The 132838-nt window shown below is 40.1% G+C and overlaps 3 protein-coding genes across 5 annotated transcripts; all 3 read left to right on the top strand.

The window, feature by feature from the left end:
- The first annotated feature begins 22310 nt into the window (after nt 1-22310).
- On the top strand, nt 22311-40956 carry LOC307120329 (uncharacterized protein). Its single transcript, XM_079807319.1, has 5 exons — nt 22311-22432; nt 26033-26368; nt 28033-28377; nt 37602-37729; nt 38193-40956. Exons 1-5 carry the CDS (start codon nt 22348-22350, stop codon nt 38208-38210), a joined length of 912 nt encoding a protein of 303 aa, XP_079663445.1. The 5' UTR covers nt 22311-22347; the 3' UTR covers nt 38211-40956.
- A 902-nt stretch (nt 40957-41858) lies between these two features.
- LOC307120119 (uncharacterized protein) lies at nt 41859-93419 on the top strand. Its single transcript, XM_079806993.1, has 5 exons — nt 41859-41954; nt 64109-64444; nt 66690-67034; nt 88769-88908; nt 91509-93419. The coding sequence occupies exons 1-5, from the start codon at nt 41903-41905 to the stop codon at nt 91524-91526; spliced, it is 891 nt and encodes a 296-aa protein (XP_079663119.1). The 5' UTR covers nt 41859-41902; the 3' UTR covers nt 91527-93419.
- A 16058-nt stretch (nt 93420-109477) lies between these two features.
- On the top strand, nt 109478-132491 carry LOC307120417 (cell adhesion molecule CEACAM3-like). 3 transcript variants are annotated; one of them, XM_079807444.1, is made up of 9 exons: nt 109478-110004; nt 111046-111375; nt 112577-112903; nt 118254-118583; nt 118913-119254; nt 120267-120406; nt 120901-120956; nt 124827-124905; nt 131201-132491. In XM_079807444.1, exons 1-7 carry the CDS (start codon nt 109671-109673, stop codon nt 120916-120918), a joined length of 1821 nt encoding a protein of 606 aa, XP_079663570.1. In that variant the 5' UTR covers nt 109478-109670; the 3' UTR covers nt 120919-120956; nt 124827-124905; nt 131201-132491. The 3 variants fall into 3 exon arrangements, with proteins under 3 accessions (XP_079663570.1, XP_079663569.1, XP_079663571.1); XM_079807443.1 differs by lacking the exons at nt 120901-120956; nt 124827-124905; nt 131201-132491 and having other exon boundaries at nt 120267-120555; XM_079807445.1 differs by lacking the exons at nt 120267-120406; nt 120901-120956; nt 124827-124905; nt 131201-132491 and adding an exon at nt 119795-119887.
- The last annotated feature ends 347 nt before the right edge of the window (nt 132492-132838 follow it).

Below are 132838 nucleotides of genomic sequence, written 5' to 3'. Positions count from 1 at the left end.
AGGGTTACTTCAGCGCTGGGAAGATGAATGTGTATTTAAACTGTGTCATTTATGTAGTAGAAATTAGGGCTGTCAAAATTGCTCAAAAATGACGTTCGAATATTCCCTCTAAAAAAAGCACGAATATTCCAACTATTCGAACATCTGGTTGCGCATTTTATCAATGACGCGCATTACGCACTCAAAAAAATGATTCAAGCCCTTCTTAGATATGACACATTTATATTGTGTTCACTTTATTTACATATATCTAATTAGGGTGAATACTTATATATATTTAATAAGTCTAACCTAAAATATATAAACAGCTTCATCTATGAGATTTATTTTAATTCGATTAACTCAAATTAATTTGGGCTTTGGAGCGCGCCATTTGAGCATGCGCATAACAAGCTCAGAGAATGGAACAGAACAAGCTCATGGTGAGGCCACCATTTTCTCATCTGGTGCTGCGAGGACTGTTAAGGCGAATTCCTTATTGGTAAGTATTAGTTTTTTTGTAGTTAAGAATTTACCTCACTGTCAAATAATGTGTATATCGTAATTCTGAGTGAAATATGCTACAGCTGTGAAAGTTATGCGAGGTGGATTGTTCAAAGTGCTTGCGATCGTTTTGGCGCCGTTTACTTGTTGCTGCCACTGAATTGGTGCATTGAATTGGACCTGATTAACACGAAAAATAACAAATTTCGACATATAAGTTAATCGTGTACGTGAGATGTTCAGTATTTCTCAATCTCCAAATGACTTTAAGCCCTGTGCGGGAAAATACACGAAAACACGATCCAAAATGTATTTTATGGATTAATGTATGATCCCTTAACACTAACGTTACCCCCAAACCTAAACATACCAATTTTACACAGAATATAAAGAGAATAACACGTAATGGACAGAATGTGATGGAAAATGACGATTTTAATAACAATATAGCATTAAAAAGATATTTTTAACGGCTAATCCTACACCTAAATAACCAAAACCATTTATTATAAATAAAAGCACAACAGACAGACCAGTGTAACGTTAATCACAATGATTTATTTATTGCAAAAATGTCAAAAGCGGTACCAAGAGTAGTTCAAATGACGATGTGTTGCAGTCGCAGTACTCTCTGGTGGTATGTAATAGATTTGTATGAGCACTGAGCAGGGTGTAAATTATTAATCCGTGAAAATATTAATCCGGCTTCAGTCCGTGAAGGCGCGCTTTTCTCTTTTTTCAAATACAAATCAACTGAAACACGGCATGTCACAATCTGTGACAAAGCAGGCGAGAGCCAATGAGCGTTCGATGTCACTGCCGTAAATCATGTCGTAACGCCTCATGAGGGCGCGTTTTTTTTATTTGAAATTTGAAAACATCCCAATGTGCGCGGGATTTGACATTTACGGTCGCTGATGAGTATGGAGATGAAGATAACTGGACAAAGGGCTGAATTTGGATCTGTTCCACGCAAACGTATGGATTCTAAAGAATTGGATTACAGCGAAGTAATAAAATTGATGTGTTTTAAGAATTTATGTTTTGTTTTTGTGTATCTTATGATCGACATTTCCCACACAGACTAATCCGTGGCGCTGCGCCACAGAATCAACACCGGCCGCCATATATTGCGAGTCGTTATAATTTTTTAACGCTATTTACAACACGCATATTCGTTCAGCTGCAGCCAGAGCCGTTGAAACGACATGCTCTGCTCTCATATCTTAGCGCGGCGCGCGCGGTCATGAGGCGCTGCCCATACATTTGAATGGATACACAACAACAGCTTCACTAATACTAGTCAGGTATTTGCAGCAATGTTTGGTAAACAGTACAGCATAGTGTGCATTGATTATTACGTCAACCACATGTACAGTATCATTTTATTATGGAGATACAACGTCGTTAATGTTTTTCTTGTATTTAGCCCTCAGGTATTCCTTAATCGTTCACACTCATACTCATTTATGGTCAAATGTGACCATACACCTTTTTCAATTAAATAAATGTTCTATATTTTGGTTAAATAATATTTATTGAAAAATTTGAGGAGATATTTTGGTTCTAAATAAACCTAATATTTATGCAATAATTATGGTCCATTAATGACCATTTATATTCTGTGTAAAACACTGCTTCTTGAAGCCTTACAAAGCGAATCAGTAAATCAGAGCGCCAAAGTCACGTGATTTCAGCAGTTTAGCCGCTTGACAGGAGATCCGAATCACATTTAAAATGGGCCCATCACTAGATATTGTTGGCACACAAAAAAATTATTGTCGCTCTACAATATTAAGGTTGAACCACTGCAGTCACATGAACTGTTCTAAATTAAAACCAATGCAGTTTGCTGATTACTTTTGAAATAAAAAGGGTACAATTCAGCTTGGCTTAACCAGAGTGTTTTGTGTTTTTGTCCAGGCCACTGAGGATGCAGAAAAGGAAATTTCAAGCACCGTCATGGGGATTTACACATTGCATAGAGATTCTTACACACCACACACACATAAAAAGTACAAATTTATTTTTGATACACTTACCTTTTTTTCTTTCTTTTTTTTAATGGAAAACTAAGTGAACGAATACATGTATTTCTACTTAGTGGTTCTAGTTTTTTCTAGTTATGCAAAACATGGTAACACTTTACAATAAGGTTGTATTAGTTAACATTAGTTAATGCATTAGTTAACTTGAACTAACCATGAACAACACCTCTGTTCAGCATTAGTTAATCTTTGTTAACGTTAGTTAATAAAAATACAGCTGTTCATGGTTTGTTAATGTTAGTTCACAGTGCATTAAGTAATGTTAACAAGATTTAAATAATGCATTAGTAAATGTTGAAATTAACATTAACAACGATAAATAAATGCTTTATAAGTGCAGTTTGTTATTAGTTCATGTTAACTAATGTAGTTAACTAACGAACCTTATTGTAAAGTGTTACCCAAAACATAATAGTCAAGTTTGTTTTGACTTTGCAATATTGATTAGTTTACATAATGACATGCACAGAAAAAGTACAGTTTTTTTTAAAGTGAACCAAAACATGAATTTCTAGTTAGTGGTTTTAGTCTGTTTCGAGTAATACAATTAATTAAGCCATAAATGTGTATGTTACTTGTATTAAGGGGTCAACTTTTAATATTACATTGTGTTATTAATAGTCAAGTTTAAAAAATACATTTTACAGTAAAACACTTGCAAACCTGTTTGAGTTTTAAATAAAAAATATTTCAGTCAATATTTGTCTTGTGTCTGTGGGGTACAAAAAAGGATTTCTTCATAATATTTGATTATCCAATTAAATGTTTTAATTCAAGTTTGACAAGCATGAAATCATTTGATAAGTGTATATTTAATTTTAAGTATTTTATAAAATTGAGTTGGACCAACCCAATTAAATTGGTTCAAACTGAGTTGGATCAACTCAATTAAATTTTTTCAAACTGAGTTGGACCAACTCAATTAAATTGGTTCAAACTGAGTTGGACCAACCCAATTAAGTTGGTTCAAACTGAGTTGGACCAACTCAATTAAGTTGGTCCAAATTGAGTTGGACCAACTCAATTAAATTGGTTAAAGCTGAGTTGGACCAACTCAATTAAGTTAGTCCAAATTGAGTTGGACCAACTCTATTACATTTCATTGCGTGAATTAGTTTTTTATGAGTTGGGGCTACACATATTTATTGGATGGAAAACCTGCCCTCAATTAAATTGAGTTTGTCCAATGAGTTATTTTTTTGAGTGCGTCAACAACAGGACAAATGAATACAAAGACACATAACTACTTATATAGGTAGTCTATTTAAGTTTAAACATATTTGACAACGTATTACCTACACAAAAACAAGTAAATCAACTAATGGCTAAAGACCGCAGACCTCACTCTCTCTCTCTCTCTCACTCTCACTCTCTCTCTCTCTCTCTCTCTCTCACTCTCTCACTCTCTCTCGCCCTCACGCTCTCTGCTCAAAACGGCTTAAATGAACAAACACATTTTGAGAGCTGATCAAGAGTTTTGTGCAAGCAATTTGTTCGCGACTCTTGTCCCAAATATAGCAGGCTTCATTCAGTGATTGAAACAAATATTAATATTAGTTTTACAGCATATTATTGAATGCTCCGAGCGAGCTGTGCTGCGGTAAACATGGAACTTTTCCTTGACATGAAACGGTAAATAATCAAACCAGTGGAAGCAGTGCATTTATCCTTCATTCATGCAATATCTATTCAGTCAGTTCCTCGGTTCCATTGCTTGACAGAACTCCCTGAAGCCTGTCCCATCCACGACACTGATCGCTCTCATGTCCTTACAAATGAACAAAATTAATTTCTCCGTTATGGCCTCTTGTCGTGTTGCAGACAGAGAGCTTGTGGCGGGCGATGTAAAGGTGGTCCAGTTTGCACATACAAATTAGTTGCTTATATTTACAAAACGAGCCTACAAAAGCATAAAAAAGCCCGTTTAATAAAGAAAAGTTCACGAAACTAAGTGAAAACTCACTAAAGTGTTTAGTGAAATTAGGAAATATTTAGATATCATACATTGAGTTGTATAAGTTAACGTTACATTTCTACATACATTTTGTTCTCATGTCACAAGTAATATCAAGGTTTAATTTGATCTGTTTTACATGATTCTTTTGTAGTGTGGTTCTCGGTGAAGTGTACTAAAATAAATATCGTCACCAGTGTACATTAGCCCACTTCTTCTCGACGCTTTTCCTGATAGTTTATAGAATAATTACTCCGAGTCGCCATCTGTCGTTTCAAAGAAAAGCACAACGCCGAGCGCGTCAAATATAAACGCCTCGTCCGTTTTGGGGAGGAGCGCGCGCAGTCAGCGGGGGCTCGCGCTCTGGAGACGGGCCAAAGTACACAAGGCTTCAGGCGCGCTAGCGCCCACTCGCAAAGCAGACAGCCACGCCTCTACTACCGCGGGCGTTTTTTCCCCCACATTTTTTTATTTATTCGAATATTAATTTTCACCTTCGAAATTCGTTTTTTAAAAACTATTCGAATATATATTCGAATTTAGAATATTCGTTGACAGCCCTTGTAGAAATGTGAAATTATTTTCGAATTTGCTGCCTTCTAGACTGAGAAAAGACAGAAAATGTATGTTTGTCTCATGTGGATGGAAGACAACAACTCCCAGAATGCACTTGCTTCGCTGCCCTATGATGCCACTCCCAAAGCCACGGCTATTGGTTATCACTTGTCCACCGCGGCACCGCCCCACCGTCATTTTGATTTTCATCGTAATACAATCATTTCGTTCAGTTAGAGAACAGACACTAAAATTAAAAACTGAACGTGTCTTTTCAATAAAGTGTGAGTGAGCCAAACGAAAGGCACGGCAGAAACGCAGCAGGAGTCAGATTTAATTCATCAGAGAGAAGAGCTGAGGTAAGCGCGGCAGTCATTCTCGGCGCGTGTCCAGTCTGGTGCGTTATCAGATCGCATATGGAAGCTTAACTTTCATAGGAATTCATTGAAAAGTTGAAACACTCGCTTTGCTCCGCACCGCTCCGTTATGAATGTCCGAGCCGAGCGGCAGCGGGCGTGCACATTTACATTCTGCGAGTGAGATCCCTCCCCTGTGGGTGGGTTGATAACATGCGGAACTAGCTCCTGTAGTCTCTAGCCTCTGGCCAAAAATCCTGCAATGACACAAAATGACGATATTTGTGTAATCTGAGGATTTCATCCAGAAATAAAATGCATAATTCTCTCGTCTCAGGGGGATATGAGGGGGAAAAGTACCATAATTCGAATATACTACCGGGTTTCTACTGATACAAAGCCTAATGCTAAATCACTGAAGTTACCCTTTAAATTGAAACATTTTTGCACTTACGGGTTTAAATTCATCTTTGTATCAATGTCACAGAATGTGATGTTTTGTCGTATTATAGTACAGCGATCGATGTCTCATAATTATTCATGAGTTTGCGTGTCCTTATCCTCTGAGAAGACGTATTGCTTAATTATTCACGAGTCTGCGTGTCCTTATCCTATGAGAAGATGCCTCGCTTAACACAGCAGCACTCGTTGATTGACAGGCGCTTCAAAGAGTGAGATCGCATTCATAAGTGAGAGATGCATTAATGGATCAAAAACAAGTGATTATTTCTGTGATTATATTTGTATTGTATTGTTTCTGCGTTGCATAAGTTATCGTCAGTAGGTCCTGAGTCTTCACACAAACGTGATTCATCCATGGTGAGTTTAACCCTTGTATGGTGTTCGGGTCTGTTGGACCCGTTTTCATTTTTTATCAAAAGAAAATAATATGATTAATTATTTTTTCAAACTGAGACTCATTGGCCGTGGCTCATTTTATGTGAAGAATATATATCTGAACACATTTTCAATGACCACACACTGTACACCCTCCCCCCACACACACATTTATATTACACACAGGATGTTCGGGACCCGGAGCTAATAAAAGTGTGGAAATTGTAGGTCCTGTGTACCTTTAATCTGTCCTCCTCCTGTCAGGGCCTGCTGTTAGTGTGTTTATGTTCATGTATATGGTTTATGAGGACACAACTGTGTGTAATGACATGGGTATTACAACGTAAACATGGTTTATGACGACATCTGTGTCCTTATACTAAAACGTACTAAATGGTGTTTTTTGAAATTCAAAAAATGCCAAAAGTTTTCTGTGACTGGTAGGTTTAGGGGTAGGGTTAGTGTAGGGGGATAGATTATACAGTTTGTACATTAGAAAAACCATTATGCCTATGGAGAGAAACCATACATCACATATCCAAGTGAGTGAGTGTGTGTGTGTGTGTGTGTGTGTGTGTGTGTGTGTGTGTGTGTGTGTGTGTGTGTGTGTGTGTGTGTGTGTGTGTGTGTGTGTGTGTGTGTGTGTGTGTGTGTGTGTGTGTGTGTGTGTGTGTGTGTGTGTGTGTGTGTGTGTGTGTGTGTGTGTGTGTGTGTGTGTGTGTGTGTGTGTGTGTGTGCGTGTGTGTGTGCATGCATGAGTGTGTGTGTGTGTGTGTGCATGCATGTGAGAGAGATTGTGTGTAAGTGTGAGAGAGTGCAAGAGTGAGTTGTTTCTACCCCTGCCGTTCCCACACGAGGTTGCAATTATTAAATGTGATCAAACAAAGGTAAAGAGAAAATATTAACCATATATGCTGTTTATATTGCTTGTAATTGGGATGAAGTAAACATCTGTTGAGTATTTTAACACAAAAAAATTTATTGTGTTGAATTAAAAACCCAAAAAGCAGCGGGTCCACCAGACCCACGAACACTGGCTCAATAACAAAAATATGAACACCACACAAGGGTTAACCTCTCTTTACGGCCCATTAACCGATCAAACGGCTCATAAACTTGTACATTTTGTAAAACAAAATTTTACAGTAAAAACTAATTCCTTTTTGGAAATAAAATTGTACAAATCATCTTACAATGAAAAGCCCTGCTTGACACTTTACATTTGATGTTTTTTTTTTCAGTTTAATAATTGTTTATTTTTAGTTTTGCCATATGTACCCCTTAGTTACAGTATGGTTTTATGGTACATATTGTTGATAAAATGTTGTAAATTAATGTTTATAGGCAGCATTATATTGCACATTCCTTTCTATATATCTGTATTTATTACGAGAGCAGGGGTGAAAGTAGGCTACCATTTTTCACAAAAACTTAATTTCAAAAGGTAATGTTTGAGACAGATATATTTTTGCAGTGGTCAATAACTCACAAGTGTGGTCTTTCAATACCACGTGGTAGTGTGTACAAATGTAGAACAACTTCTGTATAATAAAAGCTATTATTTTGTATTCCTCTTGCTTTTATGAAATATACCTGACTATGACCATGACTATTGGCCTTTATCTTTGCAAAAAAGTATTAAATTACATTGTCATTTAAAATTTCCATTTCATCAAATGTTTAAAAAGGAACCCAACACTACAGGCTTGAATTGTTTAGAACAATTTTTTTTATTGGCATATTCTGTTGGTATAATATGACATACATTTTTATACAGTGGGACACACAGATTTATACTTTTATACTGAAATGGATGTTACGACACTAAATAACCTGTAGATTAATTTTAATTAATTTTTAATTAAATCATTTACTCAGAACACCTCTTGAAATGAGAATATAAGTGTGCTTACCCCATTTTTTTTTTAGTAAGAGTGCTTAGTAAGATTTAATCTTAATGAACTACAGTATTTTCAGGTTATTTATATGGCAATGTGTAGAAAAATTACCTACCAACATTGTGATTGTCCTTTAGGTTAATCATTTGAAATAATAAAAACAATATGTTCAAACTTTTGACTACTTTCTTTAATAACTACATAACACAATACTTGTACTTTTACTTTCAGTACTTGAGTAGTACATTTTAAAATAAACTACTTGCAATACTTAAGTACAAACATTTTTGAATACTTTAGTACTTCTACTTTTGCTTAAAGAGCACTTCAACTTCTACTCAAGTCACTTTTTTGATAAGGAACTTGTACTTTTACTCAAGTATGTGTCTCTAGTACTTTATACATCTCTGCATACGAGATGCATAAAGAAATAACCCGCAGTACAACCAAGATCCACTAGTGGGAGTTCTAACACTATAAATTAACTTGCAAATGCCATAAATCTCCGAATGGTGAAAAGTGCCAAAACAGGCGAACTATCCATTAGATATAATATTTGCAGTTATTTGCAAGGCAATAACTAAAGTATATACAGTAGATGGCTAGGAGCACTTGTGGAGCGCCATAGCGGCATCAGTATAGCAGTAGGGAATAACACGGATAACTTCGCCACCTGGGCAAATAACTCTGCAATAAACGTGTCATTCATGCAAAGCCGTACTTACATCTTAAGGACGCACACAGCACAAAACTAGCGCAGGATTAACAGAGGATGGCTATTCTCTGCACCGTGAATAGCCTACTGCAATCATGACCCTGGACCACACGAAGTGAAAGCGCCTAGCACAACCACGAGCGAGCAGAACTACATGAACACATGCATTATGGGTAACGTAGTCTATGCCAGGTCACGGACTTCTAACAATAATAAATAAAACCACAAATTAACTATGGTTTTGCTTCAATCCATGGGTTTACTAGACCTTCGATCACACACAGCCTGCCCCTCCCCCTCCCCCGAGAAACCCTGCTTCTCACAGCTACACAGAACATAGCACAGAGAGCACATAAAGAATCAGAAGGTGAGAATAAAGGAAACTTTCTCGTTATTATGGTACTGCTAGCCAAACACAATCCCACAGTCAAAAGAAAAATGACAAGTCAAAGAAATGCGACATATCTTGGGCATGACACACAAAATGAAATAATTGATTGTCTAGCTGAAATGATCCGCACTTCAGTAACTAGTGAAGTTTCCCAAAGTGAGGCTTTCAGCATTTTGGTTGATGAGACTAAAGACCTAAATAAAAAAGAACAGATGTCCTTTGTAATAAGATACTATTACAATGGGTCAGTATGTGAGAGCTTCCTTGCCTTTGAGGCAGCACAGCGCCTTGATGCTGCAGCACTTTCACAGAAAATAATTCAAATTTTGCAGAAGCATGGCCGTGCATACAAAAACCACCTTGTAGGGCAAGCATATGACGGAGCCTCAGTCATGAGCGGAAAACACACAGGTGTGCAAGCACGCATAAAATCAGAGGCCCCATTAGCTTTTTATGTGCACTGCAATGCACATTGTTTAAATTTAGTATTAGTTGACAGTGTGAAATGCATCCCTGAAGCTAATTGCTTCTTTTCTCTTTTGCAGAAACTGTATGTTTTTGTGTCAGGGTCATATGTGCACCAAAGATGGCTTGAGGTACAGAGGGAGATGTTTCAGGGGGCCCCGAGAGAGTTACAAAGACTGATAGAGACACGGTGGGCATGTAGGTATAATGCTTGCAAGACAGTGAGAGACAGACTGCCAGCCATCATACGTCTACTAAAAGAAATATCAGAAGAGCAAAATGGTGACAGAGCTGTAGAGGCAAGAGGTTTATTAGCCCAAATAGATCTCAAGTTTGTTAGCCTCTTTGTAACATTCACCAGTGTTCTTGGTGAGATAAAATATCTGTCGGATATTTTACAGTCCCCACAACTTGATTTGGGCACAGCTGTCACACTTGTTGACTCTCTTGTTGACACATTGGAGAGTTACAGAGAGGGCTCTCTCTTTAATGACATCTGGGACAATACTTTAACTCTTACTGAGCAATGCAACATCAGTGCCACACCTTCAGGTCGTCAGGTCAGACCAAGCTCTTTGCTTGAAGGGCATTACTTGTTCACTCCAATAGTTCAAAGACAAGAGAGAACAGAGAAAGAGTCCTTTCGGACAGGTTCATTCATTCCAGTTATTGATGTGCTTCTCTCTGAGGTGAAGAGAAGATTTTCTAAAGAAAATTGTGTCATAATGAAAGGGATACAGGCCTTGAATCCGTGCAGTGCCATATTTTGTGAGAAAGATGTAGTGTTTCCATTTGCCTCACAATACAACTGCAGTACTGAGGATCTACAATATGAGATCCCTCAGCTTAAAGGGTTAGTTCACCCAAAAATGAAAATTCTGTCATTAATTACCCACCCTTATGTCGTTCGAGACCCGTAAGACCTCCGTTCATATTCGGAACACAAATGAAGATATTTTTGTTGAAAGCTGATGGCTGAGAAAGGCTTCAGATAGGCCTCCATTGGCATTCAGTACACTTATACTCCCAAGACCCATAAAAGGCACTTAAAATTTCGTTACAAAGTCCATCTCACCACAGTGACTCTACAATAATCTTACGATGCGACGACAATAGTTTTTGTGCGCAAAAAAAAATCAAAATAACACCTTTATCCAGCTTGTTATTGCCTTCCGCGTGTGCCTCCACGACGCATGCGCGAGAATATGACGTAGCGCCGGGGTTCGGGATTCCATGAAATGCACACTCTAACCCCATTTTGAGCACTACGCCAAGACCTAAAGCACGATCAATGTAGAATCCAACAGCTGAGACACGCGCGTCTTCCTCTGATTGTAAACAAATCACTTCTGGGTCATCTGTCCGAACGCCGGATCTGCGTCATATTCTCGCGCGTGCGTCGTGGAGGCACACACGGAAGGCAGTAACAAGTTGGATAAAGGTGTTATTTTGATTTTTTTTGCGCACAAAAACTATTGTCGTCGCATCGTAAGATTATTGTAGAGTCACTGTGGTGAGATGGACTTTGTAACGGTTTTTGAGTGCCTTTTATCCGTCTTGGGAGTATAAGTGTACTGAATGCCAATGGAAGCCTATCAGAAGCCTTTCTCAGCCATCAGCTTTCAACAAAAATATCTTCATTTGTGTTCCGAATATGAACGGAGGTCTGACGGGTGTCCAACGACATGAGGGTGAGTAATTAATGACAGAATTTTCATTTTTGGGTGAACTAACCCTTTAAGCGCATTCTTGAGAGGAAGCAAAGTAGTGGTCAGGAAACACCAAAGACATTAATAGAGCTCACTGTCTTTCTGGAGCCATTTAAGGAGGTCTTCCACCAAATGTTTAAACTGTGCAAAATTGCACTTGCACTACCCGGGAGCACTGCATCCTGTGAGCGCAGTTTTTCTAAGCTAAAGTTAATCAAAACTGCTTGAGAAGTACTATGACTGATGAGCGTTTAAGCAATTTGGGTGTGCTGAGTGTAGAATCAAGAAGGGCTAGGGCCATAAATCTTGATGACTTTGTGGATGTGTTTGCCAAAAAACATAGCAACAGGCGAATAAAGCTATTCTGAAGCCTGGTAATCAGAATCAGAGACTATTGATCCCTGTTGGGAAGTTCTTTTTGTAACAGTAATAATTATTTTTGGTTTTACATTAAGCAAAGATATAAATGTTTCTTACACATACTGTATAGCCCGGTAATCAGAATCAGGCTACTGATCCCTGTTGGGAAAGTCCTGTTACATAAAGCAAAGATGTGATTGCTTCTGTCCTTCCTTTTATTTGTATCTGCCAGTATCTGCTTTTCCCCAGTAACTGTTTTGTTTGCAATAAATGTACACCTTATGCCAAATATAATTGCAAAATAAAACAGAATTGTTGTGCAACTCAAAATGTTAACTGTACTGTTATTAGTCTATGCACATTATATAATGAGTAACATTAAATATAACACAATAAACCAAAGTATATTAGTAGGAGTTTCCTTAAGTCTTTCTGATAGTTTTCTACAGGCCGGTTTACTACACCAGTAGAATAAAATTCTGAAATTATGGTTTCTAGTTTTGGTGTGCCACCCCAAGATTTTAAGTGGCCCCATCTGGCCACCCCTATGAAAAATTTCTGGAGGCGCCACTGGATTCCGCTACTTTTGATTAGCAAATGGAGGGGTATTGTTGTGCAGACCTGGCAACCCTGTCCCTCGGTTCGCCCTTCATGCACTTCGTGCACTTCGAAGGCATGGCCTGGTCTGGCCTTCGAAGTGCACGGCCTTCGAAGTGCGCACCCTTCACTTTGGGACACAGCTATAGTATTCATGAACCGTGACACTGAAGGGACAATGACCTGAGAACAGTGTGGAGGACTGAAATGTCATGTTGATGATGAAATGTCATGTGGAGGAATAAAATGTTGAGGATGAAATGTCATGTGGCGGAATAAAAAGTGGACTCAATTTTTTTTTTTTGTAATTGCTGCTGTTAATGATAATTACATTTATAATACTCTCATCTCCATTTTACAATATATGAATCAATACATAGCCATTTGCATATATGGTCCATCCATATGGCTATATAATGTAAAATATAATGACTGTCATGCAAAATTTGATTTGGACTATTGTTAATCAACCTCTCTGTAAACCTATGCATGAGCTTGCTTAACTCATAAAAAAAATACTTTGTTTCAATAAACATACATGCAATAATGTAATACAGTTTTGTTTGTATATCAATGTATTTTAATATATGAATCAATATATAGCAATGTATTGCTATATATTTTCAAATATATGAGGAAGTTTCTGACATTTAAATATATTTTCTGATGTATTGCAATATAAATTCTAGTATATTGCAATATATTTTTGTTTCGTAAGGGCGGAACTAAGGGGCCAAGCCCAACCCCTAAATAACAACCCCACACCATAAAGTACCGTTCTCCTGGCAACCGCCAAACACAGACTTGTCCATCGGTTTGCCAGACAGAGAAGTGGGATTGGTCACTCCAGAGAACACATCTCCACTGCTAGAGTCCAGTGGTGGCATGCTTTCCCATACGGAAATGTAATATATGACATATATGTCCCTAAATCGCAAATGACACCGTCATATATGCTAAATATAAGACAATATATTGCTATCACATATATACATATCTCTAGATATATGTTGATATAAGTTTATAACATATATGCATTTTCCATATTAAATTAGTATATTGACATATATTAATACGATATATATGACTATTGTTTATATAATATTGTATGTTATGACCATATATGTCACCGATATGTTTAATTTATATATGCCCATTTATTTAAACAACATACATACATTTTATAAGCCTATGGTTTCCTTATTAGTTCATTCCTTCTTTTCCTTATTTGAACAGCTTGAACTTTTAACAAGTCGACACAATCCACATTTCATTAAAAATGTTTTTTTATATACATATATACAACCCCAAATCAGAAAAAGTTGGGACAGTATGGAAAACGCAAAAAAATAAAAAAAATAAAAAGAAGTGATTTCTAAATTTACTTTGACTTGTATTTCATTGCAGACAATATGAACACAAAATATTTCATGTTTTGTCTGGTCAACTTCATGTCATTCAGACCTGCAACACATTTAAAAAAAAGTTGGGACAGGAGCAATTTAGGGCTAGTAATGAGGTAAAATGGTTAAATAATGATGTGATTTGAAACAGGTGATGTCAACAGGTGATTGTAATTATGATTTGGTACAAAAGCAGCATCCAAGAAAGGTCTAATCCTTTAGGAGCAAAGATGGGCAGAGGATCGCCAGTTTGCCAACAAATACGTGAGAAAATTATTGAAATGTTTAAAAACAATGTTCCTCAAAGAAAGATAGGAAGAGATTTGGATATTTCACATTCAACAGTGCATAACATAATTAAAAGATTCAAGGAATCTGGAGGAATTTCAGTGCGTAAAGGACAAGGGCGCAAGCCTAAGCTGAACAACTGTGATCGGTGATCCAGAAATTTCCTGGAACCACCAGGGGCCAACTAGGGGTAGCTATAAATCAAAAGATCACTGAGCTGAGGTCATCCAAAAAGACTAACTTAAAAAAAAATTACAGGCTGTATCATATACCTGTTGGTGGATTTTCATGTTCTGTGCTGTTTTATTTGTTACTTGTTTTGTTGTAATATTGTATTTATATATAATAAAGTTGTGTTTTCAGTAGTTTTCTAATTTTGCGCAGCTTAATTGTTCTTTTTATTTTAAAACTGTGTAACAGTTTTGAGAAGCTGTTTCATGTCATGTGATGTAATGCTCCTCCCCACCTCAAGAGGGATCTAGGGAGGTTTCTGAAGGGCAGGTTATCCTTTTAAGAGGGACAAGTAATGCATGGGACCCTGTATTGAGGAACCTCTTTGGTTCTACAGCTCAGTAGGGTTTTCTTTTGGCCTCATTCGTCAAGCAAGGACGCTTCATCTGGACTATATGGTTTTCTTCCACACCTTTGATTATTTGGACTGTCGTTTGGTTATAGTTTGGGACACTGTATGTTGAACTTTTGTGGACTTCCATTGAACTGTCAGGATGGGGTAAGATGTACACTTCTTACCTGACTAGGTGGGAGTTGTGAGAAATGGACTTTATTTCTGAGTGAACTCTACATGTTGTGGTTGGGCTGAAATGCTCTAACAAGATGTGAATTGTGAATTTCCATTTCTTTGAATGTATGTTTGGTGATATTGTTGCTGTTTGGGATATTTACTCTTTAAACCTTTAAATATATTCTTCTCTGCTCTGGGATAAACGGATCTCCCTCATTTATATATGTTACAAAATGAGTGTTACAACTGTTTTAATAAAGTTTAAATGTTTTACTGTATTACTTATTTTTTGCTAACTGCACCGTTTAACATTTAAGGCTTAGGCATGTCATATGTATTGAATTGCAAGTGTGTAAGTACACATCCATAACCTATATTTAAAAAAAATGTACGAAATTAATGAAAGCATGTTTTTTTTACATTTGTTTAGTTTACACCATTAATTCAAAATATTTAGCAATTGATATACATAATATAAGAACATAACATATATTTAAAATATATGTGCACACTGTTTATATATATATGTCATTTATATATTCCATATACATTTATCAAAAATATATTTTATATATTTAATTTTAAATGTAAAATATATAATAAGACTATATAAAAAAACATATATTAGGGACATATATGTAACATGTATGCAAGCAATATGCTATGCATATATGTGTAGTTTGTATATTGAACATATATACAAAGAAATATATGTCATGTATATTGATAATTATATATGTGACATATATATAACACTGTATTATACATACATAAAATATATGGGCTAGTTTTATATGTCAATATATGAAATTGTTCCATTTTCTAATAGGTTTTATATATGGGCAGATATATATGTACATATATGTTTTCACTTTATATGTGGATATATTTAATATATGTATATTTCATATATGTACATATATTACATTTCCGTATGGGTTAATTACCCCACTTCATCCGATGCTTTGCATTGCACTTGGTGATGTAAGGCTTGGATGAGCTGCTCGGCCATGGAAACCAATTCCATGAAGCTCTACACACTGTTCTTGAGCTCATCTGAAGGCCTCAAGAAGTTTGGAGATCTGTAGCTTTTGACTCTGCATAAAGTTGGCGACTTCTGTGCACTTTGCACCTCAGCATGCGCTGACCCCGCTCTGTGATTTTACGTGACCTACCACTTCGTGCCTGAGTTGCTGTTGTTCCCAATTGCTTGCACTTTGTTATAATACCACTAACTAGGGATGGCTGACGCGAAACTGACGTTTCGGCACTTTGCCGAGATCCCAAAGTGCAGATGTTTTGAAACACTGCTCCAAATATTGATTTGAAACACCCATGTCACGTGACTATGGCTAAATGAAGCTTCCAAGTGTTTCATCAGGTGGCGCCTGCCGAAACTGCGTTTGATTAAAGGGGCGGAACAAACCACACAGTCACACATCTGTATGAACCTAATTCACCACAAAGTTTAAAAGTGAAGTAAATCCATCTTCACCTCGTCGTGTGTGTGAGAGGAGAGAGATTTTGTGATAGCAGTGATTTTGTGATATAAGTGAGATTTATAGTGCGCTTTGGTTAGTTAGGCTATATTTAAATGAGATATATTGACTGATAGGTATTGACAGTGACAGATAGGATAGATATAGTGACACATTCATATGTTAGATAGTGACAGATAGCACAGACAGCATAAGTTAGAGATATAGAATTATATAGATTCATATGTGATATATAGATAGATATATTAATAGAATAGTTAAAAATGGAGGCTCCACATAAGAGATGCCGTACATTTTTTTTATTGCTGAACAAATAATCATATACAAACAGCATGGCAATAACAGAACATTTTTGTATTACAAAATACAGATCAGGTGCTTGAAAGTACAGTAGAAAAATATATCAGGAAAATCGTAATAAAAGAAACAAAAAAACAAAGGGGCTAGGTTTTTGTTTGAAGATCATATTCTTCTATAAAGGAAAAAAGACTGATTGCATTTTCATATAAGAGTTTTTGTATAAGAGTTAAACTAAATAAAATCATGGTTTCACCTTTAAGAATTTGCATTTGTGTATATAACATTTTCCCAGCATGAGGATGTTGTTAATCAGGAAGTTATCTTTGTTATTGTCCATTACAAGAGATGCCGTACATCTGTGGTGTGGGAGCGTTTCCATTTGGAAACACCAAATAAAGTAAGATGTGTGTATTGTGATAGGCAGCTAGTCTTGATGCACCATTTGAGGAGCACTCATCCTGGTATTTTGGAGGGTGCAGAGGACAATAAGTGTCCCATGTGAGAGGATTTTTTCAAAGGCTGGAGAAATTATATGTAAAAAAAAAGAAGTCAGCTACTCCTTCAACAGCAGAGCAAATAATATTTTTGAATAAAAATGTAATGTAACAAATGTGACACATTGTGTCTTTATTTATTTTATTAATGTTCATTTTTCATGACCACAAAAAAAAACTCACAAAAAGTTATTCACAATGAGGAACCTACAGGTTACAAAACCTAGATCATGTAGTTGTCAGACAGATGTTAAAAACTGTTTTTTTTTTTATTTTTTACATGGATCGTCAAGGTATTTCAGATCAACACATGCAAGTGACCACTAGATGTCGCCGTAGAGACGGGTGTCAGATTGATTCGAAGCTTTGAAACAATATGGCACATTTGTTTCAACTGTTTCAGTGCTTCACGAAGCCTCGGTCTGCCCATCACTACCACTAACAGTTGACCGTGGAATTTTCACAAATGGACACAGATGGAAACCTATCACAGTGTCACGCTTGAATTCACTGAGCTCCTGAGAGCGACCCGTTCTTTCACAAATGTTTGTAGAAGCGTCTGCATGCCTAGTGCTTGATTTATACACCTGTGGCCATGGAATTGACTGGAACAGCTGATTTCAATTATTTGGATGGGTGTCGCAATACTTTTGGCAACATAGTGTATGTGCACAAATGCTCGGTCCAAACTCTTACACAACTTTCCACAAAGATGGCTGCCATTTCTTCTTCCGAATCAGTTGTCACTGAAGTACCTCTCTCTGTTTTAGATCCTATCTTTCTCTTCTTCCTCTTTCCTGCTTTAGGTGGCATCTCAGATACCGCATACCGGTGAAAGAATTGAAAATAATGAAAGACATTTGATCTTTGAAATTGAACAAATACATTTGCTTTACTGTTGTCAACCCCATCTTCCTTTTCAGAAGGGCCATCTGCAAGACTATAGAGAGGCCTGCAGGCCAAATGTGTGCCACACCTTAACGGGGGGGGGGGTTTGGTCTGATTTTGAATGTCTCACATTTGGTTTCAGTCACATTGTCAAGGAGAGATAAAAAGAAGTTGTAACTGTAGCTCTTTCTCTTTTATTCTCCGGCTCTTGAGGTCTTTGGGCCTTCTCTTCCTTTCACCCCCCCCCCCCCCCCATCCCTCAGGTAACATTCTATTCATGCTGTGTACGATTAATGGTATAAGTTTATCATCTCATACATCCATTTTGAAACTATTTTAAGTGTAACCGTAACCAGATTTTGTTATTAAATCCTTTCTATTACAAATACTGTGCTAGTTTTGATTTGGTATTGACTTTGAAGTGCTCCTAATTGCAATACAATATAGTCACATTATAGCAACGCTCTCCCACATATTTTGCTAGTGTAACTGCACTTATCTCCGTCGTTGGTATAAGTTGCAGTGGGTGAAAATAGACGAGAAAAGTACAGTTTTCTTCCATCTTTCTGATAACATTTCTTTAGTCGTTCAGCAACCCTCCAGCCTGAACACCTGGAGGAGTCCATTCTTACACCGGTGATGGAACAGGTACAGTTGGTCAACAGGCAAGTCATTTACAAGAGTACCAATTCTTCCGGACTTAAAGGTGAAGAATGTAGTTTGCAAATGCCCCTTTTTTTACACACCGCATCTCGCTCAACTCAAACATTGCAAACACGTTTTTTACAGCTTGTTAAAGGCTGATCTCAACAGTTAAAAGTAGGTGCCACAACTGTGTGAATCTGTTTACACTGGACACATCAAAGTAAACACTAGAACAGGTTTATTTATCTTTCTGAATGTGTGTATGATGATGCTGTATGGTATTGAAGCGTCCACTGTAGCGCGTTTCATCATAATGCTGCATTCACTTTTGACATGTTCATGTTCAATCCTTGAAGGTATAAATGCAGCGAATTTTGTCATTGTCCCACAGTGGCTGAACACCCTCTGTCTCTGCCTGTTACAATAGCCACACCCCAAACTCACACTATTGGTTGAAATGGAAAGTGATTGAGGGAGATGAACTCGAGTAAGAGAAAGTATTTTAACATAAAAAAAATCTTCACCTTTTAAGAAATGGGAGGGTAAATGTACTGAATTAAGTTTAATTACTTTATTATGACTAACTATCCAGAAGTTTTTCTGGTCCACCTTTTCTCATGTTTTGGACAATGACTCCGAACAATGATCTGAATATGTTTACCCCCTTTTCACTATATTTGCTGTTTTAACTTGCAATTCTGTATGTTTCTTTCATTCGTGCTGCCCATTTATCAGAATATCTTTTGGAGTTCAGTGTAAAATCCAAAGGATATGATGAAATCATTGAATATGGCTTCCGCTGCTGTTTTTGCAGACGTGTTCTTGATTGTCATACTACACCCAGTATCTACTGCCTAGCTTCTTTTCCCTTATTTGCATTTTCCAGTTGACAGGTGGTGTTTGTTTTGTGTGTTCTATCTGTGTGTTTATAGGGTGGAGTCGGCAGGTGCTGAATCGACTGATAAAAAGTCCTTAGTCAGTGTGGTTGTCGCTTGACCTTGAGGCCACTCCAACACCAGGAGTTTTTGTCTATTAATTAGTTATTTATTCTTTCAATGTTGTTTACTTCATTTGAGTATTGCCTAAAAATGATCTGCTTCTGGGTTGATTTCATTTGCGTGTGGCCTCCCTGTTTGTTATGCTGCCCTGAGTCTGGTGGTTTGTAACTCTCCACAAAGCCGACTTTATTCCTCCTCAATTGAAGAACGAGTTCAAGGGGTAGTTGTAATGCTTCTCATTAAGAGCCCTCTTTGTCACAATGGTGTGGTGCCGCAGGGAAGAGAAGATCCAGGGCTTCCACAAAGACGGGTTTATTTCATAAACGGGCACATGCACACATACGGAAGTGTAACATTTAACAACGGACAAGGAGTGCAGGGAGTAAGTACAATATAAAGGAGTGCTATTTGACGAGTGATGTGTCGTTCATGAATGATTCATTAATTTTGAACAAATCTTTAATATGACTCGAGAACAACGAGTTGTCTCAGAGATCAATTCGTTCATTTTATGTTGACAGCGCATGCGCAACCTCCCATATGTTCTGTACAGGAAACTGAAATGATTAGTTAATCTCTCGAGTCTCAGTTTGAGTCATTCGTTCATCAAGTCCCAGCCCCATAGGCAAAGCTATGCAGTCACCGGAAACAGAAATGATTAGTTCATCTCTCGAGTCTTCTCGTTCGAGTTGTTCGTTCAAGTCCCCATAGGCTGAATGCAGAAACAGCTCATCTCTCGAGTCTCGTTCTTTTGTCTCATGACGTGACAGCCTGTTGGATACAGAAATTAGTTCATTCACAACCTTCCTTGCAAACAAGTGCGTTTTTTTTTTTTTTTTTTTTTTTCAGTTTTTTAGCTAGTATAATAATTGATTTTCCAATGAAGCCTGGACAGATTGGGTTGGTCAGAATGGATAGGCATAACAGTTATTGCACATATCTTCTGATGTTTTTATAATAATACATATATTACAACATGCAGTCAATAATACGACTGTAATTTTGACTGTATATGTTGCGAGACACTGAACCGGGAAGCGGTCACGTGGAAAAAAAACGAGACTCGAAAGATGAACTAATCATTTCTGTTTTTGCATTCAGCCTATGGGGACTTGAACGACTCAAACGAGAAGACTCGAAAGATGAACTAATCTTTTCTGTTTCCGGTGACTGCATAGCCTTGTCTATGGGGCTGGCACTTGATGAACGAATGATCCGAGACTCGAAAGATGAACAAATCTTTTCTGTTTCCGGTGACTGCATAGCCTTGTCTATGGGGCTGGCACTTGATGAATGAATGATCCGAGACTCGAGAGATGAACTAATCTTTTCTGTTTCCGGACGCATGTATTAATTTACTTATGAGGCTGTCACGGTGACAAAAAAAAAAAGAACGATTTGGATTGGGAGGTGAGGTGAACTAACAGACTGCATACATAGCCTGATGCAAGCTATATAGCAATTAATTAATCATTTCTTTCTCAAAGTTTGGCCATGGCTGCATTAGCTTATAGTTTATTTTTTATTCCAAAAGTACTAAATGTGTTGAAAAATTTAACATTTAGCATTTTAATTAGATTCTGCTGAAATTACTTGAAAAAAGAGTTGTTCATTTTGCTGAACGAGATTCAAAGATCAGAGTCAGTAAAATGATCCGAACTTCCCACTACTAATGACAAGGTCCAGGTGCAGGGAATCCGGGTAGAGCGGGAGACATGATGAGGAAGTGAGTTCAAGGTGTGAGACAGGGAGGGGCTTTGGAAATGGAGTCCGGGACAGGCGTGGATTGTAACACTCTCATGGTATACATACTGTGTTATCTTTAGATAACAGGAGTAAATGACCAACAACAACCTCATTTACTGAGACCTGAAACACTTTTATTTTTATATACATATATTTTAATGTAGACATTTTTTTTGTATTTATTTTTATATATTATATTTTTTATTAAAAAAAAATTATATTCATTAAATTATTATTTATTTTTTTGTTTTGTTTTTATATACATGTATATACTTTAAATGTTCTATTATATATGTGTGTGTGTGTGTGTGTGTGTGTGTGTGTGTGTGTGTGTGTGTGTGTGTGTGTGTGTGTGTGTGTGTGTGTGTGTGTGTGTGTGTGTGTGTGTGTGTGTGTGTGTGTGTGTGTGTGTGTGTGTGTGTGTGTGTGTGTGTGTGTGTGTGTGTGTGTAAATGTGCTGTTAAATCTATTAATCGCATCCAAAATAAAAGTTTGTGTTTACATAATATATGCGTGTAGTGTGTATAGTTATTATGTAGGCTATATATATATATACCTACATTCATGTATATATATTTAAGAAATATTTGCATGTGTATACTGTATATATATTTATATAATTAATATATAATAAATAATATATAAATATAAAAAATGTTACTTAAATATATACATGCATGTGTGTTTATATATATATATATATATATATATATATATATATATATATATATATATATATATATATATATATATATATATATATATATATATATATATATATATATATATATATATATATATATATATATATATATATACATAATAATAATACACACACACACACACACATATTTATTTATTATTTATTTAATGTGTATATTATCCCTTTTATGCATAGCGAATTGGGAAAACCCCACACTGGAAAAGACACGCAGGGAAAGAACTGCGTCGCCATAAGCAGAGGAACAGCGCTTTTATGATCAAAAGCATGAGGGGGGAAGTTGTGAAAGTGAAGAGTCTCTTTAATTTGCTCTCGGTGACCTGGTTTTTACTCGACAATGGTAAGACAATCTTTCTATTGGTGTCTGAGCGTACAGTAGGCTAGGCTAGGCGCTGTAGTGAAAGGATTGAAGTTATTTTTGGGAATATGGATGAAAGAGAGAGACGAGACAAAAGAGACGACAGCGCACACGGTCACAGAATTGCGTGTAACACTTTTTGACGATAAAAAAACGAACATGAGTGTGCTTCGTGAAAATGATGTACAACAGTTTCAAGGTTTTAAAAACATCAGGGGCTGGGGTGGACCATAAGATAACATGATTTGCAAGAGCAATTTTTAGCAATAGTGATTGAACACAAAGTAACACAAATTGAGATATTAGCCTACATCTCTCAATTCTCTTCAGTTTTGCCTCGTTTCTTACCCCTCTATCATTTCACGGTCTTGGAGGTAAAATCATATTCTCTCTCGCACACACAATCAGTAAATAACATTATATATCTTTAACAGAGCAGTTCTTTACTACCGTCTCTCATCTGTTCTCTCTTTGTTGTATTTCTTGCTGAGCCTGATCCTGAATAAACGGTAGCCTATAGTCTACAATTTATATCCCTTACACTGCAAAAAATGCAACAATGCTGTCTGTCTTAGTATTTTTTTCTTATTTCCAGTCAAAAAGTATAAAAATTGTTAAATCAAGATGCATTTATCTACTTGATAAGCAAAATGACATAAGATAGGCTAAAACTTTAACCCCTCGTTCTGAGTTTGCATGTAGATGCATAAAGATGTGGCCAAACGTTGCGGATTAAGTGCAATTAAACATTAGATGTAATTTTTGTAATTTGATTTGATGTAAAGTGTAACAACAATCAGACCCCTGGCGCCCTCTGATGCCATTTGGTTTTACATAATATACATACGTTTATTGTTCATACATTTACTGTATTTTAGTGTTGTTCACTAAAACAATATGATTATCACTTCTGATACTATTGCCTCTTTAAGTCATATTAAAGGCTATTGTCCACTTATATCTATCCTTATTACAAATAAAAAATAAAATCTTCAGTAGATAAACAAAATAATCGTTACTGACAGATAAAACATTTGAAAATGCACCTGCATTGTTTTGCATTTTGTGATTAAAAGAGTATTTTTTCAGTCATTTTGTCATTGTAGATTTCTTGAAAATAATAGGTTACTTAGAAATACTTTCTTGTCACATTCTGCTGAAAACAATATAGTGTATCGTCAGGTATAGTATATTCACCCATTGTATGGTAAGGTAAAATTATTGCCATCAGTATATTCCTAAAACATCAAAAGTTAAAGCTCTGGATGACACATTCCAGATTTTTATTATAGATTATAAATACTGAATTTATGTGTTTATCTTTAAAGTTGTTTTTAATGTAAAAATGAAATAAAATTGCAACTCTGATGGTGTATAATTTGCACATAGTCCTTAAGTGAATTAAAAATAATGATAATAAACAGTAAACAGTGCAGAGTTTACATTACTGACATACAATTTTGTATGCAATACACAATATGTATGAAGAATATATTCAGTCATCAGAACAGAAAAAAAGTAAAAGATTGATAAGAAAGATAAAGGAAAAAACGAGGGTAAGATTAATTTATTGTTGTGCCGACGACATTGGTGTCACGTGTCTGTGGTGCAACATACTTCTCAACGACGTGGTCTCACACATCTGGAATACAGAGATAACGCCTTACTAGAGTGGCCAGCCTTGGGAAGCGCCTTTCATTTGCTTTCCACCAGTCTAGAGCTTGTACTACTGCTGTATTTTAATACCGCATAGCATATTTTGCAAGTAACTTCGTCGGCCTTTCTGTCGAAATGGTCCCACACAGTACAGCCTACTTCTTTTCCATTGCTTCATTTTGCGAAATGTGTATGTCTAGACACGTGTGGTTGAATGTGTCGACGCGCTTTACTCAAAATCTTAATGTAGAAAAAAATTCATAGCGGTATTGTATATTTTTAGGGCTCGAGCACCGATGGTGTGAGGACCCTATTGGAATTGCTATTATTCTTCTTCTCCGAAATGAATCACATTTTTGAGGGCCTTAACATTCTCGAAAACTCATGAGACTTTGCACACACGTCAGAAGTTGTGAAAATGTATGTCTGATATGGGTTTTAGAATTAGGTGTGGCAAACTGGCTCGATAGTGCCACCTAGAACATTTCAATTCAGCACCATTCGCGCTACATTTCACGTACAAGTATGCAATTCAGTAGCCTGGATGCCAGCCGAATTTAGCCCCGCCCACAATTTTTTTTGCTCGGGCAATTCGGTCTGGACTCGCTCCATAGAGGAGTAATTATGCCCGAACAGAAACTGTTCGGACCAATGAAATTGTCAGGGCGGGCTTTAGACGATGATGGACAGATGATAAACAGTAACGTAATCATCCACGTCATCGAAGGCTCTTGGGTTGAATTTGCTCTTATCCTAAACGGAGAACTTGTTCGTATATGCATTCACCTTCCCTATTTCTCTCAGAAACGATGATCGTGTTGGTAAGTACTCTGTGTATCCTTAAATTATTTTATTACTGGCAAAGATTGTTTACACTCATCTTTTTCTTGTAACGTTACTTAATCCAGCGTGCGTGCAGACAGGGTTTCCAAGTGTTTTTGCAATGTCGCGCACAATTGCTATTCAAAACTATAGCCCAAAACAATAACTTTCCGGGGTGTTCTCCGGAAAAAAATGGCGTTTGGTTGGCAAAATATGTTATTTTGGCAAGGTTGCCTGCTAAAATTCGCATTCCTGGGTTTATATAATCACATAATTGGGGTCGCTTCAACCCGCGGACATGGAGAAAAACACGGACTTGGCAACACAGTGCAGTTGAGTTCTGTTGACATTTGACAACTAACGTTACGCGTCGCTCCGTTGCTCTGATTGGTTGTGGGTCTATCCAATTGAGGTCTTTCCTGGCTCGGTTGAAACACGCCCCATAATCAAAGCTCAATGGAGCGGTACCAGACTCAAATTCTGACTAGAATTAATTGAGTATGGCCACGCCAGGCTAGCAATTCAGTACACACATGTAACAGCCCAATACCTAAACAAAAGACCTGAAAGCAAAAACTGAAAACCCAACAGGAAGTCAGATATTTTGAAATTTCTCTGCAAATATTTTGCAGTTTTTGCCATTTCCAGACGCACTTGAACTCCTCCTCCTAGAGATTTAATCAGATCAACATCATATGTGGTCACTCTAATCTAAAGTTCTTTGCGACGTTAAATTGTGTAGATCTTGAGTTTTCTCTGGTGGGCGTGTCCGTGGCGGCCTCACAAATTTCGATGTTTCGCCATTAAAAAGGAAGTTGTTGTAACTTGTTCATACATTGTCCGGTCTGCCCCAAACTTAACATGTTTGATAAGAGTCCTGGCCTGAAGACATCTACACGCCAATATTCAGTTACAGTCGCCACCTGCTGACAACAGGAAGTGTGGCATGTTTTACACTGTGATTAACTCCGCATTGAGATTTGACCGGAACAACATCACATTTGGTCAGTCTAATCGTAAGGCCTTAGAGATGTTAAAAGGTGTGAATCTTGAGTTGTGAGGGCCCTTTCAACGCTGCTTAATGTTTGTTTTGTGTTTCTTCAGGTGCATCTGGTGTGGATACAGGTGGAGTGTCAGTGTCAATGAAGGAGGGAGATTCAGTCATTTTTCACACTGGAGTTAAAACAAACCAACAAGAAGTTATTAAATGGTATTATAATGACACTCGAATAGCTCAAATTAGTGGAGACCTCAGTGATCCCTGTACAGATGTTGAATGTAATAAAGGTACTGAGAGATTCAGAAGCAGACTGAAGCTGGATCATGAGACTGGATCTCTGACCATCACAAACATCACAATTGAAGACTCTGGAGTTTATGAACTGAAGATCATCAGTAGCAGCAGCAGCAGTGACAAAATCTTCAATGTTTTTGTCAGTGGTGAGTCATTTAATGAATGTTTAAATGCAGTTTATATAAGTTTAAGACACATTGTGTTAAAGGGGTGATGAATTGAGAAATTAACTTTCCTTTGAGCCTTTGATATATAAAAGTTTATCGTGATATAAGAATATCCTGTAAGTTTCGGAGCTGAAAACTTCCTTGTTAGTCAAAGAAAAGCTTTTATTGACACCAGGTCCAGAAAACAAGAGATCTCAGAAATATGTCGACCCTTGATGTCATTGTATGCTGAAACGCCACCTCAAGCCCGCTCAATGACTCGTGGAGCTAAACGGGTCACTACGAGCAATAAACGTGCCGGTTCCAGCTCACGTGCGTAAAACATTGCGCGTTTGTTCGCTCCATTTCACCGCGGAATCGTTTGTAAACAAGATACAGGTCGAGACTGGATTTGCAGACATATTGAGATTAAAACACAATGCTGTGCCTTCTATATTGGATCCGACAGGAATGGTGCAACACACACTTATGTGAGTAAAACATGTTTTGAACATGTCGTGAGTAAAACAAGTATTGCATTGTTACAGATCGTATTGATTATGTGTACGTGTCTAACTGAACATACCTTAGCACGCGGTCACAGGCTGGAGAATCCTTTATTTGAGGTGTTATTGGTTCATTCGTGATTAGACTCACTTGTAACGTTGTGGGCCAGGGCTCGCAAAGCCCAACGTCCCGGGGCAATGTGTTTTTCAGACGGGATACCAAAACATATCTTAAATAGTGAAATAACATTCCTTTCTTGCGCACGCGTGTGTGTACGGTTCAAGGTTAAATTCACAGATCGGGTCGGCCAAGTAATAAAAAAATAACATTCCAATCAATCGCGGGTGGATGACAGATAAATCATTGTGTTTGTTTGATAAAAACATTTTGCGAGCCCTGTTAGCGTTTCTTCACATGCTTTCAAAACAATTTCCACATGTACTGAGGGGAGCTGAAGCTCATTAAATATGCAAATCTTATCCAATCCTAGCCGTGGGCGTTTACTTCCAAGTCTTCAGTGCGGCACGCCCATAGAAACCGACCGTTTCTTCAGAGAGCCTCAAAACCAAGGCAGAAAATAGCCTATTACTTATTCATTATGATGTTTTTGAATGTAAAAACTGCGCAAACGTCATAAGTTGACCTCAGACAACAGTATACATTTTTTTTAAAAGCTAGTTCATGACCCCTTTAATTGATTTTTTTACAGTGATATTCTGAGTTGTTTATTATATATACAGATAATCTTTACAAACTTACTGAGCAAGTGCAGTTTATAGAATTATCTCACTTTACATCATTAAACAGCTTATGATATAAAACTAAAGGCCCATTCACACAATAACGATAACTATAAAGTCCCATGATGATAACTATATTAGGGTTCACAGGAAGCTTCAGTTGAGTTCAAATGGAGATGTCAGGTATAGTCAAATAATCTCTCACCAACTTCAATTATTATCTGTTTAAATGAGGATTTGATATAAATTAAGGATGTAAAATGAGTTTAAAAGCACAAACTAAAATGTTTCTTTTCAGCTCGAAAGTCAAGAAAGGGCTTGTGCAATCACAATCTTGTTCACAGGCCTTTCGTGTTGTGTGGTTTTCTTGTTGTTGTCTTGTTTTTGTTGTGTGTTTTTTTTTGGTTTGTGTTTCAGGTGTTTCTGCTGGTGAACGAGATGAAGTGAAGAGAAAGTCACTGAAGGAGGGAGAATCTGTTACTTTGGATCCTGGTGTAATGAAAAGCCCAAATGATTCAGTGACGTGGTATTTTAATGACATTCTCATCGCTGAAATCAGTGGAGATCAGAGTCAGATCTGTACAGATGATCAGTGTGAAGAGAGATTCAGAGACAGACTGAAGCTGGATCATCAGACTGGATCTCTGACCATCACAGACACTAAAACCCCAGACTCTGGAGAATATAAACTACAGATCATCATCAACAACAGCAGCAGTTTCAGCATCAATAGAGTGAAGAGATTCAGCGTTTATATCACTGGTGAGTGTATGATACACTCATTAAATACATTTTCCTTTGAGGAATTAAAAAAACAAACAATTTCACATCCTGCCCAATATTGTCCTACATACAATGTTCACATTGAAGGCTATGAAAACAAACAGGGAATGTAATCGTATAGTCTATGAAAGCCTATGTGCAAAAAAGGAGTTAAATCACATTAAATTCTAACATTGTAACATTGCAGTCTAAAAAACACTAAAATCATTATTTTTAAAGCAGAAGTTAAATTCACTGAACTAATAATGAAAATAAATAAATAAAAATAAAAGCACAGACCCTACAATGTCACTTTACAGTTACTGCTATCATAAAAACACACTTACTTGAAGGTTTTTGAAGGGGCGGTACTCCACAGAACGTGAATTGACGCTGATTGGACTATATATCCAGAGGCAGAACAGTCTAGAATATTGACAGCTAGTGTAACTCTGTGTTGAATGTGATTGAAAAATCCGTCCCTTTCGCACTTTGGTGCATTGGTGGGGACACTAAATATTTAACTATATTACTTTCTATTAAATTCTGTTGCATTATTTTCCTGTTGTTTTGAAACAATATGCATTGTAAAAAGCACTATATAAATAAAGGCAGAGGTGGAAAGTAACGAATTACATTTACTTGCGTTACTGTAATTGAGTAGTTTTTCTGTGTACTTCCACTTTTTAAGTAGTTTTAAAAATCTGTACTTTTACTTTTACTTAAGTATGTTTTGTTTTAAGTATTGTACTTCGCTACATTTTAAACCACATCCGTTACTGAGTAAAATAAGTAAATAATACGAAAGTGGGGAAAAAGCGATCTGGAAACGACTGCAGTGAATTGAAGGGCGGGAGAACGCGCAAAAATCACAAAAAGATGGAGACGGACATGTCAGTGATGCAGATCCAGCTGAAAGCGAAACGCCGTCGTGAACCACTAGTTAGTATGGGCATGCTTTGGATATAGAAAAAAATAACGTGGTGTTGTCCTGGAGGATATCATCAAAGTTACAGAAAATGTTGATGCAAATGAGGAAACGGATAGAACATGTTCGGGAACATCCCCCTGTGTAGATAAAGGAGCACCAAACGCGGTACGAGATTAAGCAGAAGGGGGGTAAGCGTGAGGGTATCCGGCTAGGCTATCCAGCTATCCCCACAATAAACTGGATTACATTCGATTACTGCTATTGTGTCTTTGTTTGCGCTGTGTACTCAATGCGCGTCACTGACGCTTTTCATATGATTGGAACCAGTGTTGGGGTAGTTACTCAAAAAAAGTAATTAGTTACTAGTTACCAGTTACATCTGTAAATTGTAATGAGATTACTTTACTAGTTACTGTATTTGAAAGTAACTACACTACTTATTACTTTACTTTCCCATTTCTTAATTTACCGTGTAGATATATGGACAAATATCATATGGCTCTATGGCAGTGTTTCCCCAAACAAACAAAAAGGACTACTGTCAAATAAAGATAAAGAAAATAATAAGAACAAATTATTTAAATACAAGCAGCAGCACAAATAAATACTATTGAGCAAAGACACTAATAAAATAAACAATTCTTTTCAGGTTTTTCAGGTACGTCTAACATTAGTTTTCAGGTACAGAAATTGATCAAATGTAAAATAACATTGCATATTTGACTGTATAAATTAAAGATTAATCCTATTAAATTTACAAAATCTATTCAATCAAGAGCAGTGAGTGATGTCCTTGTCTTTTGTTGTTTGACATTAAACAGACAGCAGTAAAGGCTACTTCCCCTTTAAGACCTAATCCTACTGCCCCTTTAATGCTCGGATATGCGTCGTTTTAAAGGGTTAGTTCACCCAAAAATGAAAATTCTGTCATTAATTACTCACCCTCATGTCGTTGGACACCCGTAAGACCTCCGTTCATATTCGGAACACAAATGAAGATATTTTAGTTGAAAGCTGATGGCTGAGAAAGGCTTCAGACAGGCCTCCATTTGCATTCAGTACATTGACACTTCCAAGATCCATGAAAGGCACTTAAAACGTCGTTACAAAGTCCATCTCACCACAGTGGCTCTACAATAATTTTACGATGCGATGACAATAGTTTTTGTGCGCAAAAAAAAATCAAAATAACACCTTTATCCAACTTGTTCTCGACTTCCGTGTGTGCCTCCACGACGCATGCGCGAGAATATGACGTAGATCCGGCGTTCGGACATATGACCCAGAAGCGATTTGTTTACGAGCAGAGGAAGACGCGCTTGTCTAAGCTGTTGGATTCTACATTGATCGTGCTTTAGGTCTTGGCGTAGTGCTCAAAATGGGGCTTAAGTGTGTATTTCATGGATTCCCGAACGCCGGCGCTACGTCATATTCTCGCGCATGCGTCGTGGAGGCACACACGGAAGTCGAGAACAAGTTGGATAAAGGTGTTACTTTGATTTTTTTTTGCGCACAAAAACTATTGTCATCGCATCGTAAAATTATTGTAGAGCCACTGTGGTGAGATGGACTTTGTAACGACGTTTTAAGTGCCTTTCATGGATCTTGGAAGTGTCAATGTACTGAATGCCAATGGAGGCCTGTCTGAAGCCTTTCTCAGCCATCAGCTTTCAACTAAAATATCTTCATTTGTGTTCCGAATATGAACGGAGGTCTTACGGGTGTCCAACGACATGAGGGTGAGTAATTAATGACAGAATTTTCATTTTTGGGTGAACTAACCCTTTAAGGCATATACAGACTATGTCTGCTAGGATACTCATCAAGATGGGCATGTTGACATAGTTTTTGTGTGAGTTTGTCCGTTCAAGAGCAAAACTTGAAAGATAACTCAATATTTGCGCACTGTGAGACGTGTGCATGACGGCGAAAATGAGTGGTCTTATTCAAACATACTGCAGCACTCGCATGAATTGAACAAAGTTTACAAAGAGAGAATTTGAAGGACTTTTACACGGCACTCCTGCTCTTGTCAGACGGCACCTCGTTTGGGAAACACTGCTCTATGGCAACGGTGCACGCAGCACTTAAACATATCAGATCTTTACACACAGGCAAACGCGGCTTGAGTAACGCAGGAAAGCGCGTTCCTATAGTCTAGTAAAGTAGTGTAGTTACCAATATTTTTAGTGTAATGCGTTACTTTACTTCGTTACCCAAAAAAGTAATATCGTTACTGTAATCCGTTATTTTGTAACACGTTACCCCCCACACTGATTGGAACATATCTAAAAATAATGCTATAATCAACACTTACTAACTCGTTCATCTCGCTGTAATGGTACATTGCATGTGTTACAAAGTTGGTAATAATGATGAAGACGGACTCGGTGTGACTGGGACTCGTGTTTATTCAGAACTCTCAGATACAAACACAATAAACTCGCGCTGACTGACAGCGCTCTCACAACTCAGTAGTTACTATAAATAACTTTGTTAGCAATCGCTCCGTCTCCGTGATGTCCGGTTCGCGAACTAATCATTCTTTTGAATCGGTTCTTTTTAGTGAACCGAACCAGTTCACCAAAATCGGACTGAATCGTTCTAAACGGTTTGTGTCTCGAGTCAGCGCTGATCCATAATTTACTAAAGTTACTAACTTTCTGACATGAGTGACAGCCCCTCCGACTAGAAATAAACTAATAACCTGAAGTATATTCTAGTAACTACAACAGTTCACTGAACTGAGACATGCTGAGAACTGATGTGAAGTGAACTCAGGTCCATCCGTCTCTCTGGCAGCAGCTTGTGCGTTGTAGACCTCGCTAAACCACGCCCCCTCCGCTCATTTAAAATGCAAAGATGTCAGCCAATCACAACAGTGGGCATTTTTACTGAAGTCTCACAGCAGACACGCCTCTTGAAACAGGGCATTCAGCCACAGGGCAAACAGCAGTATAGAAAAAATGCCTTTTATTTCTAAATTATGACATTTTATGATGTAAAAATCATACTAACAATATAAGTACACCTCAGGAAACATTATAAAATAATAGAAAAATGCCATGCCATGGGACCTTTAAGGCCGAGTGATTTCTGTGATGCAGAGGGAATCCCGGAATCCAGTCACAACAATTTACAGTAGCCTATAACGCAGATGTCACGTAAAACAAGCAAACTGATGGATGAATGAATACATCGACGGTAGTGCTGTACAATAAATCAAATTGCGACATGGTCTGTGAATATTAAAGCAAAACACTGCTATATAAATAAATGATCTGCTTGTTCTGTCTCTGTGATGAGCAGCGCCGTTTCGTCTACTACATACTCAAGTGCGCGATGCTCGTGGTGTTTTTACGTCTCACAAACCATATTTGGACAAGAACACATGAACATTTTAAAAACCAGTCAAATACACTCTGAAACAGGTTTTCACAGAAGCAGCTCTTCACTAAAACCCATCAAAATAAACGTTTTTGAAAATCTCTTGAAAATCTGTTTTGCAGCACTTTGCCAAAAAATTAAAGGATAAAAGTTTGTTACATTTTATTTAATTACCACCATTGTGGTCATATATTTGTATAAACATCATAAAAAGAAAAAAATCATAGGATTCTTAAACATTTTAATAAGTTAATGATAAAAATAATTTGTTAATCTAATTCATAACCATTTATTGAATTTGGTTGATTAGACATGTTTTATTGACATTTTTATATGGTTTAAAGTTTATTATAATAAAGCATTTGTTCAACCCCCCAACAAAAAAAAAACAGTTTTCATTAATTTAATGCCAATTTAACTGCTGATAATAATAACCATAATTTAATAATACAGTTTATTTATTAAATAATTGTTTAATACCGTGATCCTGTGAAACTCTGATGTTTTCATATCGTGACAACCCTACACAGGAGATTCCCCACCCCTGCAGTTAAAAAAGTAACTCAGTAACTTTTACTCTGAGTACATTTTAAATGAACTACTTTTTACTTTTACTTGAGTAAATTTTTAGACCGGTACTTTTACTTGTACTTAAGTAAAATTTCATTGAAGTAACAGTACTTTTACTTGAATAGAATATTTTGTTACTCTTTCCACCTCTGAATAAAGGTGACTTGACTTGAGCCCTGATGAAACGCCCCTGGTTTACATGCAACCAAATAATCTTTTAGTAATCAGATTGACGACTCAATTGGACTGAAAAAACTTCACGACTGAAACACCTTAATCAATCCGATTGAGCTCGATCTGAATTAAATTTCGATCAAGATTGAAATGGGTGGTTCCATGGCTGGAAAGCACTGCGGATGTGCGATGAAATGGCGTAATGACGTATGACTCGAGGAACGAGCTTTAGTTTTTGTTGAATGAAGTGTCATGAATAACTAAAATGTTCTAAAATTCTCGTGCTGCAGGAATATCATCCCACCAGTCCTTCTTTCATACTCTCATCCACAGGCGCTTTTTGGGCGTGGGAATGAGGGGCGTTTTTACTGCTTGATAAATATAAGCAGCATGGGGCAAAGCTTCATGTGCTCATCGTCTTCTAATTAGGACCCGAAAATAGATTCATATTAAATCTATTGTTTAAAAAAAATAAAAGTATCAATGTAGAAGAATGGATATTATACACAAACAGTGGGAAACTCTGTATGTTCCAAGTGCACCACACCGAAGTGATCATCATGGTGTAAATGTAAAACAAATGACTTATTTGTTAAATATCTTTGCCGAAAATATGCATGAAATATGAAAGCAAATATTGTACAAACATACCTTAAACATATCCTATATACTCAGAAATAATATGAAATAAGAAAAATGCTAAATATTTCTTAGCCAAAAGGTAATATCAATAAATAACACCAGTAATAGGTTATTATTAACAGCAAATGCTTTGTAAAAACTGAAAATATCAGCAGCTTGTCACCATCATGCAAACATGAAATATCAAACATAGGCCTAACAGTAATAGTTCTTTCTACTACTAAAAATCCTATCTACCCCCTTTTAGGGCGCAGCTGGTAGTTCTCTCCGCCCTTCCTCCTTCTCTAGGCCCGGGTATACTTCACTTACCGCGCCCGGACGCGTCACGCGCGCAGCCCTGTCCGCGCGTCTTTCAAAGTATACTACACAACGGATGCGCGCGGAGGATCGCGTTCGACACATGCGCAGTAAAAAAGTGTCTATGCTCCACCAGACATCGGAGGGCAGCACTGAGTCCTGTCATCAACGGGACATTCGCTGGGCATGATCGGAGAAGAACTGTAGTGCATCCACCATAGCTACATAGTTTGGAAGAAACACTGAAGAATCAAAAATTCTCTCTTTTTTTTCCAAGCGTGTTGTTTTTAAACCGGTCTTTGCACACTCTTCTTCGACGGCTGAACACTGTGCTCAATACTGTGTTTATTGCCACCTAGTGGACTCTTCTGTACTGCTGGCGCATGCGCTGTTGCACGCGGACCGTCCGCGCGGTCACAAAATTTGGGCTGCGCGCGGACGGGGTGTGCGGCCGGCCGCGAGCCCTCCGAGTGACGAAAATTACGTCATGCGGGCGGTGCACGAACGCGGACGGCCGAAGTATACCCGGGCCTTCAGGACTAACAGGGGTTGAACCGCCTCTGTCCTGTCAGAGCCCTGAGGACGTGCATTGATCGCTCCGCCTCTTTTCGACAGGCGGAGCAGTTTTTTGCTTGCTTTGGTGGCCGCACGAAAGGTCTTCCAGTCACAAAGCCTAGACTGTCTAGATGGATAGTAGATGCCATAGCTCTTGTTTACTTCTCCTTGGGCCTTCAATGTCCCTTGGGAGTCACGAGAGGCATGGACTGTTGCACTCACGTGTTTTTTGTTATATCCCTGACTTAGTCTGGGAGTAACCACTCTCTGCCCCATATATCCATAAACTAGGCCCTTAGAGGTCCTAGTAATGGGGTCCTGGTGAATGACTTCTACTTAGTGTCTTGGAGCCCTTGGTTAGTGCTTCTCACTGTATTTAGTCGTCATCTTACATAGGACATCGTGATTGTATTGGCCCCATATGCATCTTGTCTTATTATATTAATAAGACGAACGACGCAGTACTCGTGTAGTATCGCAAGGGAACGTACTCAGTTACTAACATAACCTCGGTTCCCTTAGATACGGAACGAGTACTGCGTAATTTGTCCTGCTACACGCGAAGACACCTCTTGCGTTGCTTCAGTCGAAACCAATTGATTTCCCATGGTGAAACGGGCCGCTTTTATAGCACGAGTCTCCACCCATTTCGGCGGGCTCACTCACCATTGGCTCGTGCATGCCGCGCCGTCATTGGTTCAATTTCTTTAACTTTTTTAACCAATCGACGTGCAGTATTCACTGCATGATTGTATAAAGGCTTCAGAATCTGAGAATAGCTGTTTACTTGTCTTCAGTGAGCTTGAGTTTCATTTATTTAGGCTAGTAGTTTTTTTGTGATATTGACATTGGTGACAAGAATTATGAAATGTATATGGTATGAAAAATGTTGATATCATAAAATCCTTATTTACAGCAAAAATAACTACACTCACCTAAAGGATTATTAGGAACAGCTGTTCAATTTCTCATTAATGCAATTATCTAATCAACCAATCACATGGCAGTTGCTTCAATGCATTTAGGGGTGTGGTCCTGGTCAAGACAATCTCCTGAACTCCAAACTGAATGTCAGAATGGGAAAGAAAGGTGATTTAAGCAATTTTGAGCGTGGCATGGTTGTTGGTGCCAGACGGGCCGGTCTGAGTATTTCATAATCTGCTCAGTTACTGGGATTTTCACGCACAACCATTTCTAGGGTTTACAAAGAATGATGTGAAAAGGGAAAAACATCCAGTATGCGGCAGTCCTGTGGGCGAAAATGCCTTGTTGATGCTAGAGGTCAGAGGAGAATGGGCCGACTGATTCAAGCTGATAGAAGAGCAACTTTGACTGAAATAACCACTCGTTACAACCGAGGTATGCAGCAAAGCATTTGTGAAGCCACAACACGCACAACCTTGAGGCGGATGGGCTACAACAGCAGAAGACCCCACCGGGTACCACTCATCTCCACTACTAATAGGAAAAAGAGGCTACAATTTGCACGAGCTCACCAAAATTGGACAGTTGAAGACTGGAAAAATGTTGCCTGGTCTGATGAGTCTCGATTTCTGTTGAGACATTCAGGTGGTAGAGTCAGAATTTGGCGTAAACAGAATGAGAACATGGATCCATCATGCCTTATTACCACTGTGCAGGCTGGTGGTGGTGGTGTAATGGTGTGGGGGATGTTTTCTTGGCTCACTTTAGACCCCTTAGTGCCAATTGGCCATTGTTTAAATGCCACGCCCTACCTGAGCATTGTTTCTCAGGTGACCATGTCCATCCCTTTATGACCACCATGTACCCATCCTCTGATGGCTACTTCCAGCAGGATAATGCACCATGTCACAAAGCTCAAATCATTTCAAATTGGTTTCTTGAACATGACAATGAGGTCACTGTACTAAAATGGCCCCCACAGTCACCAGATCTCAACCCAATAGAGCATCTTTGGGATGTGGTGGAACGGGAGCTTCGTGCCCTGGATGTGCATCCCACAAATCTCCATCAACTGCAAGATGCTATCCTATCAATATGGGCCAACATTTCTAAAGAATGCTTTCAGCACCTTGTTGACTCAATGCCACATAGAATTAAGGCAGTTCTGAAGGCGAAAGGGGGTCAAACACAGTATTAGTATGGTGTTCCTAATAATCCTTTAGGTGAGTGTATATCATGATAAATAGCCTATCCTTATCGTTTTTTTGTGAAATAAGATTTTGGTCATATCGCCCACCCCTATTAAGGTAAGCATCTGTTAAAGAAATGTTATGATAAACTTTCAATATTTCAGTAATATGTTAAGCTTGGAACTGTTAATTAGCCTGACGTGGGTCTCATGTTTTTGTCACCTTTTTCACCCCTGAGTTTGCAGCCCTGAACTGAACTTTTTTTTATCAACCTGATCCCTTTATTTACCGTTCATGTAAACACTACATTCGGATTCATTAATGAATAATGAATTAATTCCAATTAAAGCAAAAAGTGTCCATGTAAACATAGTGCTGTGATGCTGCTCTAGCTACTGTTGCTAAAACAGATGGTGCCATTTATCAGTTAAATCAATGTCATACACCGGATGACCAAAGTATAAAGGTGTAATTATGAGTCAAAGATATTGTTAAGTACTGGATGGATTATCATTCACTTTCTAGTAATGACTGTGTGTGTTTATCTGTTCCAGGTTCGGGTCTGTCTTCAGCTGCTGTAGCAGGAATATGTGCTGCTGTTGTTCTGCTGGTGTTTGCAGCTGCGGTTGGTGTTGGTGTGTTTTACTATCGCCGTAGGAGCCATACAGCAGTACCACAGAATGTAAGTATTACATACAGCCGATTCAACAAGATTAATAATTTTTATATTATTATATAATTATAATTATGAGCGTAAAATAAAAGCAGTTCACACTTGCTTAGAATTATGAGTGTAGCATAAATGAACACTGTGAAAATTCACAGAAGCAGATATTCACCGGTGAGACCGTTTTAAAACAAACAACACCACAAATAACTCCCAAATAAGCATAAAGTGTACATTTTCAGAGAGTAATTGTCTTATTTGAATGCGCCAATACAACTTATCATTTTCGATGTGATATTGGAATCACAATATTTCAAGTGTATATTTCTGTAGTACAGATGAAAGTTTGATGCAGTTAAATATTTCGGGAAATGTCTAGGGAAAAAATTCCAAGTCTGTAGTGTTATTGTGTTTGTGTAACTGAAATATCAATCCTCCTCTTTACTTTTACCTTCTGTGAATCTGTGTTTTCTTACAGGGCGATGATAACTTGTGATAACTCGCTACCTGATCCGAATGCCATTCCTATGAGGAGGAGGACCAACGCTATCTCACGACCAATTTGTATGTATTTTACGTAGTAGCCAATTTGTACGACCTCACTTGTACAAATTTGAACGTTTTGTCTAAACCCCAGTGACGGGTAGGTTTAGGGGCGGGGTTTGAGGTAGGTCATTCATACGATTTTGGCAACTCGTCAAATGCGTACGATTTAGCAAAAATCGTTTGAATTCGTACGAGTGAGGTCATACAAATTAGCCACCACGTAAAATATGTACGAATTGCTGTGAGATCAGGTTGGGAGGACACGTCCTTGAATCAGACTCAGGCCGAGGCTGCTAATAGAACAATGTAACATTATTATATAATTTTGATACTTGCATTGGAAGAGACACTGAAGAAAATTAGGAAATGATGTAGAGATGAGGATCAGCTGAAACTCTCGTCACTCACAGAGTAATTGTGTCAGGATCCCAGTGGTCGACACCTCTACCAGTCAAAATTCACCTATTACCCTATTTAAATAAGACATCAAAAACTGATTTCTTATCATTTGTTTAAATGAAGACACTTTGCCTTAAAGGGGCAGTGTGTCGTATTTATGAGGATCTATTAACAGAAATGCAATATAATATACATAACTATGTTTCTATGTTAAATAATGAGCCGTTATGTTTTTATTACCTTAGCATGAGCCATTTCTATTTCCATACACCGTATGGAATACAGTGAAATCACCATTTTGTGCTGCCATGTTTCTACAGTAGCCCTAAACGGACAAAGTAAGAAACAAAGCAGCATGTTAACATCAGTAGATCAGCGAGTGCCTGATGTTTCTCAGTGTGTAGAGGTTTATTAAAGCTTTGATCCAGACAGAAACAGTGACATCATCTGTTTCTGGTCATTTGCACTAATGCTGATCTGGTTTGACATCAGTTATTACCGTCTGTTTACATCCTCTTATATCTGATAGAACTGACTGTTTCCACAATTACCTCAACCAGATGGGCATTATTTTACTCACACACACGGAGCGTCTGCTCTACTGATACTGTCTGTGTTTTACTGGTGGTGTTGCTGTTACTGGAGAAGACTGGTATCAATATGTTCCTATGTTTATAATTTAAACACTAACACAATCATTCACCTTCATCAGAAAACACTCTCCAGCAGCTACACTGGAAACAAAACCAGCTTCAATAAGCTTGGAAATTATTTTATTTATTAAGTTGGTGAAACACTTTGCTGAGAGTATTTATTATGTAACTGGATGTATATAGGCTGCGTTACTCTGCCGTTAAACCTGAAAATTTTACGAGGTGCTGATTTGTTCTTCAGTTTTATCTGTTGGCATGTGAGGAGGTGAAGACCCGTTGTGTCATTTGTCCATTTATTTTTTTCCATCTTGTGTCTCTTTGTTCTGCTGAGTGTCCAATTTGATTTCTTTTTTTAAACTCATGGAATTATTGTATTTTGCTGATGTGTTAGTATTGTAGACATTGTTTGATGGCAGCTAGTCCAGCCTTCCCTTGTTCCTTTTTCTGGATTTGACTCTTGTCTGGTGCTCATTCATATGTAAATAGCCTCAATGGAGAAGTATCATGATGTTTATTTATTTCATGTAAATATTTTAAGAAAAATAGTTTGTGTCAAAGTTTATATGTTAAACTCAGAAAAGCCTGTGACAAATATTTATTTATCAAACATCAATAAGATGTTTTAGTAAGACATTTTTCTTTCTGTACACCTTTTATATCAGCCAAGAGAAAAAGTGCCTTGAACTAGTGTTGTAGTACTCTAAACTTTTTTGAAAGTCTTGGTCTTGCCTCGGTCTCAGACTAAGAAGGCTCTGGATTTTATCTCAAGACCACAACTGCCAGGATATCACTAAATAACCGGTGCATTCTTATTTATTTGTTAACATCATTAATGTGATTTGATGTAAAATGTACTGCATAAAATGCAATCAATAACTTCTTTGTAATGTGATTTCCTTTGTTACTGTGCTGCCGCATTCAAAATCAATGCAGAATTTTCTCAAAAATGCCCAAAATTCATATAAATGCCCACAACATTTAAGATTGCAAAAACGTACTTGTATGAGATCTTATTTTTTATATAACATAGGATACAATTAAGCAATATTACAAGAGCAAGAGAGCTGTTTTCATGAATATGAGCACAATTGCAAATGAGATATGGATTTTATACAAACGTTCAATAAACAAGACACAATTTAAGACAAGTTTTTGCTAATTCGTTTCATTATTAAATGAATCCGCTGCTTTGAATAAATGAGTCAGCGACTGTTAAACAATGCTAATGGTTTAATGTTAAATTAATCTGAACATTATTTATGTATGTGTAATTGTAACAATTCAGATGCAACTTCTGTGCCACCTCTGCAACACAAAGATGAATTTTGTTGTTAGTGATTTGATTGGTAATTTTGATTGTTTTTTTATTGTATTTATTGATTAAATATAAGACATTTCTCAGACAGTAGATACAGATCTTTTAGATGAATTTGAGGAGTGTTGTGTTGGTCTGGTCTTGGTCTTGGTCTCGGCACACGCTGGTCTAGGTCTTGACTTGGTCTCGGTTTAGGTGGTCTTGATTAGAACACTACTTTGAACTAAAACCCACATTAATACAATTTTCTTTTCTGAAACAAGGAAATGAACTTGAGAATTCTTTGTATTTTTATATGATAAATATGATTAAAAACATATGACGGCTGGAATCTGTGTGTCTCTAAAATATGTTTGTGTTATCTGAAATAAGTAAGTTAATATTGAATCATTGAGTTATTATTGGTTTCAACACTGATGCATACTTTCACTAGCAACTTTATTATGGTTGTTCCGTCCTGTGACTTAGCCTATACTGTTGATGTGATGATCAGTGGGCGGCAGTGTTTGTTTTGCTGTCTGTGGTTGATATATTTGCATACACCTGCATTTGCTGGTTATCAACTGCTCCATCCATTGGCTCCTGCAGGAACTAGCCCAGCTATTAAAAGCTGCCAAAGAAGCTTTTTTCTTTGGGACCCCCCTCTTAAGGACTGTGTAACTTTTCTGTGAAACGAAAGTTAAATGTGTCTAGAATAGTTATCCTAGTTTTCAGTGATAATGTTAATGTGAGGTAATTTTAAAATATAAAGTCCAAATATTTTTATCCAACCACCTAGTTGGATTACATTAGACGGAAAAAAACAAAGAATGTAATGTTCAGAACATGGTAACAGTAATTCTGATAGTGGGAAGCAATGCCCCCTGGGGGCGTTTTTACCCCACAGACGTTTGAAAATAAAACTGTCAGTAGGGGGGCGTTTTCCCCCACTCTACCCTAAAAGTATACTGTAAGTGTAACAGTAGTAAACTTGTGCACAACTAGTTCACATTCTCATTTGTACTGCATCTGTATTACAAGTGAACTTCTAAGTATAGTTTACTATTTTAACACTTATCTGTTTTGACTGCTTCCAGCACCCATACCGTGTGCACGATTACAAGCACATACTAAAAAAAAGTGTGGCTGGCATGACCATGTTTTTTCAACGAGCGGCGGGTTTGACCCATAGAACGTAAAAAAATTTGGTTTGACCGCGGTGTCATTCACCTTCCACTGGGAAGCTCCCGTCACTTTCACCTGGATTAGGGAAAGAACTGCGTCGCCATTGCAGCAATGAAGTGTCTATTTAATTTGCTCTTGGGTGTCTGGGTTTTCCTCAACAATGGTAAGACCTTTAGGCTTGTTACAATCTTTACTCAACTACTGAAGAACTTTGTTCTCTCTCCAACCTGACCGGACTTGTGTGTAGGTGAGGTGCGCAGTGGACCAAACCACTGTGAACGAGGCTTGAATCGCAGCTTCTTATTGACGCTATCCGTTCCACCTTAAAAACGCGATGCTTCCGCGTTTTTAGCTTCTTATTTATGCTCAATTTAAGTGCGGTTTTTCTCCTTTTCACGCTTTTTAAGGGATTGTGTTGCTTTTGTGTCTGTTTTCAGAATAAATGTATAATAAGCGAAAATGGACTGTAAAAATATAAAAGCACATACAATATAATTACAGTAGCCTAGGCCTATTATTTAACTATTGTACATGCCATCAGCTCAATTTAGGGACCATGTGGTTTTTCTCTTATACTCTTATATTCTCTTATATCTCTTATAGACCCTGATACTATTGTGTCTATTTTCAGAAAATAATAATAAACTATTTTGAAAGGTAAATTACACAGAAATATCAGTGAAAATGACTGTAAAAATATAAATGTACATAAAATATAATTACTTCACTCTTCAATTATTGCACTTGAATGCTTCGAATGCATTAATAAATCAATAAAAGGTAAGGTAACTAGAGATTGCTGGATTAATGCCAGCTCCAGCTTGGATCCAGCCTCCGAAGACTTCAGTTGAACCAACACCAGATAACACCTACCCCTGCAAGGTCTCCAGAGCATCAAATATGGATAATTATACAAAATGTATAATCCTGTTATCATTGCTTTGAAATGCAAACTAATTTTGCTTAAATGCATCTATGATATTATTTGTCAATACAATAATTTGTAATATATTACAACTGTACTTTCTGATTTAATTGACTAAATGGACTTGAAAGAGCCATTGCATTGTTGGTTACTGTATACCATTTTGATATTATGGACACAATCTGACAATACAGTTAGAAGAGCCATCACATTGTGGGCCCATTTGGGGTAGTAAAAAGTTTCACTGGTGCACTTGACTATAACCATGCAGAATTCCATATATTTTTACTGTAGCATTTTGAAGTTATGGATCCATTAATTTGACAGATATGACAATACAGTTGGAATAGCCATTGCACTGTTGGGCCATTTGGATGCGCTATATCTCGGCTGCCTTTATGGGTGCGTTCAAAATTTCACTGGTGCTTTATACCCATCGTGCTTGACTATCATCATTCAAATATTCAGACATTTTTACTGTAGCGTTATGAATTTATGGAACCATTAATTTTACAGATATGACAATACAGTTAGAATAGTTATTGCATTGTTGGCCCAATTTGAGGTACTATATCTCGGCTGCCTTTATGGGTGCATTCAAAGTTTATACCCAGTGTGCTTGACTGTCACCATGCAGTATTCCAGACATTTTTACTGTAGCATTTTGAAGTTATGGATTCATGAATTTGAGATGACAATACAGTTAGAATAGCTATTGCATTGAGGCGCTATATCTCAGGGGTCTTTATGGGTGCGTTCAAAATTTCACTGGTGCTTTATACCCATTGTGCTTGACTATCATATTCAAATATTTAGGCATTTTTACAATAGCGTTATGAATCTATGGACATGTGCCAGTAAACGGTAATACGATATACCGCAATAATGAACATGCACAATATTGTTATCGTGGGCACTTCAAAATACCGTAAAAAAAATTATTTATTTTGAATTATTCAGATTTTTAAAATGCATTTTAAGAATACTTTACCCATCAACCGTTTAAAAGGAACAACACGTCAAAGAGGAACGCGCACTGATGTAAACAAAACCCAACGAGCCAAGCACATGGCGGAACGAGTGACGGACATGCGCTGAAGTGCACATTCACTCTTTGACAGCAGAGGGCGCTGACGGAACAGCAGAAATGCAGCCATTTCCCCGGTAACCCTTGTAAACAAAACCTAATACTTAATACTTAAAGACTTAAGGCTATTCATTTTCAAACTTAAACATTTTATATTTTAATCTGGACTAAATTACATGCCCTTGATATTGTTTGAATATGTTCTGACTGTTGTTCAGTCACACAATTTACAATAAAGGCTCTATTATTTAACATTAGTTCACTCATTAACAAACTGACAATGAAAAATACTTCTAAAGCATTTATTCATCTTAGTTAAATGTACATTTCAGCATTTAATAACACATTATTAAAATCAAAAGTTGTAACTGTATTATTTAATGGACCTGAGCTTACACTACCAGTTGCTTTTTTAAAACTAACATTATCAGAGAAGAATAACTTCTGTTAAAATGTAGCTATTCATTCTTTGTTAATGTTAATGCATTAACTGGTGAGACATTATTATAAAGTGTTACCTATTGTTCTTTATAAATCTTTTGCACTTATTCGGTTTTAAATATTTGTTTACTTTATACATTTTTGTGTATTGCTTTATTGTATTTAAATGTTTGGTTCTTTTGTTATAAGAAAGTTATTAAACCTGTTATAGTATGACAACACTTTTTTTGCAACTTATTTCAATATCGTGATAATACTGTGATAAAAGCTTCAGCAATTAATCGCAACATGAAAATTTGATACCGGCACATGCCTACTATGGACCCACGAATGTGACAAATGACAGTACAGTTTGAAGAGCCATTGCATTGTTTGGCCAATTGGAGGCGCTATATCTCAAGGTTATTTATGGGTGCGTTCAGATTTTCACTGGGAACTTATACCCAGTGTGCATGACTGTCACCATGCAGAATTCCAGACATTTTTACTGTAGCATTTTGAAGTTACGGATTCATGAATTTGAGAGATATGACAATACAGTTAATAGCTATTGCATTGTTGGCCCATTTGGAGGCGCTATAACTCGGCTGCCTTTACTGGGACCTTATACCCAGTGTGATTGACTGTCACCATGCAGAAATCCAGACAATTTTACTGTAGCATTTTGAAGTTATGACTCGGTTTCTCTGCTGTAATAGACAGTGCGTTAAAAGGACAATAACTTTATAGAGCTACTCCTCTAACTCTAAATTAAAATTTTCAGCATTTTTAACATTACCAATTATTTTTTATAAACAATTTAACTTGGCATAGTACACAATGCCCAATGAGCCACTGTTTGCATTTTCTGCCCAGTTCGCGCTGCTGTTTCCCGGCCGACACAGAGGGTGCGTTAAAAAGGACAGAAGGACATTATAGTAAAGCTACCCCTCTAACGAAATCCAAATTTTCTGCATTTTTCACTTTACTAGTTATTATTTTATAAACAATTGAACTTGCCGCATTACACAGAGTCGTATTGTGCTTTCAACCCATTTCACAGATTGTTTCTCAGCCGGCACAGAGGGTGCGTTAAAAAGACACAAGGACATTATAGTAGAGCTACTCTTCTAACGAAATTCAAATTTTCAGCACTTTTCACTGTAGGATTATATTTTAATGACACGTTGAATGTCGCCCAATTCGTGGTGCTATTTCTCGGCCGCCACGGAGGGTGCTTTAAATTGGACGAGCCCATTATAGTAGAGCTGCTCCATAATAAAGTTCAAATTTTAAGCAGTTTTTACTATAGATCATTTATGAAGCGTTGAGCCAATGAAGCGTTGATCCAAATCTACAGTGAAAACTGCTTAAAATTTGGATTCTGCTAGAGGAGTGGCTCTAATGATCTTGTCCACTTATTGCACCCTCTGTGACGGCCGAGACACAACACTGCAAAATGTTCAGATAATGCAATAGGCTTCTCATTGTGCATTGTGTGCCAGGTTCAATGCTTCGTAAAAACATAATTCTACAGTAAAATACTGTACTCTACAGTAATAGACTTATGTCAACTTTAACGCACCCTCTGTGGCTGCCGAGAAACAGCACCGAAAATTGGGCAGACATATAGCCTAAATATGCGTCTATACGCGCATTGTTTTATATGCCAAATTATAAATCGTACAGTAAAAAGAACTGAAAATGTGGATTTCGTTCGAGGAGCATCCCTGCTATAATGTCCTACTTTTATAACGTACCCTCTACGCCGAAAAACCAAGCCGCGAAATGGGCTGATGGCAAAATATGCATCTGGCTATGTAATTATCCCATTTAAAACTTTACTGTTCAATTAAATATAGCCTATTGTATAGATAATTAATCTATAATAGTGGTACAGTAAAATGAGACAAACATTTGTTTTTAACAAGATCGATGTGTCCTTTATTTTTCATATTTAACGCACCCTTGAATATGTCCAAAAATTTTGAAATTTCTTTGTTCATGTCTAACAGCGCTTATAGCCAGCAGGCATACACATAGTGCATTTAAAGGGGAGGCTCACGCATCAATAGGTAACAAACGACTAACTGGATAGCGCCTCCACAAATGGGCCTAAAATGTAATTTATCCTGTCATTCAAAATGCTACAGTAAAAATGTCTGGAATTTTGCATGGTGACAGTCAAGCACACTGGGTATAAGTTCCCAGTGCAACTTTAAACGCACACATAAAGACCCCTGAGATATAACGCCTCCAATTGTCCCAACAATGCAAATTCTCCTTTAACTGTAATGTCACATTTGACAAATTCATGGGTCCATAATTTCAAAATGCTACCGTAAAAATGTCTGGAATTTTGCATGGTGACAGTCAAGCACACTGGGTATAAGTTCCCAGTGCAAACCCATAAATGCAGCCGAGATATAGCGCCTCCATTTGGGCCAACAATGCAATGGCTATTCCAACTGCATTTTCATATCTGTCAAAATCATGGATCCATGAATTTAAAATGCTACAGTAAAATGTCTGGAACTGGGCATGCTGACAGTCAAATGTCCTGGGAATAAGGCCGCAGTGAAACTTTAAACGCACCATTAAAGGAAGCTGAGATATAGTGCCTCCAAATGGGCCGACAATGCAATGGCTATTCTATTTGTATTGTCATTTCTGTCAAATTTATGGATCCATAACTTCAAAATGCTACAGTAAAAATGTCTGGAATTCAGCATGGTGACAGTCAAGTCCACTGGGTATCAGTTTCCAGTGCAATTTTGAACGCACCCATAAAGACCCCTGAGATAGAGCGCCTCCAATTGGGCCAACAATGCAATAGCTATTCTAACTATTGTTATATCTCTCAAATTCATGAATCCATAACTTCAAAATGCTACAGTAAAAATGTCTGGAATTCTACATGGTGACAGTCAAGCACACTGGGTATAAGTTCCCAGTGCAAAGCTGAACACACCCATAAATACCCCTGAGATATAGCGCCTCCAATTGGGCCAATAATGCAATAGCTATTCTAACTGTATTGTCATATCTCTCAAATTCATGAATCCATAACTTCAAAATGCTACAGTAAAAATGTCTGGAATCCTGCATGGTGACAGTCATGCACACTGGGTATAAGTTCCCAGTGCAACTTTGAACGCACCCATAAAGGCAGCCGAGATATAGTACCTCCCATTGGGCCAATAATGCAATAGCTATTCTAACTGTATTGTTATATCTCTCAAATTCATGAATCCATAACTTCAAAATGCTACAGTGAAAATGTCTGGAATTCTGCATGGTGACAGTCAAGCACACTGGGTATACGTTCCCAGTGCAACTTTGAACGCATCCATAAAGACCCCTGAGATATAGCGCCTCCAATTGGACCAACAATGCAATAGCTATTCTAAATGTATTGTTATATCTCTCAAATTAATGAATCCATAACTTCAAAATGCTACAGTAAAAATGTCTGGGATCCTGCATGGTGACAGTCATGCACACTGGGTATAAGTTCGCAGTGCAACTTTGAACGCACCCATAAAGGCAGCTGAGATATAGTACCTCCCATTGGGCCAATAATGCAATAGCTATTATAACTGTATTGTCATATCTCTCAAATTCATGAATCCATAACTTCAAAATGCTACAATAAAAATGTCTGGAATTCTGCATGGTGAGAGTCATGCACACTGGGTATACGTTCCCAGTGCAACTCTGAACGCACCCATAAAGACCCCTGAGATATAGCGCCTCCAATTGGGCCAACAATGCAATAGCTATTCTAACTGTATTATCATATCTCTCAAATTCATGAATCCATAACTTCAAAATGCTACAATAAAAATGTCTGGAATTCTGCATGGTGAGAGTCATGCACACTGGGTATACGTTCCCAGTGCAACTCTGAACGCACCCATAAAGACCCCTGAGATATAGCACCTCAAATTGGGCCAACAAAGCAATAACTATTCAAACTGTATTGTCATATCTGTAAAATTCATGGGTCCATAAATTCATAACGCTACAGTAAAAATGCCTAAATATTTGAATGATGATAGTCAAGCACGATGGGTATAAAGCACCAGTGAAACTTTGAAGGCACCCATAAAGTCAGCGAGATATAGCGCATCCAAATGGCCCAACAGTGCAATGGATATTCCAACTGTATTGTCATATCTGTCAAATTAATGGATCCATAACTTCAAAACGCTACAGTAAAAATATATGGAATTCTCTAACTGTTTTGTCAGTTAACTCTTCTAACTGTATTGTCAGATTGGGTCCATAATATCAAAATGGTATACAGTAACCAACAATGCAATGGCTCTTTCAAGTCCATTTAATTAGTCAATTAAATCAGAAAATACAGTTGTAAGATATTACAAATTATAGTATTGACAAATAATATCATAGATGCATTTAAGCAAAATTAGTTTGCATTTCAAAGCAATGATAACAGGATTATACATTTTGTATAATTATCCATATTTGATGCTCTGGAGACCTTGCAGGGGTAGGTGTCATCTGGTGTTGGTTTATCTGAAGTCTTCGGAGGCTGGATCCAAGATGGAGCTGGCATTAATCTCTAGTTACCTTACCTTTTATTGATTTATTAATGCATTCGAAGCATTCAAGTGCAATAATTGAAGAATGAAGTAATTATATTTTATGTACATTTATATTTTTTACTAGCCTGGATGCCAGGCCACGCCAGGCTAATTTTTTACAGTCATTTTCACTGATATTTCTGTGTAATTTACCTTTCAAAATAGTGTATTATTCTTTTCTGAAAATAGACAGAATAGTATCAGGGTCTATAAGAGATATAAGAGAATATAAGAGTATAAGAGAAAAACCACATGGTCCCTAAATTGAGCAGATGGCATGTACAATAATTAAATAATAGGCCTAGGCTACTGTAATTATATTGTATGTGCTTTTATTTTTTTACAGTCCATTTTCGCTTATATATTATTAATTTATTCTGAAAATAGACACAAAAGCAACACAATCCCTTAAAAAGTGTGAAAAGGAGAAAAAACGCACTTAAATTGAGCATAAATAAGAAGCTAAAAAACGCGGAAGCATCGCGTTTTTAAGGTGGAACGGATAGCATCAATAAGAAGCTGCAAATAAGAAGCTGGATTCAGCCTCGTCCACTGTGAGGCAAGAGTGGGACTCAAAATGTTTCTAAACTTAAAGCCCTTTTTTTTGCCCCATTTGCGTATTGTTTTTTTTTTTTTTAAATGTACTACTTACACTTATATTTTAAGTATATATCATTATATTATTTATAAAGCACAATGTGATTTGTAATTATATTTTAAAGAGGGACAACCCTCAGATGGAATAGGGAAAGTCTAAGTATATTTGGCCTATACTTGTACTCAATCTTTTGATCGAGATATAGGCCTACTGTCAGGTTACCAGGAATCACAGACGGCAGGCAGAGAAGTAGGATCCAAATGCAGGGGGAATTTTTATGAAAATAAACAATGAAACATAAATCAGGGGGGTATTCCAGAAAGCAAGGTTAACTTACCGTCACATATACCTTGAACTCTCGGTTGATTAACCCAAACCTTGCTTACTCAAGGTATGCTGGTTCCAAAAACGAGTCCGGGAGTAATTTCAGCCAACTCAGAGTATGTTAACCGTGAACACACAAGACATTCCCAACAGAGCAACGAATCGATGATTCACCATGGAAACAGATGCCAAGAAAAAGTGTGCCATTCTACTTCCTCTTTTTCTTTTGTTTATTGGTGATTTACATTTACATTTAATAAGTAATCTTTAAAAAATTATATTGTTTGTTTGATGCCAATTACTTGAATGCAGATCCATGTGTGAGATGACAATAAAATAAACAAATACATTTTAATTGAATTAACATTTAAACTTATTTTTATTTATTTTTTATTCTAATTCTTTAGAATGAATATAAAATATTGTATATTATATAACTGAAACAAATTTGGTTATATTAATAACTATATTAATGATATAAAACACATCTGAATAGCTCTTAAGCAAACTAACCCTGGATCATGAGCTGCTCCGGAGCAGGTTATGTTCAGAGAGTTAGTTGCCATGGTTACTTACATACCCTGAAAGTTACCTCCGTTTTTGGAACCGAAAGTTGAGGTTATCCGCTAACTTACTCTTAAACATACCTATGTATGTCACATAACCTGCCTTCTGGAACAAAAGGAACCAGGAACAAAATAACACTGAGAAAACACGGGGAACTGCAGACACCAGCATAACACAACCTTGACATAAACAACGACCAACAGAGAACAACTGAAGCACTGGGTATGTACACAAGGCTAACAAGATAACAAGGGGAGTGGTGAATGGGACACCTTGGAAAACTAATCAACATGAAAAACTACAAGAACTACAAAACTCCACAGGAAACAGGACACAGACAATGCACAGATAAACTACAACATAAAAGTCCCACAGAGTGCCAGACACAGAACAGATGTGACACCTACATAAAGTACAATTAAGTATTCAAGTATACCTGGCTTGTAGTTGTGTTTACTCTTTTGATTGAGTAGCCTATTAAATACTTTAATAGTTTTACTTAGGCACAGTTTTATAAACTTACATTGTTTGAAAATATTGTTCCCTTTCAAGGGAACTCGAGCTGCGTCACTGCTTTGGGAACGCCTCTGTGTGATTGCGTCGTGAAGCACGTATGTAATCAGTTCAATAGAGAGACGGAACGTCATGGGCGGGTGACGTCATAGACACGGAACTATAAAGCATACCGGCAAACACACGCCCTCAGCTTCTGTTGTCTTCAACAAGCTCGCTATGTAACATTGTCCTTGTCAGCTCTATGTTTGTGTCTGGGTTCAGACTTTTTTTGTTTTCATATAACAAGTTTGCAACACATACTGACACATAAAAGAGAGACACTATGGCGAGTACGAACAGCAGTACAGAAAGTGTGTTTCTCCCTGCTCTAGCTACATTGTGAGTGGGGATACACACTTGATGTGCGTTGTTGTTTGTAGCAGCACGCTCAGTCGGCTCTCGAGGGGGCCGGTTGTGAGCATTGTGAGGCGCTGCCTCTAGGAAAGTTGCTATCCCGCCGGGCGTTCTTCGAGGAGGGCGCCGCGGCTCGCGTTTCCCACGGCATGAGCCCTGCTGCTGTTGAGGCAGCGGCGGCGGCTTGTGTCCCGGGGCTCGCTATGGGTGTTTGCTTCCCGCCGGGTGCTCTTCGAGGAGGGCGCCGCGGCTTGCGTTTCCCGCGGCGTGAGCACCGCTGCTGTCGAGGCAGCGGCGGATGTGTCGCGAGGTGTCGAGATTATGGGAGCGGTCCATGGTGCCGGGGGTGGAGGAGACGCTTGCGAGCCATCTCTCTCACGATTCGGCATCGGCCATTAAGCCCCGACTTTGCCTACCAAGCCATTAAGAGCATTTCCTGCATTTATATTACTTAATTTACTGCATATACGGTTTATAAGCAGTCCTGGTGGGCAAAGCGTACTCGGCAGCGGGTCAGGCTGCCGCATGCCTGCTCACTATGGCTTTGTGCTTGCTAAGCTGACCTGCTGAAAGACCTGGGTGTGTAACGCCAGGTCTCATCTGTTGTGGTGCGGGAGCAGCAGACGCCGGGTACGAGCTCCTAACACCGGTCGCAGCAAAACAGAGCGTCGCCACCCGTACACCCCCCTCAAGAGGGTGGGGAGGTGGGTGGCGCCCTTGGGTGCAGCTTCCCAAGATTAAGACAATTCTGAGGGCCGTCATTATTTCAAGGAAGGCTGTGTCCAAGAAGCCCTGATGCCAGTGGGCCCAGGGCGGTGAGGGCGGTCCCTTCCGGGGGCAGGCGGAGCTCACCTCAGCATACGTGCCCGTCTGCTTTCGGTGCCCTCACAGGGTCAATCCACCAACCCCGCCCGAGTGCCGGGTGTGGAGAGCCCGCGCGGGTCATTCGAGGATGGCTCGCGCCCTCCGAGGAGGAAGGTGGCGCTGTCGAGTCAGTTGTTCCCTGCCGGTCAGCCGTTTCAGGGCGCTGCACTCACGGTGCAGAGTACATCAGAGGCCAGTCTCGAGAGGCTGGTACGCTTACTAGATTTCTGTCAGAGTGGGAGAATCTGCCAGATATATCTTAGTGGGTCCTACAGATTATAAATTTGTTGGCTCTGGTTATGTCTCGTGCCAAAGAAGGATGGAGGGCTGCGCCCTAATCTAGATCTGTGTGTTCTATATATTAGGATGCTTACACCCATACATCGTGTCTCAATCAGGTCCGAGGACTGGTTTGTCACGATAGATCTGCTTATATCATGTTTCTATCCATCCGCAGCACAAGTACCTGAGGTTCGATTTTAGGTGAGAGCGCACCAATTTCGGGTGCTTCCCTTCGGTCTTGCACTTTCACCCCGCATGTTCACGAAGTGCGTGGACGCGGCGTAAGTCTCCTTGTGTATGCAGCGGATCCGCATTTTCAATTTTTCGGCGACAGGCACGAGGGTTCCACATTGAGATGTCGTTCTCATGCATTTTGGAGGTTAGGGTTGAGGCTCTCCTCCAAGAAGAGCGTTCTTTCTCCAGTTCAGAGAATAACGTATATAAAAGGGTGAAGCTGGACCAGCCGCTCACTGTCAACAGTTCAGAGACTGTTGGGTCGGATGGCAGCAGCGTCCAGTGTTGTTGCCTGTTGTACATGAGACCGTTACTGTGGTGGCTCAAGACCAAGAGGGGAAACCTTTTTGCATGATCAAGGCTATGCGGCGGGGTCTCCGCACCTTGATCATGTGGAAGGATCCTTGGTTTCTGGCCCAGGGTCCGTTACTGGGGACACCGTGTCAGCGAGTATCTCTGATCACGGATGCCTCCCTTACGGGCTGGCGGGTGACCATTAGTGCTGGAGTTCCTGCAGGAGAGGTTCTCCGCTGGGTTAGCTCCCTCCACATTAAAGGTGTACGTGGCGGCCTATGCAGCTTAACACACTCCTTTGAGTGGTGTTTCTTTGGGGCGACACCCCCTGTTACTCGTTTTCTCCGTGGCACTCTGAGGTTGAGACCTGCAGTACGCAACAGGGTGCTGGCCTGGGACCTTTCTGTGGTCCTTCAAGGTCTTTCCGAGGCTCCCTTTGAGCCGCTCGAGGAAGTTTCTGAGAAGTTCTCTCTGTTGCACCCTCGTGCTTGGAATTTGCTCCCGGTTGGCCAAGGTCTTCCTCAATGTCAGCCGAGTAGAACTGAATCAGCAGCTCCTGCATTATATGAGTGACACACAGCAACGGTTGGAGTTAAAAATCTTCATTTGTGTTCTACTGAAGAAACGAAGACACCTACATCTTGGATGCCTTAGGGGTAAGCAGAAAAACATCAAATTTTCGTTTTTGGGTGAACTATCCCTTTAACTGTTCAAGAGAGAAATATCCTGTGGGAAGAAACTGTTACTGTGCCTAGATGTTCTAGTGGCCAGTGATCGGAGTCGCCGTCCTGATGGTAACAGTTCAAACAGGAGGTGTCCAGGGTGAGTGGAGTCTGTGATGATTTTACCTGCTCTCTTCCTCACTCTGGAAGAGTACAGGTCCTGGAGGGTTGGCAGGGAGGCACCAATAATCCTTTCTGCAGTCCGTATTGTGCGTTGTAGTCTTCTGATGTCAGATTTGGTAGCTGCACCAAATCAGACAGTGATGGAAGTGCATAAAACAGACTCAATGACAGCCAAGTAGAACTGAATCAGCAGCTCCTGTGGGAGGTTGAACTTCCTCAGCTGACGAAGTAAGTACAGTCTCTGCTGGGCCTTTTTCACAATGGAGTCAATGTGATTGTTAGGGATGTTAATGATTAATCAATGATCGATTAGTCGTCGATAATACATTTAATCGATAAAACCTATTGATCATCGATTAATCAGGGTCATGCGAGTGCGTGCTGCTCAACCGCGAAACATGTACTGTAAATCAGACTCGAGGAATAAAGCCGCACCATAGACTGTAAAAAGGGTCTGCGCAAAAATGACGTCATCGCAGAGTGCCAAGCGGTCAGCCTCCGGAGGCTCGCGCGGCGGAGCCAGGTGCAGGGGCGGGTCTAGACAATTTTCCCGGGGGGAGAGGGGGTTGCACATTTAAATACATGTAAACAGTGAACCAGTATAAATAGAGGTAATAATACTGTATATTATTGATAGCAAAACGTATTAAAATGAGTGAAAAGGAATTCAAAATGAGCAACTTCAAAAGTGATATGAAATAAAAAATAACTCAACAGTAGTAGAAGCACATGGGCTGTGGTAAATGCAATGCAAGATTTTTTCCATCATAGTTGTAGATTCAATTCAATTCAATTCAAATTTATTTGTATAGCGCTTTTCAAAATACACATTGTTTCAAAGCAGCTTTACAGAAAGTGCATTTCATAAATGTACATTGAAAAATGTTAGAAAGAGAATGTTAAAGAAAAATGTTAGAATAAGTTAATCAATCATGTATTATTTTAGGCCATAACAACGCTGGCGTTGAGTCGTCTCTTCACAGGCGTCGAGTTGTCTCATCACAGGTGTTGGGGCATCTGAAGTCTCCATGAGAGGCTGGATACAAACTGGAGCTGACGAACTAGTTACCTCGGGACTAGTGTCCCGAGATAACAACAGAAAAGCAGATGGGAAATAATTAACATAGCTGCTGTTCAGAATATTAATGCTTTTGATCCAATTTAACTGTAGTATAAAACGTATTTATAATGTGAATGCTTGGCTAAAGAGATGCGTCTTTAATCTAGTTTTAAACTGGGACAGCGAATCTGAACCTCGAACAATATCAGGAAGACTATTCCAGAGTTTAGGAGCTAAATGTGAAAATGCCCTCCCTCCTTTAGTGGACTTAGATATCCTAGGAATGACCAGAAGCCTCGAGTTTAGTGATCTTAAAGAGCACGATGGATTGTAGGGCGATAGAAGATCCGTTAAATACACTGGAGCTAAACCATTTAGGGCTTTATAGGTCAGTAGCAATACTTTGTAATTGATACGGAACTTAATAGGTAACCAGTGTAGAGATGATAAAACTGGTGTTATATGATCATATTTTCTTGATCTAGTAAGAACTCTAGCAGCTGCGTTTTGGACTAACTGTAGCTTGTTTATTGATGATGCAGGACAACCAGCTAATAAAGCATTACAGTAATCTAGTCTCGAGGTCATGAATGCATGAACTAACTTTTCTGCATCAGAAATAGATAGCATGTTACGTAGCTTAGCAATGTTTCTAAGGTGGAAAAATGCCGTTCTTGTAACATATGAAATATGATTTTCGAAAGACAAGTTGCGGTCTAATATAACACCCAGGTATTTTACTGTAGTGGATAAAGTGACAGGACATCCTTCCAAGTTAAAGTTGTATTGTGAGAGGTTTTGTGGGCAGTTTTTTGGACCAATAAGTAATACCTCCGTTTTATCTGATTTTAATAGCAGAAAATTACACGTCATCCAGTATTTAAAATCATCAACACACGCTGTCAGTTTAGATAATTTAGCGTTTTCATCTGGTCATGATGAAATATATAATTGAGTGTCATCAGCATAACAGTGGAAATTAATTCCATGTTTTCTTATAATATTACCAAGTGGCAGCATATATATTGAGAATAGCAGAGGGCCTAGCACGGATCCTTGCGGCACCCCATAGTCTACTGACGTTATCTTTGATTTTTCCCCATTTAGACGATCTAAACCAGTTTAATGCCTGTCCCTGAACACCAGTGTAATTTTGAAGTCGATCTAATAGTATTTTATGATCTATAGTATCGAACGCAGCACTAAGATCGAGTAGAACTAGTATTGAGATACAGCCTTGGTCAGAAGCTAGAAGTAAATCATTTGTGATTTAAACGAGCGCGGTTTCTGTGCTGTGATGCGGCCTGAATCCTGATTGAAATTTTTCATAGATATCATTTTCTTGCAAGAAAGAGCACAATTGAGCGGACACAACTTTTTCTAGTATTTTAGACATGAATGGAAGATTTGAAATTGGTCTGTAATTTGCTAGGTTATTATGATCTAATTGTGGCTTCTAGATGGACCAACATAATTGACAACAGTAGAAAGGCCTTTGAGCTCAACAAGAAGCTGTAGCAGTGTTTATTCATATTTATATTACATTATAAATATATTATTTTTGTTTCCCACAGGATTTTGTGAGATTGTGCTGGGTAGACATTGGTCCCTCTAGGCTAGGGGGTGCTCCCCAAAAGAAAATTTTGTTCATTTTAAATTTAAATGCATAAATCTGGTGCATTTTGAGAGCAAACTTAAGTGACTAGATCCATGAAGAATTTTTTTTTGTAAACAATTTTGTACTTTTGTAGTAATTTATTTATTGGTTGCATAGATATGAATGGTGACGGTATAGGGCACATAAATGATAGTTCATAAATGGTAAAACATGTAGGAGTATGCATTCGAACCATCAAAAATATGTAGCAAAAGAGGTTACCTTCGTTAAATTAACTTATTTCTAGAATAATTGGTGGGGGCCTGTAATACATATTTGTTATGTGAATATTTAGGCTACTAGGTGTCTAACTGTTCAAATTACTCATGGTTCAGTCTGTATGTGCTATATTCAGGGAAAAAAGAACTACTGTCAAATAAAAATAAAGGAAATAAAAACAAATAATCTAACTATGCAAAAGCACAAATAAATACAATCAGAGCAAAGATACTTATAAAATAAACAGTGCTTTTCAGGTTTTTCTGGTAGGTCTAATATTAGTTCTCAGGTACAGACATTGAATGTCAGTAATCAAATGTAAAATAACTGCATATTTGACTGTATAAATTAAAGATTGTTATTAAAGTTGCAAAAGCTAGAGCAGTGAGTGATTTCCTTGTCTTTTGTTGTTTGATTAACATTAAAAACACAGACAGCAGGAATATTAGTTTGCTAGAATACTCAAGACGGTCATGTTGACAATTTTTGTGTGAATTTGTCCGTTTAAGCGCAAGACTCGAAAGATAACTCAATATTTGCGCGCTATCTGAGACGCAGGTTTGCGCAACTTCTCATTCGCGTCTTCTGGCTCCTGAATTGGCTTAGTTTTAGTTTATTTGTGTGCGCAAATGATTTTTTTTATAAGCTTTAAAGCAGAGAAACCAACCACTGCACTTCGCCGTCCGTTTGCGCCCACTATTTACTCCGATAACAACACGTCACGTTAGAGTGGTTCCTCCCCAGTGCGGAGGCGCTCAACAACCATAACAACAACAACAGGGGGATGAGTGCAGTGGCCACTTGCATGCATAAAATTAAAAATTAAATATAAATAAATCAATGCACTGTAAAATATTAGTTTTAGTTAAAAAAAACCCCGCTAGAACTACTAGTAAAGAATTAATACTGATCCAACAAGTCCAACAACATATTACCTTCCGACTCTGATGAGTGGGGGGGGGGGGCACTTGGGGTGGCCAATTACATTTTGGGGGTGGCCCGTGCCACCCCAGGCCCCCCCCTCTGGCCCCGCCCCTGGCCAGGTGAAAGTATAAACAAGGCTTAATGTTGCGAGCGCGCCGGAGCTCTGTTTGGGACCATTTTACAGCTAGAGTGACACCTTAATCTTGACTACAAGTTTGCATGTGCATTCGCAGCCATTTGCTTTGTGCAAATGTAAGTTTTAATATTGTGTTGTTTATTCTGTGTGGGCCTATCTATAGCTGATTTTTTAAACTCATATAGGATGCATCTGGATAAAAATTCATGCAGTAGTGAAGCGTGCCGGTGATCAGCGTTAGCGCATGCATCTCCAACAGCAATGCACTTATACTAAACTTATAATGACTATGATTGGGACTGTCATGTTACATATCATTATAAAGAGAACAATATTGTAATGCATCGTTGTGAATTTACTGGGTCTAGTTGGCGTTTGGAAGAGCGCGTCCACACATTCTGAAGAGCGTGCATCTGAGGTGGAGTTGGTGACACGTTGATTTGTATTACTCATATTTGATTATTAAATAAGTAATTTAATTAAATGATCAATGACATCGATTCATTTTACAATCCTACAGCCCTTTATTTAGATGAAAAACCCTTCTCATTGATTTAGTGAGGAACATGGCATTTTGTCAGCATTTGCACACCCTGTCATGCGGGTCAGCTATAAGCCACTGCTGTAGACGCATATGCAGTGTTAAGGCTAACGATTAATCGATTAATTGATCGTTAATTTAAACGACGATCGATCATGGAAATTTGTGTAAATTGACATCCCTAGTGATTGTCCCACTTCAGGTCCTGAGAGATGGTAGTGCCCAGGAACCTGAATGACTCCACTGCTTCCACAGTGCTGTTCATGATGGTGAGTGGGGGGAGACCTGGGCTGTTCCTCCTGAAGTCCACTATCATCTCCACCGTTTTGAGCGTGTTGAGCTCAAGGTTGTTAATAACTGCACCAGACAGCCAACTGTTCAACCTCCAGTCTGTAAGCAGACTCATCACCGTTTTGGATGAGGCCGATGACAGTGGTGTCGTCTGCAAATTCCAGGAGCTTCACAGAGGGGTCTTTAGAAGTGCAGTCATTGGTGTACAGGGAGAAGAGCAGTGGGGAGAGAACACACTCCTGGGGGGTGCCAGTGCTGGTAGTGAGAGTCCTGGATGTGAGTTTCCCCAGTCTCACGAGCTGTTGCCGGTCTGTCAGGAAGCTGGAGATCCACTGACAGATTGAGGGTGGCATGGAGAGCTGGGTCAGTTTAGCTGAGAGAAGATCAGGCATGATGGTATTAAAGGCCGAACTGAAGTCCACAAATAAGATCCTTGCATAAGTCCCAGGTCTGTCGAGATGTTGCAGGATATAATGCAGTCTCATGTTGACTGCATCATCCACAGACCTGTTTGCTCTGTAGGCAAATTAAAGAGGATCCAGCAAGGGTCCAGTGATGTCCTTCAGGTGGGCCAGAACCAGTCTTTCAAACGACTTCATGACCACAGATGTGAGAGCGACAAGTCTGTAGTCATTAAGTCCAGTGATTTGTCTTTTTCTGAAGCAACAGGGAACTTCACACTGCTCCAATGATCTGTTGAAGATCTGCGTGAAGACTGGGGCCAGTTGGTCAGCGCAGGCTTTCAAACAGGCAGATGAGATGCTGTCTGGGCCTGAAGCTTTCCTAGTCTTCTGTTTTTTTCGGCTCACATCCTCCACACAGCTTTTCAGAGTAGCTTCTTTTAGCAACTCTGATCTCCTTTGTCAGTCTGTTTCTGGCCTGGTTATACAAGACTTTATCCCCACTTCTGTAAGCATCCTCTTTGGCATGACGGAGCTGTTTGAGTTTCCCAGTAAACCATGGTTTATCATTAGTGAATGATAAGAATGTCCTGGTAGGAATGCATGTATCCTCACAGAAACTGATGTATGATGTAACAGTATCTGTGAGCTCATCCATAATGGATCCATAACTGTTAAAATCCCCAAGAATGATTAAAAGAGAGTCTGGATACCTTTGTTCAGTCTCAGCTATTTGTTCAGCCAGCTGTTGTAGCGCCGCGCTCACACACGCGTCTGGAGGAATGTAAACATTCACGAGAATGAACGAGGAAAACTCCCAAGGCGAGTAGAAAGGTTTACAGTTTATGAAGTGCGCCTCTAGATTAGGAGAGCACATCTTCTTCAGTGTTGTTACATCTGAACACCAACTTTCATTAATGTAGAAACACAATCCACCACCTCTCGTTTTCCCTTTTAGTTCTGCAATGCGATCCGCTCGGAACAGCTGGAAGCCCGGCAGATATAGTGCGTTGTCCGGTTTGGCTTCACTCAGCCAGATTTCAGTGAAGCACAGTGCAGCAGAGTTTGAAAAATCCTTGTTAACGCGGGTGAGGAGAAGAAGTTCGTCCGTTTTGTTAGGAAGGGATCGGAGATTCGCAAGATGAATACTAGGGAGTGCAGAGCGGAGGCCGCGCGCAGAGTTTAACCAGTGCGCCGGCTCCCTTCCCCCGTTTGCGTCTGGCCACGCGTTTTAAACACACAGCCGCGGCTCCGACGAGAAAATCAAACAAAACGTCTGAATAGTCAAAAACTGTAGAAATGTTGTCTGGTGTGTGTTCGTCTTTGGTGAAACTGATCAGAAAAGAATGACTAAACGCAGAACAAACAAACAAACAAAAACAATACAATAGCTGAAGAGCTCCATACCGAGGCAGCCATCCGCGGCACCATCTTGTAAATAACCTAGGCTACTTTGCAGTATTTATTTAATTGTGAGAGCGTTTTTTCTGCTCTTGATCTGGCTTGTTTAATAAATATTCCTTTTTTATTAAAGTGGACATGCCTTTTGTGTTTAAGAGTAAAAGATTTAAGTTAATAGTCTATTCGTGTCTCAGACACGAAGCTGAGCTGAGCTCCTATGTTCACAGAGCGGCTGAAATGATAGTGTCTGTCAGTTATTATAATATATATGACAAAAACAGCTGTCTCTAAATTATGTTGCATATTCCTCAAAAGTTCTTGTGATGATATCACTAGTTGACAACATAGTACTATATTTCCGGAAATCATAGGCTATGATATTGCACAGGTGCACGTGATGCAACGCTGTTAGAGCCAACAGACTCGTGTGTCAGACTAATTTCAGTGCAAAATAATCAGGTCAAAAACGATTTCATATACTGCAAATAGCCTACAAATGTTTTATGTTTATTTATAATTATTTTAGGCAGACAACAAGGCTACCAAGTACTGCACACAGTGCGCAGCTAATTAATTTCACATATTTTTTCCTAACATAATTTTTAGTCGATTTTTAGTCACAAATTTCAGGACTTCAGTCGATCAAGATATTCTTTGGTTGATTACAGCCCTAGAACAAACTGGGTCAGATGCTTTCTGTCATCTGGAAGGTTTGCACTTCGTATCAGCTGCTTTTTTATTGCTTTAGTACTGCTCAGTGCGCAGCCAGCCACCAGGGTTGCCAGGTTTTCACAACAAAACCCACACAATTGCTACTCAAAACTAGCCCAAAACAAGCCCAATCGCGTTTCAGGGGGGCTTCTCCGGTAAAAAACGCATTTGGGGGGGGTAAAATATGTGTTTTTTTTGTCATGGTTGCCTACTAAAATTCACATTCCCGGGGCTAAATATCACATAATTGGGATCGCTTCAACCCGCGGCCATGAAAAACAGCAGACTTGGCAACACTGAGCCACGCTTCCCTTTGAGGGCGGGGGCAATAACAAAAGAAACGTGCCTCTGCTGCATGCTAGAATCTCCGAAAAACAAGCCGATTTCAACCTCAAAGTGTATGCTTTTAAATATACCAATACTGCTATCTCAAACACGGAGAGGCTTCTTTGTGATCTCAACTAACAGATTCTGCAAAAAAGCGAAAAACAAATTTTGAAAAAAAAAACGCTTCTTTCTCATTTTGCTCGAAACTTGTGCTGCCGACTTGTGTCCCTACTTTCCGTGACTGGTCACATATTTTTAATGTGGACTGCAGTACCTATTTCGACCACAAGCCGTCAATCCTACATACTGCACTGTAACGAGGTTAGTTCGTGTGGGAAGAAGGAGGCAGGAACTGGCGAACAATAAACAACAAACTTTAATCAAATGAACAAACAAAGTAAAAGTAAAAGCAGCAGCCCCTCACGGACGGCTGCCGCGCACATACATAAACAAAACGTAAATAAAATACAAATCATAGTCCAGGCCTGGGGCCTCAATTATAAACGTTGCGTACGCACAAAAGAAGACGTACGCCACTCTCTACGCAATAATTGGTATTTATAAAAAGCAAACTTGACGGGAAAATGTGCAGTCCTTCACGCAAGCTCTGACCCAGGCGTACGCACAAAAACGGGTGAAATGAGAAATGGCGACACCGTCGGCAGATGGAAGAAACACGTGAAAGTGTGTGAAACTGTAGACCGTTGTGTAAAAGAAATGGCAATACTGCCTCTCATAAATAACTTGAAGACTTCACAAAGCAAGTATTACAATTAACAGCCTACACGAACACCCGTTTGATCAATCTGCAGTGTAAAACAAACAAAATCAAACGAAAATTACAACAGAAATGCAAAAAAAAAAAAAAAAGTGAAATATGTTCTGCAACAATATTGGCATGTTATGCCATTCATCCTCATAAATAATATGGTAAACAGAACGAAATAATGTACAAAACTGATATTCTCGTCAATGTGTCCGTCTGGCGGAGCAGATATAGATGCAATTAGATAGATAGATAATTAGAGAGATATATAGATAAATAGATAGATAGATGTATTAATTGTCCACTGGGGAAAGTTGTTTTCATAGTAAAAATTTCTTCATCAGCTACGGAATCATGGTATTCAAAATGCCTTTAGTTTGTTTTATTTTCGATAAAATAACATATGACGTATGTCTCAACCATTCAGAAAGCTGCAAGAAATTACATTTGCACTGAACTATTTCCCATTTCCACGTAGATAATAGGGATAGGGATTAATAGGGATTCCCCAATAATTGCCGCCAGTCTCTCATCAAGAGGGGTCAGCTCCGGTGTCCCCTTTCCCCCACCCGTGGCAGACACACTCTGGCGATGGAGCGCTAGACGCTTTTGCCTTGACTTTGATGTCCGACCATTTCTTTTTTTTTTCGGCCACGGTCCGAGGTTGTGAGGCTACAGCATTTACGGCGTCTGCAACCTTTTGCACCTCAAGTGCCTTTTTGGCATTATTAATGCCCACACTGTGCCCTCCAAAAAATATTTTTCTCCTCTTTTCCACCTTGTGATTTATTAAGGGAAAACTGCGTAGGATGTGCGTGCGCACGGTTTTATAAATCTGAATATTTCAGTGCGTACGCACGTCCTATGTTTCATCCGTACGCCACTTCTGACGCAAATCCTACGCAAAGTTTTATAAATGAGGCCCCTGGTCCTCTCTCGTCCTTCACTGTCGTCGCTCCTCCTTTATACTCCCGTCACTCCTCCGTGAGACACGAGGCCAATGCGGCACGCAGCTGGCGCTCATCATCATAATGACCGCGGCCTCGTCCCGTTCTCACGGTCCCTCAGCCTCGCTGCTCGCCACATGCACCTTTAAATCTACTTTACTCTTTTTCTGCCACTGACGGAATTTTCTGTCTATCCGTGTTTTCACTTGTTATACGGTAGGGGGTGCTATTACACATCTACTTGTACAGAATCTCTGGATCGAACCACCGTAGAAGCAGAAACAATTTCTAATTTGCTCACGCAAATGTAAAGTAACGCTTCACAGGTGATGTCAAGGACACTACCACGGTTGCCAGGTTTTCACAACAAAACCCGCCCAATTGCTACTCAAAACTAGTCCAAAACAAGCCCAATTGCGTTTCGGGGGGAAATTCTGCGGGAAAACCTCGGACTTGGCAACACTGGACACATGAAACGCAGGCCAGGAGCGAGGCCCTGTAGAGGCACAAGGCCCTTTGGTCGCACACTTGGCACAGCCCTTGCAACGGTACTGCTGATAGGACTGTGCGGCACTGACTGCATTATTTATTTATTTTAAGTGCTGTGAGATAGCTGTTGCGCGCAACTCCTGGAGATATTCTAGGATAGGCTGAAATCACTCCCGTGATGCGTACTGTGTCTCTCTGTGTGTGTGCGTGAAGGGACGGAGTGACAGATTTCAACAATCACCAGTCAGCTCCAAACTGAGATTAAAAAACCAATATTTACCTAATTCGTATCATATTTCCCCTAAATTCAGGGGCCTGTTCTAAGCCAAAAACATTCAGGGCTGGATTTAAATCATTTGGGGCTAGAGCCCATATCGAAGTATATTTTCTCCTTTATTTACCCACTTAAATGCATGTCGCCCACTATTCACTGTTTTTGTGAGGCAACCCTTTCAACGCTGCTTGTTGTTTGGTTTGTGGTTCTTCAGGTGCGTCTGGTGTGGATACAGATGGAGTGTCAGTGTCAATGATGGAGGGAGATTCAGTCATTTTTCACACTGGTGTTAAAACAAACCAACAGGAAGTTATTAAATGGTACTGTAATGAAACACGTATAGCTCAAATCAGTGGAGACCTCAGTGGTGCCTGTACAGATGTTCAGTGTAATAAAGGTGCTGAGAGATTCAGAGACAGACTGAAGCTGGATCATGAGACTGGAACTCTGACCATCACAAACATCACAACTGAAGACTCTGGAGTTTATGAACTGAAGACCATCAGTAACAGCAGCAGCAGTGACAAAATCTTCAATGTTTTTGTCAGTGGTGAGTCATTTAATGAATGTTTCAATGCAGTTTATATAAGTTTAATACACATTCTGTTATTTATTTTTTTTACAGTGATATTCTGAATAATTTTCTTGTATATTAATTCATATACATGTAGCAGGGCGGTCTAGGTCCCGCCCTATTGAGCATAGTTGTCACCTGATTGGTGGGTGTGACAGCCTATCACTGCCATTCCTGGCATATTTAAGGCGGAGTTTTGTCACCTGGGTGCATATCATTATGGTCTGTGTCTGCGCGTGCATTTTTGCGGGAGGTATGTATCTAGCTGTTTGGCTAACGTTGCTGCTAGTGCCTATGCAACAGTTATGTGTCTATTTTGTTATAGCCAGGTTACGGCTGGTGAGACTTTAGAGATGGGTACAGGCTCTCTTTAACCCCAGCCTATGTGTGTGCTCTTATGTCTGCATGTTTGTAGTTTCGTGTTCGTTAAATACCTACAGATAACGTTGTGAGTGATTGAACCCGTGTGCTTAGCAATCTACTTCTGGTGGGGCAACTGCTCGTGAACACTTCGGTTCTGTGGACGGCAGCGCAAACGCTCCTTAGACGACACCGAGACTGCACTGTTTTGTTCTACTGTAGTTCTGTGACTGACCATTCTATTAATTAATTGTTTTATTTGTTTTTGTGTTTCACGCTCATGCTGGTGGCCTAGGGAAGGAGCCGTCACGTAAAATGAGATGTACTCTTAATAGTGCATGTTTAACCCCACTGATTGTCATATCGCCACCGGCAGCGTGTGTGTCCTGTTATTTGTGATCTTTTTCCTTCAATCCTCACTCCTTCATGGAATGGTGTGGAAATGCTTTGTTTAATGTGTTTAAGTATGTTCTTATATTTGGTTTCTTTTTGTTTACTCAGGAGCTGAAGGCCCCCAGTGAGGGAAGCTAGCTGCTTTTGCCCTGTGGTGGTGGTGTTTCTCACAGAGTGTTTGCCATTTTGACCCCTGCATCTTCTTCACTTAGAGTGTGTGTGCAGTGTGAGTGGTTGTGTGGAGCATAATTGGGTGAGTGGTGTGTCTTAAGATGCTCACTGTCCAGCTAGCTGCCCACTGGTAAGCCTCAGCCTGAAGGTTCTTTTGTTTTTCTATTATTATTATTATTATTATTATTATTATTATTATTTTCTCTTTTCTTTGGTTGGTCAATAGTTTTCTACATTTTAACTAAATGTGAAATAAAGTCATTTTTGTATTTATATCTACGTCTTGCCGTTAGTGGTAACGAACCTGTGTGCCCTATATTGGGTTTGAATTTCCCCGGTTATAGAATCGGGGTGGCGTAGTCGTGCATTAGTTTAAACGATTTTTGCTTCCTGTCTGCCCATCACAGCTCCGCCACATACAGTATACAGATATTCTTTACAAACTTGCTGAGCAAGTGCAGTTTATAGAATTATCTCACTTCAGTCAGGTCCACTCGAGTGAAAAACACCATAGACAAACTTTTAGTCAACTTATTATTGGCATATTTTGTAACTTTGTAACAAAATTTACATTTGGCGATATGGCTCTGTTCTAAATTCCCCATCCTTTTCATGAGCTCCATGAAAAGCCAAGACAGGGAACAGCAGCCATTTATAACAGAGTATGCATCAATGACAACAGAATGACATTAAGTTAAACACAGTTTAAGGAGGAGCTTGGTTGGTGGTGGGTTGCAAAGCAGCGTGTAGTGGAAGCAGCCAAGCAGGCAGATTGAGGTGAAGCTACGCTTAAGTAAGGTGCCCTGTTTGAGAGTTGCCAATTGAGTGCATAGGAATTGGATCAGCTGATATGGGCAGGGTTGGAATTTTTCCAATCAGCTGATAGCGGAGCTTGACTATGTGGCCTGCCTGAACTAACGCAGAATGCTTGATTTGACATCATTAAACAGCTTATGATATAAAACTAAAGGCCCGTTCACACAAGAACGATAACTATAAAGATCCATGATGATAACTATATTAGCGTTCACAGGAAGCTTCAGTTGAGTTATAATGGAGATGTCAGGTATAGTCAGATCATCTCTCACCAACTTCTATCTGTTTAAATGAGGATTTGATATAAAATATGGATGTAAAAAGAGTTTAAAAGCACAAACTTATTTTTCAGAGTGAAAGAGCTTGTGCAATCGCATTTATGATCACAGTTCATGTTGTGAAGGTTTTTGTTGTAATTGTCAACAAAAAAACCTGTTGTAATTGTCGTTTTTCCTCCATCATCTGTTGGTTTGTGTTTCAGGTGTTTCTGCTGCTGAAAGAGATGAAGTGAAGAGAAAGTCAGTGAAGGAGGGAGAATCTGTCACTTTAGATTCTGGTGTAACAAAAAGCCCAAATTATTTGATGACGTGGTATTTCAATGGTGTTCTAATCGCTGAAATCACTGGAGATCACTGGAGTCGGATCTGTACAGATGATCAGTGTGAAGAGAGATTCAGGGACAGACTGAAGCTTGATCATCAGACTGGATCTCTGACCATCGCAAACACCAGAACCACAGACTCTGGACTTTATCAACTACAGATCGACATCAACAACAGCAGCTTCAGCATCAGCAGAGTGAAGAGATTTAGTGTTTCTGTCATTGGTGAGTATATAATTCAGTTATTAAATGCATTTTACTTTGAGGAATAAAAAAAAAAAAATCTGTTCAATATTTTTTAAATAAACCCAATAAGTGAGCTTTGACTCGACAGCGCTTTGACTAATGTTATTAACATGCAAAATGCATAATATTAGAAATTTTTCCTGTGTGCACTGGTGTTTCCTGTTGGTGTACATGCAACCAAATAATCCGTTAGTAATCAGATTTACGGCTCAATCGGACTGAAAATCTGAAAAATTTTGATCAAATTGAAATGGGTGGAGAGGACATGAAAACACTTGATTGGAGTTCAAACCGAAAGTACTACGCATGTGCGATGAAATGGTGTAATGACGTATGGCGTATGAGGAAAAAGCTGATGTAGTTGTTGATTGAAGTGTCATGAATGACTGTCATTCTAAAATTCTCCTACCACTCATCATCTCTAAAGTGCTGCAGGAATTTCATCCCACCAGTCCTTCTTTCATACTCTCATCCACAGGTGCTTTGTTTTGTGTTCGTTGTCTCCTAATTAGGACCTGAAATAGATAAATATTAAGTTTGTTGTTTAAAACAAATGAAAGTAGCTATGTAAACAGTGGGAAACTATGTATATTCGTGCTAGGGCTGGGGTAATATGAAAAAAAATGTATTTGCAGAATGATTGACCGATTCAAGAATTATTATTTTTTTAATATATATATATTGTTTAGTAGCCAACTAGGTGAACCCGGAAATGTTGAGTACACCAAAGTTTTATTGCAGAAATATGAAGTATGGCATACAGAAACTGCTGGATGCTAATTTGCATATGTTGATCAATTTGCATAATTAACATAATTAGCATTATTAGCTTAATCGTCCATTTTGACCACATATTTTGCACTGTATGGCCAATTTATACAATATGTGAGTGGTTGTAGATGTTTTAGAGGATGCTGATTTCATTTCTGGCACTTTAAGATTTCAAAGAGCTAATTTTATTACATATTTTGATTTATTTAGGCAAATTTGGATTACTTTCAGGCATAATTTTAGGTTATTTTTATGGTAAACAAAATAATCTTACATTTCAGAATCATGAGTGCTCTTGTGAATGTTGAAGCATTGTTTTCAGGGTGTAGTGATGCTGAATCCCCTCCTGACACTTTTGAGGGTTAAAAATTGCTTTTTGAATCTTTGTTAGACTAAATGTAATGCATTTCTGGAGGAAAAAGCAATGCGGGTATTTGACATAACTTGGATCCTGCAACTGTACGATACATATTAATGGCGTAGCTCTTTAAGACACCCAATGAGATGACATCACCTAAGCCCATCACCATGTTTGATCAACAAACTATGTACAAATATACACTATACACATGCCATACAACACAGGCCCTGCAAGTCGCTAGGGCAACAGAAGGGCTGCCCAGGTTGGTCTGCAAGTCGCAAGATCCAATGAGGACCCAGTTAAAACTCTGCCAGACGCAAGAGTTAAAACTGAGTCTGGGCAACCCGGGTCAGCCCGCCAGACGCATGGCTAACCAAGAGGGTCTCACCTCCGCACCACACCAAACATGCAAAATATATACATGCCATACAAGACAGGCCCGCAAGTCGCAAGGGCCATGCCTGAATTGCAGAAGGGCTGTCCAGGTTAGTCCGCAAGTCGCAAGATCCAACGAGGACCCAGTTAAAACTCTGCCAGAGTTAAAACTGAGTCTGGGCAACCCGGGTCAGCCCGTCAGATGCAAGGCTAACCAAGAGGGCCTCACCTCCGCAACACACAAAGCACACACTGGCCACCACCTTCAGGCAAACTGCTATGCCTCACAATTAATGAACAAAAGCCAGCCTCATCATCTTCACCATCCTCGTCTGTTCTGTCATCATCTTCTCCAGGCCCTTCATCCCTCTCTTTGCGTTCTTGGTGTTGTGTAAGTATGTTGCAGCATATACCATCATTGCCTTTGCAGGAACAACAACTTGTACAGGCCAGACCTGCAGCTGCACAGCTGTACTTTGCTGATGTGCAAGGTTTCAACCCGGCTTTGCAACCACAGCTGACAACATCTAACAAGGCAGGAGGAGCAACTGGACTTGAATCCAGGGTGGGCATAAGTTCCTCTCCTTCCTTTAGGCCCATCTTCTTGTCCCATCCAAACAAGGTGATATCCACAGGCTGGTCTGCTGCTTTCCATAGCAGCACCTGTAGGTGGGCACGTCTTCCATGAAGGCGCATATTGCGCTCTGTAGGAGGTAGTGTCTTCAGTGTTGGGGGGTCTTTTGCGCTTTCGGTAAATTTCATACCGGGCTGCATCCAAGGTTACAGTGGTCTTCTGATTGTACAGAGCCAGAAAGAAAGCCCTCGTTGTGTTGTGGTCTGTAAATCTGTGGCTTCTGCCTCTCCAATACAGTGGAGAAGCTTAACAGGTGTGACTCTCATGGCCTTGAGTGCAGACACCTTCCCCTTCCCAACAGGATATGAGGTGGTATCACATCCCAAAAGATGTGGTCACCCTGATTGTCTGCAGTTGCATTTATGCTGAGAACAGTGCCATTCCATTTTTCCATCTTGAATTACACTTTCATGCCTAAAGCTGCCACGGTCGTATTCATGAGTCAATGGAATATTCTGGACCTCTGCCCGCACTTTTCTGACAACCTTGATGACATCATCATCGTCGTCATTGGAGAGGCCAGTTTATCCTACTAATTTGAGTGATTTACCAATGTACTGCCGAAAGCCAACATTCGTCTGGCATCCTTTAACTCTCAGTACAATAATGGCATCACCATAAAAATCACACAGGTTGGCTAGCATTTGCTTCCAATACAAACTCCCAGAATTAGTTGAAAAAACATCATGTAATTCGATGATGATTGCACTCATGTGGTCTATGACCAAAGCTAGGCAGCTGTCAATTGGTTACCTTCCTGAAAGCATTGTAACACTTGGAGTGATACTGAGCATCAGCTGCAGGTAGGTCCATGATGCCATTAACCCGTAGCTTCACAACTTCTGCCCAATCATCCTGCCATTCATCACATTTAGACAAAAACACATCTTTGAAGGATGGAAGGCCTGGCCTATCTAAAGTCTAATGTTTTTGAACTAGATTCCACTTTTCAGGATTTTTACAGTCTTTTTCTTCACAAATAAGACCACAGAACAAACACTGTTTTGAAAGTCAGAGAGTTGAGAGCGAATTATTCGCTTTCCAGGCTGACTCTGACATGAGTCTGACTTGTGTTTGCTCACATTTCTAGAGCGAGAAGTATGAGATCTAGCAAGATTTGTGACATAGCACAGAATCTGATGAAGCACCATCCGTAGCAATATTGTTTTGCAAAGTCATGTATGGTTGTGTCTCCGAGCTCCTCGCTCTTAATTAGCATAGTAGCGATTCCTTTGGAATATTTTAAAGTCGCCATCTTTGCCACTACATGGTGCAAACAGACACTTCTTTCCCGACATTTTGACATGATCAAACCATCTCTCTTTGTTTTGAAAGTACTTTACCCTAGAGTCGAATGGTTAAATAATCCTCCACAACAACTTCAGAAAGCACTGAATATTGACTGTTTTTAATCCTTTCCTTATCAAACCACAAGAATCCGAAATTTTAAAATAATGGTAACTAATTTTAATGGGATGCACAAAATGGATCTGACTAGAAAATTACAATGTATTGAACAATACTGTCATTATAACTCTGTCCACCTTTTATCTTAATATGAAAACATTAAAATGTCAACATTAAATATTTTTTGTACGAATATTAAGGAGATTATAAGAAAAAAATATTTGCAAGGTGAATTTCAACTTTAAAACTATAGACTATATGCTCCCTTGCTTTATAACATACTTATTACAACTACAACAGATAGCTGCAACAGCTTATTTGCATAAAAACATGACCTGAACTCAAGAAATGTAAACAATTGTAGGTTATCAACATTCACATCAAAGAGCAAGAGCTCTTGTGATTCTGAAATGTGAGATCATTGTGTTTACCATGAAAATAACCTAAAATTGTGTCCGAAATTAATAAAAACAATTACTAAATGTATCCAAATTTGTTATAGAATTACCATTTTGAAGTCTGAAAGTGCCAAAAATGAAATCAGCATCCTCTAAAACATCTCAACTCACATATTGTATAAATTGGCCATACAGTGCGAAATATGTGGTCAAAATGGACGATTAAGCTAATAATGCTAATTATGCTAATTATGCAAATTGCTCAAAATATGCAAATTAGCATCCAGCAATTTCTGTATGCTGGGCCCATACTTCACATTTCTGCAATAAAACTTTGGTGTACTCAACATTTCCGGGTTCACAATGGGGCTCTATGGGCTGGCTACTAGACTAATATGTTTAACTAGTCAACTTAAAAATGTAACTACAATATGATTCAAGTAACATTCTCTTTATTAACCATTTGGTTGAAAAGGTTCTATCCAAAGTGCACCAAAAGCAGACTGAGGCGGTTAAAAATATTCTGCTGCTACCTCCACCCAGCCGCCGGCACAGACGTCTCAGTCCGATTACCGCCAAGGCTGCTCACGGCTCCCATCCCTCCTGCCCAGCCCCAGCTGTAGCTTAAACCTGGGCTAGGGCCTGGAGGAGGCCACAGGACCGCAGCCCAGCCCGTCTCAGCCCCCAGCCCTGCTACACGGCAGGCACTGTGGCGCTCCTGATACGGGCAGCTCGGAGTTAGGCGTCAGTTCTTCAGGAGATGGTAGCAGGACCACTCCTTCCCCCAGGGGAGGGCAGGGAGAGAATTCTTTGTTTTCCACTGGCGTTACGGCCAGTGGCGTCTAATTTTAGAACTGACCTCCCTACCTCTGAGCCCCAGAGGGCGCAGTTGACGGTGTGCGATGCAAAAGCCTTGCTGCTCACAGCACCCTCTGTTGCCAGCCCCCTGTCAGACGAGACCCCTGTGGAACACTAGTCCTTCCCTGGTCTACTTTGGCAGGGCACGGAATCGACCCCGCCCCCACCTTGGGATGCTCCCACACCTCCCTACGTCTGGGCCGGTCATTCCGCTGCGCTGCCTCATCGTGGGTACGCCTGTGTTTCGCACAACCGCTGCTTCTGCTCTTGGTGCCTGAATAAAGCTTCCAGTCTGTTCAGCTGGTTCACCACAGGTTTGGCTATGCGATTTATTTCTCACAATCTCCTCCCCGGCTAACGGGGAGTCGACACCCTACTGGCGAGGGGTGCGGTTGAGATCGTCCCTCCAGCCGAGATGGAGTCCAGCTTCCACAGCCCTGACTTCATGTTACCTAGCAGAAGCGATGGGTCACGACCATTTCTGGACCTGTGTATCTTGAGCTGAACCCTTCTTAGGCTTCCATTTTAAAGATGTTCACAGCACAATGCTGTTCTTCAATGCGTTCTGACCTGAAGGAAGCGTACTCTTATGTCTCCATTCTTCCCCGACACAGACCACCTTCTCGGTCTGCCTTCGGGGGAGTAGTCATACCAATACGCAGTTCTCCCATTCGGGACAGCCCTTGTGCTCAGGCACATGGGGTTCGCACCCTGAGCTTCTCGATGTCTGCCTAACTAGTCACTCTTGGGACCAGGCCTTGTGAACACAGGGACCTTGTGCTTCTGCATCTCACCCGTTGGGCCTTCAGGTCACTTGAGAAAAGAGCAACTCTTCCCTGAAATGGATCTCTTTTCTCAACTCAGTCGCCATAGATGCGCAGTGCGAGCATGTGCAGTCAATGCTGGCTTGTCCTCTCTCATTCGGGGCAGGAATGTGGTTCCACTGAAACGATTTTCAGAGGCTCCTGGGGCATATGGCATCCGTAGCCGCGGTAATGCCGCTCGGGTTGTTTCATATGACACCGCTTCAGCACTGGCTTTACGATCGAGTCTTGAGATGGGCATGGCAACAGGCCAGGCTCCGGGTCCCAGTGGCTCGGGCCTGCCATCATACCTCCACCCTGTGCGAACCTCATTTTTCTACGGGCTAAAAAAAAAAAGTCCCTAGAGCGAGTTGCTGGCATATTAATGCTTCGGTCACGGGCTGAGGTGCCATGCGCAATTAACATGCTGCCGCAGGCTCCTGTAAAGGACCCTAGCGGCAACAGTGTGTTAATTGCCTCGAGTTGCTGACCACACGTCTCACCCTGCAACGCTTCCAGGCCCTGCTTTGGCAGACACGTAGTGGTCCATCCCCACATCACGGTGACAGTAGCGTACACCAACTGATGAGGTGGTCTACGCTCCCACCAGATGTTGCAACTCGGCCGACATCTCCTCTTCGGAGTCTGAAGCATCTGAGGTACGCTTCGTTACATTCATCCCGGTGGGACTGAGTCGTGCAGCCTACGAGTCTTCCACGATTTCAGCCACTTAACCCGAGGAATGGAGACTCCATCCCCAGACGGCCAGCTGATTGGGAACAGCTCAGTTACGCACAGGTAATCCTGTTGCCTCCCTCTAGCTCTTCCCATTGCCTAATAGGCTCAGCAGTCCGCGGGGAGCCCCCAGTGAGCCGTCTTGCACAGATCTGTGCAGATCACGGAGGGCAAGGAGCAGCTCCTTTGGCCGCCCCGCATTGGCCCAGCCGGACCAGGTTCTTTGATCTCTTTTCCTCAGAAGACCTCAGGAAATGCCTTTTGGGTCAGTACCTTCCACAGGTAGGGCGGAGCAATGGCTGTCTCCTCTGCCCTAGAGGTTTAGGTGGCCGCTATTTGGCCCACCTCAACCTGGTGGACTTAAACGGCATGACCTATTCCGCAGGTTTTACATGCCCTCTTGAGACCTCACAGTGGTGCTACTACCCTGCTGAGTGCTCTCTTTTTGAGCCCTCACAGTCCTTCTGAGTTTAAGGTAAGTTCCTTTCAATGAAAGCGACACTCTTGATTGCATGGCTCCTTTCAAGGGGATATTTGACCTGCAGGCATTGTCAGTGACAAGTGTGTCTGGGATTCGAGCCGGCTAACTCTCACGTGCTTACCTGAGACCCCAGCTTGAATACGTGCCCAAGGTTCCCACCTCTCCAGGTGCCGAACCTGCAAGCGCTGCCTTGCAGGAAGCAGACCCAGCCTTGGCATTGCCCCGTCCAGTATGCACACTTGCGCTTACGTAGACCGGCCGCAGTGTTCAGTACCTCAGATCAGTTCTTGTCTGTTATGGAGTGCAGAAGAAGGGAAGGCTCTCTTTAATTAGATTAATTTCTAATTAATCTCATCTCTGGTTCATGTCTCATTCTTTTAACACCTAAAGATCTCACAGTAAAATCTGACCCCATTTTAAATATTGTAACCCACCTAACTTTGGCTGAACGTTACATATGGTGGCCCGTACGGGGAACTTTTGAGATTATAAAAGCTGTGTTGAGAAAAAGTGTTAAAGATGACGACTAAGTTGGATAATGATGATACCGCTGCTGTTAAAACATCGGTGGATTTTAAGGATGAATGGATGTTACCCCAGTGTAATTGTGAACAGCTTCGCTCTGAAGTACTTTCTTTTTTTTTTTAACTGGAGAAGGATTTTAAAAATTCGGTTGGAAGCCATTTGAATCGTGAAGTATATCTTAGAGAGGCTGTGAATGTAAAGTTCAGTAAGATGGAGGAATATGTGAAAAAGGCTGTGGTGGAAGAGAAAGAGGTTGTTGAGTGCTTTAGGAGGAGAGATAAACAGTGGGTGAAACAAAGAAAGGAAATTAAATCCCAGGAAGCCACTGTCCCACCTCCTACAGAAACCACCAACCCTGTGCCTTCTACCATTAGCTCCTCTACTCCTCAAACTGACTGTTCCACAATCTCAGCAACTTCACTGACCAACGGCCGAGCAAAGGAAGGAACTACCTTCGCCAAGACCTCATCAGGGCCAGATGTCACCTACATCTTCTCTGTCCTTCCCTTTTCCCGTGAGGAAGTCAACAGTGCACAGCAGGATGATGTCACACTTCCCATCTCCCCTTCCACACACCAGACTGACGGGATAACAATGATCAACCATCAGGGCTTGCTGTACCGACGGATCAAGGAGGAGGACGGCCAGCACCGTTTGCAGCTCATCGTTCCGAAGGCCTTGATCCAACGAACGCTACAAAGCATACACAAAAGGACAACGGAGAGACATCACGGATGGCTAAAAACTCTCCTCAGAATCCTAGAGGTAGACTGGTGGTCCACGATTCGGAAGGATGTCTGGCGATATGTGGGAGACTGCGAAAGGTGTACCTTCATCAACAAGAACAAAGAACCATCTCGTCACCCTGCATCAACACTAACACCCACACCACCCATCAAGTCAGGAAGGAGGAATTTACAGGGGGAGCGGCGTGCCAGTAAAGCTGGGTATAGAAAGCACCAGGGAGGAATCGCGTAACCTATCCAGGGTTACCCAGGCTGGTATCGACTTCCACCATTTTTTCATGGTTCCCCAGTTCCTTCCAGCCAACTAGTGCCTGCATGGGAGTGCCTAGTTTTAGCTAATTTATTTCAAAGACATTTTAAGACACACTTTGAAGAGGATACCCATTTTATGGACAATGGATGGCAGTACTCTGGAGAGGCTGGTTTCTTGCCCGTGGTGCCGTAGGCAAAGGGGGGAGACTATGTGACACTGTCACATAAGAGACATGTTTTATCCGCTCTATTTAATTCAATGACATGTATAATAGAGTTTTAATTGGTTTACAGTTTCCTTAGTCCATTTTATTCCTCTCACCATCTTAAGTGTGTATATGTCTTTAAGTAATTAAGGGTTGGCATGTGACCAGTCACATGATAGGAAGGGGATAGGGATGGGGAAATGAAGCCTCATGAAGCAGTGAGGCTTTCCCCTGACTGTTCCGGGAAAAGATTTGAAGCTTCAAGAGTGTCGAGAACAGCGCCATCTGGTGGTTATTTAAAATAAAGCAGCCAGAACCCTCTGGAAGAAGCTCTGTCAGATGAAGCAACCACAACACACTCCCATCGTTTCAATGTTATGTGTACATATAAAAGCCTTACACGTTTGTGTTTAATTTGTCCATTAAATAAATTAATTTACTCATTAAAGTGTGACAATAAAATATAATATGAGCTCATATGATTCTATAATATCTAATATAGGCCTACTCTCTCTCTCTCTCTCTCTCTCTCTCTCTCTCTCTCTCTCTCTCTCTCTCTCTCTCTCAACACACACATAGTGAATAAGGACATTGTGTGATAGGATCATTAAATGTGCTAATGACACTTGGCAGTGATAGTGCTTGTGTAACTGTAGGAATAACAGAAAAGTGATAAAGTTTTTAATTATTTTTATTAAGGAAAAAAAAATGTTTCACAGTGGTTGGGCTAAGTCTATTTCTCCTCTTAGACAGTAGAAAAGCATACATACATTGGAAGCTATAAACTCAAAATATTCCCAGATAGGGGAAGTCTTTCTTTTTTTGCCTGTTGCCATTGCTCTAAATACAAACCCTTCACCAAACACCAACACCCTATCCCATAATCCCACCCTAACCCCAAATTACCTAGAAAACAACAAAAGTGCAAAGATTTTACCAAAATAAAAAGACACAACAAAAACAAAAAATAGTGACAAATAAATGTTGGTTATCTAAATGTAATGTATTGATTAACTTTCAAAGTACAGCACTCTCCTCACAAACCCATCAACCAGACTGACTGAGCCAACAAGGACTCCGAACCTCCTGACACGCAAAGCGAAACGCGCGCGTGATTGGACAGAAAGTGAGGCTTCATTTGTCATCGATCACATGACTCTGGGAAACCAATACACACCCCGATACGGAGCTTCACTAGAAATTGTCTCGGATGCGCATCGAAGCTTCAGTGTCATAGGTAACATCACTAGTAGGGATGGGGAAATGAAGCCTCATGAAGCAGTAATGCTTTCCCCTGACTATTCCGGGAAAAGATTTGAAGCTTCAAGAGTGTCGAGAACAGCGCCATCTGGTGCTTATTTAAAATAAAGCAGCCAGAAGCCTGTGGAAGAAGCTCTGTCAGATGAAGCAACCACAACACACTCCCATCGTTTCAATGTTATGTGTAGCCTACAAATAAAAGCCTTACACGTTTGTGAATAATTTGTCCATTAAATAAATTAATTTACTCATTAAATGTGACAATAAAATATAATATGAGCTTATATGATTCAATAAGATCTAATATAGGCATTCTCTCTCTCTCTCTCTCTCTCAACACACACATAGTGAATAAGGTGCTTATGACACTTGGCAGTGATGGTGCTTGTGTAGGAATAACAGAAAAGTGAAAAGTTTTTAATTATTTTTATTAAGGGAAAAAAACTGTTTCACAGAGTTGGGACTGAGTCACATTGGAAGCTATAAACTCAAAATATTCACAGATAGGGGAAGTCTTTATTTTTTTGCCTGTTGCCATTGCTCTAAATACAAAGCCTTCACCAAACACCAAAACCCTCTCCCCTAATCCCACCCTAACCCAAATTACCTAGAAAAATAAAATAAAATAAAAAGACACAACAACAACAACAACATTTGGTTATCTAAATGTAATGTGATAACTTTCAAAGTACAGCACTGTCCTCACAAACCCATCAACCAGACTGACTGAGCCAACAAGGACTCTGGGGTTCGAACCAAGGTTATTATAGTTTTGCATTTTTAAATTAGTTTTTATTTTATTATCGTTTTCGATTTTGCAACAAATTTCAGTTTAGTTTTAGTTCGTTTTAGAAATTATTTTGCTAGTTTTAGTTTAGTTTTTATTTTGTAAACACATTTCTATTTAGTTTTTATATATTTCGTTTCAGTTTTAGTTTTAGTAATTATAGTTTAGCAGAGTTACCAGAACGCAGTGTAGAGACCAAATCAAGATTTTTAACTTCAGCAAAGTTTAATGTTTGCTCCGATTAGAGTTTACTCTAATGCATATACAATAATATAAATAATATAATGTAATAAAGATTGTTTTATTTAAAGGATTAGTTCACTTTCAAATAAACTTTTGCTATAATTTACTCACTCCCTTGTCATCCAAAATATCCATGTCTTTCTGTCTTCAGTCGAAAAGAAATTAAGATATTTGATGAAAATATTTCAGGATATTTCTCCATATAATGGAAGTCAATAGACTCCATACGGTTCAAGGTCCAAATGAGAGATTCAGTACAGCTTCAAAAGGGCTTTAAACCACATCAAACGGTATCAGACGATCAATAAGGGTCTTATCTAGCGAAACGATCGGTCATTTAAAAAAATAAATAAATAAAGTTTAAGTTTTATAAGCACAAATGCTCGCCGTGCTCTGTTCAGTGATGCGTGCTCGTGACGTCACGTAAAACACAATTACGGTGAAAAGGCTATATGCTAGACGCAGCGGAAGTACCGAGTCAGTGTTTACAAATGAGCGGAAGGAGGACCGTATCCACATATTCAAACGTCTTTGTGCCTGCGTAGCGCAACCTTTTCAACGTAATTGCGTTTTACGTGACGTCACGAGCGCGCATCACTAAACAGAGCACGGCGAGCATTTGTGCTTATAAAACTTAAACTTTATTTATTTAAAAAAAAAAAAGACCGATCATTTCGCTAGATAAGACCTTTATGGATCGTCTGGTACCGTTTGATGTGGTTTAAAGCCCTTTTGAAGCTGTACTGAACCTCTCATTTGGACCTTGAACCGTATGGAGTCTATTGACTTCCGTTATATGGAGAAAAATCCTGAAATCTTTTCATCAAAAATCTTCATTTCTTTTCGACTGAGGACAGAAAGACATCTTGGGTGACAAGGGGGTGAGTAAATTATAAGCAAAAGTTTATTTGAAAGTGAACTAATCCTTTAATGCCATGTCAGCAGCTAAGGCTATATTCATGGCAAAAATTAAATTACAAAAATACAAATATCATATAAATACAATAAAACCAAGCAAACAAACACGTCATATACAAAATGTTTTAAAATCAACTTATGATAAAAAAATCCAAAACCTTTTCATGCATAATCTTACTAAATAAGTTCTTAAGTGAAATAACTTGATAAAAGAGCATTCTTGTTTTAACCCAGGACAGTCCAACAAAACATGTTTAACAGAGAGGGGAATCTACAAAACATGCATAAAGTTGGGTCTTTACCTTTAAGCAAAAAAGCTTGAGTCAAACTATGACCTATACGACAAAAATGGTCTGAGATTGAACAAAGAACCAACACCAGATGAAATATTGTAAAATAATTAAAAGCTTATTTATTTAAAGATTATTTCTTCAGTAGTACAATGTAGGCTAGCAGTGTGACCACAGCTAAAGTCATCTGACTACAGCCAACACAAACTGTTGTGAAGACAGTGGGATTAAATAATTAAGTGTATATGCTGTCTGCATATGTGTGTGTGTGTGTGTGTGTGTGTGTGTGTGTGTGTGTGTGTGTGTGTGTGTGTGTGTGTGTGTGTGTGTGTGTGTGTGTGTGTGTGTGTGTGTGTGTGTGTGTGTGTGTGTGTGTGTGTCCTGGTATTCCCTACTTTGTGGGGAAATGTCTCCACACGGATGATAATATTATTAGTAGTAAATGATTTGTGAAAACAATGATAACACCTTTGAGCCTGTCAATATTATGCGAACATGAAATCTCAAACACACAGTAGCACTTGCTACTATAGTTTCTGTTGCACCTGCGTCTCTCGTCGGCGCGTAACGGCGCTCTAAAAGCAGTGAGTTTAAGTTCAACGTGCGTCTCATTACCTTGTGTAATTTCCCATTTCACTGCCACGAACGCATTCTTTGTGAACAGCCGTTTAGGACTAGCGATGTGTGTTCACTGCACATGTCGCGTCAGAGGATAGCGGTTAATCTCCTCAGATCACTTCACGCGCTGTAGCTCCACAGACACACCCTCAACCGCTACAGGTCAGATTCTCCGCCACAGTAAAGAGAGCTTATTAAATACGAAAACGAATATTTATTTTTGCTAATTATTATTTTATTACAGTTAGTTTTTCAGTAAGAGTTGTTAGTTTAGTTTAGTTTTAGTTTTTCATTTATTATGATTTTTTAATTTTATTTCAGTTTACGAAAATGTTTTTTGACCAATAGTTTTAGTCTTAGTTTCAGTTTTCATTTACGAAAATAACCTTGGTTCGAACCTTCTGACACGCAAAGCGAAACGCGCACATGATTGGACAGAGCTTTGTCTTGCTTAGACAACCTCTGTCCCCTTTCATCCAGCCCGCACCACCCCCTCTGCCCCCTGGCTGTCTGACGTTCTCCGCGAACATCGCTCTGGACTCCGGGCGGCAGAGAGGAAGTGGCGCAAAACTAAAAACGCTACTGACCTAACCCTGTATCAGTCTCTTCTCGCTTCTTTCTCTACTAATGTCTCCACTGCTAAAACTACATACTACCACAACAAAATCAACAACTGCTCCAACTCTCGTGCACTTTTCAAAACATTCTCTTCGCTCCTTTGTCCTCCTCCCCCCCCTCCTTCGTCAACTCTTACAGCTGATGACTTTGCATCATTTTTCACAAACAAAACCTCTTCCATCAGCAGCCAATTCTCCACACCACAAACCGACACACACATCTCAACGACCATCACACACATGCTCCCCTCCTTCTCTCTGCTCTCCGAAGCAGATGTCTCCAAACTCATCCTTTCCAATCATCCCACTAGATGTCCGCTTGATCCTATCCCCACTCACCTCCTTCAGGCCATTTCTTCTTCTGTTATTCCTGCACTCACTCACATTGTCAACACCTCTCTTCACACCGGGACTTTCCCCACAGCATTTAAGCTGGCTCGGGTAACCCCACTGCTTAAAAAACACTTTCTAAACCCAGCACTTTTAGAAAACTACAGACTGGTATCCCTTCTACCTTTCATTGCAAAGACACTTGAGCGGGCTGTGTTTAATCAGCTCTCTACGTTTCTTGAACAGAACAATCTCCTGGACATCAACCAATCCGGTTTCAAAAGCGGCCACTCAACTGAAACTGCCCTGCTCTCAGTTACGGAGGCACTGAGACAGGCAAGAGCAGCTTCCAAATCCACAGTACTTATCTTACTGGATTTGTCTGCTGCTTTTGACACAGTTAATCACCAGATCCTCCTGGCAAATCTCATGAAGATGGGCATCTCAGGAATTGCTCTCCAGTGGTTCAAGTCTTACCTCTCAGGTAGGTCCTTCAGGGTGTCATGGAGTGGTGAAGTGTCTAAGTCACATCATCTAGCCACTGGCGTTCCCCAGGGCTCAGTGCTTGGACCACTTCTCTTCTCTCATCCACATGTCGTCGTTGGAATCGGTCATTCAGAAACATGGCTTTTCCTATCACTGCTATGCTGACGACACTCAACTCTACTTCTCATTTCAACCTGATGATCCATCGGTTGGTGTTCGTATCGCTGCCTGCCTAACAGACATTTCAGCCTGGATGAAGGAACATCACCTGCAACTCAACCTTGCAAAGACAGAACTGCTTGTGGTCTCAGCCAAACCAGCACTTCACCACAATCTCTCCATTCAGCTAGGTTCATCAACCATTACTCCATCCAGGACAGCCAGGAACCTTGGGGTTGTGATTGATGATCAGCTAAAATTCACTGACCACATTACTACAACAACCCGGTCCTGCAGATTTGCACTATTCAACATTAGGAAGATTAGACCCTTCCTATCAGATCATGCCACACAACTACTGGTACAAGCTCTTGTTCTCTCCAGACTGGACTACTGCAATGCTCTTCTAGCGGGCCTTCCGGCATGCACTATCAAACCCTTGCAACTGATCCAGAATGCAGCGGCGAGGTTGGTCTTTAGTGAGCCGAAGAGAGCACACGTCACGCCTCTCCTCATCAGTCTGCACTGGCTACCAATAGCCGCTCGCATTAAATTCAAGGCACTGGTGCTCGCCTTCAAAACATCCACTGGCTCTGCACCAATATACCTAAACTCGCTCGTTCAGACTTACACACCCTCCAGGAACTTGCGTTCTGCCAGTGAACGACGCCTTGTGGTGCCATCCCAGAGAGGCATGAAATCGCTGTAACGGACCTTTTCCTGGACCGTTCCCACCTGGTGGAATGACCTGCCTATCTCAATTCATGCGGCCGAGTCTGTAGCCATTTTCAAAAAATGTCTAAAGACACATCTTTTCCAGCAACACCTGACCGATCGAGAATAGCACTTATCATTCTATTCATTTTCTGTCTGTCTAATTTATTTATTTAAAAAAAAAAAAATTCTGTTCTGTGCTAGATTAACTGAGACTTGTTACAGCACTTGCATATTGTTGATATTGTTGCCCTTGGACTGCTCTAGCTGCTTCTATTGCCCTCATTTGTAAGTCTCTTTGGATAAAAGCGTCTGCTAAATGACTAAATGTAAATGTGGACAGAAAGTGAGGCTTAATTTGTCATCGTTCATGTGACTCTGGGAAACCAATACACACCCCATACGAAGCTTCACTAGAAATTGTCTTTCATGCGTGATACGCGCATCGAAGCTTCAGTGTCATATATATCACTACTGTGTCGTTTTAAAGTCTCAGGTGAGCTTTGTTAATACACCATTTCTAATTAATCTCATCTCTGGTTCATGTATCATTCTTTTAACACCTAACGATCTCACACAGTAAAATATGACCGCATTTTAAATATTGTAACCCACCCAACTTTGGCTGAACGTTACGCTATCAGGCTAAGAGCTGTAGGCTGGGCGACACCTTATACATTCGCTAGATTGAGTATATATGTGTAGCCAGTTCCTCTCGTGTACTCACCCCAAGGGGCCAGTAACTGGACAGGCTCAGGTGTCTTTGCTTGCTGTTCCATTCCACTCCACGGACTGGATGCGTGCACATATCTGCTCAGGTAAGCTTATCAGTAGGCCGTGAATTTCTCCAGCACTGTTGACGCCGACACCAGAGTGCATGCCCGCTTGGTCAGCCCTTGTGTTAGGCTAGGTGCCTCCATGTGCATGATTCCCCCGTTGGGCAACCCCCACATGTGTATTTCCATGGTAAGTCTCTTCGAGCTTGTGTCTTCCCTCGGCAAGACACCTTGCCACCCATGGGGTTGAAGGATTCCACCTGCGGTTGGATAGTCCAGGTTCTTCCATATGTAGCTCCTAAGAGGGCCATATGTGTATTTTCTAAGTCCTCCCTTCGGGCAAGCATTGTTCTGCATTTTCTCCATGTGGGATATGCTCCCAGTATTCCTTATAATGCGTTGCGCCTACTCCTTCGTTTGTGCTCAGACTCAAGGCAGGGAGCTCTGGCAAGGGGACGTAATGTCTAATGTCAAAGTATCGTACCAGAAGCTCAAAATGATCGTATTTGGAAGAAAATTATCGTATACGAGTCAAACGTACAGAATACAGCAATTTATCTAGACCAACAACTTTATTTATCTATTCTATACCAACAACTCTTCGCCTTCCTTTTCAGCACTTATTTTCTATATTGTATAGCCTGACGTCGTCAAACTCAGATTCTAGTCAGAATATGAGTCTGATACTGCTCCATTGGGCTGTGAATATAGGGTGCGTTTGAATGCCTCTGCACTCAATTGGATAGACCTACAACAAATCAGAGCAACGGAGTAAGTGACGTATGTTGAGCGACGCATAGTTGTCAACAGAACTCAACTGCACGCACTCTGGAAGAAGTAGTAGAAGTAGATGAGTTTAAACGATCTTTGCCGTTGTTGTAAAAATAATTTCAGGATACACAGTACTTACCAGCATGATCATAATTTTTTAGATAAATGGTGAATGCATATGAACAAGTTCTCCGTTTAGTAAACAAATTCAACCCAAGCGCTCTTTGGTGACGTGGATGATGACGTTACTGTTGATCATATGTCCATCATTGCATAAAGCCCGCCCTGACAATTTGATTGGTCCAAACCTCTCTGTTTCGAGCATAGTTGCTCCACAATGGATCAAGTCTAGACCGAACTTCCCGACCTCAGATGTTGGCATCCAAGCTATTAACTTTATTGCAAAACTATCGAACTCAGCTTGAAAACAACTGACTTAAATGCCGTGGCAGGAACGTTCACTTGTGCTCGTGAGAGAGAGTCATTCTCCATGATGATTGGCCGAGAACACCACGTTCACATTCTCCTCACAATCATGATGGTAGACGTAGGATCCACAGCTAGATCAATGAATTTAGAAGCCATATGACTATAACAACCATCATTTGAAGTGTCATGAAACTCTGAAATGATCTTACATTATGGGATTTTTTTCATTATTGATTGTACAGAGGTCAAAATTATCGTACAAAAACAATAATTATCACACGTCTGGCAACAGTGGTCCTGTCAGTCGTATTTAGCTACATCACGTGAATTCATCAGTTTCTCCTGAAATACATGAACGAAGGTAAGTGGCCTGTGAACTGGGAGAAGAATAGAGTAAACTTTATAGTTCCTTATACTATGTGTAATAAAACACATCGGCAAATTATATTTGAATGGATTGTTATTGCTGCTTCCATAGACACCAGTGTGTATTTTACAAACTATAAATATATTGTTTTGCTAGTGCTTATGTGTACTTAAATGTCTGAAACCTAAAATAATAAATAATTTTTTAGGTTAACACTTGTTAAATCTGCTCAGATTTCAAACGGATATGCACAAAAGTTGGATTTGGACTGACAGTGTGAACATGGCATGAATGCACACATCAACCTGATCACTTTATTCATGTAAACACTATGTTCGGATTCATCAATCAAATGGCAGGGTGACGCAGCGTCTCGTTCCCTACTCAGGGAACTAAGGTTACAGACGTAACCGAGACGTTCCCCTTCATGGGAACTCGAGCTGCGTCACCGCTTTGGGAACGAGACTAACCACGCCCCCATAGGAGCTGGATGCCCGCCTGTGTACATAGGAAGCGAGCACCCGAGCCCCCGGAGTAGTGTTAATATCTAGTTCATAGAACCTGACGAAAGTGAGTGGCGAGGACCAACCCGCTGCATCACAAACATCCTGCAGGGAAGCCCCTGCCAAAAGAGCCTGAGAGGCCACCATACTCCTAGTAGAGTGGGCCCGGACAGCCAAAGGAGAAGGCTGCCCGGCCGCCACATAAGCAAGTGAAATGGCCTCAACCACCCACTTGCTCATTCTCTGCTTAGAAACTGGTCCCCCTCTCGAGGGTGACCCGTAACACACAAACAACTGTTCAGATCTCCTCCACAGGGCAGCTCAGTGGACATAAGTATCTAATGCACGAACAGGGCAAAGCAGATTAAGTCTTTCCTGGTCTGACGTCATGAAGGGCGAAGGACAGAAAGCCTGAAGAACAATAGGTCTCACAGGATTAGTGAGAACCTTCGGAACATAACCCGGCCTAGGAGACAGGAAGGCCCTGGCCATACCGGGAACAAATTCCAAGCACGATGGGGGCCACTGAAAGGGCTTGTAAATCTCCATTTCTTTTCAAAGAAGAAATAGCAAGCAGAAAGATAGTCTTAAGAGTAAGAAACTTCTCTGAACCTTCCTCAAGCGGCTCAAAGGGAGCCTCGGAAAGGCCTTGAAGCACAATGGCCAAGTCCCAGGCTGGCACCTTGGTGCACACAACAGGTCTTAACCTCAAGGTTGCGCGGAGGAAACGAGTTACTAAAGGGTGTCGCCCCAAAGAAATACCACCCAAAGGAGTGTGGTAAGCAGCTAAGGCCGCCACATACACCTTCAGTGTGGAGGGAGCTAACCCAGCGGAGAATCTCTCCTGCAAGAACTCCAACACCGCACTTGCAGGGCAGTTAACTGGATCCCACAGGTGCTCTCTACAGCAAACGGTGAAGAGTCTCCACTTAAGAGCGTACAGTTTCCTCGTGGAGGGAGCTCTAGAGTGTAGAATGGTCTCCACAACCCCAGCTGAGAGACCAGAGCTTATGAGCTGGGCCCCCTCAGAGGCCAAGCCCACAGCTTCCACAACTCTGGGCGAGGGTGTACGAAGACACCACCCGCCTGAGAGAGAAGGTCCTCCCTGAGCGGAATCTCCAGGGGAGAGCCATCGAGGAGAGACACAATGTCCGAGAACCATACTCGGCCCGGCCAGTATGGGGCTATTAGCAGAAGACGGGCCCCGTCCCGGCGCACTCTCTCTAAAACCCCCGGAAGCAGAGAGATCGGGGGAAATGCGTACAGGGGTAGCCTCAGCCACTCCTGCACCATAGCGTCCAGTCCGAAAGGAGCTGGAGGCGTTAGGGAGAACCACAGTTGACAATGGGTGTTCTTGTGTGTTGCAAACAGGTCCACTTGGGCCCTGCCGAACTTCTCCCAAAGGAGCTCCACCACCTCGGTGTGAAGTCTCCATTCCCCGGGCCTCAGCCCCTGTCTCGACAGGATGTTTGCTTCCACATTCAACCGCCCAGGGATGTACATAGCTCTCACTGAGAGTAGTTTCCCCTGGGACCAAAGGAGAATAAGGCGTGCCAGTTTGTACAACTGACGAGACCTCAGACCCCCTTGATGGTTGATATAGGAGACCACCGATGTGCTGTCTGTGCGAACAAGCACATGATGGCCCCTGAGATACGACAGAAAGTGCTTCAGAGCCTGAAACACTGCCAACATTTCTAGACAATTTATGTGCCACGAATGCTGGTGCTCCTGCCATAAGCCCTGGGCCGAGCGACCACTCATGGTCGCCCCCCAGCCCGTAAGGGAGGCATCCGTGCTCAGAGATTCCCGCTGGCATGGTGCCCCCAGTAACGGGCCTAGGGCCAGAAACTGAGGATCCTTCCACATGACCAAGGAGTGGAGACATCGCCGCGAAACCTTAATCACCCGAAAGGGATTTCCCCTCGGAGAAAAACCTCTGGTTTTGAGCCACCACTGTAACGGTCTCATGTACAAAAGGGCTGCACGGAATGATCTTGGACACTGCTGCCATGAGACTCAGCAGTCTCTGAAACTGTTTTACAGTAAGTAAAACTCTCACAGCCGAGCGGATCGACTCCATGCGAGGTTCTGATAAGCGGGCCCGCATAGAGACCGAATCCCAACTCACGCCTAGATACGTTATTCTCTGTACTGGAGAAAGAACGGTCTTCTTGGAGTTGAGCCTCAGCCCCAGCCTCCTCATGTGCGCGAGCACAACATCTCGATGTTGAACCGCGAGACGAGCTGACTGTGCTAGGATCAGCCAGTCGTCGATGTAATTGGGAATGCGAATCCCCTGCATACGCAAGGGGACTAACGCAGCGTCCACACACTTCGTGAACGTGCGGGGTGAAAGAGCTAGACCGAAGGGAAGCACCCGATACTGATACGCTTCTCCCTTGAAAGCGAATCTCAGGAACTTCCTGTGATGCGGAAGGATGGAGACGTGGAAATACGCATCTTTGAGATCTATCGTTACAAACCAGTCCTCGGACCTGATCTGAGACACGATCTGTTTGAGTGTGAGCATCTTGAACTTGAGCTTTGCTACGGCCCGGTTCAAGATGCGCATATCTAAGATAGGAGATAGCACATTAGATGTGTATCCCCGCTCGTGATGTAACGTGAGCAGGGAGGAACACATCTAACGAAATGCTGTTCACTCGCCATTCTCTCTTGATAAGTCATTGTGTATGCTTTTTGTAAAAAACAAGAAAGTCTGAACTCAAGACACAAAACACAGAGCTGACAATATGACAAATGACACAGAGCACTTGCTGAAGACAACAGAAGCTGTGGGCGTGTGTTTCCGGGGATGCTTTATACTTTCCGGTCAATGACGTCACCCGTCTATGACGTTCCGTCTCTCTTATTGGACTGATGACATACGTGCTTCACGACGCAATCACGCAGAGGCGTTCCCAAAACGGTGACGCAGCTCGAGTTCCCATGAAGGGGAACAATATCTTACAACTGATGACTAAAGTAAAGAAGTGTGAATGTCAGTCAAAATTATTGTTAAAGGTCCCATGGCATGGCATTTTTCTATTATTTTATAATGTTTCCTGATGTGTACTTATATTGTTAGTATGATTTTTACATCATAAAATGTCATAATTTAGAAATAAAAGGCATTTTTTTCTATACTGATGTTTGCCCTGTGGCTAAATGCCCTGTTTCAAGAGGCGTGTCTGCTGTGAGACTTCAGTAAAAACGCCCACTGTTGTGATTGGCTGACATCTTTGCATTTGAAATGAGTATCAGATCTTGTAGCGGAGGGGGCGTGGTTTAACGAGGTCTACCAGGCACAAACAGGCACGAGCCTGCTGCCAGAGAGACACGGATGGACCGAAGTTCACTTCTCATCAGTTCTCAGCACGTCTCAGTTCAGTGAACTGTTGTAGTTACTAGCATATACTTCAGGTTATTAGTTTATTTCTAGTCAGAGGGGATGTCACTCATGTCAGAAAGTTAGTAACTTTAGTAAATTATGGATCAGCGCTGACTGGAGACGCGAACCGTTTAGAACGATTCAGTCCGATTTGGTGAACTGATTCGGTTCACTAAAAAGAACCAGTTCAAAAGAATGATTAGTTCTAGCATGGGCGTGCCAAATTCTCTGGGCGGAGGAAAGGGAGGTAACCGTTCCTGTTATGACTTCATAACAGGAAAATTCCAGATTAGCTCGTCTGGGCTGTCATTTTCTCAAAGGCAGAGAAAGACAGCCACAACTCTGTTTACACCGATCACAATTTCTAGCCACTTGGGGACAATATTCAGGCTAGGGGAACTCATATTAATGTTGAAAAACCTCTTAAAATGAAAATTTCATGCCATGGGACCTTTAAATACTGGATGGATGTCTAGTAATAATAGTTGTCTGTCTTCAGGTGTTCCAGGTACAGGTCTGTCTTCAGGTGCTACAGGAGGAATAGTTGTTTGTGTTCTGCTGGTGTTTGCTGCTGCTGCAACTGCTGGTGGGATTTACTACCGTCACCGCAGGATCTATACACCACCAGCAGCACAGATTGTAAGGATTATATATGACTAATTTAATAGACTAATTTAAAGAAATATGAGATGTACTGTGCAAAAAAGACTTCAAAAGAACAGTGGTATGAATATATTTTTAGATTTTCTTCGTTAATGTAAATGAATGAGAAAAAATTCACCCCCCTCACAGTTGTCATGAAGGGCAAAATTAGATATATAGACCAAAACCACAATTTGTACCAGGCTGTAAACATGTTTTTTTTCTACTGTAATGTTGGGCATTTTAACATGGTGCTCAATGAGATTCTGCTCCCTTCTGGAGCCTATATCTAGTGGCCAGTCGATGAATTGCAGTTTAAGAGGAGGTTGCAGCTTGAGTGTAGCCATAGACTGAAAAAAAATATGGACGTAGTGTCCGTGACGTCACCCATAGGATTCTGAAGAGCAGTTTTGAAACGTAAAGTAGGGTCGAGCTGCGTCATCGCGTGTCACTCCCGGATAACAGAAAATGGGCAAAGAGGTGGGACGTGGCTGGAGCTGAGGTGACACGATGACTAACAGACAGCACTAACAGACTAACAGTGGCCACTTTGAGTGACAGGTGAATAGCCATTTATCTATTCACCTGTCACTCAAAGTGGCCACGTCCCTAATTATGCAGAACTTTAAGGCTTTATATAATGTAAACGAATGAGATATAAAAAATTCACCCCCTCACAGTTGTCATGAAGGGCAAAATTAGATATATAGACCAAAACCACAATGTGTACCAGGCTGTAAACATGTTTTTTTCTGCTGTAAAGTTGGGCATTTTAACATGGGGCTCAATGAGATTCTGCTCCCTTCTGGAGTCTGTCTCTACAGTGGCCAGTAGTGATGGGCAGACCGAGGCTTTATGAAGCACTGAAACAGTTGAAGCAAATGTGCCATACACTGTGAAAATATTTTTAACACTAAGCAGATATTCACCAGTGAGACAGTGTTAAAACAAACAGCACCACAAATAACTCCCAAATAAACTGTACTTTTTTTCAGAGAGCAAGTGTCTTATTAACCAGCAGCCATATCACCCTGCAGCCCAAGACTGGTTTCTCACTGAAGCTAAGCAGGGCTGAGCCTGGTTAGTACCTGGATGGGAGACCAACTGGGAAAACCAGGTAGCTGCTGGTAGAGGTGTTAGTGAGGCCAGCAAGGGGTGCTCACCCTGTGGTCTGTGTGGGTCCTAACACCCCAGTATAGTGATTGGGACACTATACTGTAACAAGCACCGTCCTTTGGATGAGACGTTAAACCGAGGTCCTGACTCTCTGTGGTCATTAAAAATCCCAGGATGTCCTTCGATAAAAGAGTAGGGGTGTAACCCTGGCATCCTGGCCAAATTTGCCCATTGGCCCCTCTCCATCATGGCCTCCTAATCATCCCCATATACAGATTGGCTTCATCACTCTGTCTCCTCTCCACCAATCAGCTGGTGTGTGGTGGGCGTTCTGGCACAATATGGCTGCCGTCGCATCATCCAGGTGGTGCTGCACATTGGTGGTGGTTGAGGAGATTCCCCCTTCTATTTGTAAAGCGCTTTGAGTGCCTAGAAAAGCGCTATATAAATGTAACAAATTATTATTATTATTATTACACAACACCAATACAACAGTTTAAGCCTTTTAGATGTTATATTGAAATCACAATATTTCAAATTTATATTTCTGTAGTACAGATGAAAGTTTGATGCAGTTAAAGTCCCTGTAAAGTCAAAACTAAACATGTGTTCTGAGTTCCTCACACCACAGATAAATGTGTTATTAACCACCCAGCCAAATTTGAATCATAAAAAAATGCGGGAAGTACATAAAATAGCTTATCAAAAACCTGAAAAAATGAGCAGCATTCTCTGCTCTCAAACGCTGGGGGTGTGTCCGCTGTCGGCGCCGAAACCACGCCCACTCGCGGGAAAGCGGCAGTAGCACACAAGACAACACTCACTGATCACGAGCGTCTATGATCACGACGCACCAGATGTCGGCGGGATGGGAGGATGAAAGCCTGGGCGGGGGATAGTCGGTTCTGCAGCGGATTATCAGTGAATCCCAGTTGTCTCCGGTGAAAGTTTGTAAAACGAACCGGTGTAAAGTCACTGCAGAGGTAGGTGTCGGTGATGATCCTCAGCTCTCCATCAAGGCTGCTGTTCACAAAATTAATCCACCTCTTCGTCGTTTTTGTTTTATAAGCTGTTATGTAAGTTGTTGACTATAGTAACTAACAGTACTAACAGTAACTCGCGATCGAACTTTTGCGAATGTGCTCTAGTTATGATCGTGTTAGGGGAGGAGCCAGGCTCGGTGGCTCCAGTGCGTCATGGAGCCACCGTTTTAGCCCCGCCCAGAAAATCCTGAACACAGCAACGGTGAAAAACTGTTTAACGGTCTAACTTCTGAATTCAGTACTTAATAGTTCACAGTCTTTGTAATGTGTTTCAGCAATACATTTCTAACATTTATAATGTGTTTAGAAACAAATCTCAGAATTGCCTTTACAGGGACTTTAAATATTTAGAAAAACGTCTAGGGAAAAAAATCCAAGTCTCTAGTATTTTTGTGTTTGTGTTACATTTACCTTCTGTGAATCTGTGTTTTCTTACAGGAGGATGATAACTTGTGATAACTCGCCACCTGATCCGAATGCCATTTCTTTGAGGAGGAGGAAACGTCCTTGAATCAGACTCGGGCCGAGGCTGCTAATAGAACAATGTAACATTATTTATATTATTTTGATACTACATTGAAAGGGACTGTCGTGGAAATTCTCAATACGGAAATCTGACTTCACCACAGACCATTCAAACAATTCCCAGTTATTAATATAAACTAATACAATACTACAGTAGGCCTACCTTCAGGGTAATTCCCGTCCCGAATATAATACAATACAATGCAGTTTCTTGTCATTTGCACTGTAATGCTGATCTGGTTTGACATCAGTTATTTTGTCCGTCTGTTTACATCCTCTTATATCTGATAGAACTGACTGTGTTTCCATGATTACCTCAACCAGATGGGCATTATTTTACTCACACACACGGACCGTCTGCTCTACTGATACTGTCAGTTTTTTACTGGTGGTGTTGCTGTTACTGGAGAAGACTGGTATCACCCATGTTTATAGTTTAAACACTAACAGAATCATTCACCTTCATCAGAAAACACTCTCCAGCACCTACACTGGAAACAAAACCAGCTTCAATAAGCTTGAAAATTAATTGATTTATTAATAGGGGTGTAAGAAAATATTGATACACGTGAATATCGCGACATTGGCGATACTGTATCTGTATAAAAGGCTCCTGGGACTTCTAGTTTGATAGTTACTGTAGAGTGCAATTCATGATGCTTCCAGTAGGAGGCATTGTTGATATCGTTCGCTGCCTGCTGTGTCATTGTAATAGCCTGACAAGCCAGACACACATCAAGATGTTGGGTCTGGAAACTCACCATTGACAGGGCTCAATCCGAGGGGCGGGATAAACGGTTGTCTTTCATATTCCCTCTGCACCCAATTGGATAGCGCCATGAGCGCCACAACCAACCAGAGCAAAGAAGAAGGTGAAGCCGAGCTAACGTTAGTTGATAGACTTTTGGCGTATCCTGTCGGCAAAACTTCGAACACATCTTCTTTTCTTAAGAATGACTTCAGTGCCATTCTTTTCTCAAATAAAGCTTAACTCCAAGCTTTCCAGAGTCGCGGCCAAAGCCGATTCAAAAGGCCGCTGTTCATCAGCTTCTTTGTTTACGAGTAGCACGCAGAACCTCCGCAACTCTGCCGTGACGTGCCGTCATTATGTTAAGCCCGCCCACCGACTCTACACACGCTGTGATTGGCCTGACCAGAGTTTGGTTTTTCCAGCTCTCAGGTCTACCGAGAGTTGCTAGACTACACTCGCGGCAAAACACATTTTCTGCCGCTAGGGTGTGTCTAGATTTCTAGGCTATCATTGTATATTACTTAGAGAACGGCAGCTGGGCACCTAGAAGTTTCTTCCTGCCTGTTATTTGGATGTTTGTTGCCGTTTTGGTGTCCAAAGTGTTAGTAAATAACCATAAAGTAAGTTTATTTTGATTTCTCCATGTTTCAACTGTGTTTTAAGTGTATTATTGAGCTTTGTGTACTTCTATGATGTGCATGCACGGACATGTAGCGATCCACGTGAGCTCGCTTGACAAATAAACAAAAGTAACGTGATTTCTGCTGAAGTTAAATGTTACAGTTTACGTTGTATGTTTGCAATTGGTTAAATAATGACCCTTCAGACGGATTAATGCATATTATTTGCCTTTTATGATGTTATTTTGGTAAATCAGATTCTTTATTTATGCATCTAGATTCATTAATATATATAGGCTATATATTAATGCCAAAGTCTTTTGTGTGACCAGACCAATAGTAATATTGTCTTTAATTGCTCATCCTCTGTATATTTAGTGCTTTAACAGTTATTTAAAGGTGTTAATGTAATATGGTTTGTTATTTTTAGACTTCATCTTCAAAACACTTTGGAAAGAAGCCCCAGTCTCCTCATTATTTGTGTCCTGACTGACACACAGGGTTGTATACTGCTCACAATTAGACCCAGAGCCTAGCAGTCTCCATTCCTCTCCAACAGTATCGATTCTCAAAAACACTGTCTCGATATTTATATATTTATTTATTTACATTCAAGATTCGTGGCTTTGTGTTCGGTTAAAACCACAGACTGTATGAAACCAAACCGCTATGGCAGTGTTATCTCAGAACGTAACTGACGCGCAGCCGGAGAAGCACAAGGTGAAGATGCGTGCATCGCTAGTGTTTGCATTAGCAAACCCAGCTCACAAGACGATAGAATTATTCCGCTCCCGCGGTATACAGATCTGAAGTGTGGAATTATTTTGGCTTCAGCTATAAAGAAGCCACTATGGAAATCGAGTCATTTTGTTTGCAAAATACAGGTGCTGGTCATATAATTAGAATATCATCAAAAAGTTGATTATTTTATTAATTCCATTCAAAAAGTGAAACTTGTATATTATATTCATTCATTACACACAGACTGATATATTTCAAATGTTAATTTCTTTTAATTTTGATTATTATAACTGACAACTAAGGGAAATCCCAAATTCAGTATCTCAGAAAATTAGAATATTACTTAAGACCAATACAAAGAAAGGATTTTTAGAAATCTTGGCCAACTGAAAAGTATGAACATGAAAAGTATGAGCACGTACAGCACTCAATACTTAGTTGGGGCTCCTTTTGCCTGAATTACTGCAGCAATGCAGCATGGCATGAAGTTGATCAGTCTGTGGCACTGCTCAGGTGTTATGAGAGCCCAGGTTGCTCTGATAGTGGCCTTAAGCTCTTCTGCATTGTTGGGTCTGGCATATCGCATCTTTCTCTTCACAATATCCCATAGATTTTCAATGGGGTTAAGGTCAGGCGAGTTTGCCGACCAATTAAGAACAGGGATACCATGGTCCTAAAACCAGGTACTGGTTGCTATGGCACTGTGTGCAGGTGCCAAGTCCTGTTGGAAAATGAAATCTGCATCTCCATAAAGTTGGTGAGCAGCAGGAAGCATGAAGTGCTCTAAAACGGCTGCATTGACCTTGGACCTCAGAAAACACAGTGGTCCAACACCAGCAGATGACATGGCACCCCAAACCATCACTGACTGTGGAAACTTTACACTAGACCTCAAGCAACGTGGATTGTGTGCCTCTCCTCTCTTCCACCAGACTCTGGGACCCCGATTTCCAAAGGAAATGCAAAATTTACTGTCATCAGAGAACATATCTTTGGGCCACTCAGCGGCAGTCCAGTCCTTTTTGTCTTTAGCCCAGGCGAGATGCTTCTGACGCTGTCTGTTGTTCAAGAGTGGCTTGACACAAGGAATGCGACAGCTGAAACCCATGTCTTGCATACGTCTATGCGTAGTGGTTCTTGAAGCACTGACTCCAGCTGCAGTCCACTCTCTCCCACATTTTTGAATGGGTTTTGTTTCACAATCCTCTCCAGGGTGCGGTTATCCCTATTGCTTGTACACTTTTTTCTACCACATCTTTTCTTTCCCTTTGCCTCTGCTTGGACACAGAGCTCTGTGAACAGCCAGCCTCTTTTGCAATGACCTTTTGTGTCTTGCCCTCCTTGTGCAAGGTGTCAATGGTCGTCTTTTGGACAACTGTCAAGTCAGCAGTTTTCCCCATGATTGTGTAGCCTACAGAACTAGACTGAGAGACCATTTAAAGGCCTTGCAGGTGTTTTGAGTTAATTAGCTGATTAGAGTGTGGCACCATGTGTCTTCAATATTTAACCTTTTCACAATTTTCTAATTTTCTGAGATACTGAATTTGGGATTTTCCTTAGTTGTCAGTTATAATCATCAAAATTAGAAGAAATAAACATTTGAAATATATCAGTCTGTGTGTAATGAATTAATATAATTGTGAAGAGGTTCGATGTAAATGGGTGAGGAAAGGAAGAAGGCGGGGTCGGCGTGACTGGGACTGCACTTAATTTATTACTCAGAACAGGTTCAAACATAAAGCACGCACGAGGGCGTTCAGCTCAGAACAATCAAAACACTCAATTTTCAATATTTCACTCAGTTTCAGCTTTAACACTCTTTCTCCCTCTGGCAGAGCTGCAGTCCCAGTCCAGATCTCTCACTCCCAACTCTCTCCCCGCTGCAGCTTATATGCAGTCTATCCATGCCAATTACTGCAATCAGACACAGGTGTTACTCATCTGCACTTGACCTACTTACTCACCACTCGGCTCGGCTCTCTCTCTCCCGCTACAGACCTTGCAAAACCACCCTCCGCCACAATAATAAAAAAAAAAACCTCCGCCACAATAATATACAAGTTTCACTTCTTGAATGGAATTAGTGAAATAAACTTTTTGATGATATTCTAACTATATGACCAGCACCTGTAGGCTAACTTAAAATCCAATAGGCCTACTCGGGAAACGCATTGAATCTGAGAGCTCGCTTAACATCCTGACGTCATCCGCGCTGCTTAGAAGCGTTTCAATAGAATATACAGCAAGTTTTCCTCTCAGTAAAAAAAATAAACACAAAATTGACAGAGGTGGCAGCAGAACGAAAGCATCTGATCATAGCGATGTGGATATGGATACACCAGCTCTGCAGTTCAGTACTACTTTAAATAGCACTTTATACAATAGACTGCTTTAAAGCAAACAGCTTTACAGTTTTAAATATAAAACAAACAGTCAATGTCTTGTTGTTACGGGTGAGCTCAGGCAGGTAGACAAGGAGAGGCAGAGGAGTATCTCAATGGTTGTTTACTCAGGGTAACAACAGAAACACATACAGGGATCATATCATGGAACAGGATAACAGGTAGCATAACGGTGACCGGACAAAGACAGTGAACAAGAGGAACTTAAATACAAACACAGATGACTGACTAACGAGGGGCACAGGTGATACAGATGATAACGAACTACACACAGCTGAACAGAACTAGACTAACGAGGGTAACAGAAAGTGGCGGGAAAGAGAACAAAGGAACGTGTGACAAATGCAAACAACACGACAGACACAAAGATATGTAACACTTGTCAGGTTTTATGCATATGTTTGTGTTCTTTATTCTTTTAAATTAGATCTTTCTATAAAAAAAAACAATATATTGACTTTCTTACAATATTGCAATACGGTATATAACAATATATCGTATCGTAACCCCTGTATCGTGATTCGTATTGTATCGCCAGATTTTTGGCGATACACAACCCTATTTATTAAAAGGTTAGTTCACCCAAAAATGAAAATGATCCCATGATTTACTCACCCTCAAGTCATCATGACATTTTTCTTTCAGAAGAATACAATTGGAGTTATAATTAAAAAGTCCTGGTGAATTGTTGTTTCGTTCATAAGTCCATAAAAATGCATCCATCCATCATATAACTGCTCCACACGGCTCCGGGGGTTAATAAAGGCCTTCTGAAGTGAAGCGATGCGTTTGTGTGCGAAAAATATCCATATTTTAAACTTTATAAAGTAAAATATCTAGCTTCTGCCATATCGGAAAAAAGCATAACTGGTGTGCAGTGTTGTCAGACGTAGAGTAAGCATTTTGAACTGCGAGAGGCACTATACTTTCTCCGTAAGTTTAATACAGAAAGCAATCTGGTGGAAGCTAGATGTTTAACTTTATAAAGTTTTAAATATGGATTTTTTTTTTATTTGTCTGAAAGAAGAATGTCATATACTCCTAGGATGACTTGAGGGTGAGTAAATCATGGGATAATTTTCATTTTTGGGTGAACTAACCCTTTATGTTGGTGAAACCCTTTGCTGAGAGTATTTATTATGCATGTAACTGGATGCATATGTGATATGGGCTGCATTAAAATGTTTAGTCTTCCCTGAAGTTGTGAACAAACCTCCTTTCATTTTACGAGGTGCTGATTTGTTCTTCCATTTTATCTGTTGGCATGTGAGGAGGTGAAGACCTGTCGTGTTGTCCATGTATTTTTTCCATCTTGTGTGTCTTTATTCAGCTGTGAGTGTCCAGTGTGAATTTTTTATTTTATTTTATTTTTTAAATTATTGTATTTTGCTGTTGTGTTAGTATTGTAGACACTGTTTGATGGCAGCCAGTCCAGCCTTCAGCTTTAGATTTGCCTTGTTCCTTCTTCTGGATTTGTCCATTAATTTGCTCATTAATTTGTAAATAAAAGAAAAATTGTTTGTGTCAAAGTTAATATAGGCAAGGCAAGGCAAGTTTATTTATATAGCACATTTCATACACTATGGTAATTCAAAGTGCTTTACATCACAAAACAAAAGTAAGGAAAATTAAAACATAAAAGGAATTAAAAGAGATACAATGATACAGTTATAAAAGGAATTAAAAGAGTAAAATATAATATTTAGATACATTTCTCATCTGGCAAAATATTTCAGAATAATTGAAGTTTGTCTCTTGTATTTAATTCATTTGCGCACTTGCTCTGGGACTTCCCCATACTGGTTGTCTCTTTCTCTGTAGAACTCTTTCGGCACGTCTAAATAGTTTGTCGGAAAAGTTTGCCAGCAGATCCAATCTTTCTCCTAAAAATGGCCAGGCAGAGCTGGACTATATCAGTCCACGCTCCGATTAATCTCCGCTTAATCTATGGTAAACTCCTCAGAAAAGCCTGTGCCAAATATTTATTTAACAAACATCAATAATGAATGTTTTACATTTTCTTTTTTAGTAAGACAAATATTGTTTCTTGGACTGAATATGTTTGGACCTTTTCCTTTCTGTATTCCTTACTTTTACATCAGCCAAGGGAAAAAGCGCCTTGAAGTAAAATCCACATACCATTTTCTTTTCTCAAACAAGGATGTGAACTTGAGAAATCTTTGTGTGTTTATGTGATAAATTGTATTAAACACATATCATTCATAACAGCTGGAATCTGTGTGTCTCTAAAATATGTTTGTGTTATCAGAAATAAGTAAGTTAATATTGAATCATTGAGTTATAAATGGTTTCAACACTGATGCACTACTTTCAGTAGCAAGCAACTTTATCATGGTTGCACTTTAGTGTATAAAAGTATATGTTAAAGTGTACATGTTTAGTATAACATCATATATCAGTAGTAAACTTAGTAGCAAAACTAGCTTACAACTACGTCCTCATTTGTACTACATGTATTACAAGTGAACTTTTAGGTATACTAGTAGTTTACTATTCTAATACTAGTACATATTTTTTTAGTTTATGATATTAACTAATGAACCTTATTGTAAAGTGTAACCGCATTTTTGTATTGTTTAACGTGTGTTATTGATTTTTTTTATGCCAACGAACAGAGAGAGTTGAAAGGCACTGCATGTAAAAAACCAAAAAGCTACAAAGTAAATGCCGACCCATAGCTTGTGTGGCACTCTTAAAACCAATAACAGTAACTACACTGTAAACCCTAACACTCAAAATACTTAATTGGTTTGAGTAGGACAAACTTAAAGTCCCTGTAAAGTCAAAATTAAATATGTGTTCTGAGTTTGTCACACCACAGACAAATGTGTTATTAACCACCCAGCCAAATTCGAATCATAAAAAAATCTGCCAAGTAAATAAAATAGCTTATCAAAATCTTAAAAAATAAGCAGCATTCTCTGCTCTCAAATGACCATTATTTCAATTAAATTAGATAGCTTTAAGGAAAGAAATATGACTATTTGTAAAATAAATTTGTTTTTAAAAGAGGTTAGGAAATTATCTTTACCATTTCACATGGGTTTGATTTAGATTCAGATAGATGGTCAGTTTACGCCCATATGGTGCAACTTACCCAACCTAACCTGGGGTAAATTGAGCCACATGAACACTTATTTTCAGTCATATTTTAGACCCCTTTGCCATAAATGTATTTTGATAATTTAAAATGATAGGAAACATCCTGAATTTTCCTTTCTTCTGCCTAATTTTCTCTTATCTTGACTACATAAGTAAGAAATGGCTCGTCTTACCCTACTTTCTCCCTACCGTACTCAGGGAGTAGGGAGCAGTGAACACTGTGTAGGGACCCTGTTGAATGGAACGTAGATTCTAAAGGCTAAATTTGTCCACAACCCATTGTGCTTTGTAGGAGGAACTACAAACACGAGTAAAATATGTTAAATAACTAAAAAAAAATGGCGGATAAGCGCGAAAGACGGTGAGAGGTTTAGATAAAGGTTTGAGTGACTAATCAAATTTTAACCTGATAAACTATATATGATAACTAATCCGTGTTATATTTCATATGCAATAACAATGTGGACTTTTTGTAAAGATCCGTTTGGCTATTAAAACATTTAAATGCATCATTATACATTAATATGAGTCTCTGGATGAAATTGACCCGCGACTGCAGATCAATGTGCTACTGCATTTAGGAAATGAAATTAAATAAAATGTGGAGGGTTGTGTGACAGGATGATTGACAGGCCAGTTTCCCAGTAGAAAATCCAGCTAATACCAGGACCAGTCGGACCTGGATGAGCTGGTGGACCAGTCATGAACAAACAAACAAAATTTGATTATGGTTTGATTATGATACCTGTAGGCATAATAGGCCAAAGATAAGATGGCCAATTTATTTTTAATTTGTTTTATTTTACTTTTTTTGTTTTCATTTATTTTAAGTTATATTGTGCTTTGTTTGTATAATGTCTGCTGGAATGCTAACAATTTTAAATTGTAGTTTTGTAATTTATTTATTTTTGTTTTGTAATTTATTTTAAAAGCAATACAAAATAGTAAAAAAGCTAATTTATGCAATGATGAAAAAATATGCCAAATAAATAATAAAAAAAAAAGAAAAAACACGTTCGGTGTTCAGCTTCGGCCAAGTGCTTTTTTATTATTTGCTTCGGGCCAAGAATTTTCATTTCGGTGCGTCCCTAGGACAATCCTAAGGGCCCATGCACATTTGGGGCCCCAGAGATCGGTATTATTAGTAGTAACAGTAGGCTACTAGTAGTAATGTAATATAAATTATAAATGTACAGTCTTCCAAAGAGTAACAAATAAAACAAAATTATGGCTTATTTCTGCATCCGGCAAAACGCTCCACTCATGAACCGCTCATGCTCACCATTAAAATGTAAAGCGACGTTCGCTCAAATCCCGTTCTGACAGGAAATGTATAGGCTATACTTGTGTTAGCCATTAAGAAAAGGTATTTAGTTTCATATTTAAGTTTAAATAATATAATGTTTTTTTATGTCATCTATGTTGATTATGAAAAGTGAACATCATGAGATAGGACACATCATAAGAATCACAATATGTCAGGAGACATGGAGTGGGTCAGAAATGATTTTGACGACTTCATTAATAAAAGCGTTTAGTCGACTAGTGGCTTAAATGAACAACTACTAGTCTAGTAGAAAAAACTTGGGGCAGCCCTACTTATTCAAACCAGCATGTCACAAAGGGCATTCTGGGTTGAGCAAGCAGAGCTTAATAGGTCAGTATTATTAAATTACAGACAAAGATTTTGGATAGCCAGGTTGGCTTGTATGTTTGGTGCGGTAGGGGGCCCAACCTCATATTCTTTCATAAGGCCCAAAATTTCAAGCGGTGCCCCTGTCTTTTGAACAATGTTGCTGGGCAATTTTGTTGAGCGATGTTGCTTGGGTGCTTTCCCATTGAGAATGGGCAACAAATTTCGATTTAATGTATCCAGGTCTAAAGTATCCAGTATATGTTGGCTATCCTCAACGAGAAAGTGATTATTTAAAATGAAGTGAAAGTGAAATTAATGACAGAAATGTCATTCTTGGGTGAACTAACCCTTTAATCTTACAGGTTAATATTGGTGAAGGTGTAGTAATACATTGTCAAAAATGGAACCAGATACAGCTGAATATAAAAGACAGCTTGTTTGTGAAAGAGCTGACAGTGTGCATCTGGGGAACAAGCACACTGGCCAACCGCAGCCTAGAAGGGAAAAGTTGCCCCACCACAAAATCCAATCCTAGGCCACTACTGACACCTCACAAATATAGAACACTAAAAAGTAAGTGATGTGTCAAATGTAGAAAATTATGTTCAGGGCTCAACATTAACGCTTGTCCAGATCAAAAAGAGAATTGTACTTGCCCGACCGGACAAGTAGCCTGATTATTATTAAACTAACACAACTGCATTCGTCTTGCGGGAGAACATTGTAGCCGGAGCTACTTCTCTCTGTTTATGTCGAGTCACGCAGGGACTGTGCAACTCCACAGAGGTTTCTACCAGACCGGTCTAAAATAGTCAAAATATGAACACTTACCATAGTGATTCTGGGTAAGGCAAAAACATGGTTTGGAAAATGGATTCATGGTGTACATTCTCATTATATAATATTTCTCTAAATTTTGAACACAAAAAAAGTTACGGACAGCAGCTTTAATATTAAGTTACTTACATTTCAGACACAATAGTGACTAGTGTTTTTATTTCACCAACAAAAATAGTTCCAAACAAAGATCACCACAGAACTATTGCACATTCTCAAAGCAACACTCAGTGGTGTTTTGTTACTGAATGAGTGTTTTGAATTGGTTGAATGAATGACTCAATGACTCAGTGCCGCCACCTATATTCATGCTTAATAGTGTCATTGCATTTTTTCCAACATTTCCTATTTGTATTCAAAAATGTATTTAAAACATCTCATAACATAATTAATCGCAGTTGTAATTTTGCATTGTAAATTATTTAATTTGAGTGGTAACAGACCTATAGTGTCTCATTATAATTAAATTTATTGATCAAGTGTAAGAATTTGACATGAAAGATATGCATTTAATAAGGTAAAACTTGGTCTTTATAGAGGTAAATAATGTCCTGGGGTAAATATTTTTTTAAAAAAAATCATGATTTAAGTATTTAAAAACTAATATAACACTGTTAATATGGCTTCAGAATAACTTTGCCAAAAATGATCACAATATTTTTGAACATTTACAGATGGGGAATATATATGTGAAATGTAATAGTACGAGCAGCTGCATAGTAAACATTCCTGAGGTAAATAAAGTAAAATAAAAAAAATGACAGCACACCATCCCCTACATGAAAAAATGACAGCGCCTCAGCTGCTTCTCAACACTTTTACTTTGTTTACATATTCATACAATATGCAAATGTAACATTCATTGCCATAACCATTCATAAATACTCTGGTTTGTATAATATGAGTATAATATAATATGAATACTGTCTCAAACGCATACATAAACTCCATCGCAGAACCGTTTAAAAACTCTTCCAATGGCTCTGCTCCATCGTTCTGACTGGTGAATGGTGATGCAATCCGGTTGTTAAGTCTGATGTCACGCGACAGCGCTTCCGGGTCCAGATCTTATACCACAAGAAAAACCAAGGGGGGAATCCAGCACCCGGAAAGCGTACCTTCCATAGAGGCAGCCATTGCTAACCAAGCCATCACCTGCTGTTAGCATCCCATTGACCCCCTTTTATTTGGGGTCACTTTGACAGCGAATAACTTTACATCTGAGGCGTTTAAAGACTCCATTGCCTGCGAGCTTCTCCTCCTGTCTATACGGTAATTTCTCTACTATGCGACAGGGAGTCGCGTGGTTATGACGCTATTGTAAGCCTATTTTTACAAAAACGGCTTCTACGGGGCGATAGTGTAAGATACAAGGTAATGGAGCCTTTTATACATTGTCGTGTTTGTTTAGAAATAAACAATGGACAAATGAGTCTTTAAAGTCCTTTATAGGGCCCTATTTTAACGATCTGAAACGCAAGTGTCAAAGCGCGAAGCGCAAGTAACTTTATGGGCGGGTCTCGGCGCTGTTGCTATTTTCCCTGCGGGATAAATGGCTCTTGCGCCCGGCGCAAATCTAAAATGGGTTGGTCTGAAGTAGCTTCATTATTCATAGGTGTGGTTTGGGCGTAACGTGAATAAACCAATCAGAGCGTCAACCAACATTCCCTTTAAAAGCAGGTGCGCAAGTTCCATTATGGATTGCTATTATTATGGCGTATTTACCAGGCGCACGCCAGGAGCGGTTCACAGCCGAGGAGACTGATGTTCTTGTAAGAGCAGTGAAAGACAGAGAAGTTGTGTTGTATGGGGATGGGAGAAACCCACCCAAAATAGCGTCGGTTAAACAGGCGTGGGAGGAAATAGCCACAATTGTTTCATCAGCTGGCATCCCCAGGACGTCGCACCAGTGCCGCAAGCGCTACAGAAGACGGGGAAAGTCCAAGCTTGCCAGCATCAATCGGGCACGCCGTGTAACGGGAGGTGGATCTGCCTCTACTCAGGACCTGACGCCAGCGGAGGACATCGCTGCGTCCACCCTCACCGATTTTTTTTCCTGGTTCTTGACGGACAAACCAATTTGTCAGATGTCCTTATATACATATAGGCTATGTCTTGCCACTATTGGGCAAACAGGTCTGATCCTTAATTATTACAATTAGCCTGAATCATTTGTAAGCTAGATTTATGCCTATTTTTTCACATCTTCGTGGCACACCACAATGATTTCCGTCATCTCATGTGTTAATATTTTTTTAGTGTAACAATTTATGATTTGCAAAAATAACTGTTGCATCTGTGTAGGTTACATGAGCAAAGTGTATGCGCGTTGTGCACGCTATACATTATGGTCAAGCATGCGCCCTTAAAATAGCATAATGAACAACGCGCAACGCGCCACTGACTTTAGACTAGGTTTTTTCTGGTCAGTGGCGCAATTGTTTAATGGAACAGCAAAATAGCACCAGGGATTGTTTGCGCCGGAACACGCCTCCTTTTTTGCGCTGAACCGCCCAGGGAGCGCAAGTTCATTCACTAGTTTAGCGACGTGCTTCTGTGGAGGGAAAAGCGCGCTTTGCGCGGGTGCAAAATAGGAATGACACATGCGTCGGTGTGCAAAGTCAATTGCGCTGGGTGCAAGATAGGGCCCATAGAGTCTTTAAACGCCTCAGATGTAAAGTTATTCGGAGTCAAAGTGACGGCAAAATGAATGGGAGTCAATGGAATGCTAACAGCAGGTGATGGCTTGGTTAGCAATGGCTGCCCCTATGGAAGGTACGCTTTCCGGGTGCTGGATTACCCCCTTGAGCCTATGGGGTCGCTGTGTCCATTTTTTTTTACTGTCTATGAGAAAAACAACAAACGGTGCTAATATACATACACACACAATGTGGTGTAATACTACAAAAAAATTATAATCATAACCTTTATCTTTATCTCCAAAATTCCAGATGGACAGTGATTCATCTTTTATAAATCATAAAAATATTAATTTCTGTGATGCTGTGAGCACAGAGACTGTTGTGTAGACTGTAAATATTTAAAATATTTCACTTTTTTAAATGTTTATTGTTTAATATGAATAAATAGCGTTCATAAACGGCCGTCGATGGCATTCTCATGTGAAACGAGTTAGAGAACAGACACAACAATTTAAAACTGAACGTGTCTGCTCAATACAGCATGACCCGAATGAGCAAACATATTCGGTTACTTTCGTAACCTCGGTTCCTGAGAGAGGGAACGAGTATTGCGTTATGAGAAAACTCCTTTTCTCGAGAATATGAAGCAAAACTTTTATTTATTCAAGTGTCCATGTAAAACGCAGTGTCGCTGCACGGCAATACAACAGAGCGAGGTGCGCGCTGATTGGCCGTGCTGCGGCAACTGCAGGAACCTATGGCGAGGCGGCTGAGAGAGCGAGCCAATAAGGGTTGCTAGAAAAACCCGCCGAAAAGAGTCTACTAAATTTGCATATTGAGGCTATAAAAGACCTGTCGAGCCATAGAAATCAGGTTTTAAAAATCGACTGAAGCGATACCTGAGAAGCACAAGCACGGCGAGAAACGCAATACTCATTCCCTCTCTCATATTGTGTTATGGGAACACAATGTAAAGCGCCGTGCGTGCTAACAGACCCAGACCGGTTCGAAGAACCAGAGACACATGATAATGGGTAGTAATAAAGTCCCTGGCGAGGCCGACGAAAGGGGGCCTTTTAAGGGAAGGAGAGGCCGGATAAAATCGGGCCATATGAACACCTGACCAGACATAGTCAGGCCTTATGGTATAATGTAGCACATGCTTGTGAAACAATCTGTTCATGAATGAAGGGCAAAACTGGCCTGAGCCTAGATGGAGAGAACTCCCACTTGTAAAGCAGGAACATCCAAATTATAGAATCTAATAAAAGTGGATGGAGAGGCCCAGCCTGCCGCCGCACAGATATCTTCCATTGAAAAGCCACATGACCATGCCCATGACGAGGCCATGCCTCTAGTGGAATGGGCTTTGATGCCTATAGGGCAAACAAGATCTTTAGACTTATAAGCCAATGAGATAGCGTCCACTATCCAGTGTGACAGTCTTTGCTTCGTGACAGCACAGCCTTTAGTGCGGCCACCGAAGCAAATAAAGAGCTGATCTGACTGCCTGAAGGGGGCGGAGCGCTCTATGTATATTCTCAATGCTCTGACTGGGCAGAGCAGGCTAGCGTCTTTTTCTCCCTGCGATTCGGCAAGGCCATTAATGAAATGACCTGTGCTCTGAAGGGAGTGGAAAGCACTTTAGGTACGTACCCATGTCTTGGTTTAAGGACTACTTTGGAGTTGTTAGGCCCAAACTCAAGACAGGAAGCACTCACAGAGAGTGCGTATAGATCACCCACCCGCTTAACGGAGGCTAGTGCCAGAAGAAATGCGGTTTTGAGTGACAGGTGCTTTATGCTCGCAGACTGAAGAGGTTCGAAGGGGGGACCCTTCATAGCCTCTAATACTGTGGCAAGGTCCCATATAGGAACTGATGGGGAGAGAGGCGGGTTCATTCTCCTGGCCCCTTTAAGAAAGCGTACAATAAGCTCACTTTTCCCTAGTGATTGTCCCGCCACATGAGCGTGATAAGCTGCTAGGGCGGCAACATACACTTTGAGCGTGTACGACCCGTGTCCTCTTGGAGGAAAGAGAGAACTTCCGTCACGTCGCATGAATGTGTGTCTAGGTTTCGTGCTGCACACCAGTTAGAAAATACTGACCATTTCAGAGCATAAAGCCGCCTGGTAGCGGGGGCTCTAGCTTCAGAAATAGTATTCAGCACTCTTTCAGAGAGGTTCCCGGGTATCCGTTGATGGGCCATACATGGAGGGCCCATAGTTCGGGACTGGGATGTCAGATCTTCCCTTTCGCCTGCGTGAGGAGGTCCTTCCTCAGCGGAATAGGCCATGGGGCTGTGTCTGACAGCTGAGTCAGCTCGGAGAACCAAATCCGGTTTCTCCATGGTGGGGCTATTAAAAGCACTGTGGAACGTGTCTCTCTGATCTTTTTGATGGCCTGTGGCAGCATCGCGATCGGGGGAAAGGCATAAAGAGGGATTCTGGGCCACACGTGGGCCAGTGCATCCCTGCGTTTGGAGAAAAATATTGGGCATTGAGCATTGTCTTCTGAGGCGAAGAGGTCTACTTCCGCTTTTCCGCAGATGCTCCAGATCAACTGAATCGATTGTGGGTGTAGGGACCATTCCCCTGGCCTAATGGCGGGGACCCGGTGGCCCGTGTGCTTTGTGCTTGTAACACTGAGGGGATAGTGCTTATGCTTGGTGGCGTGCACTGTGGTGGGCGGCAACACAACACTGAATAAAAGGATATATCGCCGGATGGCGTAGTTGGAACGGCAGATGTGAAGGCGGAGTCCGGGAAGGAATCCGACGTCCTCAGGGCTGCAAGGTTCCGCTGGTTGCTTGTTGATGGCGGTGCTGTATTCCGGAGGTCAGCGATGGTGTCGCTGAAGGAGATAAAATCTGATTTCTATGGCTCGACAGGGTCTTTTATAGCCTCAATATGCAAATTAGTAGACCCTTTTCTGCTGGTTTTTCTAGTGACCCTTATTGGCTCGCTCTCTCAGCCGCCTCGCAATAGGTTCCTTCAGTTGCCGCAGCACGGCCAATCAGCGCGCACCTCGCTCTGTTGTTTTGCCGTGCAGTGGCACTGCGTTTTACATGGACACTTGAATGAATAAAAGTTTTGCTTCATATTCTCGAGAAAAGGAGTTTTCTCATAACGCAATATGAGAGACCTCTCGAAAGGGAACAGCTGACAGACAAGATGATCGAAGATTTGGTTTCAAATTGAAATGTAAAAGCGCCTATTTAAGGGAGTGTGTCATTGTATTGTTTTGTTGTTGTGTTTTTCATTACGAATAATAGGCTAATGAACCCAAAATTCAAGCAACCCGCCCCCAAATTCAAAAAAATTGCCGCTAATTCTAATCCAAAATTATATGCGCACGGCCTTAATTTCTGTCAGATCTGTGTAGGGTTTTGCTCAATATGATAATAAGTGGCAGATCAGAGGGCTTGCTGCAGTTGAATATCTAAATATCTGAATAGTCAAGTCAAGTCAACTTTATTTATATAGCGCTTTTAACAATGTAGATTGTTTCAAAGCAGCTTTACAGTGTTAAACAGGAAAATAATGCAGCATAATTTTATTCAGCTGTATAGCCATTCTGGAAAAAACGCTGATGTCATCAGTTCATTTCAATTATCATACAGTGACAGTGTGGGCTTTAGATCAATAATTAGATCAGTAATTTAGTTTAAATGGTTAATTTAGTTTATTAATTAGATTTATTTCGATGTTTAGTTGAAAAATTTAGTGTCCCCAACTGAGCACGCCAAGCCAGAGGCAACAGTGGCAAGGAAACCAAAACCCCATTAGGTGACCTAATGGAGAAAAATAAACCTTGGGAGAAACCAGGCTCAGTCGGGGTGCCAGTTCTCCTCTGGCCAATTAACAAACAGCGTATTATTATTATTATTCTGGCAGCTTTACAGCTCAGAGGTCATAATAGATCAGAATATTCGAGGGACCGGGGGCAACATGCTGGAGACGGGTTTACTGAGGATGATGTTGATTAAATAATTATTAAAGTGCAATATTCAAATGATCGGAGGCAACACGCTGGAGACGGGTTTATTGAGGATGACATATCGATTTAAGTATTATTTAATTGTAATATTCGAACAATCGGAGTCAACACGCCGGAGACGAGTCGATGAGGCAGAATATCATATAAATACTATGTGGAGGATGCAAGATAATTTAATATGACTGCATGGTGAACCTTAATCGTATTTAAACAACTATCGCTTTGTGTTGTTAGTCAGATAAAATGACAGAGAAAAGAAAAACGGACATTAAATCATTTTTCAGTACACCAAAACACCAAATAAGTACGAAATATTTATATATTTTTTGTGGTACATCCTTAAAAGTACGATTTTGGCTGTATTTTTTGTGTCCTCTTCAAAAATTGCTCTTGAGAAATTATAACAAAAATTCGGACTTATAACAAAATACAGAACAATTTCTAAAACCGGATATGTGACAAAGTGTACAGCACACAAGCTAAACAAAACTTTTTATAACCTGTTGACCCAAAAAACGAGCGTTTAAGGACAAAAAAGTGCCATTGAGACAGAGCGTGACACGTTAATTACACTGAGAACTACACACACTACATAACAGGGGAACGCAATCAGCGACAGGATATCATATATAAACCTGACATTTGGATATTTTACTTAACAGTGACAACATATTTACAGCACACATAGGCACACTGAGACATACTAGTGACAGGATCCCAAAATGTACCCATTCTTCCTGCTGAAGCGTCACGTTTTACTGCAGTTATCCCTTTAACTGAGAAGGGGCTCGCTGCAGCCTGCGGTGGATGTCCAACCCGGCCCACATCCAAGTGTGACGTCAGAGGCCAGGCCATTGCCGCCCTGCAGCCGATTTTTACGATTTTATTGGTCATATCAATCACAGTAGAGACTGCCTCTACAACAAACACTGATCCCTAAACCTACCCATCGCTGTAACGAATTAAGTACTGATTGCCTACACCAAACTCTTTTCCCTAAACCTACCCGTCACTGTAACGAATTAAGTACTGATTGCCTACACCAAACACTGATCTCTAAACCTACCCGTCACTGTAACCAATAAAATTAGCTGCAGGGCGGGATTTCTGACGTCACACTTGGATGTGGGCGGAGTTGGATATCCACTGCAGGCTGCTGCGAGCCCTACTTGCTTTAACTGACCACTTTTGTCTCCTTGAACGCTCGTATTTTTGGGTCGACAGCTTATAAAAACTTATTTCTGTGTTTTTTTAGCTTGTTTTCTGTGCACTTTGTCACATATCAGCTTTTACACATTGTCCTGTTTTTTGTTATAAGTCCGAAATGACAAGGATGCAGCCTCACGCAATGCAAATTCAATGGAGAGCGTTCAATTGTTTTCCCTCCGGTGTGGGCGTGGCCAAATACGCTCTGTCTCTATCGGATGTTGTTTACAACCATGTTCCAGAGCTTCGATGTCGAACGTCACATGCTAGCAAAAATGAAACAAGCCGTGTTGTGTTTTTGTTGTTGTTTTTGACAGCGGACTTTTACTTTCATTTTACTTTCGCTTTCACTTTAGATCGTAATATTCCACACTATCTTGATTATTTTCTTTATTGTCTGGAGAAAACTATGTTCCGGATTTTCCCCACGCTGTATGTTTCGCTCCTGCTTGGTAAGACATTTAAATGACACTTTGTGGGCTGAATCCAAAATGGCACACTTATGCACTTTCGGTCTTGTGGACGTATGTCTGTCGCGCGCGCGTGTCTGTTAAGTCCACGAGACCGTAAAGTGTCCCATTCTTCATTTTAGGTTTTCAGAAGGTTTCCTTTGCGGCCGTTATACGCTGGTGCGCAACGTTTTGCTGCGGTTTCCGGGTTGACATGTTTCCTGGAAACAGTGTGCGACGGGGTTGAGATACGTTTTCTCTTGTGCGTTTGTCAAAAACAGGTGGCGAAGAAAAGACACATGTTAACTGCAAAATAATTAATATGAAGAATTAAGTATGAAACCATCAGGAACCCTTTAGTCTCCAGAGTCAACATTTTCCAGAACTGCAACCTACCTGGAGTCTCCAGTAGTGCAAGGTGCCAAGATCTCAGAGACTTGAGTTATGTAAAGCATAAAAAAAAAAAAAAAAACCCTCACTTAATAAGAATCACAAGCTGGAGTGTTAAAAGGGTTTGCAACATTATAAATGTCTATGCTGTCACTTGATCAATTTAATGCATCCTTGCTGAACAAATGTATTCATTTCTTTTAAGTTACACCCCCCTCCCCCCATAAAAATAAAATAAAAATAAATTCTTACCAACCCAAGACTTTTGAACGGTGGTAGGCCCTACAATGTTGCAAAAGCTTTCTATTGAGTCTGGAATCCGAAGTTGTGGTCCCCTCTGCCCACGCCTTTGACACCCTCGGTTGTTTTGATAGTTGTTTTACTCTATCCTCTGCGCTACCGTGTTCGTCATTTTTGGGTAAAACTATCCCTTTAAAGCTCAATTTTCTGACATTTTATGGGTAGGCTACTATTAATTTAAGCAATATTCATTATGAGACTAGGAAGATGTTTAATTAAATTAAATGATATGCTGGGATGTGGTTTATTTTGTATAAGATCATCTTCTCTACTCACAATTTTCATGATCTGTAGAAGAAAAATATATATATTTTCACAGCACTATTATATCCTTTTGTTTGTTTTTTTCTTCAGGTGTTTCCGGTGTTGGATCAGTTGAAGTGTCAGTGATGGAGGGAGATTCGGTCACTTTATACACTGGTGTTCAAACAAACCAACAAGAAGATATTAAATGGTATTTCAGTGGCGATCGCATCGCTCAAATCAGTGGAGATCTCAGTTATATCTGTACAGATGTTCAGTGTAATAATGAAGGTACTGAGAGATTCAGAGACAGACTGAAGCTGGATCATCAGACTGGATCTCTGACCATCACAAACATCACAAACACAGACTCTGGGGAATATAAACTGAAGATCATCAACAGCAGAGACAGTGAAAAGATCTTCAGTGTTATCTTCCAAGGTGAATAATTCTTTAATGCCGATTATAAGCACATTGTTAATGTGTTTTGTGATTTTTATTTTTGTTATTTTGTTAAAGGGATACTTCAGCACTGGGAAGATGAATGTTTAATGTTATTTAATCTGGGTCATTTATGTAGTAGAAATGTGAAATTATTTTTGAATTTGGTGCCTTCTAGACTGAGAAAAGACAGAAAATTGTCACGTTGAATATTTTTGTCTCATGTGGATGAAAGACAACAACTCCCAGAATGCACTTGCTTCGCTGCCCAACGAGGCCACTTCCAAAGCCACGGCTATTGGTTATCACTTGCCCACCGTGGCACCGCCCCACCGTCATTTTGATTTTCATAGTTAGAGAACAGACAGTACACTACAATTAAAAACTGAACGTGTCTTTTCAATAAAGTGTGAGTGAGCCGAACGAAAGTCAAGGCACAAACGCAGCAGGAGTCAGATTTCATTCATCACGAGAGCGAAGAGCTGAGGTAAGCGTGGCAGTCATTCACGGAAAGTGTCCAGTCTGGCGCGTTATCAGATCATGCCTATGGAAGCTAAACTTTCATAGGAATTCATTGAAAAGTTGAAACACTCACTTTGCTCCGCACCGCTCCGTTATGAATGCCCGATCCGAGCAGCTATGCGCATTTACATTCTGTGAGCGAGATCCCACCACGGGTAGAAAACATGCGGAACTAGCGCAGGCTGTAGTCTCTAGCCTCTGGCCAAAAAATATTTTTGTTTTTAATAAAATGCATGATTCTCTCGTCTCAGGGGGACATGAGGGGGGAAAGTACCATAATTTGAATATACTACCTGGTTTCTACTGATACAAAGCCTTGCTAAATGCTAAATCGCTGAAGTAACCCTTTAACCTCTATATTAATTCATTTACAGTACATAGATACTCTTTTTACTGTGCAGTTTGTAGAATTATCTCACTTTACACCATTGAACAGTTCCTTTTGATTTAAAACTAAATCATTTATTTCTTGAGAAGCTCCAGTCGAGCTCAGATGGAGTCGACAACATTTAATCACACCTTCTGTGATCAACGGCTGTTTAAATGAGGATTTGTGTGACGAACTGTGCATAAATGTTTCTTTTCAGATCAAAAGGCCAGAACTGACTTTTTCATGTTGTGGAGTATTTGTTTGTTTTCCACAAAAACATCCTCCAGCATCTGTTGGTTTGTGTTTCAGGTGTTTCTGCTTCTGAACGAGATGAAGTGTTGGAGGGAGACTCTGTCACTTTAGATCCTGGTGAAATGAAAAACCCAAATTATTCAATGACGTGGTATTTTAAGGTCATTCGCATCGCTGAAATCACTGGAGATCAGAGTCAGATCTGTACAGATGATCAGTGTAAAGAGAGATTCAGAGGCAGACTGAAGCTGGATCATCAGACTGGATCTCTGACCATCACAGACACCAGAAACACAGACTCTGGAGTTTATAAACTACAGATGATGATCATCAACAGCAGCTTCAGCATCAGCAGAGTGAAGAGATTCAGTGTTGCTGTCAATGGTGAGTATATCATTCAGTTATTTAATGCATTTTCCTTTCAGGAATTTAAAGAACAGTTCAATATTTTAAATCATCCCAATAAGTGTTGGGTAGTGGACTGTTTAAAAAAGTGAGCTTTGACTCCATAACACTTTGACTAATGTTATTTGCATGAGAAATGCCTAAAAGTTTCTAGCAATATATGCATTTACAACCCCTGACCTGAAATAACCATCAATCATTAATTTAACCCTCCTATCATTTCTTAAGCGGGGTTATTACGTTTTATATCAATGCACCAGTTCAGTTCGAATCTGGAGGTGTTACTTGCGTTTCTGTATCTTCTCTGAATGGGGATTCCCTTGGTCCTGGCTGGAGAGGGGTTTCCCAGGTTCTTTGATTCGCTGACAGTCTTGTTGTGTCTTTGATCGGCGTCTTGGGAAGCCAATCACGTGGTGTGTTGGCGGATGGATGGAAAGTCTCGTGGATGAAGTTTGAAGTTGAAGCGGGCTTTGCTGTAGAAACATTGACCGAAACTTTACGGCAAAACTTAACTTGGAACACAAGACTCGACGGAAAGAAAATAAACTGAGTAAAGAAAAAGTGAGTGAGACGAGAGTATGGAAGGCTTGAAAGAAATTGTTAACCCATTTTCTCGGATCTTTGTCTGTGTCGATCGTCTGATCGTCTGTTTCTAACTCATCGTCGTCTTCTTTTGTCTCTGGTTCTTGTTGTCTCGACTCTGAACTTTGACTTGACTTGCTTGACTGAACTTATTCTTGAACTGCCTCTTTGTTTGTGTTCTGAGATTTTAAACTCGGGTATCTGCCCATCCTTCTGGATGAGTTCCAACCAATTAGGTATCGTCTTTGGTTCAGAGGTGACTCTTTCTCCACCTCTTACCATACATTATGCGTTATCTTTGGTCTCTTAGTTTCCCGCTCTAATCAGAGAGTACAGTTAGACATGATTGTTATTATTAGAATATGATACATTTTACACAGATTTCAGTCAAGCCATCTTCTGAATTATGAGCATACGATCACACTGATACCAAGCAAGGCACACTTTCAATCAACCATTCAATAGTTACAACAATTACATGAATTGTGAGTTAGTCTAAGCATAATGGTCACGTGTATTGGTTATAGACATGATATAGAATTATGCAGTAGAAGGATGTTTGATTGTAAGTCTGGCTATCATCCTTTTTTAATGATTTGATGCAGTTTATATGTAAAACAGTCTCTGAGTCTTCTTTTGGATTCACCTCTGTGTCACTCAGAGTTCATGCAATGGTTGTTGAGAAGAAGATCTTTTTAGGATCTTTGTCTTGGGGATCAAACAACCTCTGACATTATCTTGGTGGGGCCCAAAGCTTGCAACCCCGTAAAGTACTTAGCTGTTTGTTAGTTGGCGTAGAATGAGTGGAGCCTATGTCTTTTATTGTTGATTTGGGGTCTGGAGTGTTGAGTTGGGTTTTATGTGTGGAATTATATTTGAACGAACCATCTGGAAGATTAATTTGTGTCTGCTGTGCCCACAAATCCTACATGTAAAGGAGCTTGTAGATAAGGGTAGAAGGAGGCGGGAACCGGCGAACGTTTAACAACATAATCAAATAAATGAACACAAAATGAAAGTGAAAGCGGCAGCCCCTCACGGACGACTGCCGCACACATACATAAACAAACAAACAAAACACAACTTAAAATCCAGGCCTGGGGCCTGTACCATGATGGTAGTTTAACAAACTCAGGGTTACAGGATTAGTTTAGAGTTGACAAAACCAAACCAATCTATTCAGGCTTTGTTGGTCCCATGATGCTGATCATCATCTTTCTCTGTCAACTCAGGCTTTGATCCTGAGTTTAGGAGTTTAGCTGTGACATCAGTAGTGAACAGCCAATCACAGGCTGTGGATCAGTGAAACTGAGATTCACTTCTCGCGAGAGAAGCAGCGAGATTCACTTCTCTCTTCTGCAGAATATTACATGATTGAAAAATATTAAGAATTTAAACAAATTTACACAGCAAGAAGAAAAGAGCTGTCTATAAAGGAGTACAACTTAAAGAAAATATTCACTACGTCAATGCAAGTAAAAGTTATGAAGTTAGTTTAGTTGATATATAGAGAATTGAACATTTAAGCTTGCATGTAGTAATTTGTATAGCTTTATTTATTGATTTTAAAGCTTATTTGTCTGACCTTTGTATAGGCTTTTTATATTAATTTCAACTAAGTGCCTATTAATGATTGATTAACCAAAATGATATATGTGTAATTGATTATGGGTATAATAATTACATAAATGAAATCTAAATCATTCAAAATTATTATTATTATAAATAAGCATTGTTAAAAGCCAGACGCTTTAGTCTTTAATAGCCATTTGCTATGTAGTGACCTGTAATTTGGAGTAGAAACAGGGGGAGTGACTTTATTGCATCAGAGGTGTGTCACTTTGCTCACAGCTGATTGGTCCAATTTCAGTTTGATCTCTTATCCAGAACATAACCTGCCCTGGAGCAGGTTAGCCGTGGAGCGTAAGTTACTAAGGAGATGAACACTGCTAAAAGCCAAACCATTTTAATGGTACCCAAAACCCAGGATTAGCACAAACTAAGCTTAAACATATCTGGCTAGCCAGCTAAACTGGCTTCATGGTATAGGCCCCTGGTCCTCTCTTGTCCTTCACTGGTGTCGCTCGTCCTTATATGCCTCTGTGCTCCCTCATGAGAGGACTCGAGACAGGTGTGCCTCGCAGGTGATGCTCATTCTCAATCACGCACACCGATCTCACTCGCTCCTCCCATGTCCCTCGCTCGTTAACCTACAATATATATATACACTCACCTAAAGGATTATTAGGAACACCTGTTCAATCTCATTAATGCAATTATCTAATCAACCAATCACATGGCAGTTGCTTCAATGCATTTAGGGGTGTGGTCCTGGTCAAGACAATCTCCTGAACTCCAAACTGAATGTCAGAATGGGAAAGAAAGGTGATTTAAGCAATTTTGAGCGTGGCATGGTTGTTGGTGCCAGACGGGCCGGTCTGAGTATTTCACAATCTGCTCAGTTACTGGGATTTTCACGCACAACCATTTCTAGGGTTTACAAAGAATGGTGTGAAAAGGGAAAAACATCCAGTATGCGGCAGTCCTGTGGGCGAAAATGCCTTGTTGATGCTAGAGGTCAGAGGAGAATGTGCCGACTCATTCAAGCTGATAGAAGAGCAACTTTGACTGAAATAACCACTCTTTACAACCGAGGTATGCAGCAAAGCATTTGTGAAGCCACAACACGCACAACCTTGAGGTGGATGGGCTACAACAGCAGAAGACCCCACCGGGTACCACTCATCTCCACTAAAAATAGGAAAAAGAGGCTACAATTTGCACAAGCTCACCAAAACTGGACAGTTGAAGACTGGAAAAATGTTGCCTGGTCTGATGAGTCTCGATTTCTGTTGAGACATTCAGATGGTAGAGTCAGAATTTGGCGTAAACAGAATGAGAACATGGATCCATCATGCCTTGTTACCACTGTGCAGGCTGGTGGTGGTGGTGTAATGGTGTGGGGGATGTATTCTCGGCACACTTTAGGCCCCTTAGTGCCGATTGGGCATCGTTTAAATGCCACGGGCCTACCTGAGCATTGTTTCTGACCATGTCCATCCCTTTATGACCACCATGTACCCATCCTCTGATGGCTACTTCCAGCAGGATAATGCACCATGTCACAAAGCTCGAATCATTTCAAATTGGTTTCTTGAAAATGACAATGAGTTCACTGTACTAAAACGGCCCCCACAGTCACCAGATCTCAACCCAATAGAGCATCTTTGGGATGTGGTGGAACGGGAGCTTCGTGCCCTGGACAAATCTCCATCAACTGCAAGATGCTATCCTATCAATATGGGCCAACATTTCTAAAGAATGCTTTCAGCACCTTGTTGAATCAATGCCACGTAGAATTAAGGCAATTCTGAAGGCGAAACGGGGTCCAACATAGTATTAGTATGGTGTTCCTAATATTTCTTTAAGTGAGTGTATATAAAGCTTGAATGTAATGTGAGCTTTTGCTAAATGAATAATCGTAATGTAATCTAAACATGTTATTTACGGCGAAGACTATTTTGTAGAAAAGGCACTAAATTAAAGGGTTAGTTCACCCAAAAATGTAAATTAGCCCATGATTTACTCACCCTCAAGTCATCCTAGGTGTATATGCCATTCTTCTTTCAGACGAATGCAATCAGAGTTATATTAAAAATGTCCTGGCTCTTCCAAGCTTTATAGCGGCCGTGAATGGCTGTTTCTGTTTAGAAGTCCATAAAAGTGCATCTGTCTATCAACAGTGCTCCACACGGCTCCGTGGGGTTAATAAAATCCTTCTGAAGCAAAGCGATGCGTTTGTGTAAAAAAACCCCCCATATTTAACACGTTATAAAGTAAAATATTTAGCTTCCGGCACGTTATAAAGTAAAATATCTAGCTTCCGGCAAACGACCGTATGCAAGTTGATTTGCGTGAAAAGAATAACCAACCCCTGATGCAATGTAGGAGTATCGCCATATTTCACGCCTCTCGCGGTTCAAACAAATAGGACTGGGCAACAAGCTCAAGCCCCTCTTCTCTTATATCGAAACCCTCCAGCATTTCGCTTTAAAAATTTTAATTTTAGACTTCTAATATGTGACCTGTGTTTTGTTTTGCTCTATCCTCTGCACTTCCATGTTCATCAATGAGTTGAGTCAAGGGTTACTCTTTCGCCGTAAATCGATGCGTACGGCCATCTGTCAGAAGCTAGATATTTTACTTCATAAAGTTTTAAATATAGATATTTTTCTTACACAAATACTTCACTTCAGAAGGCCTATATTAACCCCCCGGAGCTGTGTGGATATCTTTTATGATGGACAGATGCACTTTTATGGACTTCAAAACAGAAACAGCCATTCACTGCCATTATAAAGCTTGGAAGAGTCAGGACATTTTTAATATAACTCTGATTGTGTTTGTCTGAAAGAAGAATGTCATATACACCTAGGATGACTTGAGGGTGAGTAAATCATGGTGTGTAAATAATTTTTGGGTGAACTATCCCTTTAAAGCAAAATTTTCTGACATATTTTTATGGGTAGGCTACTATTCATTTATGTAATGTTCATTATGAGACTAGGAAAATGTTGAATTAAATTAAATTAAATTAAATTATATGCAAATCTATAATATGTATATGGAAAGGGGGTAAAAATATTACAGATTTCTCTACTTACAATCTTCATGATCTGTAGCAACAAAAAACAACAACAACATTTTCACAGCACTATTATATCCTTTTGTTTGTTTTTTTCTTCAGGTGTTTCCGGTGTTGGATCAGTTGAAGTGTCAGTGATGGAGGGAGATTCGGTCACTTTATACGCTGGTGTTCAAACAAACCAACAAGAAGATATTAAATGGTATTTCAGTGGCGATCGCATCGCTCAAATCAGTGGAGATCTCAGTTTTATCTGTACAGATGTTCAGTGTAATAATGAAGGTACTGAGAGATTCAGAGACAGACTGAAGCTGGATTATCAGACTGGATCTCTGACCATCACAAACATCACAAACACAAACTCTGGGGAATATAAACTGAAGATCATCAACAGCAGAGACAGTGAAAAGATCTTCAGTGTTATCTTCCAAGGTGATTTATTGCTTTAATTCAGTTTAAAAGCACATTGTTAATGTGTTTTGTGATTTTCTTAACCTGTATATTAATTCACTCACAGTACATAGATACTCTCTTTACTGTGCAGTTTGTAGAATTATCTTGCTTTACACCATTGAACAGTTCCTTTTGATTTAAAACTAAATCATTTATTGCCAAGCTTTTTCTTGAGAAGCTCCAGTTGAGCTCAGATGCATAAATGTTTCTTTTCAGATCGAAAGGCCCGAACTGACTTTTTCATGTTGTGGAGTATTTGTTTGTTTTCCACAAAAACATCCTCCAGCATCTGTTGGTTTGTGTTTCAGGTGATTCTGCTGCTGAACGAGATGAAGTGAAGACAAAGTCAGTGATGGAGGGAGAATCTGTCTCTTTTGATCCTGGTGAAATGAAAAACCCAAATGATTCAATGACGTGGTATTTTAATGACATTCTCATCGCTGAAATCACTGGAGATCAGAGTCAGATCTGTACAGATGATCAGTGTAAAGAGAGATTCAGAGGCAGACTGAAGCTGGATCATCAGACTGGATCTCTGACCATCACAGACACCAGAAACACAGACTCTGGAGTTTATAAACTACAGAGGATGATCATCAACAGCAGCTTCAGCATCACCAGAGTGAAGAGATTCAGTGTTGCTGTCAGTGGTGAGTATATCATTCAGTTATTTAATGCATTTTCCTTTGAGGAATTTAAAGAACAGTTCAATATTTTAAATCATCCCAATAAGTGTTGGGTAGTGGACTGTTTAAAAAAGTGAGCTTTGACTCCATAACACTTTGACTAATGTTATTTTCATGAGAAATACCTAAAATACATCATTCATGTTGAGCTCACAGTGCTGTGATGCTGTTTTAGCTGCTGTTGCTGAAACAATAGATGGTGCCATTTATCAGAGAAATAACTGATGAACAAAGTAGAAAGGTGTAAATATCAGTCAAAAATATTGGTAAATATTGGACGTATTGTTATTCTCTCTCTAGTAGGGATATGTCACAATACCAAAATTCCAGTAGTCGGTACCAACACCATAAAAATGTTACGGTTCTCGGTAACAATTTCGGTACCACAGCAAATTTTTTATTTTTTACTATTTTAAAAAAATATAATTAAATTCAATGAGTTTATTATTTATGATGATAATCATTATAATTTCTTCACGTTAAACCGAACTTTTATTTTGACAGGTTGCCATGAAGACCTTTGAGTGTCTGTGTTCATGATTTTCTCAAATGAAACGGTAAATTCTCATGAAGTGATGGTTTATGCGTATGTCCTCATATAGTGACACGGCAGAGGCTAAAAACAGCGGGTGTCACGTGTGTGTGTGTGTGTGTGTGCGCGAGCTGCAAATGAAACCGTCATTCACACAGAGACACAGAACATGCAGGAGTAATATTTAAATAGTATTTTGCAGTTTAATATTCACAGACACTAGTACATATTCAGCTTCAGTCTGGAGCCCTGCGCTTAGATAAACACGGAAGCGACTGAACGCAGCTGCGGGTACCGAATATACTCTAGAGTCGGTAACGTACTACCTGTACTACAGAAATGCTGGTATCGTCACATTTTTTAAATATCAGTACCGACTTGGTACCGAAGTACCTGTACTTGTGACATCACTACTCTCTAGTAATATTGACTGTCTGTCTTCAGCTGTTCCAGGTTCAGGTCTGTCTTCAGGTGCTGTTGCAGGAATAGTTGTTGGTGTTCTTCTGCTGGTGGCTGTAGCTCTAACTTCGGCTGTGATTCACTACCGTCGCCGCGGGATCTATACACCACCAGCAGCACAGAATGTAAATATTACATACAGCTGATTTTCTGTGTAAAAAAATACTTTAAAAGAACAGTGGTATTAAATATATTCTTATTATTATATAATTGTAATACATTTTTATTGTAGGCTGTAACATATATGTAAACTGTGAATAGTCATTTTTTTATTTTTAACACTGCAGAAATAGATATTCACTGGTGAGACAATGTCAAAAAATTCAAAAACACTAATAACACTCAAATAAACACAAAGTGCAAAGTGTCTTATTAGAACACACCAATACAACATTTTAAGCATTTTAGATGTGATATTGAAATCAAAATACTTCAAGTTTATATTTCTGTACAAAATATGACCATTTGATGCAGTTTAAGACAGTGTGTTAAATATTTAGGAAATTAAATCCTCTATACAAACTACAGGGAAAAACACAATTCCAATTCTGTATTTTTGTTTGTGTAACTGAAACATCAATCTTCCAAACATTTACTGTCAAACTGTATTTTCTCACAGGTGGATGATAGCTTGTGATAACTCGCCACGTAATCCATTGAAAGGGACACTAAAAGGTAGGTAATGATGGAGAGATGAGGATCAGCTGAAACTCTCCTCGCTCACAGAGTAATTGTGTCAGGATTCCAAAATTTCAATACCAGTCAATTATTTAATTATTTAAATAAATTAAAAGTTATAAATTAAAACTTTATTCTTAACAGTATATGAGCTATAATATAATCTGTCACCTGATGAAAAAACACCCACCCTTTTAACAAGAAAATGACATGAATTTACCGCTATAACCAGTAGATGGATGCAGAGGACCACTATAGATAATTTGCCATTTTGCCTTTTTATAGTTATTTATGAAAGGATATCACGCATAAAATGTGACATAATCCAAACAAAATTGCTAATCGTGCATTGCCGTTTGCATTTTCGTTTACGTGAACACACAATGGGCCTCATTCATGAAATGTTCGTAAATATATGAGCAAATTCTGAGTAATTTGTGCGTAAAATGGACCTTTACCAAAACCCTCTCCTCCAGATTCACAAACGCTTCGTATACCATGGACTTGGTAGTTAAACGTGTGTATATTAATGAATTCCAAACATAGGACGCACGTGCACGCTCATTCATAATTAGCATAATCCCAACCCATGAGTTACAACTGCAAATTACGTGTGCAGGAACGCTGTGGAATCTCGTGGACTTCTTTCTCAGGTTTGGCTCCAGTATATTGCATAAATGCTAATTGACCATATGCCTTGCAATACATATTAAAGGGGTGGTAAAACACATTCTTTTGAAGGCTTGACTGTGTTTGTGGGGTGCACTGTAACATGTGTTCATGCTTCGTTTTTAGAAAAATTGCATTATTTTTCATATATTTGACCTTTATTCTACACTGCTCTGTCCCTCCTTGTAAAACGGTCTGATGCTTTCCGGGTTGTATGAAGCCAGTCCCTCAAAAATACGCAGTGGGCTCTGATTGGTTAGCTGGCCCAGTGTGTTGTGATTCGCTAAACGCCTAGTGCACGTATGTCGGAGACGTCACGCCCCTTCCCTTACCGGAGGCTGTGCTTTGGTCAGTGAAACAACGGCGTCAATAAAACCATACCAATCTGAGCCCGAATCAGACCCAGAACATTTGAGTGAAGATGATCGAGCAGAACCTGTTCAGTCCTCAAGAGTAAAGACTGCGGATCTATAGTGATCGCTACTGAATGGCACTTTAACTTTTGTATTTTTAGAACGATTATAGCCAAATATCTGTCGCAAGAACTAACCCAAAACAAACACTAAGCACTGGCTTTAACTAGTAAGTTAGCCAAATCACACACAGAACCATGTTTAGCATGCCTGTAGATAAACAATACATAAAAGCTCTAATCAAAGAATCATTTACACTAATGCCAGGTTCGCTGTTGAGATTTTAACGTTAGTGTTTGTAACGTTAGGAGTTCGTCGGATAACGTTAAGTATGAATGAGCATTTAACAGACTGTTGCAGAACAGCGCTGTCATCTGTTTACTTCCTTGCTACAACCTATTACAGGAAAACACATCGATGAAATATAAATCAGACTTACAGGTTGTGGCCCGTGAACAGCTTCTGTTTGTAAATCCAGCTTTCAGGACAAGCCGTTGTGCATATCCTGTATTGAACTCGCGAAGTTTGTGGAAGTTTGTGTTGTCCTCCGTGAAATGTGCAGTGCGCGCGTCGAGCATCCACGCACCGGCAGTGTTTTTTCACGCAGCTGACGTTGTGCAAATCTGGCATTGAAATCGCGAAGACGGTGGATGTTTTCCTCAGATGTGCTGCAGGAGCCCTTCGCGCGCCTGATTCCACGCTGACTCAAACACACGTGCATATAACATGCTGTATGTTAAACGCTCTGCAACGCACCCCCGTCCCTATGAAGGCTGAGCAGAGCAAGTACCCCAAACCTGCAATCCGGATGAAAATAACAGCGTTTCCTCGGCATCGCGGCAACAACACTCCAGCCTAACTAACTTATACCACAACAGCGCCGCGATACAAAATGGCCTCACCCCCCCTTATTTAATATTCTCGGAGGAGGGGTTTATGTAAATATTGGGCCTGGTGATGTCAGCAAGCCCTGGAGGAATGTGTGTAGTCGCCTACTGGCCGTTTGCTGTAGTTCTTAGAAACTGATTTCTTTAAAAGCAAATATCTCCCTTTGCTTTAAACTTTGAACGTTGTAACTTTGCAGATGTTGTTTATGCTCAAGCAGCAACATTACACGCTAGCTAAAGTTAGAATAGTGAAATCATGGTTTACCACCCCTTTAAATTATCATGTGTCCATCAAAGCATTTTTAGCCAGCTAAAAAACGCCTGGTGCTCTCCTGAAAATGGCCAGCTGGTTGCGCTTGAGAGCGCTTTGCAAGGGCAGCGTTTTTCCATCTGAGATACTTTGATTGCTATGAATATGATACAGAATATCCATGGCAGTAATGTGGTACTAGTATCTAATTTTGAAAAATATTACTGAATATAAAAAATGCAATAAAAAGCAGTATTAACTTCATTATTGTTCAGTCGGTGTACAAGTGGGATGATTGGTCGGTGTAGTTTTTGTCCCGCCCCTTCCTCCACTGTGATTGGATGGACGGGTAAAAAGTGACAGTGAGGAGCGCTGCCTACCCAACGTTGAACAGTAAAAAAACACACAAAAAAACAACGACGTGGCAAATCAACTCTTTAAATATTATTATGGTATATAATGCATCAAAATGTAATGTCGTCAGTTTGCCTAAATTAGAACATTCAAATGTTTTACGCACCATTTACACGTGGTAGGGAGCAAGTGTACATTTATTTCGTACCAACTAACATTTTGAAAATACGAACATTTTCGTGAATCCGAAAATTTACGTCAGAGTGGCTTTACAAACGATTTACACACAAATTCGTTCTGCTCGTATTTCATGAATGAGGCCCAATGACTGCCAAATTTCAAATGGAAAAGCAAAGTCTGTTTGCAATTGCATTTCCAATGTCTTACAAGTTATGACCCTGCCATTTTGGAATAGCAATAGAAAGTCACCTATTTGCTATTTCATTTCCTCCGTGTCCTGCCACAACCTGCACAAAATTCAAATGGAATCTCAATCCCCTTTGCACTTGCATTTTCGATGTCTAACACAGTCAACTGTCAATCAGGCTTGAGGGCGCGGTTTATTCATGTAGTCTGAAAGTAGGCCATGCCCTCAAGTGAACTTGAGTTCACTGCACACTTTAATTCAAAAGATACCAATGCTACAGCCGCTCTAGCACTCCCATGATTGCCTGCCAAAATGGCGGAGTTAAGGCTGCGTGACGTCAAACTCCGGAGCTCTATACTAGTAGTTTACTATTTTAATTCTTATCTATTTTGACTGCTTCCAGCACCCAATACTGTAAGTGCACGATTACACGCACATTCTAAAAAAGTGTGGCTGGCTTGACCGTGTATTTTCAATGTTCGGCGGTTTTGACTGAAAGAAGGTTTTGTGTGACCGCATATGTTCGCGTGACGTCATGAACGAGTTGTTCAAGTGGCGTCGTTATCGCAGATGAACTTATCAGCGTGTAAACATTACCAAACAATGTTTCAGTGTTTCCTCATGTATTCCTGAGGAGAGGTGTGCAGTTATTTTAAGTGACTTGCTGGACGATGCACCAGGTGAAAAGTACCTCAGATGCACTTTGAAGGAGGGTCCAGGCAAGAACATGCCAGAGACTATCATATCAGACATGTGGGCTCTTGACCAGCAAACAACCACCCACTCAGAGCACACTAGCATTAACATCTACCAGAACACCACACTAACTACATACTTTGCTAATGCTTGATTCTTAAACAGGCCTGTATCATTTGTTGGATAACACAGCTTCACCCCATCACTCACGTTTTGTTCCCTGATCCTCAGGCGGCGGTTACTGGAACTGGAGCAGGAGCGGATATCTTGAGCAGTCCTCATAACTTTGTGTCTATCAAGGGGACTTAAGGTGAGATTTTCTGTCTGATTATGATTTGATTTCACTCTCTAAATTTCAACCTTTGTTTCACCTTTGGACAGGAGCCCTGTTTGTTAGCCGCATTTAGTTCCCTTGCGATACTACACGAGTACTGCGTCGTATGTCTTATTAATATAAATAAGACAAGACGCATATAATGAGGAAAACTCCTTTTTCTCAGATTCTGAAGCCTTTATACAATCACGCAGTGAATACTGTACGTTGATTGGTTCAAAAAAGTTAAAGAAATTGAACCAATGACGGCGAGGAACGCGCAAAGCCAATGGTGGACGAGCCCGCCGAAATTGGCGGAGACTTGGGCTATAAAAGCGGCCATTTCACCGTGGCAAAACGATTAATTCTCCTTCAGCGACGCAGATAACATCTCTTTGTTGAAACTCGGATTGAAGTCACCTTCACCTGCAAGCAGCTGGACTCGCTGCTGATCTTCGCGCCTTCGTGCAGTCGATCAGCCCGCCTCCCTGCTCGCTACTCTCAAGCAGCTCGCGCCCACGCAGCCACCGCTTCGAGGAGCCGCAGCACTCTCAGCTCTTCAGCTCACCGGTCAGACCGCCGCTCACGTGCAGTGTTGATCGCCCACTCTACAGCAGCCAGATCAGATCGCCGCTCTCAATCGCCACCGGATCAGCATTTCACCCACGAGCCACCTGCAGCCGAGCGAGTGCACATCGGTGTATCCTTTTATAAGAGCTTTGAGAGAAAAGAGCTAATTTTCTGCAACGTTGTTGCAAATGTCGCGCCACGATTGTGGCACGTGCAGAGCCCCTCTGCACGTTGATGACCGGCACAGCGATTGCGTGCAATGTCTGGGCGAGTCCCACGCAGAAGCCGCGCTTGCTGACGCAACCTGCTCTCACTGCGAGAGTATGAGTCTCGCCTTTCTGCACTCGTGGATAGCGTTCTTTTCAGAACGCGTCCCCACCCCTTGCGCCCTCCCGTTTTCTTCCTCCTGGAAACCCGTGATAATATTAACTAATATTCCACAGATCCGTTATTCTCAACCGCTTAGAGTGCTTGGGTCAATTTTGCAAACACCTTATTATCCCCCAGCCAACATGTATCGTTCCTGGGGATAATTTTAGACTCAACCCTTTTGAGGGCCACAGTCATGCAGGAGCGCACTCTGGCCATTCGGCAGCTCACGCAAATGTTTACACCCGGGGTTTTTCTACCGCTTAGAATGTTTCAGAAAATGCTAGGCCTTATGAGCTCTGCATCTCCAGCTCTGCAGATGGGGTTGCTTCACATGCGTCCTTTGCAATTCTGGCTGAAACTGCAGGTCCCACCCTCAGCCTGGCACCAAAGCCCTCCATTTGAACCAATTCAGAATGCTGACCTTCGACTCCTGTCGCTAAAAAACGCCTTGCTGCTAGCGCTGGCATCGGTTAAGCGTGTGGGAGAACTGCAGGCGCTCTCTGTGAGCCCCTCATGTCTCATGACTCAAGGACTCCAAGGTCATCCTGAAACCTAGACATGGTTACGTTCCAAAAATCCTATCTACCCCCTTTAGGGCGCGGATAGTAGTTCTCTCCGCCCTACCTCCATCTCAGGATGAACAGGAGTTAAACCTTCTCTGTCCTGTCAGAGCCCTGAGGACGTACATTGATCGCTCGACAGGCGGAGCAGCTCTTTGTTTGCTTTGGTGGCCGCACGAAAGGTCTTCCAGTCACAAAGCCTAGACTATCTAGATGGATAGTAGATGCCATAGCTCTTGTGTACTCCTCTTTGGGCCTTAAATGTCCCTTGGGAGTCAGAGCACACTCCACGAGAGGCATGGCCTCCTCGTGGGCGTGGTCATCTGCGTTTCCAATGATGATATCTGCGCTGGCTGGCGGCTGGCTGGGCCTCACCGTCCACATTTGTTCGTTTTTATAATCTAGAGGTCCCTGTGCTTCAATCGCAGGTCCTTGCTGCATGAACTGTTGCACTCATGTGTTTTTTGTTATATCCTCGTCTATGTCTGGGAGTAACCTCTGTCTGCCCCATATATTCATAAACTAGGCCCTTAGAGGTCCTAGTAATGGGGTCCTGGTGAATGACTTCTACTTAGTGTCTTGGAGCCCTTGGTTAGTGCTTCTCACTGTATTTAGTCGTCATCTTACCTAGCACGGCGTGATTGTATTTTCCCCATATGCGTCTTGTCTTACTTGTATTAATAACACATACGACGCAGTACTTGTGTAGTATCGCAAGGGAACGTACTCGGTTACTAACGTAACCGCGGATCCCTTAGATACGGAACAAGTACTGCGTAATTTGTCATGCTACATGCGACGACGAAACCAATCGATTTTCCATGGTAAAACGGGAGTCTCTGCCCATTTCGGGGGGCTCGCTCACCATTGCCTTGCGCGTTCCACGCCGTCATTGGTTCAATTTATTTAACTTTTTGAACCAATTGACGTGCAGAATTCACTGTATGATTTTATAAAAGCTTCAGAATTGGAGAAAAAGGAGTTTTCCCCATATGCATCTTGTGTCTTTATATTAATAAGACATACCACGCAGTACTCGTTCCGTATCCAAGGGAACCGAGGTTACGTTATTAATCGAGTACGTTTCTCCTCAAAGCTGATGAAAACGTATTATTAACAACCATCAAACACAAATAAAAAATGTAAATGTCACACACTGGCAGAAAACAGAATATAACCTTTAATAAGAAAAAACGGATAAAGAATAGTTCTGCTTAGAAAGTACACTCCCAGGAAAAAAGGTATAAGCTGTCACTGGTACGGTACTTTTTTGACCATTTAGGTACTAATGTGCACCCTTAAAGTGATAGTTCACCCAAAACTGAAAATTTTGTCATCATTTACTCACCCTTAAAGGGTTAGTTCACCCAAAAATGAAAATTCTGTCATTAATTACTCACCCTCATGTCGTTCCAGACCCGTAAGACCTCCGTTCATATTCGGAACACAAATGAAGATATTTTAGTTGAAAGCTGATGGCTGAGAAAGGCTTCAGATAGGCCTCCATTGGCATTCAGTACATTTACTCTCCCAAGACCCATAAAAGGCACTTAAAACGTTGTTACAAAGTCCATCTCACCACAGTGGCTCTACAATAATTTTACGATGCGACGACAATAGTTTTTGTGCGAAAAAAAAAATCAAAATAACACCTTTATCCAACTTGTTCTTGTCTTCCGTGTGTGCCTCCACGACGCATGCGCGAGAATATGATGTTGCACCAGGGTTCGGGAATCCATGAAATGCACACTTTAGTCCGATTTTGAGCACTACGCCGAGACCTAAAGCACGATCAATGTAGAATCCAACAGCTTAGACACGCGCGTCTTCCTCTGCTTGTAAACAAATCGCTTCTGGGTCATCTGTCCGAACGCCGGATCTGCGTCATATTCTCGCGCGTGCGTCGTGGAGGCACACACGGAAGAGAAGAACAAGTTGGATAAAGGTGTTATTTTGATTTTTTTTGCGCACAAAAACTATTGTCGTCGCATCGTAAAATTATTGTAGATTCACTGTGGTGAGATGGACTTTGTAACAACGTTTTAAGTGCCTTTTATGCGTCTTGGGAGAGTAAATGTACTGAATGCCAATGGAGGCCTATCTGAAGCCTTTCTCAGCCATTAGCTTTCAACTAAAATATCTTCATTTGTGTTCCGAATATGAATGGAGGTCTTACAGGTCTGGAACGACATAAGGGTGAGTAATTAATGACAGAATTTTCATTTTTGGGTGAACTAACCCTTTAAGTTGTTCCAAACCTGTATGAGTTTTTTTGTTCCGCTCAACACAAAAGAAGAATGTTTGTAACCAAGCAGATAGAGCAACCATTGAATACCATAGTAGGGGAAAAATACTATATTAGTCAATGGTTGCTCTATCTGCTACAAAAAAACTCATACAGGGTGAGTAAATGATGACAGGATTTTCGTTTTTGATCCTTTTAAGGTGTAAATAAGGTACAAAGGTGTAGCTTTTGAAAAGCTACTGCACATGACCGCTGTTGTACCTTTTTTTTCCTGAGAGTAACACTGCTCAACTGCAGCATCATCATGCACACAAAGAAATAAATATTTACATTTTTCACTGTAATACCACAGTTTGATTTGGGTCCTTTTTGTTCAACATCAGCACTAATGAGTTTAGTATTTTGTAGTACAGTGGCTTCCCTGTAGAGAAGTTATCAAGCATAAATTATGTGAGCATAAATTGAAAAATCCTTGCAACGACTTGCTGTTCAAACAGACTGACACCTCAGGCACACTCGCACCAACACACTATTGACACCTCAGACACACACTCACACAGATGACATTTAAGAAACAGACACATTGACACCTTAGACAAACACTACAACTGGCATCAAATGCAAACATCCAGCAGTAGGAACATTCTCATGCACAAGCTCTATGTCTACTCAACTGATCAAACCACATTTGTGTACAGAAATAAATAAGTGAGACCTCACCTTGTCACCTTTTGATCACTAGTTTGCATCTTCGTTTTGCAAACATGAAAATGCTGCAATGGGCCACATGATAAAGTCCCTGTTTTGCAATTAAGGTACAATTCTTTTGAAGTTTTTAGGAGAACATTTCATTAATCTGGTTTCAATTATCATACTTTAGGATGATCCCGTATGTCTTGTGTGATTTCCTGATGATTCTCACAATCCCAAAACTCAACCATAAACTCAGGGCCATATCATATACCCGGCGCAATGCGACGGCAGGGGCGTTTCAGCCCGATGCAGTTATCATTTTCACGCCACGTTTTTTAAATAGATAAAAAGCACTCCCGCTCATCTGTTCGCTCATGAGAGTCTGACTGGTTTATTGCACATTACTCCCAAAACACACCCATGACTCATTAGGAGACTTGATACAACCCTTTTGGACCATATGCCTAACGCACCGACCATTTTCCGTCGTTAAACTAGCAAAAGTGGATTCGGACACGCCCTAAGTGCACCTGCGCCTAAGTGCACCTGCAGGAGGTTCCTAGTGAAAATTATTTAGAACAACATTAAAGTTTGATCATCTTCTGAATTTGATTGGTGCATATTCCACATGGTGCTCCTCTTCAACCTTCTGTAAAAAAAAATCATAACACAAGATATACTAATAATAATAAATGTAATGTGATGTGATATCGTTTTTTTAAAGTAACAAGTCTTTTATAAACATCCGATGGTGCTGTTGTGTTTGAGATTTACTGTGTGTGATAGTTCAATATACTTTGAAAGGCCATTACTGCCACATAAGAAAAAAACATGCTCTGTTAAATCACAATCATTTAAACAAAGTCAAAATTGTGACATACAAAATTATAACATACACAAGTCAAAATTTGTGTCATAATTTCAACATTTTAAGTTATAATTTGAACTTTTTAAAATGTTTATGACAATTTTAAGTCATATTTTTGATTTCGGATGATGATTTACCTTAGCATGATTTTTATTTCTTATCTGGTAGAAATGGGCTTCATTATTATACAGACACAATCAAAAGCACACACAGATCTACATCTGAATCACTGCTGAAATTATAAAAAGACTCAACAAATTAGCTATAAATTCTCTTACCGATTTCGGTGTTTTTCTTTTGTAGAATGTCGTCTCAGCGTAAGTGACCTCTTCTCCACGAGTCTCAACTCTTTGAACTATAATAGATGCATTAAAAGCACAAAACTCAATCTTAACCAGATCTGGTTCTTCACAGCCTGTGTAATTATTAGGGCTCTCAAAGTTAACACCAAAGTAACACTGAATGTTTTTAAAACCGGCATTAAAACATTTTGTTTGACTTATTCCACACACAAAAATCCCCAAAAGAATATTCATCATTACATTTAGAGAGACACATAAATCAAACCCAAATGGGATGTTTAACAAAAAGTTAAGTATTTTACATTCTTTGTATTTAACCAGCATTTAGGCTGAGCTCAACACAAGTTATCATCCCACATCTTTACACATGAAGGATTATATTCATAAAATGTAGTTTTTTTTTTTTTTTAAGTTTTTGAATTAATAACAAACATTTCTTTTTTTTGTGTTTCCAGTGTGAGAAACCTTTTTGTTTTGTGCGAGTGAGATGAGTAAATAGCGACGTTCAGTGTCATTATATACAAATAGACATTTATTTTATAATGACAAAGAAAATTTTGAATAATTTTAATTAAATCATAAAATTGGGCTATCAGTTAGTTGGCTAAAATATTTAGAACATATTTTTAAAAGGAGAAAATAATACTTGCCGTCTTGATCAGTTTTTCTGTGTTTCCTGCAGATCCAGAAGATCCAGACTGCAGCAACAATCAACAGAGATCCAGCACCAGCAGCAGCAGAGATCAACACTATCAGAGAGACTGGAGGACCTGAAGGAGATGAAAAGAGAGACAGTCATTAGTGTGAGTGATTGATCTACAACAGAAGACCGAGATCAGCTCAGTAAATAAACACACATATCAGCCGTGCTGCCGTACCTGCACATGTGTGACACAGTTGAGTGATGTTGGGACGTCTGGTCTGGTGGCTGATGGGATTGTTGAGCACACAGCTGTAGGTGTTTTTATCCTGATATTCCACCTCCAGAGGTAGAGAGAGACTGATGCTGAGATCAGACACACTGATGCTGGACAATAAACTGTTTCCTTTGTACCAGGAGAGAGTCACATGACCCACATTCAACACTGAACACACCAATGAACATGATGATAAATAACAGTCTCTGCTGATGACAGGAACAGGCAGATGAGCTGGAAAACATGAGAATAAGAAGAATATGAACAGTGTTGTGAATTGTTGTGAATTGAAAGTGTAATATATTTTGTGTTGAGTGAGTGTTTAGTGTGTTGATGGTCACTGAATGTGTCTGTCATCTCAAACTATAAAATGATTGAACATCTGAATATGTAATATGTGAACGTTTGGACAAATGACGTCTCTACTCACCATAGACAGAAACTCTGAATGTTTTTATTGTCAGTTTCAGTCCACTTATCTCTAGTTGATAAACTCCAGCATGTTCAGTTGTGATGTTTGTGATGGTCAGAGATCCAGTTTGATCGTCCAGCTTCAGTCTGTCTCTGAATCTCCCATCAGGAACATCATCATATGTGGAGAAGATTTGCTTCCTTTTCTTTATTTTACCTATTATAGATTTTTCAGCTCCAAATGTCCACAGTATGTCATGTATTTCAGTAACATCAGTGTTTAGAGTGACAGAATCTCCCTCCATCACTGACACTGAATCACCAAACACACCTGGAGAACACACAGATTTTTGTATTTCTGATGGTTTACAAAGCCTGAAATCAGATTCATTTACATGTAAAGTTGAGAACATCCAAAACAAGCAGAAACACAAAACACATTTCAAATATCAACCTTATTGGTAAAGCATATCCTTACACTTTAATTTGTTTTAAAGTGTAGAGAACAATCAGTGATTAAAGTTTCAAAATGTATTGGCAATAAATGCATGACATATTTTGCAGAGTGAAATTACACTTTTAATTGTGCTGGGTATTTTAAATATATTTTTAAATAAATTAGACATTTGTCAGATGCTTTTATCCATTGCGACTTAATTGCATTCAATGTACACATTTGACATTTTTGTATGTTCTTCCTTTCCATGGGAATCGAACCCATGACCTTGGCGTTGTTAATGCCACACTCTATTGTTTGAGCTACAGGAGAGCTAGAGATTATTAGTGAAATTACAGTTATAGATCACTGTCTTGTCTGCACTATAAGGGTCCTGCACATTTTGACTAGTGAATTTCCATGACATTTGTAGATGTTTATGTTCACTGCAGAAATATTTAAATGACAAAAAACGGCCTTATATTTGAAAGCAGCTCAATGGAAAGTTCTCACTTTCAGTGTAGAGATTTCCATTATTTTCATGACCATTCCCAGA

Source organism: Gobio gobio, assembly GCF_949357685.1.
Source record: "Gobio gobio genome assembly, chromosome: 24".
In the NCBI taxonomy this organism is placed as follows: Eukaryota; Metazoa; Chordata; class Actinopteri; order Cypriniformes; family Gobionidae; genus Gobio; species Gobio gobio.
The sequence above is the reverse complement of the archived record's forward strand: the minus strand, read 5'-3'. Positions and strand labels throughout refer to the sequence as shown.

Bases quoted from the DNA above. Each gene is read 5' to 3' on its own strand.
- LOC307120329 (XM_079807319.1), top strand. From the start codon at position 22,348: ATGATCAAAAGCATGAGGGGGGAAGTTGTGAAAGTGAAGAGTCTCTTT. The intron at 26,369-28,032 runs GTGAGTCATTTA...TTTGTGTTTCAG, and splicing joins CTTCAATGTTTTTGTCAGTG to GTGTTTCTGCTGGTGAACGA. The intron at 28,378-37,601 runs GTGAGTGTATGA...TATCTGTTCCAG, and splicing joins ATTCAGCGTTTATATCACTG to GTTCGGGTCTGTCTTCAGCT.
- LOC307120417 (XM_079807443.1), top strand. From the start codon at position 109,671: ATGACAAGGATGCAGCCTCACGCAATGCAAATTCAATGGAGAGCGTTC. The intron at 111,376-112,576 runs GTGAATAATTCT...TTTGTGTTTCAG, and splicing joins CTTCAGTGTTATCTTCCAAG to GTGTTTCTGCTTCTGAACGA. The intron at 112,904-118,253 runs GTGAGTATATCA...TTTTTTCTTCAG, and splicing joins ATTCAGTGTTGCTGTCAATG to GTGTTTCCGGTGTTGGATCA.
- LOC307120119 (XM_079806993.1), top strand. From the start codon at position 41,903: ATGAAGTGTCTATTTAATTTGCTCTTGGGTGTCTGGGTTTTCCTCAAC. The intron at 64,445-66,689 runs GTGAGTCATTTA...TTTGTGTTTCAG, and splicing joins CTTCAATGTTTTTGTCAGTG to GTGTTTCTGCTGCTGAAAGA. The intron at 67,035-88,768 runs GTGAGTATATAA...GTCTGTCTTCAG, and splicing joins ATTTAGTGTTTCTGTCATTG to GTGTTCCAGGTACAGGTCTG.